The sequence below is a fragment of the Tyto alba genome, unplaced genomic scaffold (genome assembly GCF_018691265.1).
Source record: "Tyto alba isolate M040663 unplaced genomic scaffold, T.alba_DEE_v4.0 Super-Scaffold_1, whole genome shotgun sequence".
In the NCBI taxonomy this organism is placed as follows: Eukaryota; Metazoa; Chordata; class Aves; order Strigiformes; family Tytonidae; genus Tyto; species Tyto alba.
Genome location: NW_024881261.1, coordinates 29,156,996 through 29,301,174, shown reverse-complemented (window position 1 = coordinate 29,301,174; position 144,179 = coordinate 29,156,996). Strand labels below are relative to the sequence as shown.

General features: G+C 37.5%; 1 protein-coding gene across 1 annotated transcript; it reads right to left on the bottom strand.

Annotated features, from left to right (window-relative positions):
* Positions 1-69,618: 69,618 nt before the first annotated feature.
* On the bottom strand, positions 69,619-137,616 carry SH2D4B (SH2 domain containing 4B). The gene is made up of 8 exons (XM_009966016.3): positions 137,433-137,616; positions 124,109-124,268; positions 122,861-123,008; positions 114,747-114,891; positions 106,261-106,471; positions 102,774-102,901; positions 76,521-76,741; positions 69,619-73,482 (listed from the first exon to the last, which is right to left on the bottom strand). Exons 1-8 carry the CDS (start codon positions 137,614-137,616, stop codon positions 73,390-73,392), a joined length of 1,290 nt encoding a protein of 429 aa, XP_009964318.3. The 3' UTR covers positions 69,619-73,389.
* Between the last annotated feature and the right edge of the window lie 6,563 nt (positions 137,617-144,179).

Genomic DNA, 144,179 nt, shown 5'->3' with positions numbered 1-144,179 from the left:
GAAAAATATCCTGGCTTTACATTTTTAGAGTAGATCTGGAAAATATTGTAAAGTACTCTGAAGACCATTTCTAGAGTATTTGATTTTCTCAGTAAAGAATGAAGATCTAAATGAACTTTGCTAACATACACACTTCAAATCTATCATCAGAGGCTTCCAGTTTGGCACTGTAATCTTACTGTGTCCTTGGAGGCTTGGAAGAAGCAAGGTGGGGAGGGAAGGTAGGTAACCAGAAAATCCAGTATGTTTCTGGAAAGACTCTTCAGAGGGTTGATTTGTTGTTCTCCTTACTTATTTTAAGTAATTTAGTGCTGGTGAAAGGTGCCAGCTGAAGACACAGTAGACAAGTAGGGAGCAGCCTGAGCGCAGCAAGCCTCTGACTAGCTCCTGCCAGCTTCTCTGCAGGCACTCCAGGCCTGGAGCAGGATTCAGGGAATTCACCTGTGCCTGCAGGAAGGAAGGGGACCTTCCAGCTTGACGTCCCCTTGGCTTTTGCCACCCAGGTCTTACCCGGGTTCACTATGTTTCTGTAGGACATACACTTTTTGAGGGAGAGGCTCTTTCTTATTATACTTTTTTCCTTAGTACTGAGATCCTGACAGTAGCTGAGGCCTACAGATACTTCTGAAAAATAATTATTGTCCTGGCATAAATTACCAATATCATTTAGTTTCAGGAAATTAGTTTTGCACTGCATGTTTCAAATACATTCTAGATCTTTTTAACAACAAACAAATAAATAAATATTGAGGTTAGAAAAACTTCCCAGCAACAGTTTACAAGGATTTACAGTAGAAATTAAGAAGCTTGAGTCCTTGACCTCCATTTTAGTTGCTGTATTATTTATACTGCTAAATTCCTAATGTTTATCACTATCTCTATCAAAATGACATCACATTCATTTTTCTGATACAAATTAGATTTAAGTCAAAGCTTTTAGCTTCAAACCATTTTGAAATTTGCGAGGATGTATTGATTCCCATAAGACAGGGCATCAGTTTTTCACTCTTCCATACTGTTTCTTAGAGAAATACCAACTAGAAGGAATTGTCTAAATGACTTTAAAATGTAGATTGTGTATCAAAATAAATGATACAAGATACTAGATCTTTTCAATTTAGGGAACAGATATAAATCTCCTTAGCTCTTGACATCCCTGTTTTCAGAAGACATGACAGAAAAACAGCTAACCTCTCTAAGCAGCTATTTTATACCAGTGGCTTCACAGCCATCTGTTTCTAGTGTCAACAATACATCATAGTTGAAATTCAGACCCCATCCTGGACTGGGAGCTGATGCTTTTGAATAAACACCATCATCCAAAATATGTCCCACATCTCCAGAGCCATAAAAGCAGGGAAGAGAAGAGTGGTGAGCTCTGCAAATGGGCCATTCCTCCAGTTGTGATGATTCACGGTTTTGTCTTGAATACATTGCTCTCATCTGACACTGTCTTTGGACTGGCCTTGAATTTCAGTGGCTACAAAATATAAATCACCTGTACATGTTCTGTTTACAGTTTAGCAAACCACTATCATTATAGTAAGATCAGGAAGTACAGGAAAAACATAGAGAAAAAAAATGAAACAGAGAAAGCTAACACATGGTTGTGGAAAAAATAACGATGCTGATTTCTTGATAAAAGAAAGGGAGGTTCACAAAAAATAAGAAAGGAGCTGTTTCATTTCAGTAGTTACAGGGGCTGAAAGTGACACATTAACAGAACTCTATACAAATTAAACACTGTTTCAAACAGTATAATCAAGAACAATTCTGCATAATATAGCACGGGGGAGGAGCATAATTAGAAATGTACAGAGGGCAAAATGGCTGTTTCACTGAAGAAGCGAGACTTAAAAACACATATTGATCCAAGCTCTAAGTGAAGACTAAAGTCTTCAGAATTCTTAAAGCAATAAAAAAAGCCTGTGTGTACATGGAATTAAATATCTAATAACAAAAATAATGAACACAAAAATACACTTCAGAATGTGAAAATAAAATATAGTACTTCAATGTTGTTGGAGCTTTCAGTATTCACCCTAAATAGAAGTTTAGCAAAATCGACTTTTTTTTTTTTTTTTTTCTGTATTGCTCATGGAATATTGCCCTATCCAAGTTTCAGGAAATAGTTCTGTTGCAGGGCTAGAAGTAATAACCTCAAACTAAATGAAATAATTTTGTCACATGCTACTGTCTTTTAATGGTTTTCAGCAAAAGGAACCAAAAGGAACACCAGTAAGTCAATTGATTACTGTATGTGTGGTTAACAAAAGGAAACTGATTCTAAATAATTCTGAAAAAAAAATAAACAAACAGAAATAAGAAGTGACAGTTTAATTCCTTGGATCTGCCACAATTTAATTGATGAAGATGCAAATGAATAATAAAACTGTCCATCAAACCTGGAGATACAGTTTTTGGTTCATCATCTGAGCTATTTGAATTGTGCTAGAAATAATGACCCAAGAACCTGCCAGTCGGAAAATACCTGAAGGTCCAGTGTCAACAGTCTTTTCCTACCAGGTCCTCACCACACCCTATTGACTACTTCCCTAAAAAAAAAAAAAAAATAAAAAAAATCCCATTTCTGCACGTCTTTCTATTCCTTTGTCACTAACAAGCTGGCACAAAAAGTTCCAAATGAAAACATATTCCTTTTCCACACTGCTCTTTACATCTCTGCAACTTTACAATCCACGTTTCAGCATTCCTTATTGTCCTAGTAACTTCAATATTAATAGAAAAAGTCTCAAGTTCTTATACATAGGAAGTGATGACTTCTTAGTGTTATTTGCTGTACACGATGCAATAGCACCATAAGCTTAGTTTTCACACAGTTAATTCCTTTTAATCTTGTTATGGGGAAGGAAGAGGAGAAAGTGGAGCATATTTCAAGTCTTGAATACAGAATGCATATTATTGTTACAAAGTAAAAGCAAAAAGTTAGGGAATGACAATGTTAAGATGAATACAACACCAAGAGGGTGTCAGAAGTGCTTTGTGATAGAGGGAGATGAAGGCATCAATGTTTATTTTCCTTAATATTTTTATCCCTGCCCCTCTTTTGCCAAACAACTTTAGAAGATATTTTCTCTATGCTGTTAGCTATTTTCTCCACATCTCCCCTTACTTGGAGTTCTTTCTGTTCATGCCATCTGGCTCTCCTTCACTGTCATCTTAGTTCTTGTTGTTTTCCTGAACATCGCAATCTTAAACCATTCATTGGATTGGCAAGATGATAAAATTGTTGTGTCCAATGGCATAAATCTATAGTTTCCTAATGAATTGCTAGATCCAATGAACACTTACTAAGGCTCCTGATGCAAAGTGTAACCCTCTTTTCATTGTGGAACTTGTACAATACCAAACATTGTCAGAGCAATCCCCAGTATCAATACAGGTTGGGGGATGAAAGGATTGAGAAGAGCCCTGCGGAGAAGGACTTGAGTGTACTGTGGATGAAAAGCTGACTACGAGCCAGCAATGTGCACTCACAGCCCAGAAAGCAGTCCTGGGCTGTGTCAAGAAAAGTGTGGCCAGCAGGTCGAGGGAGGGGACTCTGCCCCTCTACTCTGCTCTCCTGAGACTCTCCCTGCAGTGCTGTGTCCAGCTCTGGGGCCCTCAGCACAAGAAAGACATGGACCACAAAAATGATCAGAGGGATGGAACATCTCTCTTATGAAGAAAAGCTGAGAGAGTTGAGGTTGTTCAGCCTGGAGAAGAGAAGGCTCTGAGAAGACCTTGTTGCAGCCTTTCAGTACTTAAAGGGTGCCTGCAAGAAAGATGTAGACAAACTTCAGCAGGGCATGTTGCGATAGGACAAGAGGTAATGCTTTTAAGCTAAAAGAAGGTAGATTTAAACTAGATACAAGGAAGAAATTTTTTACGATGAGGGTGATGAACCGCTGGAACAGGTTGCCCAAAGAGGAAGTAAATACCCCATTCCTGGAAACACTATAGGCCAGGCTGGATGGGACTCTAAGCAACCTGATGTAGTTGAAGATGTCCCTGATTACTGCAGGGGGATTGACTACATGACCTTTAAAGGTCCCTTCCAACCCAAATGATTCTATGATCATGGGAACTCTGCCCAAGAACTTGAGACATAGAAAATGCAATATTGGATTGCAGGTGCATATATGCTACTGAAAACTATGTAACGTCCCTTTAGCCCACTCAATGATTAAATAATGCTAGTTTGCATAAAAACTTTAGAAGGAGCCCAGTGTTGAGAAGTGATGCATAGAGACGCTTTGCACTGAATTTTCTAGAAGTTGATGGTGAGGGCCTTTGGTCCAGTCAGATTTGTTGTATACCACCGTCTAAAGCAAAGTAACAAAGATAATTCATTTCCTCCTGTAATTTTTTTGTGATTTATACAAAAATAAAGATTAGAAGCCAAACCCAACAGCCCTCTTGTATGTGCATAAGAGTTTACAATAGGAATAGGCAAAGGAAATACTGTAAAATCCATTTTACAGACTAAGAAGGAGGTACAAAGCTATCAGTTGCTTTACCTAAAGCCAAACAAGAAACACACAGCAACATCAGTGACTGAAAAATACCTCTGAAACCTCCAGAAGCCAGAAAGTTATCGTTCCTGCTAGAAGGTATGAATCTTCTTTGGTACCATAATCAAGTCTCCATCAATGATATACACACTGTTGCAAAATGCCAACCATGAAGGAAAAGGAAAGTTGTTACCTTGTTGAATCAGGTTTGATTATTCCCTCTTCTGACAGGACTGGAGGGAGCAGTTTTCTTTAGTCCCAAGGTACTTTAACTGCTGCTGCAACATGAAATGATTCCTCTTCTTTTCTGCTTCTTTGGCTATAGAGAGAAGAAAAGATCACTGCTCTGGATTGTAAAGACCATGACTTTGTTTTGCTCTCCACATAAATTTGAAGCCTGTGTCTTTTCAGGCACAAATTTTCAGTCTTTGCCTGAAACACTACAAATGACTTTCATGAAGCCTGTGAGAGGAGCTGTAATATTTTCTAGCTATAACCTTGTCATGAGTGTTGAATGTACTCAGCCTTGTGGTAAACATGAGAAGTTCGTTCACTCCGACAGGCTACTGACACTGCAAATAATACCTAAATTCTCCTCTAGATAATGTACTAAAGGCCTGGAGATAAAACAAGTAAAAGACAGAAATGGAGTCTCCGTTCACCTTTATATATCCTTTAATATGTCCACTACAGGTAAACTAGGAAGAAAGCAAGGCTCTCATGAGTTCTACTTGCTCTTTCCTATTCACCATTTAAGTTTTACAAATAAACAAACTTGTTAAACAACTGGTGCAAAGTTCACTTGACCTCGCATTTAAATATCCTTATATCTGCTTTTGTTAAGCAAAAGGTAATTTAAAAGGGATCCTACTAAGAGGTGAAAAAAGATTTTGATATCAGCATAATACATATGTCTGAACACACAGGTAGGATTAAATTTTGAAGCTTTTACAAAATATCACTACAAAGCAGACATAATAAAGATATAATAGAACAGACAGCAAATGTCCTTTTCAGTGGAAAATGTTAATTAATTCATATAAGCCAAAGAATGCCGCATAATTCATCTTATCAACAGCTTAATATGTAAATATAATGCAAGACTTTAAATGCTGTAATGTACTGTATGATATAAATGAAAATAAAGACCAAACTGGGAAGTGTGTTACATAAGAGTTAGAATAATTGGTTAGTATAGGAGCCATATATATGTATCCATTATCAAGAACACACAAAACCAAACATATCCTAGAGTTTTCAATATGGTTCTGTTCTATTAAGGGCAGAAAGATGAACTGTGCCAACAGACAGACAAGCATGGGCAAGTACATGACAAAGCTATGACAGGGTGAAAATTTCCAAAGCATTCACATTCATCTTTTAAGATGTGAATTGACATTTTCAACACCAATGTTTCCATCTGCCCACAGCTGAAAACTAACCAAAAGCTTTCAAAACACTTACTGTAAATATTCTTTTCAACTGCATAATATGAGTGCTCCCATGGTCCACATTTGACAAATGGCCTGGATACCAATACTTGTAAAGATAGGAATGCAAGTGTAAACAGCATGAGTGAATCAAATTACACAGAACTATCTGGGAGGACATTTGCCCCAAATTATTCATGTTAAAGGGAAAGAGAACCATCAACTGGGTTAAATAACAACTGAGAAATTGCCGAGACTTCTGAAGAAAATAAGTCAACTTGAAAATAATTATAGAAACATGAACATTTGTAAGAGAGAGGAGACTTTGAGGCTGACATCAAGGTAGTCAAAACCTGTTTTGATGCTGTCACAAGCTGTCCCACAAGCAGCACATCCTCTGTCAAGGCCTGACAGAGCATCTTTGTCATCAGACATGATGAACAGCCACAGTCCAGCCAGGACTGTGAGACCTTAGGATGCACCAAGTAGGGACCCACACCTGGAGTGGGTGCACATCACTCAGGGAGGGTGGGGAGGTTGAAGGGGAGGTTCTGAGCCCATCACTGGGGGTTGGGGATATTAATCTTTTGGGATTAGTTACATAAGGGTGTTTAGAAATTTGTGGGCATTTGTTAACATTTTATAAGTGTCTAGTTTTGTGGCTTATCTGGTATTGATCCTGAATGCATAGTTCACTGACTGCTAGTTACATGTTGTTAAATATTAATAAAGTCTTTTGATCCTGATTTTGTTTAAATTATGTGATCTGAGCAGTGGTTCTCTGTGAAGGATAGTTTCACATATCTCATCATTTTACTTTTTCTTTCCCTAATATTTCAGCTGGACAAAGTTTATATATATGAACTCCTAATGGTCAAAAAAAAAAAAAAATTTCAGCTTGGAAATTTTCAGCTGGTGATAGTGACTTTTTTTGTGCTCATGATACTCCTCACTTCACAGGAATACTTTGAAGCTTGAGAACCAGCAATCCCTCAATTCCATCTGTTTCAGACAATCATATAGCTAACTTTACTCTTTTTACAATTCCAGAACAATTATTTAGCTATTGCTCAAAACACTTTCCTGGAAATTTAAATATCATTAGTAACTCTGTTTGCAGTGGCAATTCAGAGAACTTAAGTGAAGAATAGTCTAGGTTCATGCAAGTAGGTCCTAGTTCAGGAGGCAAGTTTTTTTTTTTTAAAATATTCTTTCTGAGAAAAATCTATCCTTGTTTAATTTTAGGGACTTCTGTGAACTAATTTAACTTTCTTGATTCCAGTTTCCCCACCACTGAAAAAGACACAGTAATATTTGATTACATACAGCAAAAAAAGTCAGTACTCTTTAGCTGTCTTCTTTAATCCAAAACTGCCAGTCAGTTTGCTGGTTCCCGTGCTTGGTGATTGTATTGATTAATTAGTTCACAGAACTTGTCAAAAGCAGCGAGAAGAGTAATGGGAATAACTTGCTAAATCCTAGCTTTTGAAAATATTCAGTAGTCTGATTCATGATCAGGGATGGCTTGCATTGAGGTGGCAATCATGCAATCCTGCTCCAGCTGACTATGGGGAAAGTGCAGCTACTTGTGTGGCGGCCACTGGATAACCACAAATTACAGCTTGATGTATTACAGAAAACCCAAGGGCAGTTTTGGTTTACCTCAATACACTCTGCTCTGAAACGATGATATTTCAGCTTTTGCTTGTCGTTGATCTAACCAAACAGCTCAGTGCATTCTGATTCTGGGACAGAGGGTGAGCAGTTGGGTGGGAGCTGCTACATCCACCTTCTATTATGCAACTTGTTCTTGCAATAACAATTTAAATGCCTGAAAATTCCAAATATTTCTAGAGCTGATTCTTTTTAAATAGCAATATTTAAATTAAACACTACATGAGGAAAAAATACAATAAAAAGATTACTAAAGGTATGAAATTAAATGTCAGCTATAATTTGGCTTTTGCCAGTGTTACACTGGCTATGTGCCAGTGCCATGAAGACAAGATATTTCTCTCTGTGACACCAGTTCTTCACAACATTACATAACCTGTTATTTCATGACAATAATGTATATAAGAAAAATTAAGAAATATAATTTATTTCTAGTTTTCTTCAGATTATTTATTAACCACTCCCTTAATGTATGTTCGGTTTTATATACTACATATCTAACATTTCCTGAGACAGATAATTATTTTAGTTGCAGTTATAAACTACATTAACAGAAGTTAATAAAACTGCATTTTCAAAGATGAAAATTATTTCGTATACATCAATTTGTCAGTTACAAGTGCTACTCATACTGCATCTTTTCACACCATTCTCATGAAATTAAAATGGGATTTACTATTAGAATTCTCACACACATTTGGAAGCCTACTTCTGAATACTGCAATTACAGTATAAAATATCTCATTTTATTACTAAACTCTAGAAGACAAAGCAGGCTTAATTATAACAGATTTGGTAAACCTAGTGTGTTCTTAATGAATTCTATCTCACACTTCGTAGGCTTTCACACAGTTGGCAGAGATGAAGGCCAAAACAGATCTCATGGTTATCATTCATGCCTACCTCATTTAAACAAAGTAAAGTGAGAGGTTTGGAAACCTAAATACAGTATGTGCTAATTACTCAGCATTACAGCTATTAGTAGAGTCTGGTTTATTTTGACGCCATTCTAACAGAAGAGTTTTCAGAAGGCACTGTTTCAAGGATCAGTATAATATTAATAGAACAGGTATTATGAAGCTAAGGTAGTTTAGCAGTGCATGGCACAGATAAATATGGTAAAGTGTAGACTAGAACCACTTAATAGCACATGAAAATCACCATCCACAACTATTCATTCTCATATCTCTGCGATGTGGTGCTTCTCAGAAGGAAACATTGCTATTCCCCCAGTTCGAGAGATCTGTTGACAGTGTATCAACAGGCTTAAATAATATGCAATATTTGTAGACAAAATCACCCATGTAAGTTTTGAAAACAAAGCCTAAGATTTCCTTTTGTCTGGCTCTAGCACATCCTAATGTGATCATCAACAGAAAAATTTTCAGTCAAAAACCAAGTTCTAAATTCTATGAGTTGGTACTTCCGGGTTTGACCAAGGCTGCAGTAGAGAGAAAGCAATGTTGTTAAGAACTGAATTTTGCAGTATTCCCTTCTGGAAACAAATTTGGGAGTTCTAAATTATTGACTTTTTTTTTTTTCTTATTTTTTTGACAGAGGAAGTGACAGAAGCTCTGTTGAGGTGTATAGCACCATTTTGCAGATCCCACTGGTCTGACTACTTAGTATTCAGACAAAATGTAATTTTAGATCTAAAATACCTAATACCTAAAAGCAGGCACAGTGAGTTTGAAACATCACTGGTCCCAATTCTAATCCACTCTACATATTTCAGTTTATGTCATAACTCAGAAGTATCAGCTACAGGTGCTGCTTTATCATTCAAACCAAAAAGTGAAATGCAGTGCATACTATGCATCTGAAATCTCAACCTCTTCCAAAATCTATTATCTTTGCAGAAGAAAATTAAGAATCAAGTGAAAAAATGTGGTATACTAAAATATCATAAAGCAATGTGAAAATAAGTTTTAATGAAAATAACTCTATCATTGGACTGATTATGATTAGCTTTGTAAAGCAGAGTAATCTGTGGTGGAAAATTGGAAGGAAGGAAATTAATATCTCATCACACTGGTTTCCTAAAGATAATATCAAAGCTACTCTATAAATGCAGATTTTGAAATAGTATATAAATAACACAGAAAGAGGTAAGTCTATTTGTAATTCAGCATCCAGCACTTTGGCAAAGTATGTTTCAGAGAAGAAACAATAGATGCTACTCTGGTCACTCCATGTTATCAACTATTGACTGATTCAGTAGCTCCATTATAAAAAGGACAATAACTGATTTAAACCCAATCTGTTAAAACCTGTAATTGATTTCCTTATTGGAAGAGAAATAAAAGAAAAATGAAACCTTTCTTCCTTCCTGTCATGTATATAATAATTATGGCAATGAAAGACATTATGATACTGAGCAGCACCCTAAACAGTACATGGATAGCACCATAGTTACTGTAATACATATATGTTTTTAGACTTATATTAACTTAGTGTCCTAGTGTTCTCTTCTGCAAATTCCAGTTAAATAGGATTTTTACAAGGTTATTGAAGGTAGTGGAATGTTTCCACAGATCACAAAGGACAGCTATAAGTACATGAGAGATACTGCTAACGACTCAAGGTGGTATTCATCCCATGACATTGCATTTGGCAGATGATCTATGACTGTAGGGATCCTTTGCCCCTACTTATAGCTCACTCAAACTTTCCTCCTTTCTTCCTACTCTGCAAATGAAGCACCATGGAGTGCTGCTTCATCATCCTGACACTTTGCACCAGCTCACTGCATTGTCAGCCATAGCTACCCAAATTTGAAATATGCTTCTGCTGCCTTGGGGCTCTATCAATACACACCAAGGTAAAAGCAAAGGGAGGAATACAATTTTGTCACATTTATTGATTCTTTGAACATAAATTCCATTTGTAAAAGCCATGTATTCACTTTCATAATTTTTCCAAAGGATTACCGAAAGGATTACCAAACACCTCAGACTTTTAAAAATCCCGCTCTTTTCCTCATCTGAAGATCATTATGGTTTATAAATAAAAACCACGGTACCCTGATAATTTCCACTGTCCATTAGTCTCATTGCAGCTACAAATATTCATTCAGAAATCATTTTAATGACTTTCCTCCTCCATATAAACATTTTCTTCTCACAAAATGTGTTTCTTATATAAATTTCATCTGATTTAGGAAATAATTTGGTTTAGTCTGAGACAATAAACAATAAGTTGTTTTAATCATAGTGGTATTTTAAGAAGTGTGAAGCTTTTGGATTTTTCTGTATATCATCGATAGTTAATCCAAAAATAGACTTTTCCTATCAGTACCTTTACCACTGAAAACCACATATCATATTATAGATGTGGGAAGCAAGGCTTAAATTGATGTAAGGAAGCCATTAATTCCTTATTAGACATCATATGAATAGATGGAGCTAATTCCTTATCTCCCTCCAATGCTGTACATAAAATTGTAAAAAGCAAGGAAGATGATGAAAGGACTAAAAGGCATGATTTATGAGGAGCAGCTGAGAATATTAGGTTTGTTCAGCTTGGTGAAGTGGAGACTGAAGGGTGGCCTCATTGCTCTCTACAACTTCCTCATGAAAGGGGGCAGGGAGAGAGGGGATGATCTCTTCTCCCTGGTTTCCACTGATAGGAACATGAGAGAATGGCTTATAGCTGCATCAGGGGAACTTCAGATTGAATATTAGAAAAAAGTTCTTCACTGAGATGGTGGTCAAGTGTTGGAACAAGCTTCCTAAGGAAATGGTCATGGCCCCAAGCCTGTCGGTGTTCAAGAAGTGTTTGAACAACATTCTTAAATATATGGTTTAACTTCTAGCTTTCCCTGTGTGGAGTCAGGAGTTGGACTCTATGATCTTCGTGGGTTCCTTCCAAATCAGGATATTAAATAAAAAAATAATTTAAATTAAAATAGTTATACTCCATTCATGACACTCATTCCTGTGAACTGTGAGGATGTCTCATACACTCTAAGTGTCCTGACTACTATCATTTCAGGCATCAAAGGTCTTTATTCATCCACAAAATGGATAAAAATACATGAGGAGACGGCACCCCATAGCCTGTAATAATGATACTAACGTAGCCGCATTGACCTGAAGGTGCCAAAATTAAGTCTATGCTTGGCTTTGGCTGCTGCTGCTGAAAACATGGAGGTGAGCAGGGTAGCTGTGGTAGTGAGCCTCAGTGTCATCGCCTGTTCTTTGAGAAGCAAGCAGAAGGTACTTCCCCACAAGTAAGCATATGTTGCCAATCTAGGATAGACTTGTGACTAGCTAGTTACCTAAAAATCACAAACTTTGAGCTGAAGAATGCCTCTTAAATGGTGTGATAAATTAGAATCAAAGTGCTTTCTTTTTCATGTTACGCTGAACACAAAGAAAAATATCCTTTTCCTTTATGCCACTTGCCACATTCTCTTACTTAACACTAAATTATCCCAGCAATGTTTCTTCCCCTCATTATCTGCAATGAAATCTGATTCCTTAAAAGGAAATGAAGAGAATTACACCCTTTCACATTATGTCTATACCCTGTTTCTTCTTTACATTCAGAGCATATAATTTTTCTTTTCCATTTGGATAAAAAAAAACCTCTGAAGGATCAGAATTAGTCAGAAGGATCAGTCAACTTTGGTATATCCATGCATCCATATCCACACTTTAGGTTACTCTGATGGAACAAAACTTGATATGAAATCCCAGTCTTACTAAAATACATAGCAAAATCAATATCTCCTCTTTCCAAGAAAGTTTCACCTTCTGTCACCAATTAGACCTGGTTGTCTTGCCTCTGCTCCTCATTCAAGTCTGACACTGTCTGCTGGAGCTGCAGTCTCCCAGCTCCCTGTTGTAGCTCCATATTCTCACATACAGGTCTGGAGCCTCTTCTGACTTGATCAGGCTCAGTAGTTGTCAAGTAAGAATCAGTTTCCCATCCCTCTTCCCATACTTCTTAAAAGAGCACTGACTCAAATGTGAACAAAGAAACACTATTCATCCCATATTCTAACATGTAAGCCCAGAGAAGACAGTGCATTTTGATAAGATATGAATCTGACAATTTATTTTAATATGTTCTAAAAAGAAATACTTCCATCTGCTCGTAATATAACCCAAGACAGACATAACCCATTATAAAATGGGTAGACAGAGATTTGAAGCAAAATATACATAGAAGAGCACAGATCTTTCTAAGCAGTTATTTAAGAATGATGGACAGTTAAAAACGTGTCATACAGTTATTTCAATAAAGTAGTGCAAATAATGCAGTTATTTTAATAAAATATTCAAATGAGTCACATATTCAGGCATGACTCAAACTGATTCTACTGAGCATGGCCATGAATGGAAAAAAAGTGGAGAGGTTCTTGATTTCACTTAGTTTTGGATCTGAACCAAGATTACTATATTATCCCTTGGTTTGCTGTTAGTTTTCAGTTGTTTTGTGAAGGACAAAAACTGTCAACAAAATAGTTATTACATTTGTGAAATATTTAATTCTCAAACAGTGTTACTGCAAATATGTTTCCTCACTGTTTCGTGTCATCTCAGAAAAATTATATATATTAGAAAGTAATATGAAAAAGAGAAAGATGGAAATTTTCAAATTAAAAGGTGACTACAATATTTGAAATATATTCATCACTAAAAGGGAAAATAAATATGGATAACATCTAATTAAGAGCAGTTTTGAATCAATTATCTGTTTATTTTCTCACCTTTCTGTACAGCTATATTAACAATCTCTTTAAATGCTAACATATTTTGCATTATTTGTGACTTTGCAGAATATTCACATAATATATCCATGAAGTTTTACCAAAAGATCCTTATTTGTAAGTACAAAACCAACAGTCAGACTCCTTGGAATTGTTTAAAATTTGTCACTACCAAGCTCACTTAATCATTGTTCACATAAGCTAAATTGAAGCAAAGATGTTTCCACCAAAGATGGGAAATAGTTATTTTATGTATGTTGTCTTCAACATAATGCAACAGCCTGTAATCCCATGTGAATGAGGGGGCCATAGAGATCAAGTTACAAACCACCCATCCTTCCTTATTTATATTTAATATTAGCTCTACTCTACTGCTGATGAATGAAAAAGTTGACAAGATAAAGGCTGAAGGAACAGTTGTGGAACCCTAGCATCTACTGACAGTTTTTTGAGATGCAAATGTTGTTCTTCCTTTGTCCTTTACTACAAACCCCTCTGAGATTATAGGATTTTAGCCCACTAACCCGAAACCATGAATCAACTTGCATCTCATGGCACATTTTTCTATGAGAATAAATTTACACTGAATTTAGTGTAAATGTGGGTAACCAATAAGGTTAGTGGCTTGTTTGTGGCTTTGGAGACTGATTATACTGGTCTATTGAGGTTTCGTCCTGGTTAGCCTTCTGGTGGTGGCCTTATTTTTGAAGTTGCTAGAATTCTTTTCCCACTGTGACCCAAACAATGTGCATTTTAGCACAACTTAAATGAATTAATGAAAAGATATAAGGGGAGTTTCTGTTAGTGTTCATTAAGCTTCTAATATCTTGTGGGATCTTGTGGGAGCAATACATTACTTATCACTGACTGGGATTTTGACTTTCTCTTCTCACTCTCGATGGGAGCTGAAATAACACTGAACAGTGCTGTGTTTTCCTCTCTAATTAGATTGCAATTTACATTTTATTATTTGATTTTTTTGCCAAAGTTATAAAAAGAAAAAAAATCAATGCTATGGTTATTATCATTAATCTCATGGTAATAAAGCATACTTCCTGTTGGCTATAGAGGTATTTTTCAGTGCCATGGCAATATCCTTCACCAGCTCTCAGTCTGTTAGGTTGCCTTTGTGCTACTGTATACAGCTTACACTAAAAGTTGTTTTCTCTTTTTTTAGGAGAATCTTTAGGTCTCAAAGTTTTAATTTGCAATAGTGTATTGAACTTATTTATGACTTCTCTGACTTTATATTTGTTCAAGGAATGTAGTTGTGGCTGATAAACAAAGATCAGGTTTTAAATAATAGTTCTTCACTAAAGAATTTCATTTAAGCACACAGGTAAAGCATCCAGATTCCAAAATCAGTGAATAACATTAATAATTACTATGAATATTCTAAGAAATATAGAGATACCATAAACTCTGCATTCATGTTTTAGGATCTGTTACAAATTTTCCTTTGAGGAACGGAAAACAATACGTTGCATACTGCTTTTTGCTCTTTGAAATTGCCTCTTGCAGATGGTGCTGAATATCAGTTGTCACACGCACCTTGAAGCCTGAGGCAGTCACCTGAAAGTGAAACAGCTACACAGCAGAACCAATCATCTTACACTTGCTTGGAGAATATGACATCATGTATGTTCATTCTGCCCTCTTGTAATCTTTTTTCTGGTACCAAGTGTCATCTTCTCATCTAACATTCCATTTTCTCTCATAACCTCTAGTTGAGACCTTTCATTTCAGCTCTGGAGGAAGTCTGAGTAATGTGTAATGTGACTAAATTGCACATATATACCAGGCAGGGAAAAGAACAAATGCAATTCTAGGCCAACATTTCTGGAGAGCTTCCAGCCAAAGACAGCAATCATTTCTCTGATATAACTCTTCCCTAAGAGCTCACTTGAATTAATGCTCCAACGGGTGATTAAATTCTTTTGTTACTTCCTCCTACAAGATACATCCTCTACTCAGCACACAGTATTACAAAAATTAAGAACATCACAGCTTGTTCTCCCAAAACTCAACATTTTCCCAAACACAAATAGATAAATGAAAGGCTATACATAGCAGCAGAATCTAACAGTAGAACAGTTTCAAAAGGGATGTATAGACATATGAAATATCTCTGTGTATGTGTCACACCATGGATTAAATACTGGGCAAGATATGGCACTGCAGCAGTACAAGACATTTGTTGTGTTTTTAATAGGGCTTTAAAATAAAGCTTGTACCCCAGATCAGGCAAGAAAGAAAATAAAGTTGGATATCTATTGTTATTCTAATTAAGCATTCTTTGTTAATTAGCATTGACATTAAATTGCATCTTCAAATCGTAGAACAATTAAGTGATACATTTCATGAGCACTGTCAAAAAAATGCACTTTGATGGGAAAGCGAGCAGAAAGAAAATTCTATTTTCATTGGGTACTTTTTACTGTTTTTACTGCTAAAAACAAAGGATAGGTTTGGCTAGGAAAAGCTTTAAGAGTTGTTTTCACTCAGTATAAATGGCAAGGTTGTAAAATTTCTAAAAAAAAAAAAAAAAAAAACAACCAACCACAGAACTCTTAGATTTGTATAGGCAAAAATTACATTAAATGTGATAGTTACACACAGCTCTGAATCTGTCATCTTAAAACATTCGTTCCTACTTTTAAAATCAGTATACATGTAGAAGTGGACATCTTTTAGAATAGTAGAAAAAATAAACTTTTACTGCTTATAAGTTTCACTGATTTGATGAGAATATCAGGAAAAAAGGTTGGTATTGATATTTGTGAACAATAGTAAAGTCCTTTCATTTACAAATTTTGCATGATGAAAAGTTATGTCCACATGTTCAACCCTTTGTCACCCTTGTGAACTCTATGTCTTTTTGACCCTGGCTGGGAAGTGACAATGTGTTAAAATCTTCTTGGCCTCACTGGGCCAAGAAGACATTTGAAGTCAAACAGGTACCATGGGTTTGACTGAGATGGAGATTTGTTCATTGTTTAAAGCTTGCAACACATGAATTTACAAACAGATATCGCTCTAGAACTTACTCACGATCTCTTCATTATACATGTTCCTTTGGTGATTTGGCTGCTGTATATTTCACTAATGTATTCAGTGACATAATTCATCTGCAAATGAGATGCCCTTTTCAATTACATTTCTGTAAAAAAAAAGATGTTTTCTAGCCAACTTTTTGACAGTACTTGGGGAAGAGTGGGAATGGAAAGAATAAATTCTTGAAAAAGTGAAAGAGGATTTTTGGGGAGGGATTTTGGTTTATTTTTCTTCCTGTTGGCTCATTTAATTTTGGCTTGCTAGTTTAATACTCTTCCTCCATATTATGTTTCTTCAGTAACAATTACTTGAGTGTTTTTGTAATTAATTGCCACACTGCTTATAGCTGTAGAGGCAAAATTTACTGTGATTAAATCCAAATTAATTATTTCCACAAAAACAGTAGTAGAGTAGAATTTGCTTGGGGGAAAAAAAAATCTTTTGCATTCCCTCAGCTGTCTGAAATAGAAAAATCATAACCCTCCCCAGAGAAAGGTTTTTAAAAAGGCAGACCAAAATGCAAAGAATTACACTAACAGGTTTCTTGGTGGCTTAATTAGAATATTGGATGATATATGACAGGTCAGTTTTGGTTAATTTGGCAGCTCTAGACCATGAACCAAGAGAGGTTTCAAAGCAGCCCTCTGTAACATCTCATCCACAAATGCACAGAGGTCAAGATGTACACCCCTCTAAAAGTGCATAATTGTCAGATGGCAGGAAAAAACTCAAGTGCACATCTTCAGCCAGGGAGAAGCATTAGGGCCCCCAGTTTCTTTTGTCCTGGGGCAGGGATCACACCACTGACTTCCAGGATGGTGCCACAACACCTTTCTGCTACAGTGGTGTGGTAGAGGAGTTAGAGAGAACCCGTGAGTTGCTTTTGTTTTTGCATTTATACATCTTGCACAGATTTTTATGTCTTCTAAGGAAAGAATTAATCTGGATTACTGGCTACTACAATTTCACAGTAGTTGTCACCAGCAAAACAGAGTCCTTCCCTGAAACCTGGACCACAAAACCAATTACAGTGTACAGCCTGGGTTCAGGCTGGAAGACAATCACTGTGGAGGAACTGAAAGTTTTCAGAAGCAAAACCTTGTAATGGCTTGGTTCTGCAAAAGGACTGATTCAAAGTTATTCCCTTGTAATTTGTGCTTGGTAAGAAGTATTTTTGTCACAACTTCACGAAGTGTCTGAATAGGTAAGCAGATGAGAATTAATTTTGCAACAAGGGTTATTACAATAGAGTCTGAGTCTGATGTTCTTAAGGGAAGTGTCAGAGGACGTGTAAATAGAAGTAGGCCAGCTGGACTTTCTAAATAATAATTTTAAAACAATTCTTGCTTTTCACAGATACTGCACAGTAGAACACACTACTTTTTTTTTTGCATTTAGCTTCAATGTGGTTGTTTTATGTTTACAATGGCACTTTTCTCTGGGTAAGTGACAATTACGACAACTGATGAAAATAGCCAGAACATGCTTTATAATTATTGTGCTACAACAGTTTAAAATAAAACAAAACAAACAAAAAACAAAAACAAAAACAAAAAAAAAAAAAAAAAAAAAAAAAAAAACAAAAAAAAACAACAACAAAAAACCAACCAACTAAACAAACAAAAAACCAAAACAACAACAATAATGAAAACAATAACATCTAAACAAACATTATCCTATAGATTAATCAATACTACATCTTCTTAGGATCTACAGTCAAGATTCCAGTATTCCACTATCAAAATAACACAAGTAACAGTGGTACTGTTTATACCACTGATAAGAATAATCATAACTAACAGCTGCTATCCTTAATCTCTTATTGACGCATTTTGTAAAAGGGCTCGTTTGAAATTCAGTTTGGTTGACTTGAAAATGGAATTCTGAGAGGAAACATTTTCAATGGCCTGCCAGACCAATTGGTAAAATATGAATAAACATAGAGTTACAAACTTCTTTCATTCCTGCAAAGCTTTATTAGTGTATATGTAACTGGAGGGAAAATAGGAAGGTAGTTCCCTTAAAGTATAATCTAAGTCCATACTTCCCACCCTTTCCTTATTTAAGGCAATATTTTGATTATTATGCAAGAAGTGTTCTTTCGACTAGTTAGGAGCATTTTTATGCTAAATTCAGACATAATAAAGCAAAGCAAAAAATCAAACTGAAACAAAAAATCAATTTATGCAGATTAGGAAGCCATATTCTGGAAACAGAAAGAGTGCAGCTCAACAAAATCAATCTTAAATTCATAAGAAGTCAGGTTTGTTCTATATTACATCTTTACAGAAGGATTTGATCTATGACATTTTCAGAATGGCATCTGAAAATGACATCAGGAATGTAAGGCACAGGGAAGCAGTGAAAAGGTTACATACTAACTGCACATATAAATATAATTTCTTACCATATAGTAGGTTGATAAGCAGACATTTTCTAGTCAGTGTTTCAGCAAGGGGCACAGTCAACAATTACGAAACCTTTTGTCCTCTTGGGTCTTGAGTTAAAGCACCTGAGTCACTGATGTCATCAAATAAAAGAAGTTCAGCATATTTTTTGTACATCCAAGGGAGAGTCATTCATATCATATGAAATGAAACTTGTGTGGCATCTGTTCAAGTGTGAAATGGATTACAGCACAGGCTAGGACAATCAAAGTGGGAAATAAGTTTGTCTACAAAGAAAAATTCAGTGTGGTGCAAAAAAGAGTGAATTATGCAGTCATGCAAACACAAGGTAATATTTCCAAAGCCTGATTCAGAGATCATTTTGGATCCTCCAATACTTTGGATTCGCTGGTGTACAGTTTCCAAGACCTCAAATGGAGTCATGAGAATGGGTAAAAAGCTCCTGACATGCAGAAATAGAGGGAGGGATCTATGCAAAATATGGAATTTAATGTAACAACAGGAAGAAAAAAAAAAAAAAAGTATATTTTTACATGGATATATATTGTGTTATTAGCTGTCCTTACTGCAACTGTTTTTCATTCTCTGAAATACAATTTCTACATCAATGAATTAAGTCAGAAACAGGATTGTTTTAAAACAAATATATAATTTCACTGGGTGCCCACTCAACTAATCCTTCATAAGTTAGATATACTAGAATTTTATACAGAAGGAAGAGGCAAAGGACAGTCAATGAAATCACAGAATGCAATAGTAACCTGGTTTCGTCTGGGATAGAGCTAATTTTTTTTTTATCACTTCTTAGTAGCTAGAATAGTGCTGTGTTTTGGATCCAGTATGGGACTTGGTATAAGAAGAATGTTGATCGTGTATTGATTTTTTTAGCTGTTGCTAAGAAATCAAAGAGTTTTCAACTTTCCATGCCCTGCTAGTACGCAGGTATACAACAAGTTGGGAGGGAGCACAGACAGAGAAATGGACCCAAATTGGCCAATGAAATATTCCATATCACGTAATACCATGCTCAGTATATAGATAAGGGTTGATCAGGAAGCTCACTTTCTCTTCTGGGATTGTGGTTTCAGGATTCTCTCTTCACTGGGATTACTACCTGGGAACGGACTGGGCATTGGTCAGCAGGTGGTGAGCAATCACATTGTGCATTACTCATCTATATTTACTATTATTATTATCATTATTATTTTAATTTTATTTTATTTCAATTATTGTTTTTATCTCAACCTACGTGTCTCCTTACCTTTACCCCTCCAATTCTCTCCCCCATTCCCCAGGGTTGTGGAGGGTAAGCAAGCAACTGCATGGTGTTTGGCTGCCAGCCAGGTTTAAACCATGATAAATAGAGTTTCAAGTTTTGTGATATCTTCCATGGGCCAAACACATGGCAAATTTTGAATAGCATTACTTTGAGTACAAGTATCTGAAATGGAATGAGAAATGACAAATGTGAATCTAGTTCGTCCCATGATAAAAAGAGACAATAAGAAAAAATCAGAAATAGTGACAGTGTAGTAATATTACTGTGAAACATCAAAAATGTTAACTCTGTGCTACTTTTGAAAGATGATAATCCTTTCCTACAGTCATATCCTATTCATGGTCATTTTGCTTATGACAGTCCACCCGCTGCTGATACTCATGTCCCCTCTACATTGTCTGTGGAGAGGTCTTTCCTTCTACTCTGAGCTAAGGAAACAGATGGGTATAGTGTTGATAATACAGATAGACCATGGCTGTAGAAGCAGGTGTAATTAAGTCCCCTGTTTCCTTCACCGAGTTTCCCGAAAAATTCTAAAATTCATTTTAGCCTGACTCCTGAGCATTGAATCAGGGATGCATGAATCTACTAAACTCACAGTAGTAACTCTAGCATTGAGTTGATGACCAAAAAATTCTTAGCTAATCTACTACCACATCTGTCAACCTGCTCTCATGAGACAGATACAGCCAGCAAACAATCAAGAATGCACCGTAAGATTTTGTCTTAAGCAGGGTAATTATATTATCATTATAAATTAAATCTTGGTCCTCTTGATCACCAATAAGTACCTTAAGAAAGACTTGATTCTAGCTAAGGATTTGAAGTACTTCTCCCTCCTCCACACCTCCATGTTTAAACTTGAAAAATTAATACAAAAATAAATAGTAAAGCCTTTGTATTACTCTGCTTCTTCCCACTACTGGGGGATAAGTGAGAAAGCACAATTCAATAAGAGGTTTTATCTGATTTCTCCAATGGTGAAAATAATGGTTTCAAGACAGGAAAGGTACTTCCAAGTAAACTGTGGCACAGAAAAAAGCAGACTACCCGCTGGTCTCCCAGCATATGATGCAATCATTGATTTCTCCCTTCCAAGTAAAAATATTTTAAACCACGTGAGCACAGGATTTTATCTGGTTAAAGTAGTCTATAGTAATGATAAATAATTTTAAATTGTAATGAATGAATGAAAGATTGAAATGTGAGAAGAAGGTGCTAGGGCTGAGGAAAGAATGTGAATTCCTTTTTCTTTCCAGCTTTACAGACCTCAAGTCAACCCTTTGAACATTTCACAGAATTCATTTCTAAAATGCTCAGTTCTTTAAATCACAGAGAAGCTATGCTTGTTACCTTTTTTATCTTAGTTTTTGCCACCGTATATGATTCTTATATCATGCTTCTCTATCTGCTGGTATTGCTACTAGACAAAGTGCCTAAATACATGTCAGATACAGAAATACCATAGAACTGGTAAGTTAAAGTTACAGTCATACACACAGCACTAGTGCTTATTTCACATGGGGTTGTTAGCAGGTGTGCAAACAATGCTAAACCTAAAATCAGGCCTGGGATAGTTATTCATCTCATTAAATATTTTCATTTTGACTGTCATGTTCATTTATTTTATACTGTATGACCCTTTAGTCCTAATGCTATGGTACTTGCCTTTTAAGATAGGAAAATATGTGCCAACTGAAAAGGAGATTAGAAAATTTCATTTAGAATATTTTCAATATCTTAATTGTCAAAAGCTGGAAGTCCTTTAGCATGATCCCAGTGTTTCAGAGGATTCTTAGAAAAGGATTTAATTTATTATGGGCAAGCAATAAAGATATATATATATAATTATATGTGCATATACATGTATGTGTGTATATTTATATTATAAATTAGCAACACAACATCTCCAGATTTATTGAGGAGAATAGAAACCTCTCTCCCTGATGAGATTCAAATGGTTTCTTTTCACTCATAAGAGTCTGACAGAAGGTAAAAAGTCACTTACCAGCCTTATAAATTGATCTGGTTATTAGTCAGGCGGTTTCTAAGCAATTCAAAAGCACTAATTTTACTCTCCCCACCCCTGCAGCCCCAATGCTCTCATTCCAGCACTCCATGATCACAGCCACTCACCTCTCAACTCTTATCTACTTCACACCCCCCTCCTCCACATCAAATCAAGTAAGAGCATGCTCCACTACCCTAGTAACCTAGGTGTACCACAGCAAGCACTTTACTCCAATAAAATCACACAGGCACAAGCTCCACAATGTGCCATGAAGACCAGTCTGTAAACCGCTAAGATAATATCTTAATGTTAATGAGTGAGATGCTTAATATTCAGTGGGGATTAAGAACAGCCTACAGAATGATTTAGGAGACAATACACAGAAGATACAATAGATTAATTCAACTCCCAAGTAAGGGTATCTTGGCAAGTAACCCAAAATTAACCCCGCACGGTTTGCCAGAAGTCAGTCCACAGCAGCAAAAATGACTAGGTTTTTTTTTGGTTAAATTAATTCAGAAAGGGATATCCTCATGAGGCTGAGGTGGGTTAGAAAGTAAGCTTAAAATCTAAATACCCTGGAAAACAAAAGCTGAACAAATAAGAACAACTTATCAATAATAATTTTTAAAATCTACCATATAAAGAAAATAAAATCCTCAATCAAGTGAAAAAACTAAATCCAATAAGGTTTTCCATGGGTATATCCCTGACTAGTTAAATTAGTGCATCTCCAAAGAAACAGACAGAAAAAGCTGTAGGATCTGGGTCCTAGTGACCTGGTTTATGTCAGTCCCAGGGAGCAAAAAAAAAGGTTGATAAGAACAACTTTCTCAAAACCAGTCCTAACAGGTTAAAAAAAAATGTTCTGTTTCTACTGTTCCTTCACAACAAAAAGAGCACTCATACAAACACCCAGCCATTAAAAAGACAAGAAATCAAATCTGGGCCAGTTGTGCACGTTTCTGGCGTTTCTTGTCTGACAAAAATCCACAGCCATGCTACAGAGCACTGGAATTTTTTCAAACTTTAATGAGAAGTATTAAAGATTCTCCCAAAGTCTATTCTTCTTTTCTCACTTTCTCACACACACAAGTGTAACACCTCTCTCTCTCCTTCTCAAAAAAATGGTTTCTTTACAAGTAAAATAATTTTCATAGCTTTCTGAAGCTATGACAGAACAGATTGAACTGCTGTTTGATTTCCTACAAATTCTACATGTGGACACAGCATTTTGAGAGGAAACTGAGAAACAAACAGTGACAATAATGGTCTGCCTCCTTGTTCTTGAAGTGATATACTGTACAGACGTAATGCAACATGTCTTTCTATAGTGCCTGCTTTGCTCAGCATGTTAGAGAGAAGTGCTGCCTGGTTACGTCCATTCACTCTTTGCCTTCTTGCATGACTCTGTCTCATACCTCTTATCCAGGTCCTGCAATGATAGGTTTGTTTTCCTTGAAAGTACCTGGTCTTTGAAGCATGCCATTCCAAGATAATGTTAATTAAAAAAAGTAAAGTTAAGTTTCAAAGTCATCGAGAAATCTTTAAAACACTAAAGGCTTTTAAAAATATGAAAGAAATAAAAAGAAATCTGTATTTATCTTTTGTTCCAAAAATATTTAAAATGTTTGGACCTACCATGATTTATCTAGAGGAATAGCAGCAGCTCTGCAGATATACCATAAATAGTGCTAGCTGTCACAGGGAAATAAGGAGGTAACTTATTTCTCCTCAATCCCTTAACAAAGGCATATTAGATAGACTACACACTCTGGCTCCAGGGAAGTTAATATAGCACTTTGTGTTCTTGAAACTGAAAAACATAAAGCTGAGTGAGGTTCTTTCAGGTTTTTTCTTTTCATATTGTGAAATGTTTGCTTTCACTAATGTTACAAGGTAGTAATCACTGTTCATGCATTAGCAGCAAACACTCGAATAATTTCACAGCTATCCAGTATAAATAAATTTTTTCTTCTAATTATACTACATGATTAAAATACAGGTGTTCATGATCTTCTAGAGGTACTCTCATGCAAATAGAGAGTCTTTGTCTTTCTCAAACATTAAGAATATCCCTAGATGAGACTTTTTAATGCTATGTAGGTGGATATTTATGATTTATGACAGGATGTCATATAATTGCAGTGGAACTATGCATGGTATTTACTTGAATAACTGAAGAGTTTGCTATTATTAAAATTACTACAGTGACTCCATAAAAAACAGTGGTCTTATCTGCTAGTACGTAAGTATCTCAAGCTGATTTACACCAGTAAAGTGAAGGAGAACCAAACAGCATCTATATAGGTGAAAACACATCACTAACTCCTGAAATTTTACCAGTTGTCATGACGTTCTGATGTTCCTTCACCTTGATCTTTTATTACCTTTTTTTTTTTTTTTCAGGCTAGCTGTCACTCCTGGAATTTTCCGTATCCCTGACTAAAAGTAATAAGTACTGATTATGAAGAGAGATAATTTAGGCTGCCCTCATTCAGTGAAGTGGCTTGAACATTTCTGAACACTAAATAACAGTTAAGTCCCAGATCTTTATACCACTTAGCCCAATGGCTCTATTTGCAAACATCACTGCCATTTAGTCTGAGTAGGACGGAAGGTTGTGACATACTACTTTTTTATCAGTGACATCACCTTCTTTTCCACAAAATGAATCTATAAATAATTAACATGAGTCATCATCCCATTTAGAGGCTGGTCTGGCTGAACTTTCATTCCTACTGAGTTCACTCAAAGAAGGGATGAGCCCTAAAAGTGTGTTCCTTCTTGCTGCAATGAAAAGGGCAAAAATATTTGGAAAGAGGCATTAAAGTTTGACAATATTAGACATTATGTACTCCATTACAAAGCAAAAAGAAGCTGGCAGGTGGTCAATTTGTTATGCAGTAGAGTTTTGGCCACTTAGATAAATTGTAAATGGCACAGGGCAGCATATTTAAGTGCACTGAATTATAGTGAGACATTTTAATGTTCTGTGATTAGTTAAAGGAGTTATTTTGACCCTTGAGCAACTGGAGTATGGGAAAAGAATCATGCTGTGCCAATCTATATGAATTTAACAAACAGTGACAGAAAACCTAAACAGTGGCTAGCAAGTAGAAGCCAGCCTTTAACACTGTCCCTCATTCTAGACTATGAAAAACTGCATGGTTTCTTTGCTTCTCCTACTTTGAATATCCCATAAAACTGGATCAATGACAACAAATCAAACAAGATTTTTTGAAAAGCAGGCTTCCCACACATACTCAATGTAGGTTTTTTTACCCATGTAGCTGATGTTATTATTAGATGAATAAAAACCACACAAACAATGGAAATAGTTAACATATGAAGTAGACTATTTGTGTGGATCCTGTCACACTGATTCTAATGGAGGAGCTTAATACTTGAGTATTTCTTATAAATTACTTCAGCTGTCACTCAGCCTTATCTGTTATGAAAACATATTCTGCATTTCACACCTGTACCAGTAGATTATTAGCACTAGAACACCTTTCTATAATTATTTAAAACACCGCACACAATTTATGCTCCAGTAAAGCTACACGGTTGTCATATGAATAAATAAGTTAAGAAATCATAAACTTGAGATAAATCTATGATTCTTGAAAAATATCCTCCCATGCAGTCTAAAGAGAAGCTGCAGCTGATTTCTGGAGACATGGGTCACCTAGAATAGCAGACTTTATGGAAGTGTCTAGTTTTCCCAACCACAATTCTTACAATGCAACAATACCACATGCAATAAACCTTATATCACCTTGTCAACAATATGAGTTTTCATAGTATTCTTTACCTTTTCAGTGGGGAAAAAAAATCTTTAAAGTGATAATAGCTTACATTTTGTAGCTTTAGTCATTGCTAAAATCCATATGAACATAATTTATCTATATGAACTTTGCTCCCAAGGTATGCACAGCATAGTTGGTTTTGACAATACAAGCTCTTCAAGAATCTTGAATAAGAGATATTCAAAGCATTATAACAGTAAATTGGCCAAGTATTAGTCCTCTTCTGGATGCAAATTGTTGAAGCCCCATATAGTCACATGCTCTAACTCTGAACTGTTAGGACCAAGTTTAGGCTTAGAATTCCTCACACATGAAGTTCTAATTTTTCCACTATAAGTAACTTTCTCATGAATCAGCAAGTTACAGAAGGGTAGTTGGCTCTCTTCACATATGGACCAATGGAAATATTCAGCAGAGAATCAGTAAGAACTTAGCAAAAAAATGATGAACAATTTTTCAATTTTTACAATTTTTTAATATAATTTGTTCATTTAAGTTTATTGGGGTTTTGCCTGAATGTGAACCCATAACTTGTCATCATCATTACATATGCCACTTATGGAAAGAGTCATACCTTTTACTTGATAAGTTAGTAAAAAGAAGAAACATGAAAGATCATATGGACTGTGAATTGCTAGTCTAGAAAGCAAAAATTGCTGGAATATATTAGACCTTCATCCAGCAGTATGTGTCCAGCCTAAAAAGATCATAATGGATGTTGCAGTGAAAAATATTATTTATTCTGCACAGCGTATTAGTTACACAGTGGTGCAAGGCAATAACCCTTTCAAGGCTCTTTCCAGCTACTGAATAGCACATGGCTTAAGTAACACCGTAATTCTGACACTACGCAGAAAAATCACACAAATAATATAAGCTGTTAAAAGTCCATAATTATTTGTTTGCAAAGCACATGATAATGGACCCAAACAAGATTCTACTTTCAACTATGCCAGTTCTCCTAGGCTATATAATGGACTATTTCATCTCTTCTTTGAAGTTATGGGGGGTTTTTGAGCATTAATGCCACAAAAGACAGTGATTATAATTCACATTTAATTTTAAAAATGAAGAGAAATTCAGAGACAAGAATAAAAGTGTGAAATGATTTATACTATTAGATGTTACTCATCTCATAATTATGTAAGTGTAGATTGCTTGCCTTTTTTTGGTTTAAAGTTAGGTCTTCCACGTCATTTATCTATAGGATGGATTATTTCTTTAGAGTGACAACTGACCAATTATGAATAGTATAAAATCGTACCTTAGGTCTTAACCACTGGACCCCTCTCTCTAGATAATGAGTTTATTTTTCTGTCAGTTAAATCAAAACTCTGTTGCTGTACTTAAGCACACAATATAAATGGCTATAGCCTGGTACTGAAACATTTATCCTCTCTCCAGTTAGTTTTAGGGTAACAGTTTCAGGTAATAGCTTTTGATTGAAAGGTCTGGGCTAATACAATTTGGCTAGTTTGAAAAACAGGTCTCATAAATCAGTTTTCCAGTGCCGTTTATTTTTGTCACTGATCCTGATTCTTGTCATGCAAACATTAGTCTTGTAGGATGTGTCAGTCTTTGTTACATCCTTGATTTATTTCATATAAGAGAAAGTAATTTGTCACTGCATTAAAAGTTAATGGACTCTTTAAAAAATCTCTTTAGTTGGCTACGCAGTTTTCTAAAATTTGGGCCAATGAGGATCCAAATCATCCTAGCTGGTATTGCATTACCATCTTTAAATATATATTTATATTCTCCATTAATTAAAACATTAATACATTTTGCTGTACTTTTCAAGAGTTCAGATTAAACTACAACAAAAGGCTGGAAGGAAACTTGAAGGTGATACTGAGTTTAGCTACCACAGAGATGATAGAGTAAGAAAAGGAAAGAAAAGGCAGGGTTCCACTGAGTCCTGGGTGGCAGCAGAAAAAGGTCTGAAGAGCTAAGCTTGCTGGTGATTGATAATGCTGCAACTGGCAGGAGCAGTCAGCAGTTATAGTCAGTCTAAAACCTCACTTATCCCATGGCAGTAGTAGCAGCAGCTTAACAGAAACAGTAGCAAGGCCCACCTCTCAAGGCCTGGATGTAGACAAAACAGAGGGTGGTACTGTTGCTATTTAATTTCTGAAAGTGATGTGCTACCTCAGACAGCTGCTTCCTTCCTTCTGGCTAGACATGGTTTCAGGACAGGTGAATCTGGTTCTGGATGAAAACTGCCAGATGAACAGTCTGGAACATTAATTTTTCATACGTATCAGGATAGGTGTAGCATATACAGTAGAAGTACAAGCTCCCTGAATGTGTTGTGCTTGAAATGCAACCATGGAGAATCTTGGTTCTGTAAGTCTAATAGTTCTTAATCCAATACCTTGTGCAGTGTCAGCTATTCTGACTTGGTGGTTTTTGCAATGGTTAGCTGCTACTTAATGGATAGCTACTTCTGCACAGCATTCTACCAGGAGATGTGTGCCCTCAAGACAGACCAATGATCCTCTGTAAGTGTACATATTTGGGGTATACATCAAAAAAAAATCATGACACATGCACAAAACATGTAAACAAAAAATGATCTCTGGTCCTTCCTATTCCACAGTATCCATGTCTTGCTGCTGAAAGTCTTATATCTGTAATACAAAAATACCATCCAGGATTAAGTGATTCGAGTTAAGTTACCTTGTGGGACTGCGTCAGAAATAGGAAAACAATGTAATATTCCTATCAACTAAATAGACTTCTAGATTACTATTGATTCAGGTGTCCAGTATGCTAGACCACCTTATTCCACATTTAGATAAGCACATCTTATCCTGAGTAACTGTCATGGTTTGAACCTGGTCAGTAGCCAAACACCATGCAGCCACTCGCCCACCCTCTCCTGCCTGGGAATGGGGGAGAGAATTGGAGGGGTAAAGGGAGACTCACGGGTTGAGATAGAAAAAGTTTAACAGTAATAAAACAATAATAGAAAGTACAAACAGGCAATGAACAATGCGATTGTTCACCACCCGCTGACCAATACCCAGCCCATTCCTGGCTAGTGATCCCGAAATACCAAGATCCTGCAATTGTAATCCCAGAAGAGAGAGAGCCCCTGCCCGGCCACCCCTCCTCAATATACTGAGCCTGATGTTACATGATATGGAAAATTTCATTGGCCAATTTGGGTCCAGTGCTCTGGCCGTGCTCCCTCCCTGCCTCTTGTGCACCTGTGCACAGGCAGGACATGGGGAGTTGGAGAGTCCTTGAAATCTCAGCAACAACTGAAAACATCAGTGTATACACAGCACTATTCTAGCTACTAAGAATAAACATTAACTCTACTACAGCCCAAACCAGGACAGGAACCAATATTACAGATGGCACGTATGAGGAATGGACAAGTCCAAAGTTACATTTCCCAGCAGAAGTCATTCTTACCTGTCATATTTACTGTTCCTTCTAAATTTTTGTGTAAATCATTAGAGGTGCACTTTATAAATTACTTCAGTAACATCAAATTTGAGGCCAACCATCCAAAAATAATAATACACAAAAAAGAAATGGTGCATGACCTCCAGGATTGAGCATACCCCTTCTGTATCTGGCTGTACGCAAATTGTTTGTAACACCTCCAATTTAAGTTTGTATTAGTGCCCTTGTTAGGTTTTCATGTCAAAATATTGATGTTATTTTAAAATACCATTACCCTGAGGGTGTCCCTGAGTGTGCATAATGCACGAAATTAAAAGGTCGATAATGACTTCCAGCAACACCATCAGCCTGATTCTTCAGAGCTGTTAATCTTCTATGTCTGCTTAAATTTGTGCCAAGAGAATACAAAATGTTACAATGGGCATCCGTGAGTAGAGAATACTCACTGGGTCATGGACCATGAACTCTTTGCCCAGGTGAAGTACAGAGTCTTTGCATGCAACTACCAAAGTGAAAGGAAGCAAAGAATGAGGGCTATTGCCTCTGATGAAGCAGTTACAGAGTGATCATGATATTTTATTCTGCTTTCCATCGATGTTTGATTCCACTATATAGCCTTGGAAAGTGGTAGCTGACCACCTTTCTGATTGCTATGTACACCTTGGACTCATGCGCCTAGGAAGCCCCAGAGATTTTAAAGCCACTAATTCTGAAAGCTCAAAGGCTGTCTCCATAATGAAAAAGCAAACACAAGAGTAATTTTACTGGCTGTCATTCTTGCTGGATTATTTTACGCATTGAATCCCTGCATTACTCTGTTTAGACTGACAAGTCAACTTGTGGTTAGATAGTAAATTTACTGTTTGAATAGGATGAGCATCAGAATGGCAGAAAATGCCATTGACTGCAGTTTCAGATTCCAGTAAAGTCTGGCATGCTCCACTGCCTATGATCATCTCTGAAGTAAAGCACTGTAGTTAAGCTTTCACCTTGCATGCTGGTCTGGAATTCATAGAAAGAATAGGAAAGAAATCATCATAAGAAGCCCTAGCTATTGCTCAGATTGTTACTGCTTTACTCTTGCCAAGACAACGTATTTAGATGCTTCTCAGCATTCACTTTTTCACTCTGCTTGCCTCTCCTGACCCCCACTCTTTTAAAAGTATTGTCTACTGTGCAGCCTAGGAAACACAATACACAGTGAAAATTCGTTTGGGTAAGATATTCAATGTCTTCCAAGTGAAACGAGCATAGTAGAAAGCAATTGCAGCATACAAAACACCCCATTGCAGCAATTATAGAACAGTAAGACTCTCTAGATATAATTTAGGTGATTTATTATGCACTGCTGGTAGTCACTGGAGAAGGTAGTCATGTAAACAAACAGAATTATTTTATCATGTTAAAATGATAAGTAAGTGTGCATTCTTGTTCTTCACGTTTTCATATCTGGTGGCACGGTAGGATCTGATGACCCCATACTGTCTTCAAACAGATAAGAGGTGTTCTTCATTGACCTTTGGTTTAGACCTAGAAATCTTACTTCAGTTTGCATGGATAAACGAGCCAGGAAGTCACTAATAATTCCCTCCAAATCTCAACCTACCACTATTTTAACTTTATTGAATTACAGTGTAGGCTGAGATGAGAACAGCTATGCAAAGTCACTGTTCATTATGGCCAGACAGAAAAATATCAATTATACTAAAAAAAAAAAGTTAACTATGAAATTAACCAATGGAAACTGTAGATGCCCCATGACAAGCACCTACAATTATGCAATGCAGAAATTATACAGCTGAATACAGAATACCTTTACATATGTGCTTGCATGCCCCCTTCTTTTTCCAAGGTGACTATACTGTATTTCCCTGTGTTGTGGGTTAATAACTGGTCAGTAAAATATATTGGGTCCTGACACAAGGACTGTAAAACATAATCTCAAAGTTAGGAGTTTGCATTTTAGCATTATTTTACTTTCATTTAAACTTCAGTTTCCTGACATTCAATTTCATTAAGTCATTCTCCTCTAAATAGCCTTTTCCTAAAAAATACATTTTTATTTTGAAAATACTCATACATTGTAATGAATGCCATCTCTCAGTCTTCGCTGGTGGTCAGCTAATCAAGCTGACCTCTTCTGTGTCTCTCTATAAATAATAATCTCCAGTTCATACACACAAGGGCTTTGTTTCTTTTATGCACCGTCAGAAGATTTTCAACATTCTTTTGAAGAGCATGAGTCCCGGAACTTCACACAGAATTTCAGTATCACTCCTACCTGTGGCAAAAAGAGATAAAAGTCCTTCCCTACTCACCAATCTCTACTGTAAAGAGCCAAGGACTCCCTTAAACCTCTTTCCATAGCTTTGTTTTGAAAGCTCATTTTTGTCTACCCACCTCGACATCTATGTTTCTTATACAATCTCAGTTTTTAGAAAAAATAGAATCATAGGGAGTTAATATTCATTATCCACACCAATTAAACTGATCAATTATTTCTGATCAGAGACAGAATAACCCAACATAGTTTAGGCAATTTACTGATCAAAAGGTCAGAAGTTGAGAGTTCTTAATATCCTCCAACAATTTCTCTTTAGCACCCTAGAATACTCTTGGCAGCTGTATCTCGTAAAATTTAACATGTTAATAAGCCAGGAAAGGAGGGAAGAAGGAAGGAGGGAGGAATGAAGGAAATGCTCTGTCACAAGGCTGCCAGATGAAAGCTTTCATACTTAGATCTCAGCTTAGGCAATTTTTTTTCATAGTCTCTGACAAAAACAGAATTTTGTGGGTTTCTACAAAGAGAACAGTGAACTGGTTGCACTGGGCAGAAAAGCTGTGCCAGTAAAGATAGGAACTCACATGGGTGAAGAAGACTGCTTGGATAGCTTATTTATTTACCTGTAGAACAGAGAAAAATTAGTACCATATTGTAACAGCAACCATATTTGCTTGCTACTTCTGAGACAACACAGCATAGTATATCTTGGAGAGACCAAGGGTAAGAGTGAGTCTTGAATACTTTCAGTGACAGTGGTTTATTTAATTAAGAGACAACACCAGCATTTCTTAGCTCAATATAGCCTGTTGAAATCATCCAGAAAATTACTCTATAAGAGATGAAGATACAACATCATCTATCTTTTTGTATGTATTTCTCTTGTTCTGTATTCTTTTGACAAAATTAGAATAGCAGAAAGCTTTCAGTATTTCTGCCTCTAAAAGGTCACATGGGTCCCCCAAAACCATCACCTCTCTTACTTAGTGTCTTCTAAATAAAGAAGCATAGGTTAGCACCATTTCTTAACCTGTCACACATTGGTGTCAAAGTTTCAAGAATGTAAGCCTTAATTTGAGCCCAGGGTGGAATCATTTCATGTTTAAATAGACCTCAACAGTTAAGTACTATGAACCAGGGAAAACAGTAGGGAAATATACTTCATGTACAGTGCTGTTGAGTTGCAGTTAAAGGTTAAAATGACTGAAGCATGACAGCAACCTGAGAAATATTCTTCTTTATGCTCTCTTTTTCTAAGAGCACTTTTTCTAAGAACACTTCGTTCTGAAACTTCCTAGCTAGTCATATTAATTCTACTACTGCAGCTAATTGCCCAGATCTGCTACTTGTCCACTTCTCCAGTAGCATGGACAGTCTGTGCTGTATGTAGTATGTATAAGGGTCATTTCCACACCATCTTACATGCTGGTTTTTAATCAAATCGTTTTGCAGCTGCTGTACTAAGATCAGCAGAGCATTCTTCACTGAGGTGCTGAATAAATAAAAAAGTAGTGTCATGTTTGAACCTGTCAACTTTTCAGTCCTTCCAAGTTCTTTAGATGGTTGATAGTACAATAAATAGGGTCTGGAGTGGACTCATCCTTTGACATTTAGCAAGTGATGTGGTTATGAAAAAATAAATAGCAATGATACTAAGTTCATCTTATTTACAAATAAGGGATGATCAAGCAGAATAGCCCTTTTATTATTCTGACACAACTAAACAACTTCATTGTTCTAGCAGACTCAGTTTTGTGACTGAACAATGGAGAGTTTTACCATATTTTTGCTTTATATTCTTTTCATTATTATTATTCTCCAAAAAGTCTAAATTTCTGTTTAGTTTTTTATCAGATATGGAAGAATAAAATAACTGTCTAAGCTTAAGTACTCATGGATCTTCAAGTGTCCTTTTCAGCAGCCAAAGGAGAGGAAGTTTTTATGGAATTTCTTCCTCTGTTGTAGGAGAGCCAACAGGTACCTCTGCCAGGCATCACCCCTTTCTCAGTTCTTTGAATACAGTTGCAAATTGCACATCGGCAAGTACAGGCTGGACATAAGAGAAAAACATTTTCATAAGAGGATGGCACAGGACCAGAACAGATGATCAGAGAGACTGAGGAATCTCCAGGTTTAGAGGGGTTTTGAGACTCAGCTAGACAAAGCCTCAACTAGCCAGACCTATTGTTGGCTAATCTTGTTTCAACCAGAAACTTGGACTTCATGATCACTAAAGATCATAAATCAACCAAAATTTCTATGGTTCTGTGTAACTGCAGGCAAAGCACAGGTCTGTCGTGGTTTGAGCCTGGTCAGCAACCAACCACCATGCAGCGGCTCTCTTTCCCTTCTCTTCTGGCAATAAGAAGGGACAGAGAGCCAGGCTTGGGATTCGAGATAGGACTGGGATGGGGAAAAAAAAATCACCCTTTATGGTCACAGGCAAAAGGCAGACTCGTTACGGGAAGAAAAAAAGAACATACATTTATTAGAGACACTAACAACACTTAACAGAGTAGGACAGTGAGAAGCACTGCCACATCTTAAGAACACCTTCCCCCCAACTCTCCCTTCATCCCAGGCTCAGTTCTGCTCCCTATATCTCTACCTCCTCCCCCCAGCAGTGCACTTTCTCCATCTCCGGTGGAGGGAGCTTCTAGAACTTGTTCTCCCTGCTCCAGTGTGGTCCCCCTCTCACAGGAGACAGTCCTCCACAAATTTTCTCCGATGTGAGTTCCTCCCACGGGCCACATTGTTCCCCACACTGCTCTGTCGTGGGTCACCAACTTTCTACAACTGGGGTCCCTCCCACTGCTGCAGCCCTTCCCGAGCTGCTCCGGCGTGGGACACCCCCGCATGCTGCAATCCTCCCAGCGCTGAATTACAGCAGTGGGGCTGCCTTTTCCCACAAGACCCCGGCCTTCTTCTGGCACAGAACCTTGATCAACCAGGAGAAAAACACAGGCCATAAGTCAATGTCTGCTTCACCGTAGATCTTCCTGGGTGGCAGGGGGGGCCGCCCTGCCGTCTCACCACAGGATACAGGGGGGTCTCTGCTCCGGCACACCTCCCCCCTCCTTTCTTCCTCCGTTCCTCCACTGACCTTGGTGTTCACGCAGCTGCAGCAACTCACAAGTCCTACTGCTCGTCACCACATCCCTTCTTAATTATGTTATCGCAGAGGCACAGCTGATTGGCTCAGTTTTGGTGCAGAAGTGGAGCTGACTTAGAGCTGGGGGAGCTTCGAGAAGCTTCTCACAGGGGGCCACCCCTATAGCCCCCGCCCCTGCTACCAAAAACCCCACCACTCACTCAAACCCAGGACAAGGTCCAACAAAAATTCCACCTTTGACGCATTCCCAAACCTTGGCTCAGACAGCTGTAGTGAAGATGTAGTTTTCTGGAACAACCCAGACTTAGTATATTTAATCTACCAATTTGTGCCTCAGTTTCTCTGCGTGTAAACTGGGATGAATAGATTACCCAAAAGCAGCTGTCAGGATGACACAGCTACAGAGTGTGAAGTGCTTTAATGTTTTGAGACTTTTTTTACAAAAGGAATTTTAAATCCCAACCCACATATGTCACAGCACTGTTATCATTACATTTTAAATGCTTGCGGAAAAAAAACCCAAAAGGATTTGAAGGTGGCAAACACCCTCTCCTCACTGACAATACAGGAAAATGCAACTTCATTTCTGAGGTTGGCAAACATCTCAGCATACCCACACAACCTGCCAAATTCCTGAGGCATGCATTACACATACAAACATGTCCTAACACATTTTTTCATTCAAAACTTTTATTGAAAGGAGACAAAATAAGTCACTCTCCCCCCAAACCACAAAACAAACCAACAAAAATAGGACAACATAATTTGTTTCAAATTACCCCTTATTTATACATGTTCCAGTCTGTTTGCTAACTTACAGGCAACCAATATAAAGAAGATAAAAGAGATGTAATATGCTTAGGATTGTTCAAAACAGGAGAGCAAATAATACCTGACCTCTGAAGAAGCATAAGCAGAGCAACTACTCTACTGGAAGCCTGACTGAAGGGGAATTGCAATAAATCAAGCACTATGCTTATGAGGAGGATGTCTTGCAGTTGCAAGGTCAGCATGTGACAAATAAGAGCAGAGGATGACCAAAATGTACAGTTTGAGACATTTTCATACCATATCCAGCAAACTGGGCTTACCATACAACAGATGTAGTTTGCAACAAGTGACAGACAATTAGAAAAGGCTTGCTGCAATGACAGTCTTCACTAGTAAAATAAAGCAGGCATACTACTACATTGTTTACATACCTATAGCATCACTATTGTTTTCATCAAGCAATTCTTGTGTCCTTGCAACAATACATTGTAAGCTTGTCTGGACAGGGAGCATGTGTTTATGTTCATGTCAATAAAGACAGCCTGAATGACCTCCCCTTAGCGGCCAGGCTAGTGTTTTTATAAAACTAAGAACAAAATAATTTGTGTGCATCCAGATGGCAATGTCATGTAAGCAATTCTCCAGAGAAGAGACTAAACTCCACAGGGTACAAGATACACAGCTGTGCATTATGAGAGTGCTGATGTTATTCTATGCTGTGTGGAAACAGTTTTGTCTAGAGGTTTCACATGTCCTTTGAGCAACAAAGGTTTGGAGACAGATCCTTGAAACATGTCGTGTTTTATACCTCTAGGCACCATCTCTGCAGTTTGATTATTTCTTACTGGTCTTAAGAGAGAATAACTTCTGATATTCCAGTAGCATCTCTTAGTCGCTGAAGCAATCACCCATGATTAGTCATATCAGATGCTGCTGAAACATCTGCTCTAAAACGCCTCTATCTTTTGAATCTCCAGTTAGATGGAATACCTGCCTAAAAAGCTGCTAGTGTCTCAGAAGGATGAGTAAGGAAACTTAGCCTCTTTAAGTGAAAAACCTAAGCAGTAACTACAACGTCAACGGATGGTTTCTGAACAAAATATCAAGATCCTTGCTAAAAGTGATCAGAATTATTTCAGCTCTCCATAATAAATTTTTAACATATCATGACCACATACATATTTTCAAGCAGTCAAGGATAGATCACTATCAGAACTTCACGTACCATGCATCTTAGTCACTTTTCACTTCTTACTTGCTCATACAAAGTCAAGCAAAACTGAACACATACTATGCAATGTGCTCTTACTTCACATTATTGAGTATAGGAATATAGTGACATTTGCAGAAAAAAAGGTGTTAAGAATAATGAGTAAGACATTACAATATAGAGAATCATAGAATCATTTAGGTTGGAAAAGACCTTTAAGATCATCAAGTCCAGCTGTTAACCTAACACTGCCAAGTCCACCACCAAATCATGTCCCTAAGCATCACATCTACACATCCTTCAAATACCTCCAGGAATGGTGACTCAACCACTTACCTGGGCAGCATGTTCCGATGTTTGACAGTCCTTTCAGCAATTAAACTTTTCCTAATATCCAATCAAAACTTCCCGTGGCACAACTTGAGGCCACTTCCTTTTGTCCTATGGCTTGTTACTTGGGAGAAGAGACTGACACCCACCTCACTACCAACTCCTTTCAAGTAGTTGTAGAGAGTGATAAGGTCTCCCCTGAGCATCCTTTTCTCTAGGCTAAAGAACCCCCTCATAAGAATTGTTCTCTGGGCCCTTCACCAGCTTCGTTGCCCTTCACTGGACGCACTGCAGCACCTCAGTGTCTTTCTTGTAGTGAAGGACATAAAACTGAACACAGTATTTGAGGTGCGGCCTCACCAGTGCTGAGTACAGGGGGATGATCACTTCCCTACTCCTGCTGGCCACACTATTTCTGACACAAGCCAGGATGCTGTTGGCCTTCTTGGCCATCAGGGCATGCTGCCTGTAGCAGGATGGCTGGGAAGAAGGACTGAGAGTTCTGTACAGCTAATGAATGATGAGGACATCTTGACCTTGGTCGGCCTTGGGAGCAGCAAACAGGAATGTAGAAAAACAAGATAAGGATGCTGAGATTTGTCTGAAGAAAACATACAAGTCTATGGTTAACAGAAAACATCTGGCCATTTCTTAAACAGTGGAAAGTTTTCTACCTTGAGCTAAAAGTGTATAGAACATTGTGTTTGTGCTTGTAAGATTTAATTAACCAATAGGCTTAGGATAGCAATAACTAACTTGTAGCCAATGAGTTATCTGGTGCATTATGGACAGAGGGTAATGACCAATCAAATGTTGACAAGTATTGTTAGAGAATGCATAATTGTAGATGGATTGTTGACAATAAACGACTTCGGTAACAACTTCAACTTCGGCTTTGATTTCAACTCCGAACTCTTGACCTCTTACTTACACCCATCTGGAGTCCCGTCTCTCAATCACTGTCACTGCCAGCTCATATTCAGTCAGCAGTCAACCAACAGCCTACATCCTTATCCATCAGGCAACTTTCCAGACACTGTTCCCCAAGCCTGTAGCGTTGCATGGGGCTGTTGTGACCCAAGCAAAGGACCTGGCACTGAGCCTTGTTGAACCTCATACAATTGGCCTCAGCCCATCGATCCAGCCTGTCCAGATCCCTCTCTGAAGCATTCCTGCCCTCAAGCAGATCAACACCCCCATCCAACTTGGTGTCATCCGCAAATTTACTAAGGGTGCACTTCAATCCCCTCATTCAGATCATTGATAAAGATACTAAACAGAACTGGCCCCAATACTGAGCCCTGGGGAACACCACTTGGGATCAGCTGCCAACTGGATTTAACTCCATTCACCACAACTCTTCTGGCCCGGCCATCCAGCCAGTTTTTCACTCAGCAGGTAATACACCCATCCAAGCCATGAGTAGTCAGTTTCTCCAGAAAAATGCTGTGGGAAGCAGTATCAAAGGTTTTACTAAAGTCTAGGTTGACAACATCCACAGCCTTTCTCTCATCAACTAAACAGGTCCCCTTGTCATAGAAGAAGATCAGGTTAGTCAAGCAGGACCTGCCTTTCATAAACCTATGCTGACTGGGCCTGATCACCTGGTTGTCCTGGATGTGCCATGTGAGGGCACTCAAGATGACCTGCTCCATAACATTCCCTAGCACTGAGATCAGGCTGACCGGCCTGTAGTTCCCCAGATCTCCCTTACAGCCCTTCTTGTAGATGGGTGTCATATTTCATAACTTCCAGTCAACTGGGACCTCCCCAGTTAGCCAAGACTGGTGATAAATGATGGAAAGCAGCTTGGTGTGGCAGGAGCACCCCACACACCCCCACCCAGGGGATGGGTCTTTTAACACGACGGCTGCCAGCTCTTTCATGCCCTTATTTTCACACCTCAGGCAGCACACCATGGTTGCTGCCATGTATGCACTCAGGCCAAGTGCAGACCAGCATGACCCTCCCTATCCCCTTGTGGTGGGAAAAAGGAGGCGGACCCCTGGTAGACAGACAAGGCCCTCAGCCAATTAAATGTCCTGGTTGAGAGAAGTTTCTAGAATGCTGACCATATATGACCACAGTTCAGATCAGACCAGGCTATAAAATGGGGCCCCCACGGGAGACCTCCTTTGAGTGGTTCTCTGCAGAGGAGCAGGTCTGTGATCAGAAACACTCTCCTTGGGACTAGGAAGCCACCAAAGGAAAATTCCTGGCACTGAGTGCCCTCATCTCCCCCTCGGTGAGTAAACATTTCTTCTGGATATCCTTGAGCAAGCCCTCGCCCCTTTGGGTGAGCAATTACTTCTTCTGGGTACCCCTGAATGAGAGGTTTCCCCTTCAGTGAGTGAGTGTGTGCACACCTTGGAGTCATCATTCTTACTTGTTGCCACTCTTCTGTGTTGTTGTGTAGTATTAACTTCCCCAACTAGTACACCAAACCTACAGTTTGTTAAATGTTACCAGAGTATTGTTTTGGTTACCCATGTTGTCTCACTGGTTTTGACTGTTTGGATTCGGTTACAAATTAAATTATCTGTGTGAAGCCACTTTGGTATATCTCCATAATATTTGGTGAGCACTTCTACCAGCTCCCTCAGTACTTCTGAGTGAATCCCATCTGACCCTATAGACTTGTGTGTGACAAAGTGGCACAGCAGTTCACTAACCACTTCCCCTTAGGTTATTGGGGCTTCATTCTGCTCCTCTTTCTTGTCTTCCAGCTCAGGGGGCTGGGTACCTGGAGAACAACTCATCTTACTATGAAAGACTAAGGCAAAGTTGGCATTATGCACAGGAATAGAACTTAGACACATCTGTGTTGTACTGTGTCATGGGCACGGTTTACCCCAGAGTGGATGTGATCTACTTAAAAAACAGTGGAGGTAACCCCTGGGTGGAAATGCTGAACACAGATGCATCTAATTGTCGTGTGAAACTTGTGAAGTGACTTTACTTGTGAAATGCTATGCACATAAATAAGGATGTATGAAGGATGTTATTATTTACCTGCTAAGAATACTAGCATTCCAGTTGTAAGCATTTTAAAGTGACTGGTTTTTATCTTTCTTTTTCCTCTTAAGTCTTAATGCAGAATACCTCCTACAAATTACACTGAGGAACTGTTTGTAGGGGTAATTTTTCTTAGTTGTTATTCCTGATTCTTCTTATTCATCATCTGTCATTGGCCCTGCTCTTTTCAAGTAAAAAAAGGTAACACAGATCTGAATTAACTTACACTTCTTGTAAATAGAATAAGCTAATTCAGACAGTAACAACACAAGAATGAATGAGAAATAGTTAGCTCCTTTAAATCCAAACCTTGCTGTAATACGAATCAGCTTTAGCAGAATAGACCTTCATTATGTTCACGTTTACATCAATGACAACCCTAAGATCTCATAGCTTGTGAACCAGCAGGGGTGAAATGCAAGCATTCAACCATTGGAAACTGGTTTGACAGGTGCAAGGAAATTAAAACATGTAACTACAGTAACTACAGTGTTCTTAGTCTTAAAAGTATTTAATCTATTAGTACTTCTGTAGAATGACATTGAAAGTGTTAGCAATAGGTTGCTTGGGAGGAAACTACTTACAATGCTGGGATCAACATTTATATAGACCATATAGGTCCCCCCTATAGGATGTATTTTGCATCTGGAACACAGGGCAAGGTGCTGAGAAGACTTTAGCCAGCTGTCCATTGCTCTGTTTGCTGCCCCATTATGTGTTCTATCAGTACACATGCAATTTCTTTCTTTCAACTAAGGAATCATTTAAAATATAATACAAATAGGCTCTACTCAGAATCAGAACAACTAGCAGAAAGAAATGGACTTCCAGCACGAACAATGTGAGAAACCTTGTTCCTGCACAGTATTTTTGCTGCCCTTGGCACTTAAAGTGGTACAACAACACCCTATCATGACTTGCAGTTTGAGACACATGCAGAATGCATCACCATGGTATTAAAATAAAATAATTAAAAAAGAAAAAAAAAATAGCGGGGGGGCGGGGGGAGGGAATCGAGTGAGAAACCAGCTCTGATAACATGATAAGCTCAATAGTGCCACCTGCTGAGAAAAAGTTCAAGGCATTTGTGCCTCCGAGGCTAGCGGCTCGTTCTGACAGTACACATCATTTTACACCATCTGCGCTGCTCATGATCAGATCTCTTCACTGTTCTGCTTTGCGTAACATACCACAGTAAGGCTGCCTTCCCCTCGCCGGGTTACATCCTCTTTCTGAGGTGGACAAACACGAACAAGGGCAGTACCTGTCTGGCAGTTGTCTAGAAATCAGTGTCGACTGAGGTGCAAATGAACTGTGTAGATTTAAAGGGTGGCTTGCTATCCATCTGCCTATTCCTCACATTACAACAGCAGGTTTAAAGGGGCTATCTTCGAAGCATTCTTTATTTATTCTTGATATCGTCTCCTTTCTTAGCTTAATCACTCTTTCGTCATCCTGTATTAGTAAATGCTAGCAGCTCAAGCAATAGGCGCTCTTTTCCTTTGTTACAGCTAAGAGACAAGGTATTTCAGAGAGATACAACCACCATGTGCATGAAGGTAAGGAAAGGAAGTAGACTCAAAACATACAGTTTCCACTGTCAAGCTCATAAAATTGAAGAGACTGCAGATCTCCTGTAAGTGAATGCTTGTGTTTTCACATCAGAAGATCTCAATCTACGTCAACACTGCTCAGCTTCTACAGCAGTTAACACAGCCTTCCTGATAAACCTCAAACCAAATTCTTATAGTCAAGGTCACGCATCAGCAAAGGGCAAATAGTAAGCTGAAGATCTAAATCCTCTTTGGGGCTGGACTTACTTCACCATAGTGCCATGGCCATTCTGAAACAGGGAAGGATGTTTTCAAGCACCTGAAAACAGTCCAAATATCAGAAATCTTGCATATCTCCAGAAGACATTGACTACTCTTTGTAGGACATAGTCTGCTGTCCCTATTTGTATATGGTTAGCATTACCCTTGATGTGCACTGCCCTGGAACAGAGCGATAATTCAGGAGACTGAAGCACATACATTTTGCTTTTTCTTCCTTGCAACATCTTCTGATGGTAAAGAGTAAAACAAGAGGGGAAAAAAATCACAAACTGCACATATCCTTTCAAAGTAATGGAACCATAAAGAAGGACAAGGCTACAGACAGGGTGATCTGTTTCACAGTTTGTAAACTGTGCTTCCTAGTATCGAAATGAAACGTACATGAACAACCCGTTAGCAATTCAGGAAATGTTCTGAAGAGAAAACTCAAGTGCAGCCCTGTTTGCAGTACACAGCCTCTAGAGGTACAACAAGGAAGGACATCTTGACCCACACATTTTAAAATGAAACTGGTAAACTCAGTCAACTGACAAGATGTATCATGTTATAGAAACCAGCAGAAAGCACCCAGTTTCCACTGCACTGAACCCAGTAAATCAGATCTAAGGATTCTCACTGAAGTCTTTGTAGGTACATGGGAAAAAAAAAAAAGAAAAAAAGAAAGGGAGGGAGGGGTGGAGGGGAAGAAAGAGAAACAATTCTGAGCAATTAGAACCCAAGTTACTAGGTTTACTTTGTCACACTTCATTACACAAGGTATTACTTAGACTCCATAAAAGAATTATGACATAATTTTAAATAATTATCAAATTATAAAATTCAGTAGCCACAGGTGATTTGATCCACCCTATTTGGTTTTATCTGAATTTTCTGTTCTAATCCCCATGATCTCTGAATAAATGAAAAACAAACACTACATCAAACATTCTAATAAAGTCATTTCTGTGGGTCTCTGTTTTCAGATGCTGTGTTCCAAAAACCACATCACCAAAACTGCTTGTCCCCCTCCCCAACCATTGCACTTTTAAATTGACATAGTGTACTACACCACTCAGAGAGAAAAAGTAGTTCTTTCCCATAAAAAATCAAGTTCTTAAGTGGCAGTCATGTACACTGGTGATGCCTACAAGTTCCTAACTGACTTATCTATAGGAGGATGCACTAGACTTGGCCATCCATTCACTTACTAACAAGTTCCTGGAAAAAATAGGGTTCTCTTTTTTTTTTTTTTTTTTTTTTTCTTCTCTTTTTTTTCCTATGATGAAGAATGCATTACAGTCTGAATAATACGGCAACAGTGTGTTATTTACTTATATCAGCTCTCAGTCAGACTATCATTGGGCTTCACAGTATGATCCTAGTCTTCCTCCTAATTTCTTTCCTTTGTGTAACAGTGACATGAACTTTCAATGTAAACACAGGAACACATGGTGTGTGAAAGCTTTCAAGCGTGACATGCAAGACTACTGTCATAAGTATTTTGAAATCTGTTATCTCCAGTATGCCATGTAAGACACCCCATTCTACAAGCAAATTCTTCAAAAGGAGAAAAAGGTCCTGATTTCTTTCACCATATGCAAGCAAATGCAACGTTATTTTGGAGAAAGATGCATCTATTTGTCAGGTGCATGCACTTAATTTTCCTAGATATGTTTCAATCTGTACTAATTTTATTTTGATGACTATTCTGTCAAAATATAATTTTCTCTTTAGTATCACACAATGAGGAAATTTTCTTATAATTATCACCAGGATGACAGCATCAGCTGACTTCAGTTTTGCTCATGCAAATGTGAATATACAAGTAAATATGGAATGTATGTATTGAAGTGACCAACTACGCAGGTAACCACTAATTTCTGTGGACTAATTTCTATAAGATGTTATCCTAAATAATAAACCAACCTATCTATTCAGTTCCACAGAAGAGGCAGCTAGAGCAAACTAGTGAGTTCTATACCCTATAAATTGTGTGGTGGAAAGGTAAAGGTAGAACCAGAGATGTACATTTCCCTGAGATTTAATACATCATATACATGGGCTGGTACATAGTAAAGTTACCTGACATATGTCCTATCTAAAAAAAAATTAAGCTCAAATTTTGGCTTACACTTCAATTCAGTGTTATTTTTCTTCAGGCTGCTTAGGCTTCTTCTGTAAGCCAGCTGCATACCTGACAGTGGGATTGTGGCCTCATTAGTTTACCAAAACTTGCTTTTTTATTCACTTCATAAGACCTTCAGAGTTCCATAGTACTATTCAGCCAGAAATGAAGGAGAGGAAAAAGGGAATCATATCCAAAACAATGAGGACAGACAGAATAACCTCAAAGAGATAATCATATAAAATAATTCCTCAATCATCTCTTTTATACATTACTTTGTTTTTTCTTACATTTCTAAAGGGGACAATATGAGTTTATTTGAGTTCAACTTCATTTAAACTTCGGGCCCCAATAATTGACAAAACAGTGGCAGAGTGAATGTTTTAAGCCTTTTCGTTTTGGAAAGATTTTTCTGCTAATAGGAATTTATGTGAAATTTTGCAAAGAAAAGCCTCACTCATTTTTCAGGATAACTTTTTTCTGCCTCTGGATGGTGCTGGCAGAAGGAATAAAAAGCTTCTCTCTACAGAATTTTAGCTCTCTGTGTTGGTGAGGCATGTGAGCAGTCTGATGAACAGAGCCATGGAAGGGTCTGTTCTTGCTAACAACTTTAACTTATTTAGATTTCCAAGAGAACTCAAAAAACATAGTCAAGGGATGACAGGCCTATTTACCCAACAACACTGCCATTAAATGCAGATGAATGTTCTAATGCGGAACAGCAGTACCAATCATACAAACAGCCAGAAGGACCATGCATAGGTGGGCATCCAGAGAGGCACACAGTATCAGCTTCCTTGTCCTTTCACAGCATGTGCTGCTACCTAGTAGTATTATTCTTACTCTACAAACAGAACCGAGCCATTGCTATGTAATTTGCCAAAGGAATCAAACATTTGATTACAACTCAAACAAAGGCTGAACTTACCAAATCAAATTCCAGTTAGATTTCATCACCTTGGGTCTTACACCTTTCAGGTGGATATGGGGAAAGATGCACTTTTTGACAAAATTCTGTGCCTACTTTTGAGAAAGTTGCCCCTTCCACCTATCAGGGGATGGCTAATCCCCACTTCACGTTCTTGGCCCAATGCAATTATGAGATAAAGTGTTCCCAAAATTATCTTGGCCTGTGGTCCTTCATCATCATCCCAAATCAGGCCAAAATAACTCACAGCTATAAGGGCTAGCCCACTTTCAAACTGAATCTTTTTAAATATCCACCTATAATACTTTCCTCTGATATGTTTCTCATCACATAGTAATTTCAGGGGTAACAACAACAACAAAACACTGTAATATTTAAATAATAATGGATGAAGGGACCAAAACTATCAAAGGCTCTGGAAAACAACTGCATGTCAAGCTCTTTTTGGTACACCTGTTAAGTCAGATACTCTCTACAAAAAAATCCAGATCCAACCCAAAACTCTTTACAGGAGAAAAACTCATTATAGTTCTATTTCATGTACTATTCTCAAGGCTGAAAAGCACATACACACTAAATTTCCATTGATCAGCAAAGTCACCCTGTGCAAAGAAAAGTGAACAGACTTTTAAAGAGAGTAAGACTATTCATTTTATTTGGTAATAAGAGCTTTTCAAATGTGAGATTTCCCTGTAGAACTTTAATACAGAACAAGATTCTATCTAAATGTTGTTTAACCTGTCCTCAGGATTTTAACTGAAACATTTATCCTTGTTACAAAATTCTGTATGACTTTAAATCATCATAATAAATTTTGTCTAAGACCACAAGCACTGGCCTTAGTGCTGTGTTTGAGATTTTGTCATTGGCTTCAGTAAAGACTAGCTTTACTCTACATTTTATCAGTAATTTTACAATCATTTTTGTTCCATCACAATGAATGCTGCAAGACTCTCTCATATTAAAACGCCCTGAATAATATTAGCTTAGAATATAGAATTTAAAACCATGCTGGATAAATGAAATGAATACTTGATTGGTAGAAGCCAGAATGTTCTCAGAACTCATTAAGAAGGTTGTGTCTCCAGAGCCTACACACCGTGCACTACAAAAGAGGCACGAACAATAGTAGTATTAGATGTGGAGAACAAATGAGCCAGGATAAGAGCACCATGATATGTAGCCATGAAGACTCGGTGCTTCTACCTACCCACTTACACCAAGGGGACAGAAAAGCAATAACCCACTTCATATTTCATGTCTTTCTAGATCAGGATCTCCTGAGAAACCTCATCAGGAATATACACCCAGTAGGAATTTCACATACATTCGACACACAACATTCCCCCTGCACACCTTAGTCAGCACACTTCTGTTGTAATAGGATTAACAATCAACACTGCTTCCACTATTTCCACAGCTATATAATCTTTCTTTTGCCAGATCTGTAATCTGCCCAGATCTGCAAAAAGGAGTCATTGCTCAACACCCTCGTAGTACAACTGCTTTAGTATTGTTGAAAGAAAATATTTACCCCCACCATTATTATGCTATGCCATACCAAGCCAGAAAATTATGGAACTCCTGCAAACACTGGAAAGGAACTAGAAACAGTATGAAATCACAACTACAAAAAGTGATGCCTGTGAAAGCAGGATGCAATGATCACTAGGTAACATTACAAAAGGGATTGTAATGTTAACTTCCCAAACTTCTTTGTGAAGATTTTTTTTTCCCTAAATCAAACTACCGTGAAGGTTTAGGGGTTTTCCCCTGTATTGGTAATAGACAGATGTTAATTGTTTGCTATACTTCAGGTTTATAACTTTGCTCTTGTTGAGCTGCTAAAATAAACAGCATTATCTAACTGCTATTCAGACTGTTTTTTCTGTGTGGCTGCAAGGTGTCCATTGAAGTACAGCAGTGATTACATAAAATGCACAAGATTTTTCCTGATTTGCTTTCAGTTTTGTTGACCTCATTTTGCTGGGTGCCAACATAAATTCTTGATGGTAATAGCAGTAGACGAGAGATTGCAAGAATGCTCTATGGAAGGGCTCAGGGCAGCATGAAATCAGATACACAGGACTCCCAGAGAATTGATTAAGAGTCTTGACCCTTAACCATGGGTATTAGAGCCAGATGAAAAAGAGAAAAATAGCTTGATTACTCCACTCAATTTCTAGTCCCAGCAGAAGCAGCAGGAAGCTATCTCTCTGTATGGCAACTGTGCCACTGCAGTATGAACTTTAGTTGCTTGTAAGCATGTGCTACAAGAATATGGGAATGCAAATACCCAAGTTCTACTACACCTACTTCAAGTATCAACAGCTGCATGGCACTGGGAACTTCCTAGAAAGTTACCACTCATACTTACTTCAGTATATAAGAAAATTATGCTGAGTAGCTTAAAGTATCCTTCTGAGTAATGTACGGTTTCATTCCAGTGCTTTAATGTCAGCTGATCCAGAATAATTTACTTATTTTCAGTATTTTCATGATGCATCTCTACAATTTCCCAATTCACTAACCAGAAAAATTAACCAAAGGGCTCTTGAACGTTATTAGTCTATAGGTATTGTTCTGAATGATTACTGATTTGGCTCATACTGAATGAATGTCTAGCAAGGTGTAAGTAAGAAAAAGATCTAGTCTAGTTAGACTAATCTAAAGCATGGAACTCCTGGTTTTATATTACTACTGGGACTGTCGCACATATACCATTTCCTTTCTGTATTAACTACTAACACCATTCTCTAGGTTGAACATTCTCCCCTAGTTAATTTTATGAATAAGAGAGACCAGTTTCATTTTGAGGCTTAGTTAATGTACCCTCCTCTTATAGAATAATAGAGATTAAACTGAGAACAAACAGAACTAATAATTACACTTGCATGTCTCCAACACACACCATAGTTGTCACTGTTGATTATACATATTTATATACATGTTGTGCACGTATGTGTATAAATCTAGAAATAAAAAGAGAAAGTGTGGATGGTATATTCTAAACTCTAAATGGTAGTAATGCGGAAAATTTTGGTGCTCCATCACATCACTGGCAATTAGAGTTTATTTATTTAGCTAAATGTACTCAATATGGTCCTCTCTGTCATAATGCTTTTCCTTTTTAAGCCACTATTTTGTGGTTTAAAGCAATTCAGAACTACAGCAAGAGGAAAAAGTTACTTTGCAGTCATGGAAAATTTGTATACAATTTGCTACAAGATGGAAAGTTTGATACTGCTTTTTTGAAACCCCTCCTTTTTTATCTTCTTCATCCCAAATACTTAGAAAAATCAAACACATTTTTTTTTTTTCCAAAAATCAAAGGTTTTGTTGGAAGCATCAAATAACCTTAAGAAGGCATGGCATTAATATCCACTTAGGCATAGTTAGATTCATAGTTATGAAAAATGAGTGAAAAAGTAAAAAAGTTCTTAATAGTAACAGCAATTACAATAATAGAATGAAGATTTTTTTTATATCCTTTTACAGCGCTGAGATGTCAAATCAGCCTCTGAAATGCACTGATAGCAAGTCACTGAAATTAATGGAAGGGCTCTTGAGATTTTGGTCAATTCAGACATAGATACTGGAGAAAAAACCTTTTCATCTTTCATTCTCCACGTTGTTATAATGAGAAAGAAATAAATCATGCTGTAAAATTGTAGTCATGAGGCTTCTACTAGGAGCTATAAAGAATGCACATAACAAGGCTTTCTGTCCCATATCTCCAGCATGAAGAAGGTCCTCTAGTGAGCACGTGAAAACTAATTATCATATTGATTTACCATCCCTAAAGCCATGTTAATGTTTCAGAGAACAGTAGCTTTTGACTTAACCTAGAAATTGAACATATGTGACTTTTAACTTTCAATGTTAAAAAAAAAAAAAAAAAAAGGTGTGTTATGTCTTCAGTACAAATACACTCTTGCATCTATCCAGGCAAATCTTAGTAGAAACACATTCAATTTTACATGAAACTTTAATTTCAAGGCCTAATGAACATGATGAAGTCTTGGGCACTAAAACGTATCACAGCTTGAATGTGTCATTCTTCTCTTTCAACATATGAAAAGATGTTTGCTTCTCAGCTATCAGAAACATGAACCCCTATGGGCTAGAAGAACCAGTTATTGTAGCTGTACCCACTTATTCTATGAAATAATTCCTGAAATGTTGAAAATACTTTTCTCAAAGTTAACAATATGATGAAAGACCACATATTGGGAGAGTGGAATTGATTTTGGAATGCTAGAATTGAAAAACATAAAGTTGGGAAAAAATATTAAATCCTCAAAACATTCTCTGCTTAGTATTAAAAGCAGAAATGGAGTCTTTGATGTAGAAATCAGTATTTACAATTAAAGTAGGAGGCTATTATCTTGCTTTCCTTTCTTAATTCATTCCTTTTGACTGAGCATTCTGAAACAAAAATAGCAACACATTATATCTGAACTACTAGTGAAAGCCATGATTATCCACTTTTAAGTTTGTTTTAATTGCTGCTTAATGTCCATTAATTATTTTCATGTTTAAAAGGCTCCTTCTCTCCTACAATGCTAAAGCTTAATTCCCAGATAAACTGTAGCTGCCAAAAAGGAAACCTGGCATGCCGATTTTGTTTATTTTACTGTCCATGCTTCTGTTGTTACAAGTCCATGGGAGAAATCCTCAGCTGATGTACACTGATACAATTCAACTGATTCTGCAGCAGCTGAGCAACTTGCACTGAAGGTCTGACATTCCATTATGAGAATTTGTGAAACTCTGTTGTGTTGTGAGACTCCAGCTGAGTTCTCAGTTTGGAATACAGTCTTGGCTACTTCTAGATGCCTTGCTCCGCTGAATATCGATCACCTAATTAGTCATTCAGATTACTTCAAAATAAATCCTGCTTCTAGAGTCTTTTGTCTAACCTTATAGCAGTCTCACACAAAGATTTTCACTGAGAGCGAGGAGGTGCTTGTAAGTATCTCAGAAAAAAAAAAAATACATTGACAAAGGTCTGCTCCATTCTCTTGAAACTGATATGTTTCACCTGCAATAATCAAGCCACAGGGCTCTTGCCAGAGCTTCTTAAGGGCATACTTACTTGCCATTCTAACATAGTATCATTGACTAGTGTTACTCATAATTTCAGCACATAAAATAAATCTCCTATATTCATGAAAACATCAGGAACAGCACTTTGAGATGGTAATCCTGGCTGAATGGCATCAAGCTACTGTAGTGTTTCCCTGAGATCTTATGCAAGACCTCTATTTGTAATTGTCCTTGCATGGAATTCACATATATGCTTTATATATCAACATCATACGCTTAACAGTTTCCCCCTGAGGACTCAGATATTCTCTGAATCATTTCCACCGAATAACTACAGCAGGCTAAAATACACTGAACATTTTCTTGTGATTTTGCTCTCACTTTATTTGCTTGCACCTATCCAGTGACAATGGCTGGACTTTAACAATGCAGGCATTCTTGTTTCATGTCTTAAATGAAGTATAAGCAAATAACCAGCTATGCAACAATGTTGATGCTTTGTTAATTTAATTAATTAAAAAAAATTACAGAGCAAAATTAGCTTTTGCAATGTTCTTAACTCATGCTTTATTATTTTGATATCATTTTCCACTATCTCATTAAATTGGGGACTTCCTGTAGCATGTATTTCACTCAAATCATCTTCATTCACCTACTAGATTGTGACCTATAATCAGACTACACCAAATGCATGATTTTTAATAAAAATACAGATACCCTTGTGCCATTGTCATCCCCTTCCCAAATTATGGAACAGGCAAATAGTTGGTTGATTGTTGAGGGGATTGTGGGTTATGTTTGCAGACCCAAATTAATTTATACAAACTGTTTTAGTTTTGTTTAATAGTAAAATATCCTTCTGTTACGATAATTAGATAATTAAGGCTGGGACCATGGCTTTCCTGTGCTAACAGCTTCCAAAATTTTCTCCATGCTCTTACCCTGAGAAGGAGCTCTGGCTATCTGGTAGCCACAGTCATAGCTCACAAGTTTCTGAGATACTTCTGTTCATTTCCTTCATAAGTTTAGGATGTGGAAATGAATAATTATCCAGTGTTCTGTACGTCGAATATTCACTTGGATCTACGTGTAATGTGAACCTTAGCAAGTAACTCATCTGTTTTACAGGGTAAAAGCAAATTTCCATCTCTAATAACATTCCTTTATGTATTTTTTTAAATGCTGTTTTTGTGAGATAGTTTTTGAAAATGCTATATTGTTCTGTGGGCTCTATCCTGCTTTTTCTGAAGCCAGTTCTTTCATATGAAGATTTCTGGGAGTGCCAGAATTCATGCATGCATATGAAGCTAGTGATAGCTAGGAGGGAAATGCAATGAGCCTGTAAGGTGAATAAAATTACAGCTGGAAGGAACTCCCCCAGAATCACAGGTGTACACACTTGTGCCTCAAGATCAAAAACTGATCATGATTTTTAGGGAAAAGTATGACTGAGATTGCAAAAGCAGAAGGGGAAAATAATAGCTATTTTTAAAAGAGTAAGGGAGTACCTAAGAATCACAGATCACCCAGAATTAACTGATAACAGGGAATATCCTGGAAGAGTTGCTAAGCATTCTGAGAACAGTGATAAGTAAATAAAATAACCCACTCTATGATGTACGGTCTTATCAAAAACATCTTAGTAGAGCAACTGAATTTCCTTCTAGCTAGTTTAATGAATGAAGTTAATTAATAAATGTGTCACACCACATCTCTAGTGAGATATGTGGCACTGTGACATTGTAATAAACTGGAAATATTTGCAGAATGGCAAACATAATAATAATCTCAAAAATGTATAGTTTATCACTCATTATCAGACTAAGAAACTTTAAGTGAGGTCTTTCAGGGGTCTGTCCTAAGATATTTTTTTTAACTATTCAAGCCATAATATCTGTAAACTATTTGAGCAATGAAATAAACACACAAAATTCATACATGGCATCTTACTAGGAGAATTTACAAGAATTTTGGAGATGACGATGAGAATTTGAAATTACTCTGGTAAATCACAAAATGGTTTAAAGTCTGTAAGATAAATTCAGTTGGGATAAGTGCAAAGCACTGCCCATAGGAAGGGGAAATAAAGAGCATAAATACAAAAAAGGGAAACTATCAGATTATGTCAGGAAAGAGTCTGGTTGTTAAGATTAAACCTGAATAAGCATCAACCATATGGGGCACTTACGCTGAACTGTACTAACAGGAATATTGTAAATCTGAAATGGAGCAAATTGCTCAGCTTTTTGTCGTCCTGGTGAGAGCTCAGCTAGAACATTGACTGCAGTTTGACCAGTCTGCTTAAGGCAGACAAAAGCAAATTACTGAGTCCTGAAGAGAACATTAAGAGTAATAACAGGTTTTAAAAATGTGAACTAAAAGGAAAAGCTGCAGGGATTCAGTAGAGTTAGTCTAGAGTAGAGAAATCTTATATGTAGTATGACAAGAGTTCTCCAATGTGAAGGTTAGTAAAAATGCTATAGTGATAAATTGTTCTCCAGTCTCATTGGGAAAAGAAAAAGAGAAACAAACCTTGGTTGCCACAGAGATTTCAGACAGATACTGAAAGAAATTTTCTAATTCAGTGTTTCTGTGTTTATCATTAGAGTTGCCAGGGAAGTTCTGTTACTGCTTAGACAATGAAAGACAGGACATCTGTCGTTAATCCTATCTCACTGAAAGGAGATGAGGTAGATAAAAAGGTCTCCTTCTAATGTTACATTTTTAAGATCTGTATGCATTCTTTCCCTAAATGACACAAAATTAAATACTGGAAAACACTGTACAACACTGGTATTTTCAGTTTCACAGTCAACATGTCAAGCAGTTGTTTCTCCATCTTAAAATAACCGAGAGCCCACATGGTCCATAAAGTGCTTAAATTGTATTGGATCATCACCTGTTCTGCATACAGACTACGTTCTTTTGCACATTTAAACTGTGAACACTGTACACATTCATGCACCTTTACAGTGAGAATGATAGGTAATAGTAATCTTTGACTGGTTAATGCATATGTCACTCTTGAAGAGAAATTATGACCATAATAAGCTTATTTGCTTGCTTTTTTAAGCTTATTTTTAAGTCATTGAAAGAGTTTGAGTAACAGCTAAGCCACTTTCTGCTATTCAAAACAAAGAGTTTAAATCTGCCCGGTGCTTTGGAGGTGAATCTTGTAAAAAAGATAAAAAGTGTTTACAGTAGACATGTTCTTTTTTAAACCCTGATTCACAAGGTCCATTGTAATTATATGTCTGAAACCCATGGAACCTAGTGCTGATTCTGCTTTTTCCCTCTTTAATTACTTGTATTATGAGGAAAAAAACACTCTTTCTAGTGTTGATTTCTCATGAAAATGTCAATACTGTATAATTTCTCTCTAATGATATTTGGGGGGAACAGTGTAATTTTCTTAATTAGTAAATGTGATTAATAACGCTATGATATTCAAGCCATTATGTCTGTAATTTAGCCTTGGCAGTGCTGTGGTGTATTACATACTCCTAAAATTTAAGACTGCTTAGAAATCTTACTGTCTCTGCAAGTACCCTCTTAAAATATGCAAATAACCATACAAATACATATACCTGCCTTCTCCTGATCACATGAAGAATCACTTTTGTCATCCTCCATTGCAAATCATCTTTCATTTACTCCTTTGATTAACTTGATGAGCCCAGTTTTTCTCAGTTAGGATCTCTTGTTCAAGTTGTGGGAGAAAGTCAGGAGAACACACCAAAAACAAACACAACACCTCATCCACCCCCCAAACAACAAATCTATTTCTGGTGTCTTCATCCAGTGTTGGTAGCACAGCCAGAAGGCTACAAAGTACATTAGGAAGATGAGTTAACTACATAAATTGTTTCTCAGAATACAGAAGAAAAGGAAAGGAGAGACTGAGAAAAAGCTTTTATCTAAGATAGTCAAAAGCCTGATAATTATTAAAGCAGCAACCCGATGTAGGAGACTGAAATTCAAGTTCTTGTTTTAAGACAGCTCTCTGTGGTCTTCATGGAGTTATTTTCAATAGTCATCACAATTGTGAAACTCTGGGTAATCCTCTTTCACATTTTTAATGAAACTTTCAAATACTGAAATTAATTTGAGATATCAAAAGAAAAATCTTATTTTTAGTCCATCGCAAGTCTTCATGAAAAAAATAAATAAAAAAAAAATCCTAATAACCCTTACCTGGAGACCTTGAAAGCTTATGCAGTTGAAAGGACAACTCTGCAGTGATAATGTAGAAGAGAAGAAGCTGTAGCAACAAATCATGAAAAAGGGACAATAACTTTAGACTGACTCTTAGATGAATTACTGCCTAGGGACTTGTTAGCAGGGATTGATTTTCTTTCCACTTCCTTTCAGTCTGTAAGGCTTTTTGACTTGCACTGAAGTTTTCCATGTATTTCCATCAAATGGGAGAGAGAATGGGGAGAGGTCCTTAATTTGCATTAACCAATGGAGATACCAATGGACTGATAGGGCAAAATAGCACTCATCATCCTTCTTTACCTGAGTACCAGGACTCTAACAGCTGTTATCCTCCAGTTGCTCCACAGTCACTTGAAGGCGAGTCAGCCAAAAAAGGTGATGTATTTCCTAGCACTTCTCTCCTTTGTAGGTAAACACATTTCTGTTCCTGCACAAACCGACTCTTCTCTACATGTCATTGGATCAGGAGCAGCATTTCCTGTTTTATCATACATCCCAGTGTCTTCTGAGAAAGATGGTGGGGGGCCAGACTGGAGCTTAACTCTCTCTCTTGATCAGGCTGGCTTACAACATTGCATCTGTTTACTATATTTAACATACATAAAAAGCATCCATCAAAATGGAGACCATCAGTTGAGCATTCTTGTCGATAACCACATTCTAGACCCTTAATTTCCCTTAGAAGCTCTAATCAAGGACTTCTGAGAAGCATTTTATCAATTACAAGGAAAGAAATATTGTTCAAAAATGACTAATGATTTTGGATGCCTCAATGTTTCACCTGTGTTCCCTTGAAAGGATTTGTTCTGAAAAGCACTAGCAAATATAAAACCTTATAAAATGCCTCTAACTAACAAAACAAGACAATGCAAAACCACTCATCACATTTGAAAAGTTGGGCTCTAGTATGTTCCCAACCAAGACTGTGCTTGAAATATCCACCAAGATATAAATGATATGAACTGCAGGGTTCTGTCTGCCAAGATGATCAGCCCTGTCTGTTACTCCTCTTGGAAGAGCAAATAGTAATCCTAGTTCATAAATGGCTACTGTTTCTACAAAACAAGTCAATTTTTGTCTTTGGCTTTAATTTCAAAGGCATAATGCCACATGCAAGACAGACTAACAAATACTATTAAAATATTTATTTTTTAAAAGCGTGCTGTCTGCTTGTCTCTAAAGTAGAAAGGTGATGAGAAAGTGAAATCACTGCCATTTCAGTACTTAGGTTTTTTGCAGTAACTGTGACACACTAGCTAAGGAGGATTTTTTGCCTGTTCCAATTTCAGCATGATCTGAAACATTTTAAGTTGGCTGTGTCTGCCAAACCCTGAGAGGGGTTTAATTGTGAATGTCCGGACAAAATCAGAATTCAACTTACTTGACTCCATGCCTGTCAAAACTACTCTTGTTATATGTTTAAGATGAATTATGCACCCTTGTCAAATCTTGGCAGAATATTGCAGCAAGGTTTCCCTGTTTTATAAGAAGGCTCTATTCCAATATACATATATTTTACAAAACTAAGCCAACTATGAGGGGATGCTATAGTCACTCAAAGACTTCCTATTATACCAAGAATACATGGGGGAAAAAAAATGATCTGGCAGCCTGGTTCAATAAAATACTGTTTTCAAAGATATGGCAACTAGCCAAAGTACTGGGATTATGCAAGCAAGACAATCCCAATTCAGCAGGCTTGTCTTTGCGACTAAACCTCCTAAACATTTGAATAAATACTACCATACACAAAAATGTTTTTTAGAAGAAAACTAAAGCTTACAAGAAATATGGTAACAGAGTTGAGAATAATCGTCACTGTTGAATTATGCAAGGTGAACAAAATCAAGTAGTATGTTGATGCACTTTAAAAAAAGTAAGAGAAAGTAAAATGGAACAACTCTGGCAAGATCTCTTTCCCCTTTCCTTCTTCTTCAACTTTGGTCCATCAGGACTTTCCTGACTCCAGCATTACAAGTTATAGATGATCAAGTTGAGCACCAAAAATGATGAGCTAGGCTTAACAATTTGCACAGTGTCAGAGCTGAGTTAACATATACTCACGCAGTTCAAGGATTATTAGTTTGACTCAGCAGTATACTCACTGCCTTCAGATCTCTGAGCACAGGAGGAATACATTCATGTCTACTTGCAGCAGGAATGTGCAAAGCAAAAGAGTTCACTCATATCTGCGTGAATAAGACTATTTAGACTATATTCTCATTTTCAGATTCTGTACACTAAGCTCAAAAGGAAAAAGTGAGATATGCTGAACTTCCGAGGGTGTCACTTTTTCAAAGCCCTTCTCTTTACATCAGTTTTAATGGGGCTTTAATTAGCCTTCTCTTCCTTCTGTAGTGTATACCTTTTCACAGACTCAATATACTGTTTGTGTAACATTAAAAAAACCCTCTCAGCAAAGCAAACACTTGGCATCTATCATTTTGTATTGAAGTATTTACTGTTTGTCTTGAAGTTGTTCCATCACTAACTTATTGGTGTGGTGGACCTTCACTGGAATGCAGCCCATCATGCAGCAAACGCTCTCCAATTCTGTCTCCAGACTACATCCAACTGCCTTGTTCTACAGGTTGTCGAAACACAGTGTTCATGGCAAGGCACCATTACAGTTTTCCCAGTATAACAACTCCCCCTGTACAGCTGCTCAGGAGCTTCAAAACAGTACTTAAGATCTGTGTTGGCTGTCTGCCAGTCTTCTGAATACGGCTGAATTTTCCTCTGATAGGACAAGAGGACTAGACAATGTCAAGGGAAGAAAATCATCTAAATCCCCATGTAGGGAATGAATTGAAACTGAGGATTATGTTCTTTAGAGACATAATACCCAAGGCATAGACTATGGAAATGGCTTGACATGCATTTACTTGCTTTTATCTTAGAGGGCCTGTTGTGATGATCACCAAACCTTAGTGTCTCACTTTTACATCTTAAAGCTCTGCTTTCTGCAACTTGAGATGTGTCTAGATTATCCTCTGGAGCTTGCACACTCTCTCTCCCTTTTGGATGGAGTTATTCAAGTAGGCTCAGCCCTTGCTGTTTCCAACTCTGATCAAATGTTAAATGAGGCATACCACTGCAGTAGTCTAAGATGTACTCCCAGCAGAGAGCACTTTGAGATTCAACTATGCAATCCACTAACTGTCAACACTGTCGAGTGCTCAATTATGGACCACAATCAGCAGCTTAGAAGGAAAAGAAGCTGGAGGAAGCATCATAAAATACTTTCAGGAACAAGCCTGACAAAGAAAAGCTATGCAGGCAGTCCAGGCTTTAACAAAGTCAATCAGAGGTCTACAAACTTTTGTCATGCGCATGTGAGTAACATGGTATAAAAAAGAATGTATATGTTTAAAACTTAGCTACTATTCATTAATCTGATTTTTAAATGGTTTGGTATTTGAGAATGACACACATTCGTAGCACTGTTTTACTCAGGCTGGATCACTTCTGGAAGTCAAATCTAGAGAATTTTGATTGAAAAAATTGAGAGCTTTTTCTTTACAAAAACATCTCTATTTGAAGACCTAGTACTGCATCTTACTGAAAGAATGTTTACTTGTAAGCAATAATATCTAAGGTGTAGCAGATGCATTTTACAAGATCGTTTTCATTGTTATTCTTTTGGCAAAAATTTTACAGATCCACTTATCTCCTGGTAAACTTATTTTTTTTAGGAGTTATATTTTATGAGCTCTCCTAATATTTCATGTATGATTGACTGGCTAGCAGCTTGCAACCAGATGCCTAGACTAGCCCATATGAGTCATTTATTCAAGGACAGCTCAATTCAGGCTGATAAGTTACAGAAGTTAATGTAAAATGAGCTGTCTTACATTAATGGGATTCCCAGTAAACAGCTACCTAATTGCCAGTCAGAAACCTCAGCAGGTAAGTTAAAAGCATACAGTAAAATTCACCCTTTCAGTCTTAAAATCTACAGAACCAAGATGAACTGTACAGTAATGTGGTGCTGAAAGCCCAGCACTGCAGTTAAACAAGCTTGTCCTCTCCAACACCAATTCCTGTCACTATGCTCATACTTTTTGTCTTGAACATCACCACATTTTCTCTTATGTTATGAAATTTTCATAGTATTTTTTCCACTGACTTGTTTTCTTTCTCTGCTTTTCATATGGGTCTAACTCCTCTGCCAGTGAAGTCAGTGGGAATTTTACAGTTGATTTACATCAAAGAAATACTGGGTTTAGGCCTACTGATCTACCACTTCTACACAAGTAACACTAGAGAGGTGTTTTTTTCACTTCACACAAGATTGAAAGCTTTTAAGGAATATGTGTAAATGAATAAGGTAACTAAACACAAGTCAGAGACCAAAACCCTCAACAAGATTAATTTAGTAACATTCAAACTAGTATGCAGAGCAAAGCAGTTTCATAAACAATAATAGTCTTATTCAGAAAATGAATGGTATCTGAACACATACTAAAGGGTTTTATATCTATTACAGTGATAAAAGACAGGGAATTAAAAACATCTTTAAATGATTTAATTTAAAACACTATTAAAATCAAAGTCCCTTGTCCAGCAAGAGTTTCTAAAACCTTTACTCAGGTTCATTAGGCACGCAAAACCCCCAAGGATCCCTCTTGCATTAAACTATATTTTTCATGGTGCTGGTGCGATTGCTCCAAGATAAAAGGTTTGTGAGGATATGGATTTGAAAGTATTACAAATGGGTTTTTCCTGAGTATCAGTGCCATTTTATTGATAATGAGGGATTTTCTGACTATTTACCACTGACATTTTGAGAAGTTGTTCTGTAATCCAATATGATCTCCTACTGTACAGCATTCATTTTTAAGCTAGGATCCAGAGGGAAAAAAGTAGGCGTTCAGCACAGCATGACATTTTGATGTATTCTGAAGAGTTATTAAAGGACTTATCATCCAAAGTAACAGGACTGATTAAAAAATACATGAGGACATTTTCATTAGAAATTGGCTGTTCTCAAAAAGTTCAGATATTCTTATATGAAGCACAATAGTTCAGAAACTCATCTGAAATTGTTTCATGGAATTCAGGTCTTTGGCGTCCATTGGATTTATTCCTAGAAAAGTCTTCTTCTGAGACGACATTCTTTATATATCTTCTTGTATCAGACATTTAACAAGTTGGAAAATGAAGATAAAAGCAGACTTGCATGAATTTCAAGGAGTTTTGGATCAGGCAAACACTAACAGAGCATTCTTTCAGCACTCAGTTCAAAACTAGTAAGAATCATGGAACTAGGAGAGCCTAAGGGGAGACTGGAAGTGGAGGCACTGGGCTTTTCTTAAACTTCAAAAGAGTTCTGGTATTATTAGGTATAAAACCAGAATTAATTCAGTTTTCCTGAAATTGTTTTCCTTTGTTTAAATTGTTTATCTGAGTTTTTCTTCTCTATTTTTTCTACAATAACTTTTCTACAATAACTGTTCTGGCAGAGTTGCCAAAGGAAAGCCTCAAGCACACTTTAATGGTGCACTTAAGTGACTACAACTTACCCACAAACACTAGACTGTAAAAAAAAAAAAAAAAAAAAAGGATGAAGAAAAAAATCAATCCAGCCCTGGACGTGGAAAACTGAGCAACAAAAAGAATTAAGTAGAAACACTGAATCAGTTCATAGGCTGAGTTGTGCTACAAGTAGCTGTTTATTGTACCAGAAAGCATGATCCATTGGCTCGTTTTATAGCTTTATGAATACTACTGAGGGACTCTAATAATGTTTGTCTAAATAGATTGACAAGAACTGTCAGAACTTTCTGTGCCTCAACACAGGCTCCAAAGTTATTTTGCATCTATACTGAATCACAATTTCTCCAAAATTATGTACATATAAAGTTTTGTGGAATATCTAAGACTTTTCAGTTTGGCCACTTCTGTTGTGATGCCAAAATGTGAATTTTGGAGCCCATCTCTGGACATGCAACTAAGACCATTTGATTATTTATTTATTTATTTCTTAAACACAGTATAATGGAGCAATATGCATACCCCATTAAGAAATAATAAAATACAAGTAAAACAATAAACAAGATGTTGATTTCACACCACAAATTCACTACCCGAAAGGAAAGATCTCCATCAAGGAAGTTAATAACACTGGTCTACTAGCCTTCCTGAGACAGCACATCACTCAGATGCTAATATATATTTGTTGGGTAGACATATATCTATTGCAATATTTATTCATTTTCCTGCTGTCAATAGTGACAAGTTGTTTCATTATGTTCTTTGGTTAGAAATGGGCTGATTTTTTTTTCCCCCTTATGTACCTCCCAACAACCCAGACACCTTCTCAGTATCTGTAGCTGTTAGAGAACTCATAGCAACGGCATTTTATCAGACAGGCAACAACAGCAGTCACCATAAAATATAAAGCTCAAAGAATAAACTCCAGCTGTCAAGGCTAAAATGAAGGCTTCAACAAATCCTCTGGTATCCCATCAAATAGTTTTTTAAACAAACAGACAACAACAAAAACAACTCTATAGCTCTATTACATACCTATTAAGAACTTTCATACTGCAAAAATGAAACATAGGCAAGAATTTCCTTCCATAAAATACTTTTTAGCCTCTTTCATTGTAACTTCTGCCCATATTCACACGTAATGAATTCCAACATCTCTGTTGTAATTTTTTTTAAAAAAAAAAAAAGCGCATGGCAAAAACTTTACTGAAAGATGAGCTCCAGAAATTTCAATCTGAAATAAATTTGTAAAAATACTAGGAGAGATCTGAAAATTTATTGGTTGGACCAATAAATTAGTCAACTATGGTCCTCCAGAGGGTGTGATGACAAGGAAAGAAAAAGAAAAAATCCCAGATGCTGAAAGATTAACAAAATTGAGGAAAAACTCCACACAAGTCCAGGGGAAGCCATCCTCAAATTTTAATACAAACATGACTTCCAAAGAATTCCTAAAACTTAAAATTATTTTATGAGTCTACAATTCTTCCACTTTGAGTCAAAAGGAGCTTCCTTTTCTTCATGTCATGAAATGGCTCTTTAACCCAGTATTGTATTGTGCAGAATGAGGACAGGAGATTTTTCATCTTTCACCTGATGCTTCTAATCAACTAAAATTACAGTATCATATGTCTACATTTTATTTTCTCTGTTGGACTATTTGGTTTGCTGAAAATTAAATTACCATGGAAAATACCCACAAAATAGTAAATTAGCATAAGCATTTCATCTGAACTATTTAAGAAAACAATAACTTCTTTAGGCGTTCTCTAGTTTGTTCTTCTTTAGTGAAAGGATGCATACTGAGATTAGTAAAAGAAAACAAAACAGAATAATTGCATTGTGAAAAATAGGCATCATTGTATTCTTGGTAGCTATTTACAACATTCCTTATTATGCAAAAGCTTTATTACATTACATTACTGAATATTATTTCAGTATGTATTAAGTTGTCCCAGTTTTTGAAAGTTTATAGACTGTAAGAAAGCACATTAACTAGAACTAAGTTGTTTGCCACTCTACTTTCTCTACCACAGTTCTGTTTTAGACATTTCTTATTTGACATTTCTAAGTCTTCAGATAGTTTTCCCTCTCCTGTATCTGAAATTGTGTTTAGTGCTGTATGGTGAAAGATTTTAGTGATGACTTTAATTTACAGTTTCAGAGACTGATACACCACTTCATTGAATAGAAACAGTTCCATTAAGGGAAACACAAGCTGTCCTGACCATGTGTGTTCCAGCTGTGACTGTGAAGGTGAAAAAGGCAGATATACCTTCTTTTTCATTCAATGCTTGCTCCAACACCCACTGGAAACATTGGAAAACATTTACATTTTTGTAACTATCTTCAATTCTGAACTAATTTTCAATTTTCTTTTAGTAATTCACAGAGATACAAACATGTTGGACATTTTTTTTTCCTTTAGATTCTTTCTACATCAGACTTGAACTTTGGACTTGGTGAACAAATTGGGCCAGTGAACACTAATCTCTTTAGCAATCACTGTGGGTTTTCCTGTTTCAAAAATCAGACAATATCTTTCCTATATTCCAGCACTGTTACTCTGGTAATTCTGGGAAGCTAAAATAAACAACAAGAAAAATGCATCTTACTTACCAGTCTGCCTCCATGAAGTGAATATTACGGGAAAAGAGGGCTCCTTCCCATTGTCTTTGGAGGCAATATGGCAGCTTCCTTCCTTATGATCTTCCCATTTCTGTGGTCCAGCCACAAGTAGCACAACTAAGTCTTCTTCAGCAGATTAAGGGTTCTTAAGCTAGAATACTTCGGTGTTCCCCCATGTATTTCCTACTGCCAGTTTTATATTGTCGATTTGTAAATTATCTGCTATGTGCAGACTGGGAGGCCTCAACCATGGAAAGTTTTTATCAGGCCTGCATTTCAGACCCTGATTCAGAGGGGACTCAGTAAATAGGAGGCTTTTGGCAGGTGAAAACTGCTATTGAAAGTTTCCTCCAGGAAAACTGCAAGATTAATCCCCCAACCTTTGAACCTTCACTTTGTTGCGCTGATGAGCAAACTGTGCCACGACAGCTCCAACCTGCATCCTCCTCTGCAGCTGCTATTGCTGCCAGCTCCTCCCGCCACTCCAGCAGCACCAGAGCACCTCTCCCTCCAAAACCCACACGGTGACCAGGCTGGGCTAAGGGGACAACTCCTCCATCCAGCTGCCACACGGAGAGACAGGGGCCAGGGGAGTAGGAGGGGGAAAAGAAGGGAGTTTGTCAGAACTGGTGACAAAGCAGAGTCAGGCAATGCATCCAGATCAGTTCAGGTGAATTAAAAGCAATTCAATTGTTTTTCTCCAATGTAAAACAAGAAGTATTGTTTCTCTGACGCTCATCTCAATTTCTGTCTCATTAGCAAAGGTGGAGTTGGTTGTTTATGTTTTGGGTTGTTTTTTTGTTGTTGTTTTTTGTTTTGTTTTGTTTTTTTTCCCCCTGCTGGCTTTCAGATGGCTAAAAATAAAAATGCCAGATTTGAAGCGTAAAACCTAACAGTCTCATTTTGGAAAGGCCAAAACCAAACGGCGCCCTGCAAGGCGCCCCTGCCTCCCGGCTGCCGCTCGCTGAGGGAGGGCGGGGGCCGCGGCCCTCGGCCGCTGAGGGGGCCGGCAGCCGCGCGCGCGGGGCGGGGCCGCTCAGGAGGCGGCCGTTACCCGGGGCCGCGCGGCACGTGGCGAAGCCTCGGCGCGTGCCACCTGGCCGTTCTAAAAGGCGCGCGGGCGTCCGAAAACTCAGCGGAAGAGTCGGTTTGTGGCAAGGCTGAACGCCGAGGCGACCTCCGGAACAGCCGGGGGTCTCGCCCGCACTCTGCGAGGGCCGCAGGCCGACTGCCCCCTCGCGGTTCCCGCCCCAGGGGGCCGGGATCGCCCCTGGGGCCTGCTCGTCACCAGCGCCACCAGCACCCCAAAACTGCGCCCCAGGGCAGCCAACGCCCAGCCTCGGCTCTCGCCGTGCGTGACATCGCCTGGCAGCGCGAGCCTTGAGCTACAGTCTTAGGAAAAGGTTTATGTTTCCTCCTAGTCTGTTTAAGCTTAAGTGGAAGCAATTTTCTGTCATATGTTTTTTAGTCACCTACAGTAGCAAAAAAAAAAAAATAATGAGAAATACCACATAATTAGTTCACATGGTTTAGGGGACCACAAAGAAATCATTTCTTAAAGTGAATAAAAGACATCAATCGCTTTGCTGTACAGACGGCTCCAAGACAATGTAAGAGTTGTTGGAGCTTCTCGAGATACATAAATTTCTTAACTTGTGATAGACAGAGAGTGGCAGGATTTATGCACCGAGAGTCCCAGTACGCCCTCTGTGCTGAGTTCACAGACAAGACATCTGTACTTTGCAGCCTGTTCTGAGGTGGGTGCAGTGCTGTGAGATTATTCTGACAACAACACAGCCTCCTCCTGCAGTTTTAAAGAAGGCAACTCAATTCATGACCCTGTCGTGCTTCCCGGTGCATGGTTAATTACTGCATTACCCTGGAGATTTTTAAACCATTTCAGATCCTCCCTGTCTCCCCATCTAGTATTCTAGGAGTTAATGTGTTCCCTGATACATCTCTGGGGCAATTACAAGGATCCCACGATCAGCTTCAAACCCTACATTTCTCCGTTGTCTCTCACAGCACATAGCTGATATTAAACTAAGTTCATTAAGGCATTTAATCTTTGTTACAGCTGATCACAAGGATGCCCACCCTTGTGCAGAAATGAAGTTATCAAAGAAAAAAATCTGAAAAACTAGTATCCTTCTAGTCTTTGAAAACTTCACTTGATATTGAAACAGGTAAAGCAACATTAATTCAGTCTCAAGTAGAGCACTCCGTTCCATTAAAATTTCATTGATTTGCTTCTGATACAAAATGAACCACGAAAGACATTGATAAAAAAGCTTTATAAAGGGATATGGCAAGTGATCATCAATTACTAAAGTGTAACTTGAAATGAATTTTAGCACCATGGGCAGGTGCAGACACAATATTACAAACAGAATATTAGCCAGCAGGCAGGTTTCTCCTTGGTTGTTGTGAATTTTGTTCATTATTAATAGGTCTGAGGGAGGAGGAGGGAAAAAAAAAAAAAAAAAAAAGGCCCTGATGCCACTTAATTTATCTGCAGACTGTGGCCCAAAGTAAAAGCATCCAAGCCTTTTGAAATCACCTTGACTGTCTCCTTGGCAGACAGAATATTTTTAGTCCATTGGATTTGAACAACTTCCGAGAACAGATGGGTTAGCTCTTCATGACTGTATGTGCAGTGCTGTAGAACAGAATGAATAAAAAATGACCCGGCTATGAAATCCTTATTCCCCACTTACTTGTCATTGACTTCGACAAATTGTCTAGATGTCTACTCACCAACAGGAAAAAGATGTCTACAACAGTTTGACAAAGCCTCCTTTTTTCCTTTGCAAACTGACTCTTATATAGGGTCAGGAAGGGGAAGTTTGGTTTTTTTTTTAATCACGGAAACACTTCAAGGTTTCAAAAGTTTTCACACTCTCTCCTGACCCCAAGTCTCCTCAAATAACCAGTGATCTTTGACAGAGAAGCTGATACCACACTGACCTGGGAAGTCAGTGTTTCTAGTCCAGCTTGAGGTGAACAACTGGAGTCCAGGCTATTAATTTTTGCTACACAACAATGGCTATTCTATGGGATGTTTCACATTTGCATGCCACTGAATCATTGAAAGTGTTTCTATTTGATATTTGAACGTGTAGTCAGAACTTTGTATTTCTTAATCAGAGACCTTCATCCAGGAGGAGATTTCTGTTGTGATTAGTCACAATGACAACTTGGAAAATTAGATCTCTTTTCCTGTAAAAGTTCATGAATAGGCTCAGTCTTTTACATAACCATATGACTGATAGAGCCTTTTTCAGAGAAAATGGAATAGCAGATTTAATTTCCATTATGTTATTTATTATTCCATTGAAATTAATTATTTTTCAGTGCTCACACTTTTTAGTAGTGTATACAATCATACTGTAAGGATCCAAGCATGTAACAAAATATTCAAAATTGTGATATACATCAGTTCTTTTTTCTGAACTCACCTACATTGCTAGCTTGATTTTTTTATGGAAAAAACATTATCTGGGGTCTTATCTAAACCTTCATAAATTTATTTCAGTTGTCAAATTGGATATTTAATGGGCTTGACATTTTGAATAACTGTTCTGCAGGTATTTCCATTCTTCCTTAAAAGGAAACTAGCATTAAGAGATGGATACCTAATGAAATGTCAAAAACATTGAATATCTGTATTGACTTTGGAGCCTAATGCAGCACATTTTCTTTTAGGGCTCAATAAAAAATAGAATTTGTGTTAAATTTGTGCATACTTTTAATATTTTCTGCAATTAAAAATGCCTTTAGATACTTTTAAAAATTGAAGCAATTTCATGAGGCTTTGCATTCTGAAAACAGATGATTTCTCCATTAAAAATTGTCAATGGAAAATTTTAGAGTAGCTCAGTTTCTTTCTGTGGGAAGTTAAAAGTGATTCTGAGGGATAGTCCTTATAAAAAATTCTCATATTTATCAGCTAAAAACTGCCACATGAGCTCCAGTGGATGTTTTGGGGGCTCAGCATTGGAATTCATTAAACATTTTCATCCCATAGAACAGTTTGGTCAAGTGCACAGCTCTTTACTGCTTTGTTATTTAAAAATGTAGATAGGTTCCAATGAAGCCATAGCATCCTGAAATTCAAAATGAATGCTGTGAGTACAGCACATAAAAGGTAACAAAATACTGTCTAGCAGTCAGGCCAAAACTGTATGCATTTAGTCATCGCTTTCAGAATTTTTTTTTTTTTCTGGGATTCCCCGAGATAAAATATTAATGGTAAAAATGATAATGAAACACGTACCTTAGCACATCTTCCATAAAGTTGGATTTGAATGACTTACTAAAAACATATTTCTCATTAGCATCAGGCTATCATAAGCAAGACAAGGTTGAGAACCAAGAGCAAATATAAGTGCAACAGGCTGTCTTACTAATTGGAGTGCTGTGTTCAGTGTACAGCTCTCTGAAATTATTTGATGTAATATTTAAGCGCATTATTAAGCTTACACTCCTAGATGAGAAGACATTTTTGTGTTTACAATACTGACATAATTTCCTATAGGAGAGGAGTATAACCGGGGATAACTTTATTCTTTGTTGACTTTTTAAGTGCTATAAAAATTACATTAAGTTTGTTATGCTTTATGTGGAGAGCAGTGTTTATCTTCTACATTCTCATATCCTGATAGTGATGCATAACACATTTTAAAATTCTCTGCCCCAAATATCATAAAGTAATGCATATTAACTCTTGTCTAAGACAAGTATTTCTGATTTTTCTTTTCAGGCAATCTGTGTCCTACAATTTTGTGGAATGGGAAGTGCATTAAGATTGGCCATGCCTTCACATGCACTGAACATTAATGACAATCATATAATTAGAAGAATTAACTTCTACCAAACAAGAATTTGCAAACACTCCTAGCTCTAGATGCCTATACACAAAATACATCTTTACATGTTCTTGATCTGCACTACTTCTGTACCATTCCTGGAGCACTGTAACACATTCAACTTGGTTTGGGCCCTTTCCACACCCAGTATGAACACCCTGTTGTGTAAGGGAAAAGTAGTGACAATAGATCTCAGCTTAAATCCTCTGAACGCTAAGCAGGAGAAACTGCACTTCAGGAAATACTTTATTCAAGACTTTGCCTGCTGTTATATGTGAAATTATATGGAATAAGACAGTCCTACCTCCTCTCTTTTCTCTCCATTGCTCGTGAGCGTATGACCTTCTCCCACGTACAGTTCTCATTAAAACTGAGAACAGAGGAGAAATGGCAGCTAAACGTTAAAGGAGACATTAACATGCTAAGTGTTTTCTTTGTACATAGATCAAACGAACACAATTAGGACCAAACTAAATGTCCAATCCTTTTAAGTTATTTCTCTTCCACAGGAAAAATCACTTACTGGTGTTTAATAAAGATACCTTAAAATGATGTTACCTTTACTTAAAACTACTGGAAGAAATTCCAAGAGAGAAGAAACCAGACTCATTGAAGGCTCCAGCCTAATTGAAGGCTCCAGCCTAGTAGAAAATTTGCATTAGCTATGGGTCATAATGTAAATATACAAGCTACAGGACTAATCACTAGCAGTAAACAAATATTTGAAGATAAGGTTTCACACAGCACTTGCATGGCAAGAAATTAGCTATAAAAATCAATTACGCATCATTATCATCAGACAGTACGTATCCAGAAGATTCATCTCAGGAAACACAAAACAAACATCTGGGCAAGTGCAAACACCTCATTCTGCAATTGATATCCCAGCCAGGGACACACTACTTCACAGAGGCCACTAACCCTATCCTCTTGGGAAGGGAAAAAGGAATCTTAAAGCAAAGGCATAATAAAACAGAAAAAAAAAGGTCAGTCCTCCACAGTCATTGAAAGATAAACAACCTGTAAATTATGCAAAAAAAAATTATTCATAGAAAGGAAGAGGAAAATGTCTCCCACTGTGAGCTACCACATTTCACCCGAGACCAGGTTTGTGTTGTGACATTATGTAAAGACAAGAATTCAGACTGCAGTGAAATGTGGTGTAACTCCATTAATGCTCTATATTCAGCTCTGTGGGGACTTGGGGGAAGAATGAGCAGAAGTGGATCCCTAGTTCATACAAAACTGAATTGTCAGGATACTAATCTTGGCTCATCTCAGCAAAGAACTAGGTTTTACTAATTTGATTCCAAGCATTGAAATCTAGCGGAAATTCTCATTCTGAATTTGGTCTTTGGAAAAAGTTTCTACTCGGTAAATCTGAAAATAATCTCTGGTCTAACTAAAATTTTTTAGGTATCTCTTTCTTGAAGCAGGATCTTCTTTTGCTCAGTACTTGTTCAGCACAATAGGGATTTAGTACTTAAGAGTTGCCTTAGATTATTCTTTTATAAAACTAATATGTAAATACTCATACTACAGAATTATTTCATTACAGTAATTATAAGTGGTAATAGACTGGCATCTACATTCTTTGAGTAGCCTTGAAAATCTCATTCATGACTGCTGTCAATTTCTTTGCTTGGTTTCTGTTCTCTTTTAGAAAAGAGAGCAGTACTAAATTGGAGATGTCTATGTACAGTAACAGATTAAAGCAAAATTAGAAAGAATGGATGCATCTGTGGATCCAGCAAGAAGCAAGAATAAATCCTCAAGACCTGCTTTTTCAAAGATACATGCAAACAAGCTTGGGATCTTGTGTGCCATATTTTATTGCTGTGAAACAGATATGAAGAAAAGTTCAATTCATTTCAAAGTTTAAAAGTTTTCCTTATTGCTCTAGCATTTTTCCTTAAGAAACAATTACCATAATAGGTGTCTCAGTGTATTCCCAGTGGGCTCATTGACAAGAAATATTGACAGGAAATCTTATAATGAAAATCCATAACACGCACATCTTACGACTCAACAATAGCTGCCTCTAGAAAAACAGATCAGAAAGCAACACGTGAAGGTCACTGTGTAATAGAATAAAGCTAGACATTCCAGACAATGAAACTGCAGCACTAAAAAGATTTTTGTATACAGTGATGAACAGCTTCAGACAGCCCTAAAGGTAGAGGCAGACGGCATGAAGCAGATGCAGCATTCAAGGCTGCAGTATGGACCTGCCCAGCTCTTACAGACTAAGAGTGTGAAATCTAGCTCCAAGCTAGATCTAGCTTAAAGCTGAAATCTTGGAAATTTGCAGGGTGAAAGGGAGGCAGCAGTGCCCAGTCTTCCTCCCAGAGTAGCAAAAATCAAAAAATCAAAAATGCTTTCAAAACAATGGGATAAGCACATTTCCCCCCTTCCTATTTTCTTAATTTTCCAACCTTTGCTGCTTTCCCTTCTATTCTTTCTACTAACTGGTTACCTTTTCATAGTCCATTTATTTTCTGGAAGGCAACAAGAAGCATTTATTAGCTTAGGAAACATCTCCAAGCCTGCACTTCGCCCACAGCCCTCAAGTGTACTGGCAGCAGCTGCACATCTCTGCCAAGGAAAGCTTCTGTTCTTCTTAATTTCTGCTTGCTATGATCTCCTTTTGTTTCCTTCAAAATCTGTCTTCAGTTTAGTTGCACTGTATTTTATTGCTGCTGCTGGTTACATACTGTTGCGTTTTTCTTCCCTGGTAACTATATGAATTGGCCAGCTATTTTTCATTATTTCTGTGAGGCTATGGAAAAAAAAGCAATTCCTTTACTTGAGAATTCTGACATTTATTAGCATAATAAAGCTCTCAGATGAAATTGCAGTTTTCCAAGTAATTTCATTTGCAGGGGAACTTACAAGGGATTTATTTTAAAGCTAGGTAAAACACAAAATGAGAAATGGATGGAATTCAGACATAAAAACTTAGAAAATTAAAAGTAGGAAATGTGCTCTGAAGTGAAAATGATGATGCTGTTCTGATGTTAATTGCATCACAAGGACACATAAGCTAAAGAGCTAATATTTCCAAGCCTTCTTATCAGCTAAACAAAATGCAAACAGTTGTTGGGAAGTGCATCACTAGAAATAAATAGCTTTATTGTTATAAGTCTCTGAATTTCTTATGGAACAAGTTCTTCAAAATTCTGTCTATAAACATTCCCAAAATTGCATACATTGGGTTGAGTAATCTTCCAAAACCTTTGGAAAAGATATTTGTTCTTTTCTAGTATGCCTAGAACCTTTGTCAAAGGCAGCATTTTGCTCCCCCCCCCCTTTTTTTTTTTTTTACAGTTCATAAAGGCAAAACGATAGCCTGCAGAGATGTCTAGGTGTCTAAATACCACCTTCATTACTCCATAGCACCTTTAGACCCTCAGTCCTGTGCAGCCAGCTGCTGCTCTCTGGCCTCAGAAGTACGTCTACGGATACCTACATTTTTTAACTTTAAAAAGTCCCTTTCTGTTCTTTAAAGTAGGGGTCCAGTTGTTCTGTGGTGGAAGAAGTGCACCTATGAATAACCTGAGGCTGGGGTGGTACCTGAGATGCCTGTGTAGAGGGAGACCAAGTGTAGAGCTTGTTTTTCAGAGGAAGCAGCTGGTAGATACTGGGGCTCTTTGGAGGAGGTCGATTGCACCTAGTGAATGTTCTTTTGGAAAAAAGCAACTTACTCTGTTATTATTTTAGAGAGTCCATATTTGAAGCACAGTGAATTAATTACTTTGTGCTAAGCTCCAAATTCTGGTAACTGGATTCAATGTCTGCATATACCTGTACCAGGTGTATTCTGATCCCGGATCATACATACCAGGCTTCTCATTTAACGGAGACTATAGATCCTACTAGAGGCCTACGTAAGTGTTACTACGTTCAGAATTGCAGAGCTGTATTCCATTCCGAGAATCCAGCCCCCGGTAACCTGCAAAGGACCACGCTTTAACAACATTTTGAGACTGACTGGGTATCTTGACCCTTTATCTGGCTGCCAAGTCACTTTTTTTTTCTCAGGGTATCAGGCACATAGCTAAAGAATGTCCTACCTCTGTAAGACTACTTGTTGTGAAAAGCCCAGCTGCCACCTCACCTGAGCACTGTGCACTAACAGCAGCTGCTCCAGCTAATAAGCGTTGCTTATTTGCCCTGTCCTGAGGTGCTAACAGTAACTATTTAAAACCTTCTGAGCCAGTGTCCCAAGTGATTAGTACAAAAATTGTCGAGGTAAGTCTCTGTGGGAAGTTCATTAGAATTTTCTTTTCATGGGTCACAAACGTTGATGGATTACATCACACAAAAAGCAATGTTAACCAAAGAACATTTTCCTGAACAACAATGAAGTATGTCTGCAAAAATCTGTATTGTAATATGGGCTAACTGTAGAATTAATTATGAAGAATTTTTTCTATTATTACTACAGGTATTTATTATTCTTTTCCTAGATGAGCTTACCATCTAGGCCAGACAAAGTATAGAAGGTAACAGTGAGTCTTAAGAAATGACTATTTTAGGTGAGATGGATTTACATGGGATTCAGGAGGGAAGTCTTCACTGAAATACATGTGAATTCAGAGACTGCCCAAGACAGTAGCATATAGAAATACACTCACTGTGACTTTCCTATGCGTTCAGAGATTTCCAGGAAAAAAATAAACAAACATTGAGGTACAGTACCACATGTGGATTGGTTCAATTTACATCTTAAAATACACATCGCATATGAAAAAGTACTAAGTACTGAGAAACTGCTTATTAAAAGCATGACTATGAGACTAACCAATAGGTACACAACTATTTCCCTCACTTCACTCTTGAAACAAATCAGTTGCATACAAAACTGTCACAACCCTGTTATTTGAAATATTGCCCTGTGAAATTAATGTTTGGAGCTGAGAAGAGTACTTCTATTCCCAGCATTTTGTATCTGGCCATTCATGGGAATAGAGCAAGGAGCACAGGAACGCAACAGTAACAGTTCTGCAACTCTTTTACTCCATTTCCTGAATTGGCTGCCTCGGTTGTATCTAGTTTACCAGTGAAACAATGCAGGACTACAGCTATACTGCGTGACAGCCCAGAGTGCAAGGACTGCTAAGACACAAATTTCAGGAGGGCAAATTAGCTACTGTGATGAGGGTTTTCTTCTTTCTTTTTTTTTTTTTTTTTTTTTTTTTTCTTTTAAATAGTCCAAACATTAAGCAACTGCTCCATAGATCTAGGCTACAGATCTATTTTCATTAGGTTTAGTATGTCTAACAAATGGATTGAGAACACATTGTGTGCATCTTTTTTTAAACATGACGTAGCATGATGAGAATGTAATTATTCTTACCTTTTAAATGGATTAATATACCACCCCCATCTTCACTCATAGCTCAGCCAAAGAAAATACCTGGTCCCACAGCAGAGTAAAGCCAGGAAACTCTAGCATTTATCTCGCGCATCAAAAAGCAGAAAACATGACAAGGCACATGAGACGAATTGTTGCTGCAAATCAAACTGGTTTCATTACAATAACTAGTTTAGAATAAACTGACTACTTTGTGTACAGGAGTAAAATTCTTTCCAAGGCTGTTGGACTGCATGAAATTGTAAATAAAATGTGAGTGACCTTATTCTGCCTCTGCTGTGGTGAACTTTGTAGGCCTGAATTCAAAAGCACAATGGCAAGTTTCCAGCTACACCTAACCATTTAAGTAATCACAGTCTGCAAAAGGACGTTTTAAGACTGCTTCTCTCGGTAACAAATGTGCACCACTGAGTAATGAGATTGTCAACAGAAACCAACAAACCTTGCTTTGGAAAAAAGAATCTGATCACCAATATTGGTACTTCATACAATACTCCATGAATAGTTCCCACCCATACTTTTTGCTGCATTTTGCATTTTCAATCTTGGACATTCAAAAACTTAAGATAGGAACTTAGCATTCAGTGCAATTGGCCACAAGCCCTTGAAAAATTTCTGGAAATAGTCCTCATTTGTAATTTGCCAGTAATTTCTCACCTTTAAAACATTAGCAATGTGCATAATGATGATAATTCAGATGCAAAACAGAAATGTTTTGGGCCTTCTAATGAGGATCTTTTTGGCCACAAGACCAGTGGCTTTGGAAGTTTGGTAACTACTTTTCAGTGTTTACGTTTGTAGCTATCTATTACTACAGCTATCCAGAATGCATTCCTCTTAGTCCTGGATCAGTTATTCAAATAAAGGACTGTAGTCTGGTGGATTCTTCTGCTGTCCACATGGCTCCAGTAGTAGCTCCCCACCTGAGGATGTGATGGTTTCTTCCTAGAAAGATAAAACCAATTAAAATATCGAAGGTATAAGCCTTTCCCTGTCTCCTAAGAAAAGTGACTGCTAGCAATAAAGACCATAAATCCACTGTAATTGATAACCAATTATGAATAAAAGCTTGATAAAATAAGTACAGACCCACAAAGGGACCCTATCAACTATTCTTATTCTTCATGCTTTGTTTATCTCGTACTTATGACACTAGTAATTTGAGCTAGTATCAAATAGTGAAATCAAACGGTGTACAAAAAAGGCTAAGATTTGTGCTACCTGTAAGTTGCTATGCTGCTTAAGAAAAACAGCTACAAATACAGCCTATAAAGGATGTTCTCTAGGGTTAATTTAACCAATAGACGCCAGTCCTACTATGATGCTTCCACAGTCATTGGGATGAAAGAATCTTCCCCAGGCAGACTGAGCAAGAGCTCAATGTTGAGCGCTCAAACACAACAGTAACAGCTGACTGATACAGAGAGGTGAAAGATATTAACCTTGCTAGCTTAAAGACAGTCTTTACAAAATAGCACTTATTCTCACTAATTAAATAACCAAACGCCAAGTCTGTCATTCCAGTAATTGATTGCCAAGATGAATACAAAAAAACTTACTAGAAAAGTAGAGAACTTGGGGTTTGCACTTATTGCTAGAGTAATGATAGTTTATTTTTATTTCTGTAGAAGTTTGAGATTTATAGGTGCACCAAAATGAGCCAGAATCCAGAATTATATTGACTAAAATAGCAATCCTTCATCTGAAATTTTAGATCCATTTTAAGGATCTCTATATGGGTCCAACCTTTTCAAAACTTAGTTAGTTTCTATTGAAATTCAATGGAAATTTGGTGCCTGATTTCCTCAGAACACATGCAGGCTCCCAGTTGTGGTTCCATCCCAATCACTGTATCAGACTGAGAATAAGTTCAGAAAGTTACTACTCAAATTAAATGCATTTGAGAAGGTTATGAGGAAGTAAATACAAAGATTTAGCAATGATCTTGGATATGTTATTGCTGCTTTCCACATAGTATTTAAATGCAAATAGTAATAAGAGAAAACGCACACTCACACCCTCTTCTGTAAGAAGTTTGTTCTTCCAGCTAATGGCTACCACTCCCTTGTATCCGTCAGCTGAGTTGCTTGAGTGACATATTTTTAATTTTTTTAAATGAAAATTAAGCAGTTTTAGATGAATAAGTATAAGCAACTAAAATGTAGTTATGCCAGCCCTGCTTGCTTTGATTGAAAGTGAACAGGACCCTCAAGGAGAAGTCCATGCAAATTCTGGGGTGGGGAAGTATAGTCTTGCCAAAAATAGTCCTGAGGAAGCAGCAAGTTTTCCAAACAATATAGCAATAGCTGCAAGAGAAAGTGTGCCTGCAGCACATTTGTTTAAATAAGATTGCATAGCTGGCTACCAGGAGGTTTTGGGACACTTGACAATGCACTTCACCAGAAAGGACAAGCAGAAAATCTTCTAAGAAAACCATGTGAAAGACAGGATAAGTTGCCTTCTGAAGTGATTGCCAGAGAGACCAGTGTTTGGACCAGCTATTAAGCTAGACAGTTAAAAGAGAATTGTGTGGTGACATTAAAGGTGACTCAGTTTCTCTGATAAGCTTACTACAGGGGAAGCTATTAACTATTATCAGGGGACATCTAAGAAAACTTTTTTTTTTCCCCCTTAAACATCAGGAACTAAAAGCCATTTTGGTTCTGACAAGTGCCCTATTGCTGTATGTAAACAGATGTGTTTCTAGTAGAGTGATTACCTAGGGTGAGCTGTGATGAAAATATAGGAACATAGCTGGGGCAGAGATGGTTGGAACTGGTTGTCACCATCACCCCTCTCCAGAAGCACAGGGCTACTTCATCCAGAGCTCCTACATCCAGTGCCTGATAATCTGCACTTGGGGTGTTGTGTGTGTGCTTTCCTTTCCCTGGCAAGGCCTTGGTTAGACTCTTTCCAGTTGTACTGGGTCTGGCTGGGATGGACTTAACTTTCTTCACAGCAGTCTGTATGGTGGTGTGTTTTGAATTTGTGGCTAAAACAGTGTTGATAACACACTAACGTCTTGGCTGCTGCTGATCAATGCTTGCACAGCATCAAGGCTTTCCCTTTTCCCACTCAGGTCTTGCTGGCAGTGAGTAGGTTGAGAATAAATGAGTAGTTGGGAGGGGACACAGACCAGTTTGTTGGCCCAAACTGGCCAAAAGGATATTTCGCACCATATAATGTCATGCTCAGCAATAAAAACTGGGATAGAAGAAGAAGGGGGTGGGAGTGGTTGGCTTCCAAGGTGGCCATTGAGAAGATGAAGATGAAGAGAAATTCTAAGGGTGGCTAATAAAAAATCAGAATTAAAACCGATGAAGATAAGGAGAGATGCAAGATGCTGAAAACAAGCTACAATATCAGAAACAGTGCTAATGTTTAGTCACAGCTTGGCAACAAGAAACATAAGTTAGAGACAAAGTAATTCAAACACACCTAAAATCAACGATGAGTAGTAAATTACTCTTGTATGACTGTTTTAGATAATAAGGAATGACCCTTAGCACATCCCTAAAGGAGAACCCTTCCATGTTCCCTTCTTGACTGTAGGGCCCCACTCCTTTGCTTTTGGACATGACAGCCCTCACAAAAGTTGACAAATGCTGAAATTTCATTGAAAGTCTTTTCTATGGTATTTCCAATCCAATTTTGAACTGCAAAGAGGCTCAAAAAGTGTTAGCTCTGTCAGCCCTTATTAGTCCATTTTTAGCCCATAAGAGCATGCATTACATAAGAATCTGCTTCAAAGGGGACAAAAATATATGCTGAAGCTTTTGAAAGAGAGGAAGAGCCTTCTGATTCACTGCAACAAAAGACACAAACTATAAATGTTACCGCTAGGCTTACTGCAGAATAAATATGTATATTCTTTTCCCCACTATGTTTACTACTACTTTCCAGTGTGGTTTCGAATTACATGGTTCTCTTTAAATTATTAATCTATTCCACTCAGCTATTGATCTCTACCTAGCAAGTGTTACCTTGTGAAAATCAATAAGATCTGTCAGTGTTGCATGTCGGTTTGGATCTACTCCCAAGAAGCTGTAGAAATCTCCTGAAGCATCAACCAGGAAGTGTTTGAACCCACTTTGCTGGCGATAAGACAACGCATAGCCCCAGATTTTCTCACTGACTCGCACCAGGAATGTTCCTTCAGATTTATTCATCAACAATTCTTCTGCCTCCTGACGGCTGATAATACCTGGCAAGAAAAAACCCCAAAACTTTGGTTATGCAGATAACAGGTCTGTCAGAGTAAATCAATTGCAACAAATAAAGAGCAGAAGTGAAATTCAAATGGTGTAACTTCTCAAGATTGAAATGTTTATAGGACGAGTTAGAGCTATGGATACAATGTTTACACTATTTTCTTCTGAAGGATAGCTGTAAGAGTTTTGATGGAGTCTGGTGGGATATGCTTTTTAATTATCAGATTGAGAATTGCTTTTTCTCATCCTTACTGCTTTTTCAAAGGAGGTATATAAACACAACTGGCCTATCAGACAAGAAAATTCTGTCCAAGGGGTTATTTAGCAGACTAGCATGGTTTGGCACTGCAATCTGAATTTGCAATACATGGGTCCTAAAGAAGGCACATAAAGCAAGCACCAGGAGAAAAAGCATTTTCCGGCTTACACACATCCATAGATGCATATAGATAAATTGGACCACAAAGAAATCAAATTGAGCAACTAAGAGAGCCGCTAAGAGAGAAGGGTATGTTAGATTACTATGGTGGTGCAACCCTCCCCCCTCTCCTGGGCTGCTCGGTGTGTGGTGTGATTCCCCACTCCTGGTACACATACCAACCTGAGATGAATTGCAAAAGGCAGTGGACCAGAGCATTAAGGCACCCCCCTTAACGTAGATGGCTCCTGCTTCCCCTCTTGGTTGGGAGCAATACTGACAATCAATCACCTCCTGACAGCCTAGTACTTCTGCACCTGGGTCGTGGCCCAAAGGGGGTGATACCAGAACTTCAAAATCTAGAGAGTTCTGTGCCTGTGCAACTGCTGGAAAGTACCAGAGTATTTCCTCATCTGAATTTAGCTGAAATGGAAAATTACCTGACAATAGTCAATTATCTCAGACCCTATACATAGTGATTCCCATAGTGAGACCCTTTGAATTCTTCTGGATCACAGCAGGCTGTGACCAGCATCTCCCCAGAGCTGGAATGCCTCTTGGGCTCAGACTTCTCAAAGTTTGAATATCATCAGCCTGCAAAGCCGACAGAAGGCCAGGGTAAAGTCAGACTTCTTTTCAACTCTCAATTACTGCCCGTTTAGAAATATTGATGAAATACGAATATTAGTTCCAAACTCTTCCATCCACCTCTTTATCTATGTGTTTAACTGCACATTTACCTTTACGAGTGTGAATGTTTATATATTTCACTGGATATCCAAATATTTCTGTGCTGTTTGTGTCTGTCTGTCTTATGTTTTACATATATATATATACTTGATTCAGAATGCCTTGTGGTAAGTTAGTGTGACTCTTGTCATTCTCAAATCTGTAATCAAGTCACTATTTTAATCATAACATACTTTACCAAATCACTTTGTTAATCGTTGAATCGATCAAACATTAAGTGCTGCTAAAATTTAACCTCTGATCTACCACACACCATTAATAGATCTTAAATTGCTATTAAATCATAACCGTGTGAGATACCTTCATCTGCGACAATTACTTACTCACAGGCTTGCATTTTTAGGGAACATCGTCACAGAGGAAAACAAGAAACATAGTCCTTTCCTTCTGGGACCTTTCCGTCGTAATATCAGAGTAGTAGTCTCCTCTAGTTAAAAACTGTAGCCACGAGCTAAACACAGTGCCAACACAAATAAAAGACTGAATATTGTGTTTGTTGACCAGAAGTGAGCTCGTCTTTACAAACCACAATGAAGAATAATGAGTTATGCAACCTTGCATCAGGAAAAAGAGAAGACAAAATTACTTGGGGCTTCTTGCAGTACGTAACAGTCATCCTGTGGTCATTCTCTGTGAGCCAACTTATCTCTCTAGACAAACTCCAGAGAAACTCAATCAGGGAACAAACTCTCTCCCCATATCCTGGTCACCAAGCAGTTGCTTTATAGGTAAATTCATTCCTTTGCCATATGACAGACATATTTGACAGGCCAAAAGAAGGATCATAAATTCAGATTTTCAGAGTGAGCAAGGGAAAAAGTTTAACAGGGGTAGAGCTTTTGAGAGCTTTCAAATTTTACTATTCTGTTTTGGAAAAATTTTCATCTCTCTTTCTTTCTGATCCTAGGACACAACACTGAAGTTGCTGGTATTTCTGTTTGTGAACAGGGTATAACAGATAAACCCTATTCTGATCACAGCCCATGTAAAAAGTGTGATCAGAATTGCAGCCAGCACTGAAACAGGTCTTACCATCCACCTAGACAGCCTCGTTCCAATTTGTCTGGTAGGCCTAGAGGACAGTAAGCTCATGTCTCGTCATTATCTGTGAAATATCAGATGCTCACTTCAATAAGAAACAGATGTTGAATTAGGCCATCCTGAATGTGAACATTGCACAAATGTCAATAAATAATATGTGTACATGTTCCAAAGTTATTCTCTGTGAAGCTAAACTTTCTCAAAACAATACAAGTAATATTTAATGGAACTGCTTGTCATCGTAGAATCCTACACATGTCCCAGTGACAGTTCCATGGAGTCTAAATACTGAAAAGCCACATTGTTTTAGTGTAATAATAACCATATCCTAGGGATTACCAATTTGTACAAAGATGGGCCTACCTGAAAGACCAAAGTTTGGGATGCTCTACTTAAACCCACAAGACAAATTATGCTTCTGGGAGACATAGGAAGGGACTGAGGAGGTCTGGGTCCTAAAAGCAAGCACTATGTGATGTTAGGAAAAAGCAAAAGGCATCTACTTCTTTCTTTCAGGTTTCGTCTATTTTGAGACAATTAATTTCTTTTACAGTTTTACTTGGTGCAAAGATGAACATGACAAGGGCTCACTCTCAGTGGTGCTCTGAGGTCCCTACTGAAGTACTAAGAAACAAACACATATATACTCTGCTGAATGACATACAGTTCTCTCTTCTGGAAGATATTACATCATCTTTGCACCAGAGATGCAAAACAGGCAGTAAATGTGCAAACACATGCATTTGTTTAGAAACATCATGCAACTGCTCGGCCAACAGTGTCAATTGCTGCACTTTGCAAAACTAAGTACATTTTTGTTGGCAGTATTCCAAGATGAATTGTTAAAAATTCTTGAGCTGTGTTCAGATGAAAAGATAGTACTAATATGAATCCATATGATAGAGCATATTATGTGAAGCTGCATCACTAGACCCCAATACCAGGAGCCACGTGCCAAGAATTACACAAAAATTGATTCAGTTGTTAATCTGGTCTTCTCTCAAATTGCACTAATTTAAATATACAATGAAACATTTTAGTAGTGATTATGATACCTACTTCCTTGAGAAGACTCTGCTAGAAATACATGTAGATGAGCCACACTAACAAGCTCAGAGCATTCAATATACAGGAAAGGGTAAACAGTTCTATCACCAGCAAATACTTCTCTAACTCCAATAATCAATATTTATACTGTAATTCTAGATTGAAACCATGCTGATAACACTTGGCGTAGGAACTGGGTGCTGTTACAACTACCCCTTCTCTAAGCAGTGTCAGAACTGTTATACAGCCCCCCTACAGAATGTGGTGGTCTCCACAATTTAGCACCTATAAAAATACAGGGTTTGTAAAAAAAAAGAAGAGTTGTAAAAATAAAGGGTTTGTATTTTATGGTGAACATTATTATTTGGATATTTCTAGGGTTTGAATGACCATCAGTATCAAGCATACAATATGAAATTCATTTAGCATCAATTAGTTTAATGCTAAACAATCTGTTCACCTGCTGTCAACTCCCACCAGGAAAGCTAAAACACTGCAGGCTTCCACATGACGTTATCTTCTTTGCCAAACCTGATTTTTGTTCTGGACACTTTATATCATTGAGTAGGTGAGAAATGCTACATTGCTCATGGCCACGTTATTTTTTTGTTTTAATTCTCATTTCTGCTAAAGATGGTATAATAAATTATCAGTCGGCTGCTTTCTTACCTTTTCCTCTCCTGATTCTGTTAACAGCTCATGAAAAACCATCTCTCCCCACCACCTCCTCCCTCTCTCTGCCTCCCAGCCATTTTATTTTTCTCTGGTTCATGTCTTCAGTGGGTGGTGATTGCAGCAATGAAAGTCTCCCTCCACCCTTTAAAAAACATTACACTGTTCTCAAGACAACTAGAAAGAATGGCACTGCTCATTCCTGAGATGGCTGTAGAGAAATAGACATCTGTGAAACCCCTACTTGTACAATTAAAATTGTTTGAACTGAATGCAAGAAACTTTGGTTTCCCAAAGCTCTGGTAAAAGGTTTAGAATCACCTATGATCTTATTTGTGCTAGTTATTAATTGGAAATATTATCTGGAAAAGAAACCACTGGTGCTTTGAAAGCTAATTTTGTCCCCTCTCTCTAATTCTTACTAATCTCTTAAGGAAAAAAAAAAAGTAACATTTTCACTTTGTGTAAAGCAACACTGTGTCCAGTGATCCTCTCAGATAAGCACAACTTTGCAAATCAGTCATTTAAATAAATATCCACAATTAATCTATCATCAGAATCATCATTTTATCTTGTTATGCAGTTAAATACACAAGAGTGTATTTGGACAGCATTTAGCTACCCCACTGAAACTCACATCTTTTACCTGTCATGCCAAATAATTTCTCTGAGCATACAAACTGCTGTTGTCTATAACAAAATGTAAAAGAGCAGCAGGGTTTTGACTGGGAGAGGATCAAAGGTGTAACTAACTCCCCTTGAAAGCACGGAAACCGTATCAGCTGGCTTGAGTTTTAGCTCCCCTGTTTCCCAAATTCACTGCATGCATCTATCATTATATGCATCTACCCATCCACTGTAAATATTCTAGTTTTGCAATGCTCATAAATATTAACATTTGGGATTCTTAGGAAGAGGACAACATTTTGGAAGACAGATATTTCAAATCATAGGACATACATCATTGACTGACGTGTTCCTCATTAACAGCTTTATTTTTAAATACAGTGCCTGTAATGACAATTTGTAGATGATAGGCAAGTCTTAACATTTTTGTTGCAACTATGTCCTTTTTACTGCCACTAGTCTTCCAAAAAGGAAAAAGAACATCCTAATATTTAGAGTATATTAAACTCCCTTGGGAACTGGAGTCCACTATGAATTGAGTGGGCACAGCTAAGAAATCCTGATGCTGCCTTCCAAGTTTACAGCAGCCTCAATAGCAGAAAATGCTATTCTGAAATATTATGCAATGTCACTTCAGCTTCCCACTCTTCTCTCAGCATTATCCTACTGACATCCTTGAGTGAAACTCAGGAGATGAAATACATAAATATTTGCTAAGAGAATGCCATAACAAGCATAAATACAAAGTAGAAGAGCTGATAAACTTTGCCAAAAAGGCAAGACTATATACTGGAAGTCTAAAACTATTTTTTTGATTATACAGATAAAGTTACATCATGACCATTGTTGAAATTTACCAGTGGTCTAATGTACCACATGTAAAAACAATATCAATATATAAGGATAATTTGGCTTTTAATGATCAATATATTTTTAATATGCATATGTGCATTTATATATGCCAAGATGTGAACTAAGATTAGAGGGACAGCAGGTACAAACACAGACCAGAAGCGTTCATTTACCCTTCTGCAATAGAAGTTATTTGCTTAGTTGATATTTTCTCTTTTCATATTTTTTTTATTAGCTTAATCTCAAACACTCCAGTGCATGAGGTTTTACTCACAGAGCAAAAGCGTCACAAATACTGGCATGAATAAATATTAATGAGAGCATTCATGCCAAAAGTGCTTTCATGACCATTATGAAAAGCCTTCTATTTCATGCAAAATTAATTTGCTGAACAATTATGAATATTCACAGGTAATCAATGAAGAGGAAAGAGACTCATCCTGTTTATACAACTTAAGACATCTAAAGAGGGAAGTGTGTGATTTAGGTCACCAATCAAAATTAGGAGCAGGATCCAAAACACAGAGAAGCCAATACCAGTATCACACTTGTTTTCAATGGGATTAGATCAAAGCCTATACAAATATTCCTGGCAATCATTACATAAATAATTCACATGATAAAGGTCATACAGACACATTACATCTAGAGCAAGTGTAAGCAATAAATAAATGAGTAAACACAAGTAATTATAAAGAATTAGCAGATAACTCCCAAATAACATAAAGGACTGTATTGGTCCAATTATACAGGCAGATCTAAACAGTAATTTGAAAGACAGTGATAAAATGGCAAAGGATGAGGGTTAGAAGGATCAGTTAGCTAAGCATCAGCCAATCCTTTCCATTTTTTTAAACTGAAAAACCGAGCTAGATGGATGCACTACTATACCATTTGGAATAAAATGTTTCCCAAAGGGAAATAAGTGAATTTTCCAAAAACTTCCAAATAAATTTCCTCTCTCTGAGATTTAATTTGAGAGTCAAAAGTTGGATTACACCTCACCTTGCAAAAAAGCTGAAACAAATTTCAGAAAAAAACTGCTATAGAAGCCTGAAAATAAATTTGTATAGAACAGATTTTAGGGTCTTGGGTATTTTTAATCAAACGAGAAAAGTTCTGGTGTGAGGAGGGGAAAATACGTCATAGGTTTTTCTGCCTACATCATTATAACAATAAAAATCGTGTAGCTGGAAGTAAAAACCCAACTTACTTGGGGCCAAAATATAAATAAAGGCAATCAGTTTTGAATATAAGTAATCAGAACAGTGAACAGAAATTCAGAAGGGATTAATCCAACTGCAGCCAGTACGGTTTAGGAAGAGCTGATAGCCCGCGTTAGCATGGCAGCGTTAGCATAAACCCCTGTCAGGAAGTGCAAGAACAGCTTATAAGGACACTAGTCAATGAACCTAATGGAGGGGGTCATAGATTTCAGAGCCCACAGCAAAGGAAGATATACAGGAGGAACAAACACAAGCTAAGATGAAAACTGAAGGTGGGGAACTAAGGTTTAGAATAAATCTGGCCTTTTTTTAGATCCCATAAAAAGGTGGGACAGTAAAGTATTGAAACAAATGTTCAAATGCAAGACGCTAGCCACCAGCTCTGGTCTAGGAGAAGGTGAAAAATCCAGCTCTTTCAACCACTCTAAAAGATCAAAAGCATAAAAGCAGGGAAGATGAAGTGATTGCTTCCCTGCAGTGCAAGAACTAGAGCAGCTATAGTTTATGCTCTCAAGGAAAAGCAGTCTCTACATCACTCAAAGCAATAGTTTCCTCAGGTTGACTTTTTCAATTCTCTCCCACAGGTGCAAGTCTATATGTGGACTCTTAAGCTGACTGAACATACTTATGGTCGTTCATTGGGAGGGACGCAATTAATCTACCAAACTATGATGTCCAGACTGAATACTTTGTCTTATCCTTGAGACTACTGATGTCACGTATAATTTAAAGAACACTGTTATCAGTTATGGTGGTTTATGGACTGATCTGCAACTGAAATAGCCGAAGGATAATGTACATATCTAGGTCATACCTTGTAATTTCTCCAGCATTTTCAGCAGGAGTAGCATGAACAATTAAATACATGCACAAATATCTGCAGCAATAGGATCTTAGTGTGTCAGTCAACTAAAAAGCTTTCATCCACTCCTTCTTCGTTTTAGTTACAATATTTTTTTTGATCGTGCAAAAAAAAAACCAAATAGTGAAAGAGAGATCAACAGTATTGTGTGAGAAAAGCTATGGCTGAGAGATAACAATAGTTCTGCCTCTGCTATTTCAGAATAGAAGCAATAAAGACTGAAAAGCAAAGCAAGGGAGTAAATCAAAGACAGCTGGTAATAGAAATAAAGCTGTTGAAGCTATTCACCATCTGCTGTTAATGCAGGATAAACTCACATGGGACTAGATCTTCAAAAGAGTTCTCTTCCCATTTAGGCATCAAAATAAATGGCCAGGTTTTTTCAAAAAAGAAACAAAAGAACCCAAAAAAAAAAAAAAAAAAAACAAAACAGCACAATGCCTGTTGTTTTTTTTTTTTTTTTTAAAAAAAACTGGCCACAAGTGTCATGGCAAGAGCCCAAGAACCAAGGGGTGCTGAGTTTCTGTGAAATGCTTTTCCTACTTAACAGCTTGTGAGAACACAGATATTCCATGCTGTGCTGCCTGTTGATAACCCGATTTAAATCCTAGTAAATAGCACAGTATCCATAGATGGTACTGAGTAAGGGGCTATAGGCCTCTATGCTTATAATAGAGAATAGATGTGCAATGGGTCACAAAAAGCAAAACCTAAAGTATGAATAAACAAACTAAAACCTTCCTGTCCCCATAGAATGGCAATAGGAGGCAAAGCTGGGATGTATTTAGAAATCAACAGGTAAAATGCACATTTGAAATACCCTGGCCACATCACAGACGGATTATCTGAGTACTCAGGGGTCAGTACAGGGCCGGCCCCCTCTCTGAGCTACACAGGCAAAGAAAAGTGACAGTGGATAGGGAGCCTCTGGAGAATCCTCTCTTTGTTCCACATTCACCACCTTTGCTTCTGCGCAAGCTCAGGAGCAATGCATGCAGTAGCATACCTAAGATAGAGATAAATCTGTGCTGTTGAAAGGTGAGCAAGAGTCCATTACCCATTTTTCACCATTCCCTTCCTTTGTAATCATCCTGGTACATTTAAGATATACACAGACTTGGGAAACAACACATCAGTGAATCTCAGCTACCTCCCCAGTGGGCCTTGCTCAGTGTGGAAAGTATGCTTTGGGCTACGTACAGACATGTATAGAAAACCAAGATGCAGAGGAATAACATTTTTCTGATGGCAAGAGATCCCTTCAGGCAAGGATGAGACATACTGACAATGCACCTTGCCCTAAACAAGCTCTATTTGAAGACTTATGTGGTACATAGGACTATCTTGAGCCTCTATACACAGAAGCAATTCACCAAGGAAAAATATCATATGTAAAAATATATAGGCCTGGTTTGTTGGGTTTTTCTTTTTTTTTTTTTTTTTTTTAATAATATGGATTTATCTCTCTGTTTTGTCAGGATAAAGCAGTTCTTAGACTAAAGAAAAGTCAGACCTCAGGAGCTTTCTTACTTCCCTAAGGCTGAGGTGCCTCAAAGCAGTTAAAAACCTACTGAAATTCTGAAGGAAATGGGTGCCTTGCTACCCCAGGAATCTTTGAAAAATCCTATCTAAATGAGTAAAGCAGTTATAATGGGTATTTTTCTTCAGTTTTATAGAAAATCAGATGCGCTAGATCCATTGTTGCCAGTGTGGCTTACAGTTAATTCCCTATGCACTCTGCAGAATATACCCCTTAATTGTCTCCTTTACAGTTCATTCTATATACAAGATATCAAATACTGTAAAAGCCCTTTATACTCACTGTCGAAATATTTACACCATATTCACTAACAAACAGTGCAGCACATAAAAGATAGGCGTTTGCATTACTTGTCTGAATACACCACTGGTATAATAGAGCTATAAATTTTTCTGTTAATGTCTCCTCAAAGCATAGCGTTGGTTTCTTTCTTTCATTCCTTTCAGATCAGCCTGTAGAATACATTAGCCAGGAGGAAAACAAAGATTTCAAACTCTCTTTTCTCTTTGTACATTATTAATTGTCACCTATCAGAGGAGAAAAGGTAGCACAAAAGAAGTTTAACTTTTTATCTCATACATATATTTCCTGTTTTTTTCCTTTAGAGATGGGCTTTTCTGACCTGAAATGCATGCATTATACCACTGCTATTACTCTTTAATTTTTGTGAATTTTCTCTTCTTATCCAAACAGTTCTGAAAATAAGCTCATTTAGAAAAATAGAACAGTTAACCATTCAATTTTCAGTGGTTTCTCAAACTACATTCTCTGTGGGTAGTTTACCACGTATGATCAGTAAATTGACAGAAATTTAGGGGTAAGAATATTTAATTTTGTATTGTTTTCACTGACTAAAGTTGGAAGAGTCTATGCTCTAGTAAAGTCAATGGAAGAACAACAACAGGGAGGTTCCAAGCACCTAAATAGGATGCCTTACATAAACAGTACAAATGTTACTGATAATGATGCTTCTTCCTTTGATGATAGGGTGACTAGAAAATAAGAAAGTGTTTTGTTTTGTTTTAAATCAGTAAATACTTCTGGGCCTATATAAGCACCCAGGATGCTGTTATCGATAGTTGATGTTTCCTGCAAATAGCATGGAAACTAAGTGTATTCCTGAGGATGTCTGCAAACTCCAAATAAGAAACAAACATGCTTTGAGAAAATATCAGTACACTAATCCAAATAGGGAACTTTGACATAAATATTATTTCTGTAAAATGTGTTCACCTCTTTACAATGCAGATGGGATTGAATTTTTATTTACATTATGTGTGAAGAAGCCAACTATACAGACTGTCAATAAACTTTTGTGATAGGTGCGTAATGTGACACACGTGAAGTAGATATTCAGACCTTACTGTATCTTCTGGAAAATCAGAATTTGCTTAATCAGTAAAGCACACAGAAATACCTCACTAGAGCAGCTTGACAGTGCTAGAAAAAGTACAGTGGTGTAATACAAAAAACACTGTAGAGCAAAGAAGATGATTTAAGCTCTGATCCTGGTCCAGCAAAGTGAAACCCATCTGTTCTAGTACGATAGTCACTGATACTGTGTTTTGTGTGAAAATTGAAAAGCATGGCAATTTTTCAGAAGGTTTGTGACCAGTATTCACCATCCTTTCTCCAGGCAGACAAAATATTTGCAGTCATTCAGTCTTGGTCTTGCAAGCAACAGAGGAAAAAGAAAGGGAAATTTTACTTTGTGGACACCATTTGCAAGCACTTCTTATTCACTTCACTTGTTTACATTACTCACCTTATTACTTCTCATTTAAATCCTCAAATTTTGCTGAATTTGAAAATGAGAGAGAAAATCTTCTGCTATGCAAATGAGATCTAAATCAAGGAAAAAGATGAGAAAGCTGATCTGTGAGAAGAGAGGATAAGAGAGCAAAAGCCCTCCTGGGGTCTATTTATGTTCTCATATCTTCAGCCACTGTAAGTCCTTGTTCCTCCTAAATACTTCTGAGGGCAGCATGGACATAAAAAAAACATGGAAGACCGAGCTTTTACCAATCCAATTGCACAAACCAAAATAAAGCCCACAGTGAGATTTTTGTTTGCTTTAGATTTCTGTAAAAAGTCAGAGTAGAAGAATTAGTTAAAGGCAGTCTTTGTAGCCCGTTCCTGGCTTTGTACAATCCATTCTGAGGCAACACAGCCAGATGACACTCCAGGGGGAACACAGGGACCAAAGGCAAGAACAGTGCATGGAACAGCACTGCTACTAAATAGGCTTGGCTGAGATGACATCCCTGCAGAGACATGGTTTCAAAGAGCCCATTACTGGCTGGTGCAGAGTTGCCGAAGGAGCATCGGGAGGTACAGTTCTGAACACACAGAAACTGAGAAAAGTTTGTGAGGCTGGGGGGAATTCTTTCCTGAATCAAAGGCTCCTTTAAAAACGAATTTAAAGAAATATTCGTATAAAAGTAGAAATTATTTGCAATTCATAATCATCAGTCGCTGCATACTTTAAACGCTGAAGGCATTAGAATCAGAATAGTGTGCAAGTTCTCTGATTTGCCATGCAAGCTGCATTTGAAACTTAAAACACTACATACCAGCTCACTTAGTGCATGTAAATGTTACCATTTCCCACTTTCCGCAAGTGGAAGACAAGAATGAAAAATTGCAAGCCTTAAAATTACTGTCAGTCTCAGAGAACGCTTCTGAAAAAAAACATGTCTCATCAGATTTTTTCAGTTTGCCGCTTCTCCCTTCACTCAAGTATATATGTACATTTAACCACCAGGACTTTCTTTGAAAACCAGTACGAGAAGAAACACTTGTACTTGCAAATTAGCAGGTGTTTAATCTCAACAAGACAAGTCAAGCACAAAACTTCTACATAGAAGGATAAACTATGCAATCCTTTAAAACAACGTACATATTCTACTAGCTCTGGAATAAGCATTACTGACTGGAGTATGAGGAATACTTTAAAAAACATGTAATTCCATAAACATTAGTTAAAAAATTAACTGTTAAAATATACACAATATATTAGTACACGACATTTTAGCACTAGCTTCTGCTTCTGTACTACACATTTTAATATACCAATGTTTCCTAAGGAGTAAGATGCTTCTTTGTGTCCTCAGATAATTTTGACATAAGAAAAACACAATATGCTAAAACCAATTATATATGGTTTCACTTAAACTCTTACAGTATTGATATGTAAATCATTTTTGATGCTTCTGAATTGTGAATACATGGATGCTTAGGCAAACAATCATTCGTGTTTGCAAATGCAGACTGGGTTATTTGTGTAACCAGCCTCTCTTCTAAAAATGCAGCCACAGCTAAGGTTGTATACAGTTAAGGATGAACAGAGAGCAATAATGCACATTAATTAAAAAACCCCACTGTGGTTACCTCACTGTTTGCATGATCTATCATGGACATACCTCTTCTAGAGGAAAACGGGGGATTTAATTCAGTGCCCCTGAAATCCTTAATGTTTAGGCTGTGACTATGTCATTATACTGAATAAATGATATAATAAATCAACATAAGCTCTTAACAGAAGAGGTAGGGCCGGATTTGCTTTTGCCTTGTATGTTGTGCAGTCATTTATTCTGGGGCGATTTTGTGACCCATTATACCCATTTTGCCATCATGTAATCGAGTATAGAAAATACAGAGAAATTAAGAAAGTGGGCCCTTGTCCACACAGACTGGACTGAGACAACCAGGTGCCAAAAAGCTGTCTAATAACAATAGTAATAAATTACTGAGAAATGTAATATGCTATGATTTCGTATTAAAAGGAATAAGTAAGACACCAGCATTGAGTCCTAGTGCAGTTTTCCTGTGCCACTACTGCCATACCTGTAAATACCTATGAAACATAGCCACTGGATTTACTAAATGAAGAAAAGGAACAAATGACTTAGATAATAGGAAGCTACTAGCAAATTTCATCAAGCCAAGTGAGAAGTAGTAAAATGAACAAGATGATTCTTAAATCCTGGGTTAATTGCACTGGAAGCTGCATGATGCAGAGATTGACTATAAAAAGACAAACAAAAGCAGAGCAGTCCTATCTATATCACCACATTTTATGGGCACTGCTGCCTTTATCGGAGCATCTCCAAGAACCATACAAAAAACCCAGGAGGGAAAAACAGCACATTCAGTCATGAGCTAAATTATAAAAAGCCTTCAATTTTTAATGGTTAGAACTCAGAGGAAATCAGAAGTGCCACTTTCTCAAGCTCATCCCTAGGAAAAAAAAAAATGTAGCCATTCTCAGGCATTCTTTCCTTCACCACATTGCCATAAATCTCGTCAACGTGTCTCATATAAAAGTAATATGAATTTCTTCATTATAAAAACAAAGTACGTTTAAGAATATCTTCCATACATCAGTTTTTCACAGTCTTGGTGAATTTAGATAAATCCCAACACTTCAATTTGGGACTTAGAAACTGAACTTTACTGTCTTTATTAGAGGGATGACATATTTTATTTGGGTGCAATAAAGCAACCAAAAATATAGAGTACAGCTTCAGGCAAACAGGAAATATACCCTAAACCTATTTAGAATAAAACTTAAAAAAATGAATGAGATTTACTGAATGAAAACACATTTTAAGAACATCTGAAGAACAACGATCATGCTAGCGGTATAGAAAGGAAGATAACTGGATTGGCTTTAGACTAGCAGATGTCACTGATATTTCTATGGATCCAAATAGCTTCCTATGATGCACCACTGCAGCAGAAATAATATTGAGTAAATACTTAAAGTACTTTCCATAAAGACAATTAATTTGCAGTTTTACCTAAAGCAAACAAGCTTCACAATTACTTCTGTGAAACAGAGAAGATTTTGACATGTGTAAGGACTACTAGATATTAAAAATCTGCTTACATGTAAACTGAAAATCAAATCTCTCCCTATACAACCATACTTAGCAAGTTTTATGCAAATATCAAATTTCTGTGAACAAATGTCTTGAATAGTGTAATACAAAATGCACAGCTGTGTGGGAAAAGTTTTGTAATTCTATTGGTTAACGACAGAGAGGCAATACCTAGGTTGATCATGTTTTTGAGCATTAGGAATGTTCAGATCCTTCTTCAGGAGTCTTCCTGGTATATTGCTTGTTTAAATGGCTTTATTTTATGCTAATATTGATTTCTCATTCAGTACACAGGGAATGGATTATGAATACAACTTCATTAATTTAGTGGTCTTGCTGTAAGAGCATTTACCCAATGAATGGACACTGAAATGTCTAGAAGTTAATTGAGTTACATGGTAGTAAACAAAATATTGCACTACAGCCTCTGACAAGCTGCTAATTTGCTAGAGTTGCAAATGTTTTCCACTAGCCTTTTTATATTGATACTGATTTGTATTGATGTACCTATGCTATCTGAATTTTAATTTGCTTTTTATCTGTGTATATGGAAGTTAGATTTGATTCTTCATTGCATCCAACAAGACCCATTAAACTTCTAGCTTGACCTTAAGCTTGATTCTGGGGTCCATTCTACATCAGCTCTAGAAAGGCAGCACAAGGCTCGTTGAGGAGGGCAGGCACCAGAATGGTATCATCACTAGGGTACAATAAGCTCCAGCTTCTCTCTTCCCATGGTACATTTCCTTGTACCTTATGACATTGCTGTACAGTCCTGGCATGAAACTTAATTTCAGGAAGAACCTAGACTACTGTTATAAATTTGGGCCACAGTTCATAGCAAATTTGACACACTATCATGAATACACTGAGTAGATATTAGCTGATAATGGCAATTATATAGTGCAATTGGCTCTGCAATCACCACAATAATTTGTGAGCACAAGGTATAAAAACTTTTCAGGAGGCTTTAATGATAACGTTCTTGATATTGAATTAGACAGAAGAAAAGCAGTTGAATTCATTCTCAATTTGGTTTTAAATATGAAAAATCTCCTTCGTTATTAACAAAAATACATCCTGCACTCAGAAATAACCAATCAACCCTTCTCCTTTATATAATGAAACTAATAGATCCAAAAAGTAGAAAAAAAGTTTACACGTATACAAATACATACCTATGCTCATGCTGGTCTTCAAAAGCACATATATCTCACAGCATACACAGAACACTATAATCTCACAGGTGTTGAAGAAGCTGTCAAGATACAACCTAAATGACAACTGTAATAATAAATCATCCTGTCAGCAGAGCTCACTCAATAGGAGGAAAATAAAAGTCACAGTTAACATGGAGCCCTGGAATACAAATTTTACAGCTGGTATTACAACAGATAACTAAGCAGAAAATATACTGTGTTCTTTGCTTTTCATGCTTTTTACATAGGTGAAGGAAAACGGTTTTGCCTCAGATATATTCCAGCTGTGTAAGGTTTAGGAATGCGTACATTTTTTAGGTACATTAACATCAAATCTGAAATCTATTTACATCTGTGAGAATCTTCCAGATTACATCACTGATCTTAGAAGAAATCTTTCCACATGCTTTTTAATCAAGCACTCGGAACTTTTATTGTTAAAAGGGATACAAATTTAAATCATACTATATCTGTAGTGTTTTGCCATATTGAAATTAAAATAGTAGTTCCAGACAGATTTCTACAAAGCACTTTGTTTGTGGTATTTTCTTAAGTGCTTAAGAACCTATACTTATTTATCCAACTCAAAGAAAATTAAATCTAGGGATAATATTGATAACTAATTTTTCTTCTCACACACTTGGCTAGATTTGGGAACTTTAAGCTAACTTTGTTAATTACAGTGCTTTCTAGCTGCTTGCAACACTCTTGCATATTGATTTAGTGTACTGTTCCTCAGGGGAAAAAGTTACCTTTAATCACTCAATAAAGTGAACCAGACACTGAAGCACTGTTGAAAGTCAAATGAGAATAACACTGGGATAGTAAAAACTTCACACCTAATGAGCAGCACTATAATAACATGTGCAGCTCTTACAGTGATCCAGTTCTGGACATCCTCTGGGGTTTGACCCAGTTCTCAGTTAAGCCACTAAAAACCAGCCACTTAGCCTCATTTCCTGGAATTAAGGTAAGTGAGCTAGCAGGTAGGCTCAAACTCACAGCAGGATAATCTGAATTAGGTGTTTGAAGCCACTACAAAGTAAGCAGAAATGGCTTCAATGGAGGGACCAACTTCACCTGAGGGTCTGAAGAAGTTGCAAACAGAAACTTTTACTTAATTTCTAATACAAAGTGTGGAATTAAGAGTCTTTCATTTATGCTACATTTTATCAGTGGAACTATTCCAGATTACATGATAGAATGATCTGGACACAGACAGCAAGTGTGCAGTCATTTGTTGCTACCACCATTTTAGCTCTCAAAGCTTCCATCCCTACCCTGTAAACAGCAGCACAGTTAAGAGAGAAAACAGGACATGGAGTTCTGGCCCGACCAATGAACTATTACTGTCTTGTGTCTTGGACTGAAATGTCTATAAATGTTTGCAGCTCTCTACAAGTACAAAAGATTCTTTTTATCAAGCATGCTGGAATGAATTTACAAGTCACATGCACCTATGAAAGATCCGTGTGTTTAATTGTCAGAAGCAGTGGTAACAGCAGTGGCAGAACGTTCCACGGGATTACATATAACTTAGATCTGTGTCCTCCCTACCATGCATTAAGAACTAGTTTGTATTATATTACAGATGCTAATCTTGGATAGAGAGGCAGGGTATGATCCAGTCAGAGCCTATGATAACCAGCATGTTAATCTTTATAGCTCTTTTGCAGTTCTACCTCTTAAAAAGATTCACGAGTTTGTGATTTGACAGTCCTATTCACTGAAAGGCCAGGAGAAGAAGGAATAACTGACCTGTTTGCAGGGGAAAGGCAAATTTATGTTTCCCACACTCCACCTCTTTCTGCCTCTAAACCAGCATCACACGGTGAAGTTGCACATAAAGGTTAGTTGCCTACAGAGTCACAGAAATCTCTTCCTTTTGTTTTTGAACCATCTCCTACAGTTTATCTCCTTAGGTAAAGGCAGTTTAAGCATCACAATCTGCTCCTAACTGGGTGAACTGGAGTTAAACTAAACCAACAACATAATTCTGTGCAGTCATCTGCTTTTCCCTGCTGCTTGACTACACACCGTACCTGATGATACGCTGCTTGAGAGAGTTGTGTTTGCTTAGCAGGAAAATAGCATTACTTCAAAGGAACTGTCAAGCTAATAAATTGTAATCTTTTACCTTGGGGGTAGATCAATAGGACAGCGGTTTCAATACTTCGCATGGCAAGACAGAAGGACCAATAAGAAGGCCATTTGCTGGGAAACCAGTAAAGTTTTCAGACCTTGGGTGTGCATGTATTTGCTGTGCTTTAAACAGAAAATACTGCAGATAAAATAATAAATATAGCGTAGTCTAACATAAACTGAAGAAAATATATGGAAGCCTGTAAAATAGAAAGCATGTTATTGTAAGTGTGCAGGCAAAGGAACAAGAGCCGGAGGCATGGCTGATAAACAGTTAGATATGGACTAACGGTAAGCAGCATATCAGCAATTCATCTAAGACTAACAAGGTTCTACACAGGACACCTGTGGTATGCTGGAGGGGATGATCAGGAGACATCCAGTTACAGCATTTAAAGGTACACAGTATGAGCTGAATGTCTTGTGCTGGTAGCGACTGACATCTAATTGCACCTTGTGCATGGAAAAACTAACCAACCAATTAACACATATACAACTGACACTGAAAGGAGAGAGAATGATCCAGCATGTAATGAACAGATGACAGTATATCTAAAAGGGTACCATAGCTCAGATTCAGGCTACTGGACAGATGAACAAGGCCTTCTGCGTTCACTTTGGTCACCTTAAACAGCCATCATCATTTCTTCCAGCCTTAGCATAAACAACCTTTGTAAGTGTCAGGGCTTTTTACTTGAATCTATCATTCCTTATTTTCTTTACAGTGGGTCAGTTTCAAGTTTTAAATATGATTTATTCCAAATAACTCATGCTCTTATATCACTTGTTTTTTATAAATTATTCTTAATTTCCAAACACTACAGCCAGAGCTTTCCGTTCAGGAACGCCTCTCCATTTTGTTTTATGCAATGTGATGAAGAAATCCTGGCCGAAGGACCTGCGGTAATAGAGAAATGTACTCACACACAGTCCAGTTCAATAAGAAGACAGAACACAGAACTGTAATGTAAAATTACAGATAAATACATTAAGCTACCACGATGGCTTACTAAATGAAATCATAATTGCTCACTATGTCATGCTCTAATAGTAGCACATGGAGAAGACTAAGATGTTAAAGTGTTTTAAATAAAGCAATTTGATTTTCAATAGCAAAATATTTTTTCATTAAGAGATTAATAAATTCACCTGGAAGTAAAATATATGAAAAAGCTGGTGCATATTCTTCAGAAATGCAAAGAATTGTGTGGCACAAACTTGAACTTGAAAGGACTCCTTTTAAAAAAAAACATAAATAAATCTTTAACTAGCAGTGCACTATATGGGCACTGCACCTAACCTGTTTGTATCCATGAAACCATTAACACTTCATCAAACTTGTTTCCCATTTGTGGTCACATGCTCTTTATTATCTGTCATTTTTAGTGTTTACAATACCTGTTCAGAAAAATTGTTGCCTTTTATCTTTAGAACATGCCTAATCTTTAGAATATAGCTTTCAGTTAAAAAGCAGTCAAGAAGGACAATGTATTGTAAAAGAATAAGAAAGCTCATTTCACATTAGCAATTAGCCTATTTACATTAATTATTCAATTGCCTCACTCTACAATTTCCCTGCTGTTCTTTTGTGCTTCCTTTCTCCTTGCAGCATGTTACAGCTCACATAACCTCACTTGGATACTTTGCTCCCTTCCAAGGGGAGCCATGAGTCTAAAACATTTATTTTGTTTCCTAACAACCTGTCCATGTAGACACTTTGGAACTGTAATGGCACTAGAAAAACAATTCCAAAGCCTTCAGAAGAACTGACAGACTGAAGCAATCATTATGACCTAAGTGGAATGAAGGATCTTATTTCTCAGAAAACAGCAAACACCCCTCATTCCTTAAGGAAGAAGCTGAGAACTGAATTAGAGCTGATGAAGTATTTGGGTTTTGTCGTATGTTACGCGTCTGACTTGACTCGAGACATCCATAATCAAGTACCAGAATCTACCATAGGACCTAAACACTTAACTCCAAATACTGTACTGCCTTTGAAAATTACCATCAGAACATCCAGCAGATGTTTGATAGGAATATATTCTGGAAATATAAAACATAGTGTTCCATCTCACAGCAAATAAACAGATGATCATGGCTCAAATAACTATGTGTAAATCGACCCATATAGAGAATATATATAAAACTGCAAGGACAAACCCCTTCTATAAAACCTGTATGTGTAGGTTATAAACATTACTTCTTTATAATTACTTCAAAGAGAAGTAAAATTACAGTATTATTACTATCTAAAGGCCACGGTGCAAAACCAGAGTGAGCCTATCATCAGTCCTTTAAATGCCAGACACAGATTTTCCAGCCTGACTTGTCTCATTCAGAGTTTAGCAACTGCTTGATATAATACAACAGAGGGCTCCCATTCATCCTGCATAGCCACTGTGATATGAATATCATTCATCTCTGTGTCTGCATTCAGCAGTGATGAAAAGCACAGAGCTAAGCAGCCTTGGAAATTAATGTACTCTGTTTAACCACAGAATAGGGACAACAGGGGTGACAGCAGTGCATCCTCCTCGCTCTGGCCTAACTGTATGCCTCAACTCATTTTCTAATGTAGGGTTATGTGATAAAAGCATAATTTGGCATCCAAACTTGTTCCACGTCTGTTCTTCATGTCAGGATTCCCAGCAAAGGTAACATTCCTAACGACTTTTTCAGAGAAACCCACACAGATTAGGAATGATGATTAATACTAAATGACTGTGGCATTACTTGTTTTACACAAAATCAGCCAGGTGGCAATAACTACCATCCTATGTTGACCTGGGTGTATTCCTGCAGCCATCACAAGCCACAATGTCGACAGATATTTGAACTCCTGATCACAACTGTGTCAACCCTCTCTCTCTGAGAACAGGCTGGCAGAGTAGAAAACAGAGAAGCCTACCTTTTTGGTAAAGAGAGCAAGACATTGTTTCTTCTTGAAAATTTTTACTTTTTTAATCTCAGACAATTGTTCAAAATACATTTTTACATTCTGTAACATTTTTAATCTCATACTTCCCCTTCATTTACTTGCATAAATTAGAGACACAAAGCTGTCCTGCAAATGTGTGCAAGATAACCGGGACATTGTAATTGACAAACTTTATTTTAGCTGTTTTTATCGTTTGAGTCAGGAATACTCTGATTCATTCTAGATGTTTCCCAAATCACTGGATGTTTTATATACCAAGCTTTGCATATAGCTATTCTTTGAATGCGTCTTTCAAGACCTGTGGAAGTCAGAGGGAAAGCTCTCAATGAATTCAGGAGATTTTTAACAAGAACTTGTATCTTTTTCCCATCAAAGTGCCCCATCAACAGAAAAGCGGGAAGGGAAAAAAAATCCCAGACCGCTGGGGCTCACTTTACTTAAGCAAAGAATCTATCTGTGCATTTTCTCAAATGTAAGTAAAAGATAGATAATGATAAAGCAGTGAATTTGAAAGTAGATCATTAATATCAAGAAGGCTGTACTGCTTCTGGATTTACAGCACTTGCTTTTTATCTTCCTAACATGCACCTATTGAATAATTGGAAGGTTATTCTTCAAGAGCAGAAGAAAAAGCGCACTTTTATGTTCAAAGCAGCAAACCGTATTCGCTTTTAGATGTTTTTCAAAACAAACCACTGCCATGTCTGTGTCCCTTAGAAAATATTACAATAAAAGCTATATTTTAGACTTCTCACAGTTCAGCTACACCAATATGCTGCTGCTGTTCAAGGACTCAAAATTAGTAGACATTCAGAAATATTAAATCTTGAATGCTTTAGTGAGAGCATCTGATATTCAGAATGACTGTCACTATTTAGGTCTGCTAGATTTTCCTCTTGAACACAAGTTTCTTCCTGAAAACAGTATTGGCTATCTGAAATTAAACCTTGATCTATAAACATTTGCAACATGATCCTGTTAAACTCAAAACTGTCTTCCCTGGCTCACCTGACCTCTGGGATTACTCAGCTTCTGCTTCTCTCAGCATTTTTCAATCCATCCTTCAACCTGCTCTGATCAGCTTCTTCACCAGCTGCCACTCCCTTCACCAGTAACTGCACCGAGGCCCTGACTTCCCTTGATAAAATAGTTCGCCACAGTAGGAACCAGGCTACTGTAATTACATTTTAAAGGCGCAACCTTTAGGGCGACCACCTCATGTTTCCAGATCTGTGATATCAGCCTCTGAGCTTTCCTTTCAACCTGAAGGCAAGTAGAGACCTGATAGTGCTACAGTAGATGCTTAGCAAACATGCATACAGCCACCTCACAGACAGGCAACAAATAAATTCCTCATTTTGTCATATTGTATTATACTCACTGTACATCTGAGATGTTCCTTTTATATCATGGATAAATATCATCAACAATCATAAACCGTTGGTGTCAACTAATGCTGGGGAAATATTTAGAGATCAGCCCCACCCCCCTCCAAGCAGCAACACTCTCATATGTTCTGAATGGAAAATATCCAAATGTAGAACAGAAAGTGTGAAATCGAAAAGTCTAGCGTCTGAAGTTAAAAAAAATTAAAAAATGAAAAAAAGCTGACAAACCAGTGAGAACGGAAAGAAAATGCTGAAAAGCATTTCAAGCAAAAGAGAAAGTTTAAAGGACAAATAAAAGACAAAGCAAACAAATGGAAGTATCTGCTGAAGCCACCAGCATCCTTTTGTTAAAAACCTAAGGGAGGAAGAGGCCTCTAGTTTTGTTGACATGTGGAATTCTATTCCCAGTGTTTTATGCCTGCAGTAAACTGAAAACCACAATTTGCTAGTGTCTGTGACAGCTCGGCAAAACTCTTCAACATATGGGGAAGGCCAGTATTTTTCCTTTTACTCGGTATGGGTCACACAGAGGTTTGAAAGTAAAATTCCAGTTCAGAGCTAAATTTGGCCAAAACAATGAGCATGTCTCCCCCCTTTCTAGCCCTTTTGAGACAGAACTCCCATCCTAAACACCAGATTGTTTCCCAGCTTTCAAAGCGTACCAGCAACTGAGATCTGGACAAAGCATGTTCTGAATTCAGATTTACAAAAGTTTCATACATCTCGATACAACATTAGGATGCCCTTGTAAGTTAGACTCATCTGCCCATATTTATCAGTTAGCAGGTAAGAAATCAGAATATGGTTATTAACTTCCCGGTTATCAAAATTATCAGAATTTAGCTATAATTAAACTTAGATAAATTTCTTAGTTTTCATAGTCAAAAAATTGAAGGCATGATTCTTTTCACTCAAACCTTAGGCAACTTAAATAATACAAAAGAAACAGCTGGGTTTTGTACAAAAGATATAGACACCAATTACCTTATACCGCAAGATAGTCTCAGTGACACCTTAATTGCTTGATCTGATCCTCCTTTATTTTAGCAGTTTGAGAACTGAGCATCATTGCACTGGGGCCACTAAGTGAGCATAAGCCACTTAAAAAAAATGGCTCATTGCTTCCCAATCCAAATGGAGTAAAGATAATCTAATTTTATGGTTTCTGAAGGGACTAAAGATGGTTTTAAGTTAAAAATAACTTTTAAAAACAGGTATTTTAAAAGAACATTTTTTTTTTCTTTACAAACTTTAAAAAAACTATCTTATATTGAAGGAGTAAATGATCTAGTTTTTTGGCAAGGATCTGTTACTCAAACATAGCAAAATTCAGCTGAACATTACAGTTTGTATCTTTAACAAGATAATTTTTTTAATTATTAAAACAGTAAAGCCTATTCAAAATGAGCTAAAAACATGTTACTTGGAGTTCTGATAACTGATAATTTCAGGAGACAAACAGAGATGGATGAAGTTGAAACTGATACTCATTTAAGAAGTACCTTTTTGTGAATAAGGAAGAAAATGCTCAGATTTTAAAAGACTTTTATTTACTACAGATTTTACCACTCCAAATGAAACATTCTGTAGTGATTCTTCAAAAAAAAAGGAAAACTTCAGGTACATTAAGTATGCCATATGTTACCCTGCTTTACATACCATGAAAATGCCCTATACAATATATATTTAAAACAGAATCCAGATTAGTTTGATGAATTAATTATGGCAAATATTTGAGGTAAAAATTTTTGCATTATTATTTGGACTTCAGTATTTTAGCCAAACATATCTGTCTCAAACCTTCATCACTGTATAATGAGAAAATGTTGTGTGTCCATAGTACAATTTGAAGACAGTAAAGCAGCTAATGCTTAACTTTAGCTAAAAAGCTGAGCAACCTGACAGTCAAAGCAGGTAAGCAAAGGTCTGTTGACCTTGGCAAAAAAGATGTCATTCTGTAACAAACTAATATCAATATTTTCAATACTGCTGTAATAGATCTCTTAGTGCACTGCATTCACAAACCCCTTAATGTGAGTCAGAATATTATCCTCACATTTTCTGGTCCAATACTGGGATATAAGAAAATACAGAAGTTGTTCAAGGATGTGAAGGACCTAATTAAACCTGTTTTGAGAGACGCTTGAGGTTTTAAGAACCTGTCACCATAATACTAGACAACATTACATACTAGGAAGCAGTTCTTTCCACAGAAACATCCACCTATCCAAATGATGATTATATTATTGCCCCCTTGGCTCGAATGGTTAGCCATGATTCTGGGCTTTGCAGAATGGCTGTCATTTGTATTGCCCATTTCTTATACAAGTCAGATACGTTCTGCTGAATTATTTCATACACGAAAACCATATAAATATGTCCTGGTTCCCTGAATACATTAACAACATAGAAGATCCTAAATAGGACTATATTGAAGTCACAGTCTTTATTTTAATGAGAAGTAAATAAACAACAGAAAAAAGATTTTGGGCTGGATTAAAAGCTTTTTGGTTGTCTTCGTCTCCCCACCTCCCCACCCCCCCGCCCTAAACTGGAGGACAATTCAATGAAGAGCTGTTTTTTTGGAAAAAAGATGTTAAGGTATATCCACACTTTCTAGTATTTTGTTCTGATTCTTTTTGTTTATTTTTCCTCAAAGTCTGTCTACATTACAAAACGTAACATAGACGCTACATAACACTACAAAACATTGAGTACTGCATCTGTAACAACTTGATGTTTAGTTTCCACCACACCAGAAGAGTTACAAGACAGCTGAGTTGTTCACTGCGGATTAAGATGAATCTGGCCAGAGCTGCAGAAGCTAACACAGCTAATCCAGTGGATATGTACCAACACAGCATTTGTATGGATCCCTGCAAGGAAAACCACTGAGCTTTGTTCTGGGAATCTATATTAATTATACTTGTCAGGCTCTTGAGTGGGAGGAGGACAAATGAGGTCTTTTTCTCACTTTTATAAATGTCACTGGATAGTCACAGTTTCTTAAGATATGAACAGCATGAAAGAAACATCATGTATCCCTCAGATCTTACAGTGGTTAACAGACTAATCCAAAAGCCACTGACGTTAGTAGAAAGACTGCACAGGTATTAGCTCAAGCCCAGATGCTTAAGGTGTGAATTATGTTCATAACTACTCATGTCAATTTATATGGATGTGAACTTCCCACAAGCACGGAAAACATTTACCATCAGACCACACAGAAAGACCATGGTTGAAAATACTTCTGCAAAATGTCCACAGATTAAATTTTAATCAGTTTGGCTCTCTGAAAGAAACCAAACCAAGTGTCTTTTGTCAGAGAACAAAAAACACCTGTCTCCATCATTGTTCATAAGAAATGGAAGTATGTAGCATTTACAACCTACTAATGACCGACTTCAGTGTCTTTGACTAATTAAGCCAAGGAAAATAGCAGCTCGCTGGTGTCTTTTAACACATAAGGATTTGTGCATCATAAAAAGAAAACTGAAATATATGAAACACTAAACCTTTTCAGAAATCTTCCTTGCCTGGTTCAGTTTAGAATGCCTATACAACTTCCTCTTATACTTAGAGAATTATGAAAATAGGATCAGGGTCAGATTAGGGCTTTGAACAAGGAAATACCAGACTCACCAAAAGCATCAATGAAAAAATTTTGAGATTTAACTTTAAAGTCTTTCTAGTCCCTCGATCATGTCAGCTATTAAGATAGAATTATTTTTTTCATGTTTAAGTATAACAAATGTAAAGATCCTTGCTAATACCTATGAAAATAAGATGTCTTACCTGTGAATTTGATATCAAAGATTCAGCTGCATATCAAATATTATACAGAGCAAAAGCCTCAGAGATGCTAGGAACTCCAGCACATGAGAGAGCAAATCATGGATCTGAACAGGAATTGGTTTTCCCCTCCCATGAAAACTACCTCCTAAGTCCTTCTGAGAAAAATCAAGATCTTTCAATAATTTTTGTTCACAAAAGAAAGCGAGAAAGAAAAAATGCTACCCCAGTTTATAAAGTTCAACAGGGATTAAACAGACATGAGTTCAAGTCCTTCTTGCAAATCAGGTAAAGCAAAAACATGAATGTCAGTCATCCACATACCATATCACTACAATATTTGCCAGTTTGTTTTGGAATCCTCCTCACCCTATCTTGGTCTCATTCCTCCTGCTTGGCTTGCTATTTTACAGCAAGCATATATTGGCCAAAATATTAATGAAAAAAACTTTAGTCACAAATTAGTCTACTTAATCATAAAACAGAAAACAGGAAAATAATATGCTAATAATAGGAATGATGCAAAAACCTTGTTTTAACAGGTACTAGATTTCACAATGTCATTAGATGTTCCTCTTTGTGATTTATTTCCTGAGCATATCTTTACAGTTCTATTATAGAAGAAATGAAGAATCAGTGTATTACCATGAAACCATTGAGCAATCCTGTTAGTGTTTCTCTCAAACCCAGCACGTCGAGGGATCTGCTCTTCCTTGAACCAGCGAATAATGACGTCTCGGGAAAAGGGTCTAGAAGGACGCTCCCAGATGTTACTGCATTAAAAGGCAAGCAATTACAGAGAAGAGTCATATAGAGAATTAGCAGTGTATGAAAATGAAGGACAATATAAATATTAATCTCTTTTTTATATAATTACAACACATACAGCTACAAAATGGTGAGTAAACCTGCTGTTCGGTATAGTTTACTGAACAATTTTAACCTTTTAAAATTTGTTAAAATTATTTTGAGTTTTTATGGAACCAGAATATTTTGATTTCACATTTGCAATGGAACTAAACATTTTCTTAAGCACAGAATTTAAATTGAAAAACAGTTTACCACAAAAGATTCAATATACATTTCAGTCAACTTTCCTTTTCCACCTCATTTTTATACCAATGTACACATTGATAAGCAAGTCTTGTTTTTTGGCTTAGAGTATACTCTTTTTTACTGGCAAGAAATTCTGAATCAGTATCAGCTATAATAGGCTGTGTATCCAAACCACCGGGAATGATAGAGGGAACATTTTATTTAAACTCTTACGTTCCCTTTGCATTGTCTGCTTGCCAACCTCCCTTACTGTTTCTACTACTTCCAATGCATTTTAGATTATTTTAGTTAATAGGAAGCAAATCAGGTAAAATATATGGAAAACCCATCCAGCTACCACAAGTAAGGACTAAGGTACATTATATCAAGTGAAAGTATGACTGCATTCCAGTTAAACATACAATCTGATTTACCCTGATAACTGCAATAAAAGAGAGGTTTTAAGATGGATTTCTGCATTGTTTGAAATCCGATGGGTTTCTGGGTGCTTAAACTGTTGTCACAAATTACCAATTCTTCATCACTGTTCTTCAGATAAATAGGATGAAGGATAATGTGGGTATGTCTACTTGTACTATAATTTCACTTTCATTGGGTGAGACGTGCTTTACAGTGCCCAGTCCAGTAGCTGGCTCCCTATTTCTAGCTTTCCTACTCCATCTGCCATGGAGCTGCCAGTTAACGGTGTACATTTCTAGACAATGTAATGGAGAACTATTACTAAAATTAAAAAGTCAGCTCAGAAGGCACAAAACAGCATTAAACTAATTTGTGAGATAATCTAGAACCCTCAAAACCGATCAGGGTTCGGCAACTCATGACAGCAAGGTGATCTTTAGAAAGAAATAAAAGTCAAAAGATAGATGCTGCCTGCTTGATGATATGCAACCGAGTCCTCCTTTCAGCTTGTCTTACTGTTACTAAAACTAGTGATCGATTCTGTTGATATCAAGTGATGAAGCCCGCAGTGAATGTAATAGCTATTGTTAAATTACACAAACGTGTGAGTAGATCTGACTGATATTCATCACAAAATTTGAAGATACAACCATGAGTGAGGGAAGAAAGTGAGAATTCAGTTATAGACACACATTATAAAACCCATACTACACGTGGTTTTTGTTTCTGTTTTTGAATGTTTTCTATAAAGAAACAAGAAACCTTTTCTATTACAGGGCCCTACAATCCATTCTAATTTCTTAACTAATGTCTCTATAATTCAGTTTAGTTTTGGAAAAATTGTCAAATCCATAGTTTTTTCAGCCCTGGGCCAAATCTCAAAATTACTATGTCAGTTTCTATACAGCTACTGTGGTTGATCTTTTTCAGTAGGAGCAAGAAGAAATACAACCACAAAAGTTAAAAAACCAAACCAAACCAAAACAAAACATAGTAGGCAAAAGGATAAAAGTGAGCAGGTGGGCCAAAGAGTTTCATCTGGAAGAGAACACTCAGCAAAATAAGACAGACAGTAGGAAAAAAAAATCAAATGGTATCTTTCTAAGCTATATAGAAATTATAAGAAAGAGAGATCTCAAGTAAAAATAAAAGAATACTATTTTCATGTGACTTTTAAAAGAAAAGGCTAAAAACTATAGGAACTGTGCTTCATGCTGAAAAACTTAGAGACATAACACTGCACACACATTCCCTTAAGGCAAAAATATCTGTCTCACACTAGTGGTAAATAACAACATACTGTGCATCTCCTTCTTGACCTCCCAGGTCACTGGCAAAGTAAAATTTTAGATACACATCTACTCCTTCTTTAGCATACCAGTGTCAGGTTTGAGAAGCTGAATTATACACATTTATGTATAGTCAGTATTAAAGCACATATTTAAAGCAACTTTTATTTGTCTTGATACCTTCGCAATCGAGTCATGGACAGACAAAAAGGAGCCTTAAGAGATAAGAAAAATAAATACTGCCTGTTTTTTGTAGTATAGGCATAGCTTAGAAACGGAAGAATAGTACTGAACGTGACCTGGATAATGATCAGAATAATTTTCAACTTTTTGCAGGCCCTTTTTGAATAGGGTCACACCTAACACTATCAAATTCTATAGTAAATAACACACCTCAGAAGCTCAGAAATTCATGTCACACAGCTTTACTAGTGTTTTTACTACTTCAATTTGGAAAAGACTTTAAGTAGTTTGGAAAATAATTAGAGAATTTCTTTAACAAGTTGATTTGATGGTAACTTTAAAGATCCTGCTGCCTCTGAGAGCGAATTCCTCCTCAAGCTGGGAGTTTCAGCTGCTGTTACCAGAGAGTTTCTGTATGTCAACACATAGAGCAAAGAACTTGTCAAAGCAGAACACATTTCCAAACAATGAGGGACAGATTCTCGCTAGTGCTACATTGACTAGTAAAGAAAAACAATGTAATGGGACTCTTTCCTTTCTGAGCCTGGATATTGGTTCTTGGGATTTTTACTTTTTTTTTTTTTTTTTTTTAGCATTTAATGCTACCATCCTACCAGTGTTCATATTACCTTTATCAGCACATGAATCGACAATTAATGGTTTAAGAAATAACCAGGAAGAGTAGAGTGATTGGTCAACTTTCTAGCATTCATCTGCCAGTTTGGATCCTTTTCCTCTTCTGCAATTCATGGCACTCCCTAAATAGTCATATGAATAAACACCAGAGATACTTGATTTTGCCTGAAAATACCTTAAAACCCCTGAAGCTTAGGAGTAGGACAGCTCTCTATAAAATGTTTCAAAGAGCTGTTAAGCAGCAGGCAGTTTTAGGCTTGAGGCTTAAGACTTGTCTAAGAATTTGTCCATTTGACTTCTCCATATCACAGTCTTGCATACTAAGCTGATACTGAATTTCGAAGGACCCATCTCTCTCTGTGTGAACTCTAGGAAATCTGTCTGAAAGATAAATGGCATTTAGTTTACATTAAGTATTCAATCTGTTTTCATTTTACTTTAAACATTCTTTTTCTGGTTGTAGCAAAAGAGCAAGACTGAGAATTTCCAGCAACTGTTGAAACGGTGGGGATTGGAGACAGAACAATTAAACAGAAAACTACTTCAAAATCACTCAGGTATAAACCAACCTGGATGCTGCAGAGAGAGACAGCAAAGGACTTGCACTGTTGTTGTTCAATTTTATCTCCTGATCGTTATTGAGGCTTGTCCCTTGGAACAAGTTACTCAGGCCAGCCACTCTTCCCTTCTGGATGGCACGCAAGGATTGTCGTTGGTATTCATCCCGGGCCCTGCGTGCTTTGTGGCTCCTTTCCTCATCTGCAGCTTTGGAGCGGCGCACTGGGTGGAGTGAATGGGAAGGATGGGGAGGAGAGACTTTAGAAATACAGCCACTTACCCCTTTCCTTATACAGCAACTTACTATCTTTATTCCTTATATGACCTGATTTTAACACCGTATCAATTACAACGCATTATCAAATAGATGGCTAACCGGATCACTTCCCTGATGCTTCAAATACAGGCCCACCACTAGATGAAACATGCCAGACTTGCGCTATCAATGAACCGATCCCTGGCAATAAGTGAGCCTCTACATACTGCGGTTACATCCGACACTTGCTTTGACTGTAATAAGAGAAATTCTGCTTCAGGACATCTTTTCCGCTGGCAGTGCACCAAGTTTTATGTTTCAAGAGAGACTGTTAACTATCGCTTAAAATTAAGTCTGTGTTTAACAGAATTCTTTGTGACTATGCACATAACTAGAACTGCAGGAGCTACTCCCAAAACTTACAATTATAAAACCCAACATTTAAGTCACACTTTTTGCTGTTAATGTTGCTTTCTTTCTGAAAAGCAGATGCTATCTTTGTTATGGTACTTAAACTCACAGAAGCCTCCATCTTGAAAACTGCAGTCTGAAAACGGTTTCAGTAACAATGGAGAAATTGATAGCCATTGGAAAGGGCATGCTGATGCTATGGATGGGGTTGTCTCACACTTGAGTCTCTGAAATTGCATATAAAGAACCAGATTCTGTACCGGAAGATTTAATACACACCTATCAATGGCACTGACCAGGGAGTTACAAACTTCCATAACCTGAAATGAGACTGCTGCCCTGGCCACTGCAGGTCTGGCATCTTTCACTAAAGCTTCTTCATTTTAAAACTAACATACTAACAATCCTGTCTTCAAAATGGTATAACTTAAATGCACCAAGAATTGTACTTCAAATATTCATCATCTATCAGCTCTTTTCTGGTGCCTCAAGCCCCATTTTGATGATTTTTTTGAGACACAAATAACTTCAGGCAGGCAAATTATTCCAGTGCAAAACAAACCTTTAACATGCAGTGAAGCAAATATTAAGGAATTGCCTCCAGTAGCAATTATCAATCCTGCCATGGCTATCTTGGCTTAGATCATCCCCAATTCATAAAGCGCACACACTATTTCTTACTCTACTGTGATCGTACCTGCAACTAGGAATGCATGATATAATACCAGACAGCTGCATTTCATTAGGTTGCTTGCATGCCTTCGGTTTACACTCCTGATTTAAAGCAAGCAGAAGTATTTCTCCATATTATGAAAAGTTGTAATGGAACCAAGAAATAAAAGCACTCAAAGCAAAATGAAATGAAATAAAACCCTCTGGGCAAATGAGGGAAAGAGAAAAGACCTTTAAGTTTAGAGTTATATAATATTATCATAGGTAGAAAGATATACAGGACTAAAAGCTCATCAAGATAGTATAATAAACAACTCATAGATGCTTCATATGTATACAACTGGCAGGATTTCAGTTTCATCTAACTATATACCCTGTAGTTTTATCCAAACGCAGTAACAAATAACTGTACAACACAGAAAATATAAATAACAGGTTTCACTATTTGTCTTACAGGTAATTTTTAAGGGTAGATAATGTCATCTAAATGTACTACTTCAAGGGGTCAAGTATATTAGTTACAAAATTTCTGTGATTTATCCTTTATAAAGCCACTCAACAATGGTTGCTTTAAATGTGGACTTTGTGTTTGCAACAACATGTGGCACAGCAAGGAAGATGAGTGCAATGCAGCTTGGTAAGACATTTAGAAACCAGTCACTGTTTGTCACAATCACAGTATAATATCGAGGGCAGACTGCCTGGAGCTTTCTGGGATTTTTTTCCTACTGATGTACTGGCTGCCTGGTAATGAAAAAGGCAAAGTATCTTCATGCCCCACTTTCCTCAGCAATAGATACTGTTTTCAACAGACATTTCTACTGTATTTTTGGTATCTAATAAATCTATACCATCAGAATCCAGTGACCTGGACCATATTTTCCCAACCTGTATCAAAATTTAATATTTCTTATCACAAAACAGTGGAGAGGGGTAGCACAGTTTGCAACTGTAAAATATTAACATTCAAAAAAATTTTTGAAAGGATGCATGACATACAGCCTTCCCTATCCATCCACATATATATGTATGTTTACATATTTATGTGTACTCATGTATGTGTATATGCATCTCTACATATGTCAGGATAGCGAAGGCTACAGGCCATAGATATCTAAATGCATGCATACAGATTTTATATACATACATACATAGTCAACTCTTTCATGTTATGAAGAAGCTTTCCTGAAATTTCTCAACTGATGTATCTGAAGTATTGTATCATTGACCACAGGGATACATAGGGTCTCTTAATCCACTTTTTTTCCATTACTCTAGTCCTGATTTTCTCCCTATCCCATTCCTTGTAGTTGTTCCCAGAAACCCCTCTGTCTTTCCTCACACTCCTCTATCTTTAGAAATTGTCTAGTACAGCTCCTACTGTGGATCTGTGTTGCTACATTATGCCAAGTTTCTTTTAAAACTCTCTGACTGGTCAAGGCACTTTGTATCTGGTAAATAATCAGTCACTGGCATCAATAACTGGTTTTGGTGACTGGAAAGAGTATTGTGGATAAAGATTCATCCAGTTATTATGGTCACAAATCTACAAAAAGTTTTCCATTGTGATGGACAAGATGATGTGTGTCACAGGAACTGTCCTCCCTTACCGATACCTCCCACAAATGTATATATCTTGAGTCACTCAAAGTCTGAAGGTACATCTGGACATATTTCTGTAGCAGGCTTTTCTTACAATAGAATTTAATGAATACTCATATTTCTCTCTTTGACTCCGAACCATCTCACTAGAAATAAGACTTTGATATCTCGATCAAGTGTAGCACAAATATTCTACTATCAGAGGGGCCACAAATTCCTCATTATTTGTTGTATTTCAGGACACATCATAGCCTTTCTCACAATAAGAAAGCAAAAGTAGTCAGGACTTCTAGTAGTATCCTAAGTAGGAACAGGTGACTTTTCTTGACTTGCTATCATTTTACAGTAAATGTTCTCCTGGCATGACCCCTGCACAAAGCATTAAATTCAATAGTCAACATTTTCAGTAGGGAGACTGTATATCTGAATGATGTCTTCCATCCTTAAAATCTCTGAATCATCACCATAGGTCCATATACCTAGCATCAAAAATTAATACAAATAATAATTTAAATTTTCTCCATCTTCCTTTTATATTAATGAATAATGTCAGTACTGACAAGAATGGGAAATTAGGAATTTGATTAATTTGTCAAGCTCACAGGAAATCTACAGTTCAGCCAGTTCCCGTAAGTCCATCTCCACCATTAGTTTTCTCTTCAGGTGTTGGCGATACCAACAACAGGTACATCCTCCTTTGGAACTGGTAAAATTAAGCACATCTCTGCCCTGATGGCACTGTAACTTGTGTAGAAATGCCTGAGCTGGTTACACAGATTAGGTACCGATATAATTGTAGCTGCAGTAGAGCAGGACACAAACGAGTTACCAAACCCTCCTGGAAAACTGGTTAATAATCCAGAATGAGGTCTGTGCTGTAATGATTATACAGCTATCATTATTAGAAATAAAGTTTAAAACCATCTTGGACACGCCTACATGACCTGCAGTGTAAACATACTCTAACAACAAAGAAGAAACCACAAAGCTCGTGTATGCAATAGCTGCTTTGATCTTACAGGTCTTAATTTGAGTTTGCCTTGTTTACCTTGAACAGTTTACAAGAATCTATTATTCTTCTATGCTAATCTAAGTTGCATTTTGAGTGAAAATACAAGATTGCCTTTTATATTTTCACTCAGGATTGGGAATTCCCTATTAGCAGTCCTGGCAAAGTTCTAATAACAAATCTTTTGACACAGATGAGGATTAATTCATAATGTGCTTCAGCTGAATGTGATCATGTCATTTGTGAAAAACTAGGAATTCTCCAATAATCTATTTTGTGCTTTTGAAGAGCTGTGAGTTAGTCAGAGCTATGTGAAAGCAGAAAAAAAAAAGCCATGTGCCATGAATATGCATCCTCATTTTAAGATTATCTTGTTTCAGCTTTACCCTTGTTAATAATTCTTGGAAGCTTGTTTATGCGTGATTCAAAATGACTACTTAATAGATAAAGTTAAATCTTCACATTTTCTGAGTGCATATACAAATCACATGGTGTTTTTCCATTTCCTAATTGGAAAATGACTTCCCACAAAATACTCTGCAATATGGCTCCAGTTCAGTAATCTTCTTATTTGAAAGCATGTGACTAATTCCATCCCTATTCAACAACGCACTAAAACCTATTGAAGATCAGTGAGCACTTGCTTAGTTAATGCATAGCTAAACTGGGAACTACTCACTTTAAAATTCAGCATTTTATCAAATGTTCCTGCCAGTAAACTCACTCACTTGAATTTCTGTAGAAGATAAGTACCAAACGAACATAAATTACTTTAAAATTCAGACAAAAATAAATTAATAGACATAGTTTGTAGAAGAACATAAAAATACACCAGTATAAAAGAAGCTATAATGAGTCAGCCTGGTATCCTACTCCCAACAGAGACCAAAAGTGGGTGCTTAGGGAATGGCATAAGAATAAATCAAGTCACTCAATTCTGTTTGCATTTTTACTGGAATAATTTTTTTTGAAGATGAGTACAGCTGGTCAGATGGTAGTTGAGCACTTCATTGCTTGATGCAGTTTGCAGGGGTTTCTAAGTGTACTAACAGAACACTTTTTGCAGTATTCAGTCAGATGAATATTTATGCTACAGTTTTTCCTTTTATCTTTTTATCTTTCTGCTTTCAGAGAGTGGTCACACTTTGGGGCTGGGATATAGGATATTGTTTACTGAATAGTCTAGAAACCTAAAAAACTGGAACAGACCATAGAAAGGTCCAAAACTAATCAGAATATATACACTCCTCTATCCAAGCGTAGCCTTAGTTTTCACTTCTCAGTTTCAAAGAATAAGAGCTCTGAACAGCGGACTCTTTGAATTAGTCTTTTCCATTACTCATCTTCTCATTTGCCAACCAATATAACTTGCTCCACATACTAACTCACAAGTGTCCTCTAAAATACCCCAATATATACCCATTATATGAAATCAAAGTGTATAATTGCTCTTACAACATCATTTGTTTCCTTTTAGAACTGATTTCTCAAGTTATTCTACATTTGTCATTTAGTATATTAAAAAGCACCAAAATTATCTATGTCAATTAACATGGTGGTTCTATGGGCTTTTATTGTTATTTGGCACAATCAGGCAAACAGCAGAAGCAAACTGAACTGAACAACAGAAACTATTATTAGCAACACTTTGCTTACTGCCTTGGCAATAAACAGCTGAGGGATAATGTGATGAGGAGAGATGAATCCTCATCACATTCTAAATTCCATCTACTAAATAAATTAGTAGTGTCATCAATATCATTGCTACATTTGCTCTCCACAATAGCTGCTCTAGCACTGCTGTTCCTCTTCAGTACTGACCCCCCAGCACTGTTGAATATGAAGGGCTGACTTCAAGGAGGTAAGACACAAAGGAGCCTGGCCTTGTTCCTAATGGGCAATATGGTTTCCATTGCAGGTGTGTAGAGACAAAAGATGTTAATATTACATCTGCTTGTAATTCTCTTATGCATTCATGCATTTATTTATTGCTTAGAAAATATGACAAGTGGATAGCTTTGCCTAAGTTGGCTAAATCTCCTCTCGGTGTCCCAAAAGAATATTTCAAGACAAAATGAAAGCTTGACCATAAAAAGGGGGAAAAAGAAAAATCTAGAATTTAAATCAAAAATTAAAAATCTCATGAACCTGAAGCACTACTTCATTCCTTACCAATTTCAGATGTTCCCACTTCCAAATATTTGTTATTGCCTGTCTGCTTCTGCAGCAAAGTTAAGGAAACAGAAGATGTTACATTCCTCAAGAAGCTCAGTGCAAAGTCTGATGGCATAGTCTAAACCAGCCAGGAACTGGTTTCAGATAAGGCACTAAACACTGCATCTTCATATCTTAAGTTGTCACACCCATTTGCTAATGGAACACAGTTCTAAGCCCTCAAACCAACTGGGATAAATTGAGACACTGAGATAAGCATAAGAGGATAAACAAGGATGTGATACACTCTAGTCATTAGTCTGCAGTTAGTTTAATGCTAAATCAATTACTGATAACAGCATAAACTCTGGCAGCACAGAATTTATCACGGGTTGCAAAAGCCAACTGTGGTGCCGCCAGCTAGAAGGTGCTGAGCTTTTGTTTTGCCACAGCAGCACTGTTATGGGTGACCAGGATAGTTAGCTTGCAATTACCTGAGCTGCAGTCCATCACCCTTTTGACCACAAGCTGACAGGTCTACAGGTATTGAGGCACACAGACTGAGGGTGACAGAATTCCTTCAGAGCATACAGAATACTCCAAAAGCTACACAAGAAAAAATACTGGTGGTAGATTATAGCCATCAGCATATGATGCAGTTGAAAGTGTTTTGACAGACCAAGAATGCCTTTACAGAAATCATGGTCAAAACCTTTCCTAGCTTATTCCTTTCCTCTCCTCTCTGCCTTCTCCTGTAATTCCTCTATTGCATTTCTGGTATCTGCCCCTGTACAACCAGCATTCCTTGAGAAAACTGAGATAACAATTTAAAACCTCAGTTACCTCTTTAATTCAGTAGTAAGAAAATAATAGCTGGTATTAGTAATGTTTATAGTATTTTGTTTTATTGCCAATTTCAGTGTAAATATAGGCTGGATTTTTATTTTTTTAATAACATGGTTGCAAGCTGATGGTAATTGATGCCTCATTTCCTACAAAACTAAAGGGCTATTTTTTCTACAACTCATTTTGCTCTTAAACACTCAAAATCCAGAAAGCTACAGTTTTCATTTCCAAATAAACATGTACACCTGGATTTAGATAATTCCCCATGAAATAATTACCTTCTCTTTATTGACAGTGTAATATACAGAGGTTTTATTGATCAAAAATGAGCGTAGCCTGCTATGAGCTTGTAAAGTGGCACCAGTGTATCTTATATGGATTTAATTCATGTTGTACAGAATGATTCACTATCACATCAAATCCAGGTAATAGGACTTCAGTAATTAGTCTCCAGGAACTCCTGAATGGATGACTAAAACCATAAAATAAACTTATTACGTATTTTGAAACATTTCTTTTACTTCTGTCAGGAAATAAGTAACACTGCAGCAATATTTTTTCCTACTTCATGAGGTACTTCATGCAACACATACTATCAGTGCCCTAAAACTCCACTTTTAGTATTAGTTGATTAACCTTTGTGTTATATATAATTAATACAATAACTCCACATGAACTAAAACTTTCCAATCATTACATTCCCTTTTTCTGCAGAGAAATCAAATTAATATACACGTGGGAAATAAAAAATATTCTTCCCCCAACAAAAATGCACAATTCTTATTGCAAACAAATTTCCTACTTCTAAAGCCAACTATACTATAGACTCCAGGTGGAGTGGACATACATCTTGTTCACAATAGCCTATTATTTACTCATCATGTGGACCTTTACCTACCTACAGTATGTAATGTATACTTATATATATATATTTGTTCTGTTCCTTATAGACATTTAAAAATCACTGATGTATTTTTAAATTAATCACATTGATGATATTAATAAAGAATTTCAGGGTGGCTAAAAAGCATCTTAATAGAATGAGATCATCATCATAAGGATTTTTGTCAGGGCAACCATCTGAGTAATATTTACTGTAATCTTTTGAAATTAAGTGAGTTTCAGTGCTGATATCATAGCTTGACCCCATCACCATATGGAAGTAATTAAAATACATATGAAGACAGATTTTACCTCTTCAGAGATAGCTGAGGACAAGCTGTCAAAATAACTGTCCAGAATTATTATTACTAAGCCAAAACTGTTAATTAATTACATTAGACAAAAGTTAATGATCTCAGTCACTGTACATGAAAAATTGTCTAGAAGACATTGACATGGATTCTTATTCAGAAAGAAATGTGAAATTGGTAAAGTCACAGTAACTTCTGTTTGTAAGGTCAAGCTGGTAATTTTCTGCAAAATAGTACATTGTTTTGCATTGCTCTAGATAGAAGAGATTTTCTACAACACTTTTCTCCATTCTATAAGTCTCCCTTTATTTGCTTTTAGAAGTGCATTAATCCTGTGAAGGTAATTTTACTCACACTGTTCTTCCCACTCCTGGTCATCGTCACTGTGTTGACTATGCTGCTGAGCTTGCTTGAGGCTCAGATACAACTCTTTTGCCCGGATTTCTTCCTGCAGCCTTATTTGTTCTTCACCTTTTTGTCTTTCCTCTTCTTCTCTTTTCTAGGCAAAATTAAGTAAAACAGAGGTGACTAAAGAGAAAGAAAGTGCCAAAAATTAGGGCACTACTTCAGCTGCCTCCTCCCACAGAGTAGCTACGTTACCTTGGAAAGTATCACTGTCTCTTCTAACTTTGGGTTTCTCACCCATAACAACAGGCATAATAGAAGTTTCCTACCTCTTAGGTATTTCTGAGGAAGTTCTCATTTGAAGGTCGTCTGTCCTATCTTAACACCTGCCAGGACACAAATACCAAAAGCAACCCAAATATAATAATATGAATATCCAAACAATGTTGTTTAATGCCCCTAAGAAAAACTCATACTTGTTTTCCAGTGGTGAAACAGGTGTCTGGAATGTCTGTCTGGAAAACAGAATAAAGCCCTTGTGTCCACCATGGGGAAGGAAAGGCTTTTTTTTCCTCTCCTCCCCCCACCCCAGTTCTCTCTAGCTCTGCAGAAGTTATCTGTTGTTAACCAGATATCTGGAATTAAAGGAAGACAACTCCAATTCTTTTCAGAAGACAGCAATATTGCTGTTTGCTACCTCTAGAAGCTCAGAGAGAGCCAGAAGCAGCAGAAGAAATCAGGACTTTTTGGTTGTTCTGGTCATGGATCACACAATGGCATGTTTAAGGAAGAATGACAAAAATACTGAAAAGTAAGCAATTTAGCAGTGACAAGCAACACCATCTTCAGAGCGGAAAACCCAAACAAATGCAAATCTCCATCCTTTGAAAGAATTCAACCAGTTTTACATTTTCCTAAGTAACATAAATCAACATTTCTCCATTTGGCACAACTGAGCTCCACCAGTTTACACCAGCAGAGGATCTGTCCTCTTGATAACACAACAAATTGACAGATCTGAAATATTGCATATTAATAGTGATGTACCTGTGTAGTGAATAAGAGTTCCAATAACAGACATGATGAAAAATACATTAGATTGCTCTTCTTATGTTTGAGGAAGAAAACTCTAGTATTGTTCTTCAGTCAATTTAAATGCTAGTATCCTTGATTATTTCTAACATCATCCTCCCATTGTTATCTACTGAGTCCTAAAAAGATTAGTTGAGTGAAGAGTTCATTATTTTTGAAAAGCCAGTGTTTTTAGGAAGCATTTATTTCAAAGGCTAGCAGCTTCTTCAAAATAATAATAATCAAAAAAAAAAAAAAATTTTTAATTGATCCATGAAATTAGGGATTCCATATTTCAGTTGCTAGTAAATGCAGCTATTCTTTATTATTATGAGAATATTTATTCACTTAGTTTCACTACCTAAAAAAATCCAATACATCTAATCTATCTTTTCAGGAAGATGGACAGGCACAGGGGTAATCCTCAGTTATCAAAATGTTTTCTATTCAACATCTCAAACCACAAGGTAAACTTAATATGGGGGGGGGGGGAGAGAGGAAGAGGGGTGTGGAATCAATCTCACAGCAGTTTCTCTGAATCACACAAGAGTTTTGTCACAAGCTTGTTGTGATTTTTTTTTTTTTTAATGTAGCTATTGTTGAAGCATTTGTAGTAAAAAAAAGATGGGTGTCTAAAAAAAACCCACAAGAAAACCAAAAACTAGAATTCAGATAGAGTTTGAATTCTTAATGGAAAGCAGTAATGCCTACTAAGAAATTTCTACCTTTTTTTTTTCTTAGTGAGAAGGAGATTGAGTCAAAGAAGAGACACAAACGTTAACACTGGCACTTGATTCTGAATTCACAAAATTTTTTCATTTAATTTTCCTTTTTAAAAGAAAAAAAAAATTTATTTATTCAAATTAGCACACGGATGCATGTGCAAGTATATTGTACAAACTCCTTAAAGGTGTGTGTGAGGAGAAATCACCATTGTTAGTATGACTCAGGAAAGAAAAGTCACCCTTTTGTCAAGTAGAAGTGAAAAGTGTATGACTGTATTTAAAATGAACAACAATTGAACTTTTCACATTTATTCCACTGGAAGAATACAGCAACTAGTTTATCTGCTTCTCTCTGTGAACCCAATCCTGCAGATCAGATTTGAGAGTGAAGATCTGTAATAACCTACAAACATCACCTTCTGCCTGACAGTTGAGAGAGGTTGTACTGTGTGCCATGACCCTTTCAGCTCTTCCAGAATAATTAGGAAGGTGACAGTTCAGTACATAGTTGGAAATTGTCAAGAAACACCAACCTGCTGCAAACAAATCACACTGGCAACTCAATAGGTAGCAGTAATCTAGCTTTAACTCCACTGCAGAATTTGAACATGCTAAATGATCTCATCTAGCCTCTGGCAGCTGAACATTTACCACAAACTTGTTCCTTGTTACTGTAAATGGGTGCCTCACAATGTATGATAGCTTTACTACAGTCAGCTCCAAGTAATATTTAATATTAGCCACAGTTAGCTTCTAATGTTTCAGTCCAATGCAGATGAGAGGAGATTAGGTCAGCATTTAGTTTTTGCTGCAGAAAGATTTAAAAAAATGCACCAAGGAAAAGACAAAATACAGCAATTGATTTTTCTACAATGGAAAACTGAGCTTCTGTCTGCCATGGCTCCTGGGGTCTCTCTGGGGAGCTTTACGGGATGCAGGGCAGCTGAATGACTGCCATCCTGCTCCTGCCATCCATGACTTGTTACAACAGTCCTCTCGGAAGCAAAGGATGCCTGGGGTTCCCTCGATGTTTCAGGCTGGCAGGAAGCATCTTTGGCAGTCCTGAGAGCTGCAGCTCGTCCGCTGCATTACAGCTGCTGTGAATCTCCTGAGATCCCTCAGCAGTCACCCCTGAGCCAGCGCAGACGTCCAGGCTGCCTGCCACAGGGCTGAGAGCACAGCTCATCTTCAGATCTGAGCCCTTGGGACAACCTGCTCTGAAGAAGGGAATCTGGACATCCCGGGGTTCCCAGCTGTGGGACAGCCTGCCCTCAGCAGGGCAGGCACGGCAGGTGGAAATCAGAGGTCAGAGTTCTCTGCAAACCCACCTGGCAGTTTCCAACAGAGCTGCGAGCATCAGCAGAAATATGTCCAACTCCTTCCCAACCTTTTTCTGACAAAATTCTCTCACTTGCATCAGAAAAGTAAGTGTTTGCAGAGACATTATTTTCTCCTCTACTACCAGTATCTCAAAAGGAATTCAGGGTTTGCATCACTTCACTGTGTATGTATTTGCACAGAGACAAATGTATGAAATGCAGTCATGCTTTATGCAGAAGGAGTTATGTTTCCATCATGGCTATGCCCCAGGACATGCTATGTACACACAGCTCATACAGGGACGTAACAACATGCTCCGGTTCACAAAGACCCTCTTTCAGATGAGATCGAAAACAAAGTTAAGGACTATTTCTTATTGGGAGAGATCCAAGATCTATTGCACATGCTAGAGCAGACTCTGCTTGGGTAACCTGCCATAGACCCAGTGATAATCTACTAAAAGTTTGTCTCTGGATCTTAGGGACTCTTCACAGCTTGAGTTCCTGATATGCAAACTATCCTCATTAGTGGCTCAGATTTTCCCATTTACCCTTGGAAAATATCAGAGCTTTGCTAGTTTTTACCAGCGATCCAGAATAAAGACAGTGACTTCAGCAGCACAATCATTACTGATATCACTGGGGAAAATACTTTTCTTTAAAAATAACACCACAGTTCCTCACAAGTAGGACAGAAAAACCAGCTGCCTCACTGCCAACATTGTTCAATAGACAACTGCATAGTAATCCAGAATTTCTGAACTACTGCCACACAAAAGAAAACAAAATGAAGCATTACTGAATTATTGTAATCGCAGTTGAATATACACAACTGAGGCATTTTCAGAATGAACGGGGTGCGAAACCCCAGCAAGGAGCTGTTGTCATATTCCTGGATTCTAAACACGCTGTCCTTGGGAAAGAGTCCAGTGTTTTCTTGGCACAGCAAAGCACAGAGCTGAACTTACAGTTTATTTGCACTTAAAGATAACAGGCCCACTCAAGTGCTTGATGTTTACTTAGCTGCAAGAGTTTTTCAGACCAGGACAAAGTGCTCACTGCTATATGGTAAGAAGCCCACAGTACTCTAAGTGGTGATGGTGATATTTTACTGTATTCCTAAACTCTACACCTTGCAGCAGTTGTCTGAAGAATCAGGTCCACAGCACTTCTGGGCACAGTAGAGCACTCAGACATGTTGAAAGCCCATTCAAGTCAATAGGACTGAAGTGTGTTCTTTCTGTTAAGCATAAGATGTCCTTATTAGAGATTTCCTGAACTGAAGCACTAATTATTCTGTTCTCTGAAGGTTGATTCTGAACCTGTCACCTTTGATGATAAAGGAAATGGCCAGGACATAGAAACCCTTGGATCCACACCTTAAAAAAATTCACTCACCACAATCCCAACTGGAACTAAAGGTCATAAACTTTCATCCAAAAAAAAATGTGGAGGGAAATTATAATGCACTGTTACTCTCATGTCGTCTATCAAGAGAATAAGGATTATTTCCCCTTAAGTGCCACTCTCACTAAAACTCCTATTAAATATTTTTTGATGCATGAAGAAAAACAATGCCCATAAAAGTTTATATGCAGCTTTTGGTTTGCACAAATTTAATTTCTCAAGGAATTTTTAAGAAGCACTCTAGCTTCACTGTCAACTGTGCTTATATTATTAAATTTGGCAGATATCTGATGTTGTCATACAGATAGTAGTTTACAATTAATGTTCTCTTGCTTTATGTAGACCACATGAAGAGAGAACTGAAAGAGTATCTCTGTTATTTCTAAATGTAGCTGAAGGATACCACCCGCCCCTGGCTGGCTTACATACCTTTAATTTGCCCTAGCTCTGCACATTGTTCAAGACTCTTAATGACAGCAACTGATAACAGTAGGAATTTATGCCTATGATCTCACAGCCTTTGTGAATTAGCAAAAAGATTAATGATAGTAATTGGCTCTCTTATTTGTCCTTTGCAATAGGTGCAAAAAAGAATAGCTGTCCTTAAACTGCAAAAATAGAGCAGTCAACATTTATATTCTAGCACCATAAATTAAAGGCATTTCTGCTTAAGAAACACCAAGGAAAGCAATACTTTTCTAATGGTGTTGGAAAAGGAAACAGGGATCATCACTCACTTTGATATGTGAGATATCATTTATCTAGTGCAGACAGCCCTAAAGTCCCATGATAGGTCAAGAGGAATAAAAGCGTTTTAAAAAGGAGTGTTTGTGATACAATGTGGTTAGAAATTAAACACATCAGCAGAAAGGACAGAGTTTCAATCTCCCAAGTCAAAATGCTTCAAGAGGATGAAGCGTTAGCAGAGACTGAACTTTTCATACCCCAGTTTGGAGACTTCTTTAAACACAGTCTGGTCAACATCACAGAGGATGATTACCAATGCATTAAATATTTTAAACCTGTTAAAGTGGGCTTGCTAACTGATCTGCATCTCATTCCACACCCTGAATCATTCATGAAGGGTACATTTCTTCGTGATTTCAATGATTGCAGTCATACATGAGTAGATTCAGTAATTCATCTTTTTCCCAACACCTTAGTTCTATTCACTTTTTGCAGTTGGAGGTAGATGCCAGAAACATAACTTTCCCATTTTCCTGTCTAGGTACCTTTCTGCTCATTCATCTTGTAAATATTTCAGGTACTTCTTCCATTGCACAAGAGTAGTTATAAAAAGAGTAAAATGGGAAGGAAAAGGAAAGTCAAGTGAGCTTAAATAAGCCAGTGGACAGAGAAGTTAACAACTCCCCCATATCAGCCTGTGAGATTCACTTGTCTTTGAAATGCCTTTACTGCTTTTAAGTAGTTCTACAGCACTACGCACAAGATGTGCTCTTTAAAGACCAAGTAATAGATAAGCTGCTTTTTTTCAGTAGCAAAGGTGTGGTATTATAGTATCTGGGATCAATCCCACATTTGGATCTCTGCTGGTAGAACCCTATGTTAGTCCAAGTCCCTCCTATCAGATCTCAAATTACAGATCTAATGAAGACCCAGGTCTGGAAGTATAATTAGACCACATTGTCGTATTAATACAGCAAATTCCAGGAGCACACTTAATAAAGGGGCATTTAAAAAATTACCACTGCGTAATATCTTGTTTCCAAACTCATTTTTGAAGTGAAGGAGTTCATTTCTGCTGGGTCTTGTCTTAAAAATTTTGGTCCATTTACCTAAATTTTTGCAAATATTATCTTCAAACGTTTGACTTAAAGGAAACCATAGGGGAAAAAAAGGTTTCTGTTTCTTTGATAAAACATAGATGTTAGCTACTTTATGAACAGGGGTACAGAAATCCTGGCCAGAAGTTAACATTCGAAGTTCAAAGTAGAAACTGAACCAAATTCTCATCACACTTACAGCATTGCAGCTCTTACTCTGACCAGGCACACAGCTGGATGGAGGATACCTGCTCGCTTCCCGAAAAACAGTGAGAAGACAGATCACTGTGACATTACCTTTCCATCAGCATGGAAATGAGAAGAATTTGGTGACATTCCTTTTAAATTGTATCAACAACTGAAAGACTAGTTTTTCTTAATAGCAAATTATGACTGCTGGACACTAAAATTCTCACAAGTTGCTCACTCTGCTTTTTGAAAAAGTGTCTTTGAAACAGAATAGTAGCAGTAAGCTTGTGGACATTTACCCCTTCAAGTGCACTGTAAATCAACCACAGCGGTGCAAGTGAACAGTGTATCGGTCTTTCTTTGTTCAACAAGACTTTGCTTTCCAGAAAGCAGAGGAAAGAGCATTTAAATAGTTGCTCTGCTCATTATTCATACATTAATAAAGCACTTGAAAGGTATAGTTTCATTACTCATTGACACCAAATTTCAAAGGCCCTGTTCTTTCCTATGAATTCAAATTAATTGTGCAAAGGTAAACCAGCAACTTTGTGCAGAGGAGGCTACAGGAACCGCCTTTGCTTTGTGCTACATAACCACCCTCACATCCCAGGCCCACACTTTGTAGAATGACTTGCTGACTCTAGTTTGTAATCAAACCGCATAAATTTAACACTGAGTTTTTCAGCATTCCTCCCATCACAGAGGAACGAGAGGGGAGTCTATGTGCACTTTCCACACCTTTAATCACCATCCCAGGAAGGGAAAAATGACACAGCAAGCTGTCAGCAGGGGAAAGGTGGATAGATGGAAGTTACTGGATGCAGATCTCCTAGGAGTTGTATTTTGCTACAGGCTTTCTCCATGGAAACCCAGCCTCACCAATCTTCTGCAGACCCAAAGAGCACATCCCAGACTCAGAAGACTGTGATAATTTCTCTGCACAGTAAACCAACTGTATTTTATTTTCTCATTTTTAAACAAGCTTTTATCTCCATAAAGTAATATGGAAAGGGTAGACAGAGGCCTTTTTTTCCTGTTTAGTTTTCAAATTGTTATTTTCAACAACAGAACATGAAAAAAAACATATTATTTCTAACAAATATTAATATACTATAACTGAGAGCCCATAGAAAATTCAATAAAAATCAGGCAAATTAACTTCTCCCAGCGAAGCCAACTGGAGTTTTCCCATATGCTGAGTAGGATAAGGTTCTACCCCTCATTCTCTTAAAAAAAAATAGTGATAGAATTTTCAAGTTATATATGTGAAAAACTCATCCAAAATACACAAAATATGTTTAAGCAAACTAACTTAAAATTAGACATTTCACAACTGTAGATTTTTTCCCCCAGTATGATTCTCTCAGCACAGCTGACTGAACAATTCTGTTAATGTGTGAGCTGAATAACCAGTTTGATTGTCCTGACACTTTTGAATGAGATATGTAATTTTTTTGCATCACTCACCCAGCTGTTCCAGTGAACACCATGTAGCTATTTGTATATTCCAGGATGAAAAATTACCACTCTGGGTTTTAAAGCTTATTAATAAACATGCACTGAAGGTGACAAGAACTTGGAATCTATATAAAAACACTATTAAAAAAGCTAAATTACTCTATGCAAACCTTCAGTTCTTCCTGAATTTTTTCCTCCTCCACTTTGGCAGCTTTCCGATCTTCTATTTCTATTTTCCATTTTTCTGCCACTATTCTGGCTTTTTCTTGAGCCATAGCATCCCGGAATTTCTTTGTAATTTCAGCCTCCTTTTGTCTCCTTCAGAAAAGATTTTGAAAATAAAAAATAGTCAGTGTTTTAAAATATTTTTTAAATTGAGGATCCACACTTGCTCACTGGTTGCAACAAATAATTAGCATAAGACTTAATGGAAATATACAAGGAAAGAATTAAAATGTATTTAACAAGAGACATACCACAAATCAGATTTGAGGAAATTATCCAGAAGGCAGACATTTTCAATTTTTGATAAATCACTAATTAAAATAGCACCTTCTAAATTAAAGAAGTACTTCCTCGATGTCGTTGAGTCATACCATATATTTTTACTTCCCTGACTGAAAAAATAGATTTTTCTGTCAGTCTAGTAAAGCATGATTGGGAATTTATTGTCTCTCAAATATCAATGCAAATGTCTGCCAAATTCTTACACTAGATTCTTTATTATTGCTGACAGAGTAAAGGTACACAGAGCACTGGTTGAAGCTTTTAATCCCTGCTTAAATATGCAATCACTATAAGCAAGAAGAATGTCATATGAAATGGAATAATATAGAATTATCTGATATTTAAACTGTCACTTTTCAGTGCTGTACTACAAAAGGAAGTGCAGGAGGCAGGTGGCCCACTAAAATATCAAGCATCAAACCAGTTTTGAATCTCTCCCAAAGCTGGAAGAGGCCCTGCTGGAAACACCAGTATAGCACTTTGTGTAATCAGTTTCTGGACTGCTGGGATAAGAATTAATACAAGCAACGTACAAATAAAAACAATTTCAAAAAGGATTTTTTGTACCAAATACCCATTGTGGGCCTAGATATGTGATACAACAAATATTTCTAACTTAATCATCTTAAAACCAGATTGTTTCATTTTTACTTATTTACAAACTGGTCAATGGTTTAGCAAAATTCCCCAAAAGAAGAATGTTTGCTTCACTTTTTTTGTGAAAGAGGGTTTTGGTTTTTCAGTATTCAATAAAAGTAAAATTACATTTTTCACGTGCTGAAAAATTGCCAAAACATGTGAAAGCATATGTTCACTTACCAGTTTTACCCACCATTACCTGCCGCCTTTCTACAAGGCCATGTCTCCCATTATGCCAAGTGGACCCTGAATTCAGATTCTTAAATCCTCACCATAGTTCTTCTGCCTCCTTCTGTGCTTGTTGCCTGGCTCGCTCTGCTATTAGCTCCTCTGATATCTGTTCATACGGCTTGTCACCTGGGGCTTCTCCCATAACCCAGACCCAGACCTCACCATCCTTCCCACGTAGCCACTGCACATGTTTGCCATTACCTGCAACAGCCACCAAGAACAAACCAAAAATATAAATACTGGCTCAAATTCTTATGTAAATATAGATGAAAATATGAGAAATCTGCAATTTAGAAACATTAAACTTGCAGTTTATAATTCAGAATAAAGCATTACGGAGAAGTTAGATGGAACCTTCAGATTCGACCAATCTACCATGAGCGGGGAAAAAAAGGGGATTTGTACACTCCAGGTCACACAATCTTTAAAGACTCACTGTCCCACAAAAATAAGGAATTAGTAATTCTGACATGCATTTCCCAGAATTTAGGTATTATGATCCCTTCTAATTGTTATATTTTCTTTCTTCATTCAGCAAGGGATAAATGAAGAGAATATAAGAAAAGATAGGGTGACAACAATAACCAGCAACATTCTGACTAGCAACACTTCAGCACACAGAGGATGTTGACTGTTGAGCAAATAGAGGCTTCATTGGAACCCCTGCAAAAAATCCAGGAATTTCCTGCTCCCACTGTGTGAAGGCGGAGTTTCAGAAAGCCTGCATACTCAGAGCACACCACTCAACACTGCAAAGCCTTTTCTGTTCAGGTAGGCAACTGAAAGGGATTAAGTTTCTGGTTCAGTTTTCAGGAAAGACACCATGCAAAAGCCTATGGTTACTGTGTCGACAGAGTGATTTTTAAAACGCTAAAAAAGCCTGAGGGCTCTTTACAAAATAGACTACATTTGGTGAACCTTCGTGTCCAAGAACCAGCTATAGGATTCCTGTTGGCTACAAAAGGCACTAGATTAGATCCTATCTGGATACATTTTAATAGTCATATACACTACCTGACTTCGTGTGGTTTGGTCATTTCCTTCAGCTTCTATTTGTATAAACTCACAGGTGTTTCATGCATTTTAAAGGTTCACAGGAAGGAATTGGTAGAAACACCTCTTATGCATCCATTTTTATGTTTTATTTCTTGCAATTTTGTGGTAGCTGTTCTTCACAAAAGGAGATTCCACCAGAAAGACCATTGCCAAGATGGACAATGGCTTTATTTTAAAGAATGCACACTAAAAGGCCATGGAAGCCCAGCACTTCATCTCACTTCCTGTATAGTACAGTCCACTAGATTTCCCCTTCTTACCCAATTATCGAAGTTAGGAAATGGTGCATCGCCACACAGCTTCTAAAAGGCATCTTGTCTCATTTGAAAACATGAAAAAATGGACAATCCACCATTTTCCTAGGTAGTTTTTCTCTGATGTTCCCATTAAAGTTAACAGAAACCTGATCCTATTTGAATGACCAGTTTTTGCTTCCGTGCTTTCTACATCTTTCTCTCCTAGCATCATCTTAGCTAGTCTCACCTTCAAATACTGTTTGTTCTGTGATAGGACAGTATCCATTTAACCAGATTAAGTTTCCCGATGCACAATCAATAAAGTGTTTCTGACATCCCAGACTGAAGAGAGAAAACTGCAGGAGGGAATGGAGCAGGGCTGTTGACAGCAGGCAGTGCCAGCGCCAACCCACACTCGCAAGTGTTGACAATACGAACTGAAGGCAATGAACATATCAGATCTCTCAATGAAAGCTTATATTCTATATCAAATTTGAAAATGTGATTTATACAAATTCCCAGTGTTGGCCTAATGGTACTGAATTCAAGGAGGGGGGCTGGGTGGTGTGTGTGGAAATTTAAGCTAATAATGTTTTCCTTCAATAACTCTCAAAAGCATTTGCTCTTTCACAGTCTATCAGATTATGTCTCAGGTTATAAATGTGAATGTATTTTATTGCGGTTACTATTCTGTACATTTCTGTATTCCTGTCAGCACAACATTTGTGTTGTATTTTTTTTGGATACAGCATTTGAACTGCATCTGCCAAGAACTGACTGGCCATATCAGTATTTGCCTGCAAGGTTTTCACCTACTGCATTTCATGGCAAAGTATCTTGAGAACTATGGAATGATTTCCCAGGAGTACTGATCCCACATAACTAAAAGCAGCTTCTGTTTTAAAAGTGGCCCATGTCCTCTTTCCTGGGAGGAATCTGGATATCTGGACATATAAAGTTGTTCCCCTTTATTTAGTACTTTAAAGAAAACATTGCAAACAACATGTCTCATGTTAATTTTTCTGTATCAAAACTGGTAGATATCAAATACATCTACTGTTTTGAGACAACTTCACTAATTCTGCTCATTTATGAGCTTACCAGATGGAAAGTTAATAAAAAAAACACTTTTCAGGACAGTAGAGAAATTTTATCTTTTCTTATTCCCAGATTTTCTGTGCCAAAGAGTTATTAATGGGTTTCTCAGAGGCACAACTTATCCATTACTACCCAGCCCCATAAAACAAATAGTTGATTTGTAGATGTCTTGAGAAATTGTTCTCTTTCTTCCTTTTAAAATAATGAATCTCTCTTCTAAAGCTATAGACAGTAGATGTATAAACTCATTTGAAAACATCAGTAAAGTATATTGTTGGTTCAGCACTAACTACTCTATTCTACAGTACAGTATACTATTGTATATACGTTTCCATGGTTCAAGCTGAAAGATAATAGCAGTGTCAAACAATCTGGCAATTTTAAGCTTCAGCAATAAACAGACCTCCACATGTACAAATTTAAGCAATTCAACCTGAGCACATATGCCTTTCTTCAGGTTCATTCTTTAGAAGAAGAGGTCCTTTTCACATCCAACCACCCTTTCTACTTTAGTTCAAGAAATTACTCCCATGCAAATATTCCCTTAAACCTACACTCCCATAAAGTTGGAGATGGGCTTTACTGTACAATCTGATCATAAAACTTGGTTGTTTCTTAGCACAGAGTAACATTCAAAAATAAGTGTGCAGAAGAAGAAATAAGCAGCTCAGGACGAAAATCTGGAACTGTGAAAGCAGAATTCCTGCCATACAAAAAGTCTTTGCAGCCTGCAGAATCAAGTTCACGGTGGTCAGTGTCAACTTAATTAGGCTAGCGATACTGGGCTTTAAATTTTAAAATGTAGAACCATTTGCAAGATCTGAGCTGAAAGTACAGAAAATTATTTTCCTTAATATTTTTAGGAAACTAAAGTTGTCCACTTTGTGAGCGGAGAATTGCCACCAGTGAGGACTGATTATAATAAAATAATTTCTGCTTGAAGATGCCTCTCAGTATTAAATTTTTCTGCAAAATAAGATCTTTTGTTAACACAGTTTATTTCTAAATGAAACAGAAATAGGAAAAAAAAAAAAACAAAACAAAACTAAACCTAAAAGAAAGAGACAGGTTCTGACTATACACATTTGAAATCCAGTTGAGAAAGTGGCAAGGGAACCTCATGTTTCCTGTTCAGAAGCAGGCTTCTGAGCCCAGTCACAAAGCCTAATGCAGAGTCAGGAAATAATAATTAAATCTTTTGAGCCCCAGTCTTGTGCCTTGACCACAAAAGTACTTTTCTTTTCCTGCAGAGACTGTGTCAGGCTGCAAAGAAATACCATTAGGGTGTAGTGGACATCAAAATTAGTCTGGACTGGAGAGTAGAAATGAAAGTGTTTTAGAAACAAACACTACTTTATCAGGAAAATGTACTGAATAATTTACCAAGTCTTTTCCATTGCTACTCTTCAGACCAATGATTTATTAGCTTGAGTCTTCAACCAGTTTTTTTTTGTCTGAAACAACATTGTAGCACCACAAGAAGGAAACATCAATTCTAGCAGTTCTTTTCACCTGTAGTTCCTCCATGAGTTAGTACCTTCCATGGAGTTCCCCTAAACCTGCATCTATACTGCTTTGAGACCAATAATTTGGTTTCTGGACATTGCTCCTTACTCCAGACAAATGCAAAATCAGGTATCTCAAATTTGCAGCACAAAGGGATCACAGTGAAAACCTCCTTGGAGACCTACAGCCTGAGCCAACAGCAACACAAATTTGCATGTATAAACACACACAATCAAAAATAAGACCAAATCATGTTTTCTATTTGTTTGTATTTACGCAGTCAATTCTATAACAGCAGTGAAAGTATAAAACAATGCCCAAGAGAGCAATAGTAAACCCAAGGCTCTCACCTATAAGAATTATTAGTCTCTATCAGCAGCACTACTAATCTCATACACACACACAGAGTGCTGGAGTGTAACCATGAGTTGTGATATATGGCACCACAGGCTGCTCTTGGCCTTTGTGCTACCCTTAGGACGTCCCTGGTGTAGACAGGATATCATTAGTGCCATGGCTGAATGCTGCCAGAAAATACGAACGCTGCCAGCCACCTCGGGAGAGAAAGAAAAACAGCACCTGAAGATGCACAGGCAGGGGAATCCTGGCTGCAAGCAATGCTCGGGCTAAATCAGGCTTCTATTCCAATCAGCTCAGACTTCCACATTGTGCTGAAGGCTTAGAACAAATGGAGTTACACAAGGGAGAACTGGGCCTTACACTGCCTCTGCTAACCAGGACGGAGGAGCAGAACCACAGATTGCGTTTGGAGGTTTTATGGAGTTTTTGAGTTGTTTTTTTGTGGTTTTGAGTTATATCTGGCTTCATTTTCACGCATGCTTCTAATTAAAAGTGCTTTAAAAATAACAGTAATCAGAGCAAATAGAATACTGCTGGAGTCAGCTTCCTTCCTCCAAGCCTGTTTGTCATTGCTTTAACAGTTTGTTGCAGCATCCCCAACAATTCACATTTGTGATCCATCTCCAGCATTTATGAGGGAACTACTCCAAGGACCATTAAAGGCCTGATTTGGTGTCAAGTCTCCCAGATGTGCTGTCACTTAGCCACAGCCTGCCCGCTTAGTCCAGCAAAATGATAGAGCTCACCAAGGAATCCTGACTGCCTTTCTATCACTCGGAATACTAGAGGCTGTGTCAAGTGTAAATTGAGAAAATCAGAAGATCGGTGATTTATAATCTCAGAAACATGGAATGGCATTCAAAGTCTGCTGAAAATTCTCAAAAAGATCCGCTATTTCCATGAACAGTCTTGTTTTTCTGAGGTTGGGCTTCCCACCATGGTTCTCCTGCTTGGAATCTACAGACCTCTGCAATAGCAATTGACTCTCCTTCATCACTTCCTGGAAAGCTTCGTAGTCATACAAGTACCCTTTGACTCTTTAGAAAACATTCTTTTTCTTTCCTCTCTCTTCACTAGAAAAAGGCTCCTGAAATTTATTCTGCATTTGAAACAGCCTGCAAGAACAATCACTGCTGACATCAAACTGATCAGCCTGATCTACTTTGTGGAGTTTGGTGTGTTTGTAGGGTTGGGTTTTTTTTTTTATTCTTTTGGGGTTTAGGTATCTGGTATACTTTGGTCTAAGCACAATGTGTTTTACATGAGATTTTACCCTCGGCTTTCCAAGAAAATTATTTTTATTGCTTCCTTGAAGTAGAAGCTTGAATTTTGATAGTCTGCAGGGTAGATGAGATTCCATTCAGGGTTTCGTTAGCTGCAGGACATGCGTTAGAAGCACATTGATTAGGATGAAAATGAGAATGTGAGCTTTAGGCTGTTCTCAGTTCCTTGAGTTTACTCAGTACAAGGATTTTATTTAATTGTATTTCTTTTTCATACAAACACACAAATACACACATAATTTCACTTCTTTCTAAGGAGAAAACCTAGGAAATTACTGTGAATGTTTCTGAGAGACTGTTTAAAGGACAGAATGCGCTTTTCCAAACCTAAACTGCCATAAATCCATTAAATTACATATAGAATAATTAGGTGGTAATGATGAAATTAATGAAAATAACATAATCCCACAATAAACTGAAGATCTGCAGTAATTACTACTGTGGTCTGCCTCTGCCAATAGTCATAGGACCATGAACCCCTCTAATCCGAGAACACATTCAAAAAAATCAGTCACTTGAATTCTTAAAACAACAAGAAAATGGGGAAAAATTCTGAACTTCTTAAGCATCCCCCCCAACATTTCAGTTTACACACCCTCCAATTCCAACACTGTGTTGTGTGCCTTTCTATTTAAAGGAGGATTTGCAGAGGCAGAAGGAAATTCAGCTGATTTACATTAATATATCAGTAAGGGTTGCAGGATCTCAGCATTGCTGAAAAATCAGCCTTCATGGCTCTCCAGCTGCCTCCTGATCATATAACAAACTCAATCTTCTGTTTATGGAATTACAGCCTGTTACCATGGAAATAATTATGCTGCAATATACCCCTGCAGGATCAAATAAAGGAAGAGTGACTGCAAGAGAGCAAACATTAAGGAAGGAAACAGTTACTCAAATAAGACTATGGTAATTAACAAATATAGCAAAAATAGCTGTACATAACACTCAAAGGTGAAGTGGATATGCATTATCACATGGTATGTATATATGACATATGTATATATAGGTCTGCATACGGTAAGCAAAAAAAAAAACACCACCACCACCCTCCCCACTTCCCCCCCTAAAAAAAAAAAAAAAAGGAAAACAAACAAACAAAAAAACACCCACAGAAATAAAGTATAATTTACATGGCCTGGTCTTTACCTATTATGTCCCAGATATTTTCTTGGCTCCTCAGCCAAGGCACGCTGTTAGACACCACAATTTTGTAATTTGTCCACTTTCAACTGAGAGATAACATTTAAAACTCAATCTTAAAGCCATTGTTCTAACTGTGTACAATCTAGAGATAGTTTCTTGACTGTCCATTTTAATGATCCTTTCACTATAAACTTTATAAAAATGTAGATACACATCAGATCAAATTCAAAGGTTGTAAAATCATTCACAGCAGTATCACTCAATGTTTTTTTCTTCATCAAAAAAAATAAAGTCAAGAACATAGTACTATAATTTCTGATTCCTGATCCTAATTGTCTCTTGTAAAGAGTAAAAGCTATATACGGGGCTTGATTTCTCACACAGAGCTATCACAAAGTACCCAGGTTTCCCCACTGCTGAAGAATAAACAAAACCAAGTCTGCACGGCTACTTCAGGGTCTGTTGGAAACTCATAGCAGAGGGATAAGGCTTCTCTGTCACAGAATGAACAGAGAACTATGGATCACTTTCTGCACCAGACTCCCCTACTTAATGCAGCGTGTCAGGTTTACACTGACTCCTTTTATCAGGCACACAGGACCACAAAAACTGGGAGAACTACATCAATACAGAGAGAATTTCTAGGTCCACAGCACAGCACAGGACTTGAAGGTTAATGAACCACCATCAGTGCCTGCCTAAATCCACTGCTGACATGAATACACCGAGTTTTCCCATGTCTTCCAAATGCTGCTTTCAGAATTCTGTGCCTCTGTCCTTGAATGTCTTAGTGCTAAAACCTGGCAAAATTGGCAAGGAAATACTGGATTAGTTTGGGTGAATCCCATTCTCCCCTTGGCTGCAGTACTGCTCTCTTTCCATATCAAGTATTCATGAGCTTGCAGACAGTCACAACCTCATATCATTACCAGAGCACTGGTATGTACAAGAAAGCCCATCCAACACCACTGTGCCCAGACAGGCCGAGGAACACAATACCGCAGAGAAACACAGGAACGCTCTCCTTGCCAGTGGCTCAATTAACCCAGTAGCCTCTCTCAGAAAGTGGCTGATGTCAGATGCTTCAGACAACGGGAGCGCTGAGGACCGCACGCGTGCAGGAGAAACCTCCAGTGTAACAAGGCCCAGGTAGCCAGCAATATTCTGCTGCCATTTTTCTGCAAAACCGGGAAGTCAGCTTCAGGGCAAGGTATGAGACTAGAAAGCACAGACTTACACCTAAACCTAGGAGGGCAGAGAAGTCCCTCTGGATTTGTTCCATCTGGTACGTATTTAGGTCATGTGGCGGTTGGAGGTCGCTGTCCAGCCCCAGATTTGGAGAAGTGAACAGATAGTTCAGAAGTTGCTGTTTAACCGTACCACAGAACACAGCCACACTGAGCAGGAGCTCCGAGCAGATGAGTTCTGGCCCCAGGGTATACAACACAGACAAAACCGCACCACATCACAAGCTGCTGTACATGTTGCGAAAGTTACGTTAAAACTTTCCCAGTTTAAATTAGTTGGCTCAGTCCTCTAATAAAAATTATTCTAGCATTCTCACTAATGTTCTCCTGCTACTTTTTTGGCTGTATCTGAATTGGGAACAAAAGACAGGGGTCTACAGAATTCAAGGCCAGATACAGCCAGAAATTTCAAAAATACTCAAGCCTGCTGTCTCAGGTTGGACCCGTATCCAATGATACCAAGAAAGAGGCAGTGAACGCTGCCAGGAGCACATCTCTGTAGGAGATAAAATCATAGCTAAGCATTACCAGGGTGTGTAGAGGCCTTAGTATGAACGAGGAGTACATTTCTGAGTTCAAAAACATAGAAAAAGTGTCACTGCATGTAGAGCCACTTACCCTTCAGACAGACACCCCCCCCCCCCCCAAACACACGCCCACTCACTGGCCTTCACATGTGACACTGATGTATTTTCCAACCACCCACTTGTGATATCTTAAATACTTGCTTACAAGTACCTATTCTCTAATCATTTTATAACACAAAACCCATTTAGATAGAGAAATTATTTTCTAGCCATGCTGTGATAAGCCTACCTAATTTTCTCCCAGCTACTCTTGCTGAGGACAGGTAAATAAGAGTGTTTACAAATAGTTCCTTCCTGGACAACATGAGCTGCAGTTCACAATGAATAAATGTCAGAACAGGCGGCAGCAGACCAGCATTGTCTTCCCTCCAACATGGCTGTCCTTCAGCTACCTAATGCTCAATAGCTTTTGAGATCTCATTTTGGGTATGCTGACAGCTCTGGATACTGCTTCAGAGTCAAAATCCAAATTGGCAGGGTCCTTCGCTTACTCCCAACTCAGCTACTCTGGTTAAAGGGCTCCTGCCTAATCAAATAAATATGTTTCTTTGCAAATTGCAAAGCTGCCTGTCAGTCAACTCTCAGCAAATCCCAAAGGAATCTTGAAATTTTGAGAAGACTTCCCTTAGTGATTTTAGCACAATAAGACAAGGCAACCTGTTTTATTACAATGAAAATATGTTCCTGAAAGATCTGCCCAGGAGTAATTTGTAAATGAACTGGAGACAGACCTCCAAGAATTCAACTCACTTGTGAAACTGTATCAGAACAAGCCAGCAGCCATGATTTAATTAAAGCTACAAAATATGTTTTTTTACCTTGTATAAGTTCACTAAACTCTGCAGTTCTGGGATGACCCAAATGACACTCAAATTCTACTAACATTTTTAGGCAAGGTACAAACGTAGGCTAGATACAAACAGCAAAAACATGGAGCAGTTCATTCAGTATCTTGTAAAGGAAATATTTCATTATGAAGTGATGCTTAGATATTGCTTCCTTTTAGACATCAATCTGCATTTTTAAAAAGGGAAAGAAATTAAAACTGTTGAATAATCTGAAAACATTTCATTCACCCCCAAAGTGAAATAATTTCTTAATATTGACTCATTCTGATACAAATTTCAATTTTAACCTTTTCTCAAGATATATGAAAGAAAACAATCCAAATGGAAAAGCAGGCACAATTTAGCATTTACTGAAGGTGACTAGTATTAATTTATTTAGAAATTAAGAATGACTAATTACACATAGACTGTTACACTATTTGGCTTGCTAAACACTCTCAAGAACTTGCATCTTATTTCATGGTTTGGACTTGGTTTTGTTTTCCAAGAAGCAAATTTCATAATACTGAATAGGACATTTATGGACAATCTGCATTCAGCGGCGCTTCTATAAAAATCACTGTAGATTTTGGGCCTTTGCTAGTTACTTTCCCAACAACTAAAAAATGATCACACTAACGAGTATTCCCTAAACCTGCTGTTGATTTTAACTCAAGCAGAAGGACAACCTGACCTGCATATGCCACTTATTTTCTCCCCAACTCTGCCCATGTGATTTCTGTAAGACAAAGCATTTAAACCTTGCACAAGAACCCTTCATCCTCAAGTAACTATAGAAAATTAAAATTGGATTCACAATCACTGCCCTGTTTTGAAAAATCCACCCCTTTTGCTATGCTGCTGGCTTCACATGTACCACTGCACAGAAGCTCTTGAACTGATGGAGAATTGCACCAATTGGTGTACCAGACTCCAGATCAAGCCCAAGCACTTTTTGGAGCATTTTTAATTAGAAGAGTGCTCTACAGGGCCACTCTAGAAGAGTGGCCATTAATTCCTTTTGTTCTATCTCACCTTATCCTACCCCAAAGAGGTGGGGCAAAGTTTTCATATGTAGCTGTTCAAACTCTGAGGAAAACAGAAGGATGTGAAAGCTAGTCCCATAAAGATAATTCCAATTAAATTAGTAAAAAAAAATATTTTATACAAATGTTATGTCATTCACAAACATACACATTTTTCTGTCAACTAGAAAATTGCAGAATCTCAGCACAACATTAGAGATATTAAAGTCCTACCTCTGTCTTCCACTATATGTCAGGCTACAAAGATCCCTATAAAGCCAGAGTAGCTCTTGGTTTCAACAAAATAGCACGAACATAAAACCTGTGTCTCTCAGTAGAGAGTCAAAACCAAAACCTTGCAGAGGAAACTGCTCAAATCCCTCAGACTCAAAGGAATAAAGAAGATTTAATTACAGTAGCTCTAAACTTCCTGGTAGCCACTAATTTTAAACAGAATAAAAATACTCCGTATTCTATGCTGTGTGGCAAGGGGGGAACATTTGGAAATTCACTTATACATCAACAGAAAATGAAAACTAAGCAGCTTCAGGGTCCAAAAAAGTGTTGATGCCAAATGTCTTCTAGGGAAAAAAAAAAAAATGAAATCACTTACTGTGACCCTTTGAGTCATATTGACAAAAATATTGCACAGTAATTCCTATCTTACACCCATAATTTCTGGTTGACTTTTTTCACCTTTTATTTTATTAACAAGAAACTAGCTCCATTATGAGACCATTTACTATCATATTACGGAACTGTACAGTAGAAATCAGTTGCAAGTCTCTGTACAGTTAATGACCAGCATGCCTGAAAGATGGAAGTTATCTTTTGTAACTCTGGTCCACATCAGTTCATGGAAGTCAAAATATATTTTCAGCAGAACCTAATGCCTGACTTGCAAAGCTAATTCCAATAGTTCTCTCTAAAAAAATCAGGAAGATCAGTTCTTTAGTACAGTTCTGAAGGAAGTAGAAAGTTTCTAACAGTGGGCAGAAGTCAAACCTAAGCAATACCTTAAATTGGCAATTTAAGAAGGTAAAATGGAAATGGGCTTTTGTGAAACTTAACTCCATGTGTATTTGTGAATACTTTTGTCAGAGTAAATATAATCTATAGGTTACTCTGCTGCTCTCCTTTCTCTTATTCTTTATAAATCACAAAATTAATTACCCAGAAAATGGTCTCCTGTAGTAGGAAGCTGAACAGGTTTAATGTATAATTTATATATGGAAATTTAGGTGTCAACACTATGACAAATCATCACATAAATATTTTTGCAGTTAGATTTTTCTGCATCTGTCTTCCTCAAAGAATGAGCATGATAGAGATTATCTCAATGATATAATGTTGTTTTGGTATGTGGAACTGAACTGCATTTTTAATTTTTTCTCAGCTAGGAATCAATCAAAATGAACAAGGTTTTTGTGCTGTATGAGAGAAGCTATTTTGATGCCATCCGTCTTTGGAGAGCACCATTCACAGTAAGAACACTAACATGAAGAAAATAGAAATTAATCAGAATGAGGTTTTCCAGCGTCCACTTTGCCATCTGTGAGGGGACATTTTGAACTCCCATTACAGCTGATTAGGGTGTTCTGAACGTTCCCCCTTTATTTTAAGGTTACCATTGTAACATACTCTAGAGTCATTTCATAAAAGCCTTTGCTTCAATTGAGTCTTGGAAACAAGTTTTGCTTTGAAACATGTTTCTTTTATAATAGTCTTTGAATTGTTAAATATCTAATGAGCACTCTGTAGGATTCAGAGGCTCAAACATTTTAAGAAATCTGACAATCTAATCCAATAAACTACCTGCATTGAGGTGCTCCAAACAAAGCTTTCTACCATGGGCGTGTTGAGCAATGCTTTAGACACTGACTGTGGAGTCACATAGCTATTAGAACTCTTTCTCAAAATCAGCTACCCAAAATTAATAGAAATGGTGAATATTCAAGTTGTAATAGCTTTAAAGATATGATCAGATCTTTGGCATTTCACAGGGAAAGGAGAGTTTGGCACATCTCTGACATTTCCTTGCTGAGTGAGGAATCACTGCAAGTACATTTCCAAGATTAAAATGTTTTCTATCTTGCATCAGCCTAACAACTTCATCCTGTGAACGGGGAAAGGGTTGGAAGTCACTTGTTCAGAGAAGAGAGCAAGGAAGTAAGTATTTCTGCTTATTCCAAACCACTTGGACCCACAACCAGACACTTGGAAATTACATTCAAAGAAGTCCTTTTTTGACGTTTTCTTCCACAATTTTGCTTATCTGCTTTTTAAGGCAACACACAGATTTAGCATCCATAACAGCCTGCAGAAGGAGCTCCATCATTTAACTACATATTGCATGAAAACACATTTCTATTTTTTTCTTTTTTGGTTTTAGTTGTTTTGGTTTGTTTTTATGTGCTCGCCCCACTACCACAGGATTACCTAGACATAATCTTTTGGAGAGTGTTTACTAGCACAGTGGAAATTTCGTCTCATGGAACGGCTGTTCTGACATCACAACTTATTCACAAACAGCCCATCATAACAAGCTCAAGTTCATGAATTTGTCTCCTACTCCAACCACTTGGAAACATTTAATGTCAAGAAATGTCAACAGCACAGGCAAGACTGCCTTTTGTCTGACTGATGGGTAGGGGTGGGGATGGTAAGTGAAGAAAAAAGCCTCAGGAATGGAGGGGAAACTTGGACATGGTACATCTGTTACCACTGAGAGAATAAGAGCAGACTCCAGACTGAAAGAGGCACTTCAAAACTGCTCTCCTTACTCCCACACTAAACTATCCCCCTGGAGAAAGAAGCAGCCTTGAGAGACAATAAGCAGGAACATGGTGCTTTTGCTGCCCCTGGCAGTCTTTTTGCCTAAGGGGACAGCTGGCACCCTTCCTTGTAATCTCTTTCAGATGCATGCTGCACCATAGGCAGTTGCATGCCTACCATCCCCAGCTGTTAAGTATAGAAGGAGGTCACAAATCTTACTCTGTTTGCGCCTCGCTGTCTTTCTCAGCACGGCCTCCTCCATTCGTGCTTTTTCTTCCCTCTCCTTCCAGCGCCTCAGCTGCTCTTCTCTCATTTTGTAGAACAAGATCTGCTTTTGCTCTTCATTCAGCTCTGCCAGGAGCTCAGGGTCAATATACATATCACGCAAAATTTGCTGCAGCATGACGACTTCAAAATAAAATAAAAATAAAAAAAAAAAAAAAAAAAAAAAAAAAGAGAGAGAGAGAGAGAGAAACCTGCTTCCAATTATACTCACTACAGTGACAAAACCCCCCTGACACCACTCCAGAAAGCAATCCGCAGCAAAGGAGCTCTCCCACTCCTGCCTGCCCAGGAGAGGTCTGGTTCTTGCTCCGGCCCTCTTCGTACAGGCATATTCTGCTCCTTGTCTCTTACAGGGACAGAGTTCTCTGCTTATCTCATCCTCCAAAGGTAGGGACAGGTGTCAAGTGAAAGGAAGGGGGAGGAACAGACAAGGATAAGGAAAAAAAAATGAAAAGGCCAGGAGGAAAATAAAGCCACTTCAGTGCTCCTGACTGCAAGCCGGTAGAAATAAGGGATTCTTGATTGAACCCATCAGCTTTGCTCCCCTGAGCAGAAGGAAATTCAATGTAGAGGAAGTCTCAGACTTTCAGCTCAAGTGGCTCCCTTCAGCAGCAATACACTCCCAAGGGTGTAAGTGCTGCCCAGGGGTTTAAAGTGATGTCATGGTTAAAGGTATCACCTACACCAATATCTATGTCACTTTGGGAACTGATCTCTTATGATAAGAGAGGAGAAACAAGTTTGCATATTATTTCCCAGTCTAGCCTGTTAACTGGTCTCAACACAGTGGGTCATATTAGAGGTCCTATTCACCTGGTGTTGACAAATAATGTCATGCAGCAAACTGATTAAAATGCCTCTAAAATTAAAAGCAGATGTAACAAAAGCCCCAAGAATCTCGTTATCACTTTATAAATAGTAAATTAATATTAATTAAACAAGAGTAAGTCCTCAGCAGTTCATGCGGACTGTGCAAGTCCTGCTGTTAATTTATTTTCCACTTTGTGACTCAAGAAAGTTACAATGCTGCTTTTCAAGCAAATTGTGTCCTTTCACTATGTGACAGTTTTACCAAAATCAGTAATATAATATTATTTTGACACCAGGGCCAACAGCCACCTAATTATGTAAAAAAAAAAAACCCACCCCACAACACTCCAAAAATGAAAACACAAACCTCCTGGATTCCAGAGCCAGCTTTCATTGAACAGGGGCCCAGTTCCTCCAGGGAGTGGTGGCCCTTTGTGGGAAAGGGGCCGTCTTCTGAGGAGAATCAAGATGTGGCCACTCAGAGTCACAACAAAACACAGATCACATTTGAAGACTGAGCTGCATCCCACTGCATGATGTTTACACAAGAATGAAGAGTAAAAGAAGATCTGTATTTCCTCACAAGAAACCTGCTTTATAGATAGGTGTCTGTCAAACTCTTCATGACTTCCATGATCCTCATGTTCAAAAACTACTGTTAATACACCTATTCACATAACATTCTTTTGAGGTATGCAAAATACTACCATCTTAATTTAGGCAGAAAATACATCTGATCTAAACTAAAATTCAAGATTCAATTCTGTATCACCCAGAAGCATGAATCCAAACATTATACTTGAATGATGACTTAACCGAAACAGAATTTCAGAACCCATCATGTTTGGACTTTACAGAGTTCAGTTCACATGCGTGCTACTCTGCAATTCAGGATCTCTCATGTACAGATTTTGTCTTCTAAAATAAAATGCTCTAATTTTGTTATTTTTATTTTTTTAAGAAACACAGTTTGGCAAGAAAAAAATCTAGGGTAAGAAAGACTTTGTTACTGCTTCTTTCTTCTATTTTACGTGGTCAGGTATAGAAAGGGGAGAGCCTGGGGGCTTTGGCCTTTGTTTCTCTGCTTTTATTCAATTATATTAGAGCTGTGGCTCCACATTTTGGCACTAATTGAAAAAGACTCGCCTTTGCAAAGGCTTCAGGGCAAGCAGTTTTGCTGTTCTACCCATTTGTCGTCTTTCTTATTTTATTTTACTTGACTTCACAGAGAAGAAATCAAATCCTGATCAGAAGCTATCACAGTGCAATGAACAAACTCTTCATCATGCATTTAAGCATGGTAAGAACCACCATTTCTGAACTGCATTTAGCTGCAGAAGTAGCTCAGGATGGAGATACAAGATACAAAACATCATACAAACGTATTTTCAGGCAACTACTGGCAACGTTCAACGAGTGATCACACAACAAAAATAGCAAGAGCATGGAGATTAAATGAATATTTCACAAACAATCCATTGCCTGAAGATTATTCACCAAAAATATTTGAGAACGGTAACCAAATGATCAAGTGGAATTAATCTGTGTGGGAATTCTAATTTTTTTTAAAGAAGTCACATATGGAAGTGTTATCATCTAATCACAGCAATGATTCTGATCAACTTTCTCTATCATAGTTTTTTTTCTTTGGATCATAGCAACCCCAAAACAAAAAATTGCAGAAACGCAAGGGGGAAATAAGAAAGATAAAGAAATACCCTGACATAAGCCAACATCCAACAGAAGTAGAAATTTATGTCCAAGTCTGCCATTAGTTTCTTGTCCAACATAAAAATACTCTGCTTCCAAACATTTGGCTTTTGAACTCTCACATGGGTGCCAGTTTTTCATCAGCTGTCTCCCTTTGCTTTTACTGGTAGCTAAATTCATTTTAAGACTTATGTTTCTTTATGGGGTGGAAAATCCAAGAGGACCAATGGGAAGAACCAAGTGTTTTTATCAGTCACTTCCTTTCTCTTACTGATTAACATTTTATTTGATAACAGATTGGGAATTAAGTGAACGAGAGAGATGGTTGCTTAGCTGCAGATCCCAAAGGAATAGAAAACCTCAGTCATGTAAGGAAATACTAGGCATGCTTCAAAAACCTTCGGATGTTCCACTTACCAGAAAAGACTAATGGTGGATGGTGTTTCCAGAAATATAAGCTTTGAATATTTTGGGCTAATAAGGTATTTGGCCCAAATTAGGCCTAGTTTGTTTGCTTCATCAGGAGCCCTCAACACACAACCTGGCTATGCTGAGCGTTTTGTAGAATATGAAAGAATTTGACAGCAGGTCCACTTTCCATATACTGGGCTAGAGTGCTAAGGAGCAATCAATAATTCAGACAATGTAGTCGCTAACCACCATTCCAGTACTTCAAATCTCTTCTGCATCTGACACAAATCCTTTCAGAATCACATTTCTCTTCTCTGAAGAAATACTCTTGAAGAACTATTAGAAAATAATTAAATGATTTCTCTGATACAGGCAAAATGACCCTAAACATCCACTGCAAGGAATAAAAAAATCTGACTACACAAAACGTAGTCATCTGCCCCCTTGTGAAAACCATCACGGGGAAGATGGACTGCAGGAAAAGTCTCCTCCTCATTCTTTTTCCAGCCTAGTTTATTTCCAACCTCTCCACTTCCTTTCCTGCCCACTGTGATGAAGCTTCTTGCAGAGCCAGTTTCCCCAGCTGGCGGTCCAAACAGAAGAGCCTTCCTAACTAGCTGTGACCCTTTACCCAGAATGAAAGGATATTCGTGCAAAAATGTTCTCTTTCTACACTGCTTGTCTTCTTGTGGGAGGCATAATTTTAGATGGTAATGCCCTCCTCACATCTGGCCTTCATTGATCTTTAGAAGCAGACTGTTTTCACAGCGTACTCCCATAACACACAGGGGTGTCAGGATGACCAGCAAGACCCAGGAATCTGCAGCTTTGCTTCCTGTTCACCCTCTTCATGAAGAGAAAGCTAGACACTCAATTCCTCTGTGAATGATGATCTCCAGAATGACCTCAGGTACAAACAGATTCTGATATAAGAGAGATGTCTGACAATCAAAAATTCAGAAAACACACTCACTCACCTTAGTTAAAGTCAAAAAATGAGAGGTCGCAGATTTTCTTGCATAACCAAGAATAGAATTTCCAATCCTAAACATACCCTGTCAGAGGGAGAGGAAGTATTTATCTATCAGAAGATGATTTTTCTCTTCACTGAAGACATGGTCCTGTTAAAGAGATAAAAGGGCTGCTTCTCTCTTGGCTATTTCAGTGAACCCATTGTCTGTATATGAAATGTTCCCAGTGGTGTCCTATGGAAATCCAAGACTGGATTTTTAACGCGGTAGACACCGATTCTCATTATAGTTCACCTTTCCATAAATATTCCAAATGAATAGTCTGAATTATCATGAAGAAGTTATCATGAACTCTCCTGATTTCTCAGAAAATTTGGAAAAATCAGAGGTCCAAAACTCCAAAGGCAACCTCGAAGAAACCTACTTTAAAAACTCTTGCTACTTCTAGGATTAGCTCACATTTTGTAATGTATGAGCTCTGAAGTCCCAGCCAACCCAGAGTCAGAAAGCTGAGGAACAGGAGATAACTCAGACAACACACAAAATAAAACTCTATTACAAAATAAAAAATATCTCTCTTCCCTTCTTTCCCAGGCCTGATTAAGATATGAATGAATTAATGACTCAGAAGAGCAGGGAAATTTGTAGTACATGTGTCTGCTTCCTGACTGTGGCCGTTCATCACCTTCCCAGTCTTGCTGAGAAGTGTTTTGAATAGTTTAGGAGGACAATGACCTCTTCATTGCTCTTCCATCTTGGTTATCCCTAGTTCAACAGTACAAGCTAAGCTAAAATCATTACAGAAAGACATTACTTCTTAACAGCCTATACATAAAATAAAAGATTATTATTAATGCAGCTCTTTGTTGGCAGTGATTACTTTAGAATAACTGCCACATAACTTGATGCTCTAATTAGTAGCAGTCTCTGCAAGGAGCTCAGAGCTGTTTAAAATTTAAGTTTGGAGTTTCCTTTAATCTTTAATAATATCTTTTGGGACTAGACACTCTGTCCCATTGCTGGTATAGCATCTTTCTGGCTAGGCAGTCCTCAGCACTGTCCCTAGAATTCATCTTGCTGGGGAAGGGGGAAGGAGGGATAGGAAAAAACACAGAAAAACATTTTAATTTCATTTTTAAGAAAAGGGGTAGTGCTTAATTGGCCAAGGCGTGCAAATCTCCTCATCCATTTTCCTCAGTGCATGTGTATCCTCCACTCCCTGAAATTAATAGTTCACTGGCAATGTTGATGAATGCTGAGCCAGCAGAACAGCATTTTCATTTGGATTTTATGAGACAGCCATATAACCTACCTTAGCTACGTCATTTACATAAAAATACTCTGCTATAACCTACATATTAGAGGGAAAGAGAGGAGGGTAATGCACCTCTCTCCTTAAAGAAAGCAATACAGTTAAGAAAAAAACAATAAACAGAAAATGTGGCAATCGTATGTTCTCCAGACTGTGAACTCTGTAGCCGTAATCAATCTTTTGTGGCTTATGTCTTTTTTTATATTTTTCATTTTTTAAGAGGAAGAAGTGTACAGCATCTGAAATTTTTAAGTCCTGTTGTGTCAGCATCAAAAGAACAACCATTGAATCTGGAATTAAATGGTGTGGAAGGGAGCTGACCACGTGAAAGGGGAAAAGGTAAAATGAGCATTTTTTTGAGTCCTTCTAAACCCTACAAATCTGTCACTAGAAAAGAAAATGCATTAGGGCACTCACCACAACAAACCGGTCTTGTGTTTTAGTTGCACACTGCTGTCAACTAAAAACTAGGGAAAAAACAAAAAAAAAAAAAAAACAACCAAACAAAAAACCCCAAAACAGTTGAGAACCATCCCCTCCCAATCCTGCTCCATCACAGATGGATGTAGCAAAACCTGCCTGTTTTTCTTCCATTTCCATAGTCGAGCCTGTGGCTCCCTCTAAGGGCTAAAATAAGCTCCTCAACAGCACAATCTGCAGCTGGGTCAGAAAGATCATCTCCCTGAAGCTGCTATTCCATTAAAGCGCTATATAAAGCAAGAATGAAGGTGTGTTTTTCCAGACCTTCCTTTTCCATATGGGGCTAGTATCAGTAAATCAGACTATGAAACGTTTTGGAGCATGGACTGGTTTTCTGTGTTTGTTGTCATCACTATACTGGTTCAACACTGATATTTCTACAAGGCACTGCTATAATTAAAAAAAAAAAATTAGAAAAACTTTGATGTCTGTATAGCAAAGTAGGAATTAAATAGATAAAAACCTCATCTAAAAAAAAAATTAAATGCATCAGAAGAGCTACAAATCAATTAATGAGGAAAGATGTCTTATACTGTCAGTCATAGCTGTAAGGGAAGTGATGTTAACTTGTGATTTTAATGGTGCAGTGATGATTTACAGTAGCAGGAGTTTCATCAGATAGCTGGTTTGGGGGTTTTTGTTTTTTGTTTTTTTTTTTTTTTTTTTTTTTTTGTTTTGTTTTTTTTTTTTTCAAAATTAAAATCTTTTACTTCTCAGCCCCTTGCAGAAATTAGACAATCCCAAATACAGATAGCACTGACAGTAGGGAAAGAAAAGGGACAGGAACTAACCCAGAGAAAGTGGTATTTGAAGTCCAGTGCTGCAGACAATAGAGCGATCTGTCATTACTCCACTCTCCCAAGGTTAATTCTGTACTCTGCAACACTACTTGCCCTTCAGAAAAAGTCACATCAGTGATTATTTTTGGCTGGCAGCATGGCAATCCTACCCGACAAGATTACTTTAGGTCTATCCCTTTGTGTTCTG

Coding starts and splice junctions, on each gene's coding strand:
- SH2D4B (XM_009966016.3), bottom strand. CDS start 137,616: ATGCTGCAGCAAATTTTGCGTGATATGTATATTGACCCTGAGCTCCTG. Junction 124,269..137,432: donor GACAGCGAGGCGCAAACAGA/GTAAGATTTGTG, acceptor TGGCTGTTGCAG/GTAATGGCAAACATGTGCAG. Junction 73,483..76,520: donor ATCTTATTGATTTTCACAAG/GTAACACTTGCT, acceptor TTATCTTTCTAG/GAAGAAACCATCACATCCTC.